At 41.0% G+C, this 144,179-nt stretch overlaps 3 protein-coding genes across 4 annotated transcripts; 2 read left to right on the top strand and 1 right to left on the bottom strand.

Moving 5' to 3' along the window:
* Window positions 1–349: 349 nt before the first annotated feature.
* On the bottom strand, window positions 350–10,313 carry LOC120048051 (AP-1 complex-associated regulatory protein-like). 2 transcript variants are annotated; one of them, XM_038993738.1, is made up of 10 exons: window positions 9,924–10,313; window positions 4,514–4,562; window positions 4,380–4,406; window positions 4,198–4,223; window positions 3,987–4,083; window positions 3,594–3,692; window positions 2,236–2,300; window positions 2,045–2,118; window positions 1,713–1,835; window positions 350–1,512 (listed from the first exon to the last, which is right to left on the bottom strand). In XM_038993738.1, the coding sequence occupies exons 1-10, from the start codon at window positions 9,992–9,994 to the stop codon at window positions 1,217–1,219; spliced, it is 927 nt and encodes a 308-aa protein (XP_038849666.1). In that variant the 5' UTR covers window positions 9,995–10,313; the 3' UTR covers window positions 350–1,216. The 2 variants fall into 2 exon arrangements, with proteins under 2 accessions (XP_038849666.1, XP_038849667.1); XM_038993739.1 differs by having other exon boundaries at window positions 2,236–2,294.
* Window positions 10,314–37,907: 27,594 nt separating this feature from the next.
* Window positions 37,908–50,073, top strand: LOC120046967 (gamma-aminobutyric acid receptor subunit alpha-6-like). The gene is made up of 9 exons (XM_038992519.1): window positions 37,908–37,993; window positions 38,227–38,345; window positions 39,367–39,434; window positions 39,582–39,802; window positions 40,022–40,104; window positions 41,823–41,966; window positions 42,274–42,426; window positions 46,132–46,388; window positions 49,519–50,073. Exons 1-9 carry the CDS (start codon window positions 37,908–37,910, stop codon window positions 50,071–50,073), a joined length of 1,686 nt encoding a protein of 561 aa, XP_038848447.1.
* A 19,004-nt stretch (window positions 50,074–69,077) lies between these two features.
* Window positions 69,078–121,087, top strand: LOC120046966 (gamma-aminobutyric acid receptor subunit alpha-2-like). Its single transcript, XM_038992518.1, has 9 exons — window positions 69,078–69,148; window positions 70,147–70,262; window positions 81,071–81,138; window positions 85,199–85,419; window positions 88,088–88,170; window positions 91,220–91,363; window positions 100,960–101,112; window positions 113,213–113,415; window positions 120,779–121,087. Exons 1-9 carry the CDS (start codon window positions 69,078–69,080, stop codon window positions 121,085–121,087), a joined length of 1,368 nt encoding a protein of 455 aa, XP_038848446.1.
* The last annotated feature ends 23,092 nt before the right edge of the window (window positions 121,088–144,179 follow it).

The raw sequence follows: 144,179 nt of genomic DNA, 5'->3' as shown, positions 1-144,179 counted from the left end.
AAGAAATGATATATACACGTATTGGTCCATCTCTAGAAACCTCTTAGAGCATACTGTAGTCCCCAAACAGTTCCTCGTTATTCCTAGCCATGTCTTCACATCAACCATTTCAATAAAATCAAACCATGTCCAATTCCAGTGATCAGGGTTACATTCTTAAAAGGTCTTGAAAAATGGCAGATTGTGCTAAAACAGAAAATAAAGGCGAGATTGAAGAGTTGGAGCCCAAGTTGTACGCTATTGGCAGTGCCATTGGAAGGAGCAGTACTGGAGACAACAGATGCTCGTTTATCCATGTTCTCTTGTAATCAGCTGGTCTTGAGCGTAAAATAAACAATTCACGAGCTACTCACCATGACAAATCAATCCTAAACTTTTATTTAAAAGAATAGAAAAGTCTGACGCTGTAAGATTTAAATGTGTACATAGGTGTAAGGAATTCTACAAATGTGATGTAGCCAACCTTTACTGTATATAATACAAATAAAAATGTTGGGCACACAAACCTGTCCATAACTTGAGCAGCATTTGACTAACAGACACATGTAATTTCAAACTAACAAATCAAATGTAGTACTGTGTGTCCATGATGAGTCACTTGTTAATTGGAACTGAGAGGATAAACAAAATAGCAAATCTTAGGACTTGCATTTTTCCAATTAAAAACACATTGAGTGTACAGACAAGTTGCTACATGATATACTCCACTCCATTAGGGGTTCTCTACATGTTTCATACCAGACAACTGGCAAGCTATGATCCTTGGAGAACCACTTTGATTAAATATTCACTTGTTAACGGACAAAATCCTCATCAGCTAACTATCCTATGAACTGGTCAACAATTTATGAAAGTTTTATTTCCTAGTGATTCAGGCACTGATAGAAGGTTGTTGTTGCTTTTATTGTACGTGTCCCGATGTTGTTTTCAGTTCATTCTAACTGTGAAAACACTATAGCCCTCTCACAAATAAAAACACAATCACTATCACACCAAACTAGATCTGGAAATTGCACTTGATTCAATGATGCACTGGATGACATGAAAATGTTGCCAACTAAGGCTTAATTAACACAAGAGAAGATTGTCAAATCAAAACTGGTCCACCAGCCAATGAGGACAAACAAACACATTTGAAGTTGATGAGGTGTATAATCAAACATTCAAAATGTGGTCTAACATTAGGATTTGACTCTGGTTCCCCAGGCGATGGGGACTATCTCTTCTCAGTCTCCGGTGCAGTTATCTCTACCGGTGGTGTTACCTCAGATGGGGTGTGCATATCCATGACAGGGTTGACAAAGCACTCGTATTCAGAGTCCTCTGCATTGTCCTCAGCATTATCCTCGCCGTGAGCGCTCACAAAGTCGTTCTCCCACTCCAGGGCGTTGGAGTCCTCAGAGGCGGAGGCCGTACCGCTGGTCGTCTGCTTCTCACCCGGCCGGAGTGCTGCCCGGAGTATGTCCTCCTCGGTTTTAGACCTCTCCCACGCTGGGACCACCTGGTTCATCCCTGAAGACAAGGACAATTTGATACGTCTAGTTAAACATCACATGGCCATTCAAGTGGTGGTTTTGAGAGGGTTGAATTCAACAATTACTGTTGTTGTTCAATGAAACTGCACAGTATGTTCAGGGAATGTCTTTTTTGACATGTGACAAAACATCCAAGGGGACAACAAAAAGACAATAAGTAATTACACAAGCCCCCACCTTCCTCGTCCTCCCACTCCAGGTCCAGTGAGGTTCCGTCATCGTTGGTGGAGCGGGTCTTGGTGTTGAAGTCCCAGCTGCTCTCCGTGTTGGGAGTGATCACATTAGTCTCAGAGGACAGCCCTGATTACACAAACACTGGCTTATCAAATCACAGATGGTTTCAAAGAGCAAGAACTCTCAATGAGGCATGACGATTAACTTTCAGGGATACAGAAAGTGTTTTATCTTAACATAGAATGTTGGTATGCACAATTTGAGAGAAACCATTTCAAACACGGAATATAATATATAGGCTACAGAAAATGGTTGTGCTGAAATAGCGGACTCACTGCTACTCCTGAAGGCTTCTGACATGACTTTCACATTCTGTAGGTAGACATCAAAGTCTTCACCTGAGCCATGCCTAGAACAGAGTCCAACCAGTGGAGGAGAAACAGTCAACAACTCAATTTCATGGTCATACCATCACTGACACACATGGACCATGAGGTAGCCATTTTTACTTGGTTGATATACTCACTTTCTTGGATGGGCTGCGCCACCTTGGACTTCTGTCTTGCTTTTTTTCCGTTGTGCAAGCTGTTGCTTTGAAAAATAATTATACCTCAGAAAAACACTTGGTCGAAAATGTAAATGTAAATAATGATCACTTGAAGATTTGTTAGTTACATGCTGCCATTACCGACTGTGTTAAAATTAAGGTGGCAGATAGGCAAACAGATGAAAAAAATGGAATTAACCAAGGGAAAAACTGTGGAATGAATACTAAAAAAGCACAACATTGAGAAACAACTCAAATATCAAAAGAATGGAAATGAATGGATGCATAGACTAATTTGAGGTTAAGAAATGAAGTGTAGACACATGCCTTTCCCTTTTTGTGTGAATTAACTGAGGCAAATCACTACTTCAAAAGGACACTTGCCTGGGGGTACGATTTACAAATTCATATTGAGAGACTTACCATAGACTACAGTTCTTTAGATTGACAAAGGATTGACCACCAATTTGTGATATTATGTACTTGAAGTGGTTATAAAGACTAGTGTTTTCACGATACCAGAATTATGGCTTCTATCCCGATACCAGGTTTAGTATCACGATACTCGATACCAAAACGATACCACACCAAAAAAAAAAAAAAATGGGGAGGACTGTGCTCACAAATTTTTGAAATAGAACATCCAATTTAGTTTTTCTAAGTCCATAAAAATGCTTAAACCACATTAGGGGACTAGTTTTGAAGTCTGGGAAAATTCTAAGACGTTTAGATTTGAATGTCGTTACCCTTTAATTTAAGTGCTCATGCAGTTGGCATGGTTGTTTGGTTAGGTTGTTTGGTTAGCGGTGTTTCTGTAGCTCACGTGATAGAGTTTGTAAAACAAGCGTCCACTGGATTGACGCAAATAATCATGATTCTGCCAGGTAGGCATAAACTTTTTAATTTAGAAAGGTTTTTGGGAAAGCCTTTCCATCTACACAAAGACGCTCATTATTAGTATCACTAATGGCTACACACGCACCGCACATATGGCTACCATACACAGACGGGCATTCTCATTGCCTCTTCAGAAAGCGGCAGGGAATACAAATCACTGATGCGTTCTGTTCAGGTCTTATGTTAAACTTTGGCTAATTAAATAATTTAATAAATGCAATACATTTAGTTGATTTCCAAACGTGAGACACATAGAACGACCAACCGAACAATTCTAGAACCGAACTGTTTGAAATGTTGTAATGTGGAAAAAGTACAGAAGTTTTGGTGTACTGTGCAACACTAATCAAAAGAAGCAGGGGTAGAGCCAAGGAAAAGGTGGGTGAGGCGGAACAAGGTAGTGAAGGGACGACAGGCGTACTCAATAATGGCCGCCTCACCTCCTTTAGCTTTCGCTCGCGTGCCAGCCTGGCGGCCTCACGCTGGGCAGCATTTCTAGCCTCCTCTTCTAGCCTTAACTTCTCCTCTTGTGCTAATAACTGAGCAGAAATGACAAAACAAAGAACAAAGTTGAGAACAGAAAACCAAAATTGCAAAACAATTCTGAAAAGCAAATAAATAAATAAAATCTACCAAAATTAAAATATAAGGCTGCTATGAGCATGTAGGCTAAGCATAAACTTATCTTAGATTCATGTAGCAAGATAAAGTAAGGCAGTACAAAGTTCATAAACGAGGAAGTGTAATGACCTTTGAATTGAACCTTCCATTATATGAAAGCAAAAAAAAATATTTCTCCAGCCCTTTGAGGCACGGTTCTTGTGTAAGCCTACCTCTGCTTGCAACTTCTCGTCTATCAAGGTCTGCTGATCGGAAATTGCAGCATACCGGTGCTCTTTGAGGTGGATGATCTCATCTTCACTGATAGGCCTGGTATCAAAATGAAACAAACATTACCTCAAGCTCATCTTGGTTCAAGCCCTGATTAACATTATTCTTCTGATATGCATTCGTCTGTCCCCCCAAAAAGTTTCAAAGACGTACCTGGGACAGCTTTGTGGGCTCTCTGCCTGAAATTAAAATAAGACAATTTAAATACCAAAAGTGGGCAAAGAATCATACAGAACAGGCCCACAGTCATCGTGTCTTCTGTGTATCGTCAGCCAATGGCACACTTTCGGATTGTTTCAATCTAACAAATATGGTCTACATGTTCACACACTTACCTCATCACTCTCAACAAGGTTTTCAAACTGTGGGGAGACAGAATTGCACTGTAAGTACATCATGTTTTTCCAACCAAGTGATGCATGATGAAACATGACATAGGCCTACTTCCAGAAAAATGTAAGTATCATACCTCTATTGTGTAATGTTCCCCAGTTGTACTGCTTCTAAAGTATTTTGACCTGTATGGACAGAAATGTGACAATATTGACATCCATTTAGGATGCTTTCGGTCACTGCCATGTCATAGCTAGTTCTTTCAACAGAAGAGACGGGCAATTGATGCTGAGACTCAGATTGTTATAAAATAGTTTCTGTAGTTATCTTATGTTTCTTAGCATTCCTCAAACATTAATTTGTTGAATTATAATTTGATCTGAGATATGAAGCCATTTGTTTGCATGCAAATTGGCCATTTGAATTAATAGGACTAATATAATCTTCAATAAATATAGTACCGTACATCCGATTTGGACCATAATTCTTCCTAACATTGACTAAGACATGAGGAATCCAATATAATTATCAGAGCCACCCACAATCCCACCCCGGACAACCAGTATACAGTATCCATTCTGTCTGACGAGTACAAGTAGTATGGAGCTGCTGCTTGGAGTATTGCGTCTTCATCCTATGTAATTTATTCCTTGTGAATCTGGTGTTTTTTTTCCATGTTCAGAGAAATTAGCCATTGAAGTCGCTTGCATTATTTACCATACATTGTTAAAGTACCACGTTCTGCCCACTAGATGCCGCTGTTACCGCTACTGTCACCACACCCTTTAATCAATTTTGCTGGTCTCTTGTGTTTATTAAATGGATCACATCTCTATCTTTGCAACTTTTGGTAGAAATCCCCCAAAAATTGCCCATGATGAAAAAAAAATTGTGGTCATCCTCACAATTCAAGCCAGTCCCCCAGGAAAGCAATTCAGTTTGTCCTTCTCTTAGGCTTAATTAGTGTCTAGGAAACGGACCCTCCGTGTGTGGTTTATTTCCATTAAGGTCTGGATTAGTTAGACCATTACTGGAAAACAAGCAAACCATTAGGATACAGCAGTTCTAATGGTTTCAATGTTATGGTCTCTAATGGTCTTCAATGTTAAAAGTCCCAAACACACATTGCATAGTGTTTTGTAATGGTATTGGGTTGGGCTGTGTTTAATGGTAAATGTCACTTATCCCATGTTATTGAAAAAAGACTGCCATGAATGCTTTATAATTGTATTATTTTATTAGGATTGTCACAACATTTCAGTCACTAACCAATTTCTCCATCAATGTTCTGGGCTTGTAGGATGTCTAAATATCAGAATTGCATGATGGGGATAGCCCTCTCAGAGAGCTGCCATTTGTTGGACTATTCAAGGAGAGTTGGGTTGAAGCATTAGGTGGTTGAGAGAAGAACAAACAAATGCTTTCATCGAGGACTGGCTTGGCCACACAATTTATTTTCATCATGAGCAAAAGCTATTAGTTTTCTATACAAAGTTGCAAAGAAATGAGACCAGCGAAATGGATAAATGGGTGTTGGCAGTTTGAACGTGCAGCCTGGCACTAAGAACAGCGGGAAGCGTTTCCCTAGTCAGCTCCATTATTTGTGCAATGCCCCTTAAAAGTGTTGCTCTGTGCTACCAAGTGTGGCCCCCCCCCCCTTCCCCATGGGCTAGGTCTGTCTTCTGTGCGCGGCTTTGCGGCCCATCCACGGGTGAAAACAGAGTTGGGTGCTGTGGAATCGGTGAGGGTAACCAGAAGTGGTCTTGTGATAATTGTTTGTGTTTCTGCTGGTCCGAGGGAGAAGGCGCTCCACGTTAAACGAATGGGGGCAAGAAATGTGAATTGTTTTGATCTCAAGAAAAGGGCACCATTGAAAGGAGTGATAACTGGGGTAGCAGTAAATGTAAAAGTTGACCAATGATTCTTTGCCCAAGTGAAAGATTCCCGGTGTTTGTGACGCTCGTCGTTTGGTGCAATGCAGACAAGGTGGTGTGAGTGGTGAAACAGAAGAGTGATTGTCTGTTCTTTTAAGGTTTGATGTTGAGCCATTGCCCGACAAAGTGATGTTAGGATATATAAGTTATCCTGTACGAGCTTTGTGACGAATACGTTACGTTGTTACAGGTGTCAAGCTTATGGGCATGTGGCAGCAGTGTGTAGGAGGGGGGTTCCTAGGTGTGAGAAGTGTACAGAAGGGCATGAGAGAAAGAAATGTGTAGTATTGGGGAAAGTAGTGGTATATGTTAATTGTAGGGGCTGGGGATTAAAAATGTCCCGTGCGAGAGGGGCAGGTTGAGGTTTACAGGGCTAGTGTAGTGCAGAAGTTGTCAAATGCTGAGGCAGTGAAGAAAGTAGAGGAAGGTGGGTCAAGGGGGAGGGATATTATGTTATGTGTTCTACAATGCTCTACTTTCCGGTTACCCGGATAAAGCAATAAATAAACTTCAGTTAGTGCTAAATACGGCTGCTAGAATCCTGACCAGAACCAAAACATTTGATCATATTACTCCAGTGCTAGCCTCCCTACACTGGCTTCCTGTTAAGGCAAGGGCTGATTTCAAGGTTTTACTGCTAACCTACAAAGCATTACATGGGCTTGCTCGTACCCATCTTTCCAATTTGTTCCTGCCGTACATACCTACACGTACGCTACGGTCACAAGACGCAGGCCTCCTAATTGTCCCTAGAATTTCTAAGCAAACAGCTGGAGGCAGGGCTTTCTCCTATAGAGCTCCATTTTTATGGAATGGTCTGCCTACCCATGTGAGAGACGCAGACTCGGTCTCAACCTTTAAGTCTTTACTGAAGACTCATCTCTTCAGTAGGTCATATGATTGAGTGTAGTCTGGCTCAGGAGTGTGAAGGTGAACAGAAAGGCTCTGGAGCAACGAACCGCCCTTGCTGTCTCTGCCTGGCCGGTTCCCCTCTCTCCACTGGGATTATCTGCCTCTAACCCTATTACAGGGGCTGAGTCACTGGCTTACTGGTGCTCTTCCATGCCGTCCCTAGGAGTGGTGCGTCACTTGAGTGGGTTGAGTCACTGACGTGATCTTCCTGTCTGGGTTGGCGCCCCCCCTTGGGTTGTGCCGTGGCGGAGATCTTTGTGGGCTATACTCGGCCTTGTCTCAGGATGGTAAGTTGGTGGTTGAAGATATCCCTCTAGTGGTGTGAGGGCTGTGCTTTGGCAAAGTGGGTGGGGTTATATCCTGCCTGTTTGGCCCTGTCCGGGGGTATCATCGGATGGGGCCACAGTGTCTCCTGACCCCTCCTGTCTCAGCCCCCAGTATTTATGCTGCAGTAGTTTGTGTCGAGGGGCTAGGGTCAGTCTGTTATATCTGGAGTACTTCTCCTGTCTTATCCGGCGTCCTGTGTGAATTTAAGTATGCTCTCTCTAATTCTCTCTCTCTCTCTCGGAAGACCTGAGCCCTAGGACCATGCCTCAGGACTACCTGGCATGATGACTCCTTGCTGTCCCCAGTCCACCTGGCCGTGCTGCTGCTCCAGCTTCAACTGTTCTGCCTGCGGCTATGGAACCCTGACCTGTTCACCGGACGTGCTACCTGTCCCAGACCTGCTGTTTTCAACTCTCAAGAGACAGCAGGAGCGGTAGAGATACTCTTAATGATCGGCTATGAAAAGCCAACTGACAATTACACCTGAGGTGCTGACTTGTTGCACCCTCGACAACTACTGTGATTATTATTATTTGACCATGCTGGTCATTTATGAACATTTGAACATCTTGGCCATGTGTTATAATCTCCACCCGGCACAGCCAGAAGAGGACTGGCCACCCCTCATAGCCTGGTTCCTCTCTAGGTTTCTTCCTAGGTTGTTTTTCCTAGCCACCGTGCTTTTACACCTGCATTGCTTGCTGTTTGGGGTTTTAGGCTGGGTTTCTGTACAGCACTTTGAGATATCAGCTGATGTAAGAAGGGCTATATAAATACATTTGATTTATGTGATATTATGTTTCAGTAAGATTGCATTTTTAGCATGCATAGCAATGGTTATCAACTGTACCGCAGGGATGGAACGTAAGTCACAGAAAATTGAGGTTGTGGTGGCAGCTGCAGAGGCACAGTATTTGGTTGTGCGAGACTTTACATCAGAAGAGTTACAGGGTGTGTTAAGTGGTGGTGTCCCATCCTTTCAGGTTGTTGGCCTGAGGTTGGACTAAATAGATTTAAATAGTGGAGTAGGGTGGTGTTATTTTTGTATACATTTTTATGTTAGTGTAGTGTTAGGGTATTTGTTTATTTATATTTTTTTCAAGCAAAGTATAAGTGAGTTGTACTCCAGTCTAGTAGGTGGCTGTAATGCAACATTTATTGGATGCCATCCGCCCTTAAACCTCATCGAATAAACATTTATACTGGTTTTTGGAGTGGGGGGTCCCGTGGGTGACTTGACCATCTTATTGGTTCCTCGTGTCTTACTCAATGGTAGGAAGAAGTTTGGTCCAAATTGGATGTTGGGTACTATGTGTTGAATATTTTGTGAACCCTATCAATAAATAAAAAGTCACATCTGCGTGCAATCAATTAGCTTAATTTCTCAAGGATCAAATTATATTTCAACAAAATAATGTTTCATGAATGCTAATATCAGTTTCTTACCAACAGAAACAATTTCTTTACAATCTTAGATGGTGGGTGTCATGGCTTGCTGAAATGACACGGAATGGTGGTTAGTGCAGTCATGCTGTTACCAAACTTTGCATCTGCATTGTTCAAATAAATGTGTTTTTGTCAAATGTTCAGTGGAAATTGCTAAGTTGTCCTTGTGCATAGAGTTGTATGGTTTGTTTAGCTTTGCAATCATTGGTTTTTGTTTGGCATACATTTTAATGTGAAAAATCTGAGTCTCAGCATAATTCTTACCATGGAATTGCTCAGATACAGCCTGGCATCACAACTGTATCGTTATAGGCCTAACTGATATCAATAACATCAAGCCTACAGTTTATAACCTACTCAGAAATGTCATTTTCCTTTAAGGAAGCTGGATGCAATGAGTCTGTCAACAAAATGTTTTTCCATATTAGTCAATTGTAATTGAATACAGCATAAAATGCACCATGCATTTACAAAGCCGTGTGTCAGTGTATGGCAAAACCCACATGAAGGGGTGGTGTGAGGAACGCTTCAGCTTGTTGCGGGAAAACCTAGCTAGTTCGCAGGGAAAGGTAACGTTATTTGACATGCGACTCTGGCTCGTAGCTATAATTCCACTTTCAGAACAACTGGGAACTCGGAAAAATACGAGGTCAAATTATAACGTCAGTGATCTTAATGTCGTGAAGTCAGTTCCCGAGTTGGAATTCCGAGATGCATGACCGTCCAGATCGATTTTTTTCCCAGTCGGATCGCGGTTGAGTTCCCAGTTATTTTTAACACAATTCGAAACTCGGAGATTTCCGAGTTCCCAGTTGTTTTGAACGCGGCATAAGCCTTGACACCGTGGATCTTTTTACGCCGATACTGTATACTTGTGCCTAGCTAACCTTTGCTAGCCAACGTTGGTTTAAAGGGCGTATCACTTACCCGCCTCCTCGTTGTATAATGTTTGCTTCTCTTCTGAAGATTCCAGAACAATAAGCCCAACAGTTTCCCATCGCATTCTGTCAAGATATACCTTCCTTGGGTTGGGTGATAACAAGCTACTGGCGTACTGGATATTTTCACAAATTAATGGATAGCTAGCACAGGTGTACGCTCTTCGACCCGTCGCCGTTAGACACAGGTATTAGCCAGTAGCTAGCTCATACAATTACAGGGTGACATGACAGCTAATGAGCGATCAAAGTATGGACTTTAAAGACGCATTGTATATTTATATGTACAGACGCTTGTTGCAACATCAATATTCATCAGAAAAAAATGTGGCTAGATGGCGACAGCTGTGGCTTTCAGAATTCTCATTCAACATTTCCTCTTCCTTGCACGTGACTCATGTTTACTAAGCTACGGAGACTCGTCTGGCTCAAACGACGTGGACATGCATCAGGTGCAAAAACACACTAGCCATCATCATCTTCGATGAGGTTTAACGGCGGTTGACATCGAAAACATGTTGCATTACCCCCACCTACTAGACTGGAGAACAACTCCCTTATACTTTGCTTGAAAACATAAATAAACAAATACCCTACCATCTAACACAACACTCACATAAAATAATAAAAAAGAACACCACCGTACTCCACTATTTCAATCTATTTAGTCCTTCCTCAGGCCAACAACCTGAAAGGATGGGACACCAAGACTTAACACACCCTGTAACTCTTCTGATGTCAAGTCTCGCACACCCAAATACCTCTGCAACTGCCACCACAACCTCAATGTACCACGACTTACGTTCCATCCCTGCAGTACAGTTGATAACCACTGCTAGAAATGCTAAAAATGTAATCTTACTGAAACATAATATCACTTGTTGGCCTATCCCTCTGTAGTGGTACATGTCTACTAGTCACACCACTCCTCTCAGGATCCCTCACCCTTGACCCATCTTCCTCTACTTCCTTCACTGCCTCAGCATATGACAACTTCTGCACTACTCTAACCCTGGAAACCTCAACCTGCCTCTCTCACACAGGACATTTCCGATCCCCAGCCCCATGGGCACACTTACAATTAACACATACCACTACTTTCCCAAATACTACACATTCCTTTGTCTCATGCCCTTCTGCACACTTCTCACACCTAGGAACCTCCCTCCTACACACTGCTGCCACAGACTCATCAAAACTCAAAATAACAGACAATGACTCTTCTGTTTCACCACTTACGCCCACCCTGTCTGCGTCGCACCAAACGACAAGCATCAGAAACACTGGGAATCTTCCGCTTCAGTTGGTCAACTTTTACATTTACTGCTACCCCAGTAATCACTCCTTTCAGTGGCGTCCTTTCTTGAGAGCAAAACAATTCACATTTCTTTCCCCCATTCCTTGAATGCGGAGTGCCTTCTCCCTCGGACCAGCAGAAACACAAACAATTATCACAAGACCACTTCTGGTTACCCTCACCGATTCCACAGCACCCAACTGTTTTCACCCACCCTGAAACCACAAATGGATCAGCCAAAAGGCAAGGGTCCACTTTTTCCAAAAACTTCACTCCTACAATCAGACTCATCTTCATCCTGACCCTTCTTGGGCTCCAAGAACGTCACTACACCTACCACCTCCGATACGTCGCCCTCATTCACTTAAATTTCTCCTCAAGGTGATATGTAGATCAGTCAGTCAGCAGTCGCCTGCACAAGCCTCTTGTTTCAAGAAATCAACAACTTTTGGGGGGCTTATTACTTATTTTTTGTTTTCACATTAGAGGCATATATTTTGTACAACATTAAAGTAGCCCACATGTATTTTATAAAAGTGTTTGCTCCATTGACAAATGGCTCCCTCTGCATAATTTTTGCAGGTTGCGTAGAATGGCATTCTTACCTAAAACTATGGATTTCAACACTCAATAACTACGTTTCCATGAATGTGTCCAATTATTTTTTGTCGACATTTAGAAATTTGCATAGAAAATAAGAGACAATTGCCTGCTACTGTGCGTTTCCATTGAACGGTCTTGTGTCAATAAAAACATTTAGCAAAAACCTAGTCGCAAATAAAAAATGAAGGGAGCAAACATACAATTTTTTGGATGAACATTTTGGGGAAACGTCATTCTGTAAGTACAAAACGTTCCGCAACCTAGCAAATGTTCCAGCGAATTGAACGCACTCAGGTAGCCCGTGTGTGATTTTTAAATGGCGGTTGAGAACCAAAAAGGTGCATTGCCACTACCAACTGGACTGGAGTGTAAATACCTTACCCCGATACAAAAAGGGTACAAGAAAGAAAATTACCCTGCCAACCACCACATACCACTACTTTGACCCATAAAACCTAGCGGTCAAACAGGGAAATTGTTCCAATCGTTTTTCCACCATTAATTTTTCACATAGGGGATTTTAGTAACACTCAATAAGGTCTGTTTCGTGTAGGTTTAACCTGGCATGACATTTTGATAACTGTGGAAATCTCTCTAGGACAAGGTAATTAACAATATATTCACCTGTATATACACCCCCCCCAAATGAAATGCCAATTAGCTGCTAATGTGGTTAAAAAAAATAACTACAAATGCCATGAGCTGGACGAGACTGCCGAATCAAGGCAAAGGTAAGAATCTCTGGATTAACTATCTAATGTTAGCTAAATGTAGTAATGACGAAATTGGCTACATTTCTTTAACATGGACAATTCTGTTAACTGTCTTGTGTAAGTTTTAAATTGACACAATCTGTTAGCAAAGGTCTCAGCTAGAGATGACATGCAGGAGCTTGCAGGGTTTTGTCGTTTTGCATGATGCCTACTTTGATGCTAATTAGTATTTTCAAATCTGAGAGTAAACAGAGCCGAATATATTGATAAGTCCCTTGTCCGAGAGAGACTTACTGTACATGGTTATCAAAACGTCACGCTAGGGTAAACCTACATGAAACACAGGCCTTATTTTAAGTGTTTCTAAAATCCCCTACGGGAAAAATGAATGGTGGGGAAACGATTGGGACCATTTCCCTGTTTGACCGCTAGGTTTTATGGGTATTATGACACCTCCACTGTGGGGCTCTAGCTGCCTTTTCCATTACATGTTGGTTGCTATATATATATATTAATCTTAATATATATATTAATCTGATTCTGCAACAAAACAGTTTACTCCAAACGCTGGGGCCTATTCATTACTGTTGCAAAACGTTTCTTAAACAGCAGGGGAGGGACCTACCGTACCTGAATGTATCCAATAGAAACTCTTGTTTTGCTCTGTTTGCTTCCGTTTGGTTCTTAAAAACGGTAAACTGTTTCCATAATGAATATACCAATGGAAACGTACCTAATGTAAATCTGCCTACTGACAATGCCTGGACTGCACGAGACAAACATATGTACACGGTAAGCATTAAAGAATGTAAATATTTTAAAGTATCGAGCAATAGTTGGCTTCTGAAGTAGCAGCTTGAAAAATCAAGTTGATTTTAATTAAGAGTAGGTAGACCTATCTGTTCCCTGCAGTGCAGCAGTATGCATCTCACGTGACCTTCCAAACCTTGTGTGTGAGAAGCCACGATTTCCTAGACTAGTGCTACGTTCATAACCAAGTGGTAAGGTGGTAATTAGCAGTTATGAAGTCGTAAATTAGTGTTGGGTGCATTCAACTAGGAAATACCATCCAACATGGAGGTCATTAGAAGGCTTGTGATAGTTTTTTGTCTTTTTTCATTAAAAAGTATATTCAGATCTGCTTCAATTTCTAAATCAAAAGGAATTTGAACAGAAAACATTTTGTAACAACAACTTCTATTTTGTTTTTATCATTAACAACAACCGCTGAAGATACCGCCATGCTTGCTGTCTTTTTTGTTGACAAATTACGTCAGAGAGGTGGAAGTGGGAACTTGGAACCTGAGTTTAAAGGTCATGTTCCCCTGCTCAGATGTTACATGGTTGCGTGTCGTGCACCAGATTGCTATTACATGTGGTTAGCTTATAAATAAAATACCTATCTGGGCATTGTACGATCTGGCATTAGTCAAAGTCTGAGCAAGGCCTCGTGCCCATTATGAACATAAGGATTTTGTGTAAAGCTTCCTATTGGTTGATTCTGATACTTCCGAAGTGGGAAACTCCCGTGTCATCTTTCTACAACAAGTTAGCAAGTCAAATGTTAAGAGTTTGTTAGTTCTGACTAGCACGTGAACGCGGAATGATAGCCGAGTTAACCAGTAGTAATTACGAGTTGGAGGGGCGTTCAAGTGGATTTTACAAATTTACGAGATGTTATGGATTTAGCATTAGTGCTGCAGTAATGAGGTGATATTCATCACACGTGTTAGTTTTTACATAGCCAAACAGTATTGAACAAATTCACAAGTGCATACACATTATCACCTCCAATACATATGGCTTGCAAACACTTGCAAGATATTACCTTATTGCAAAGACAATATTGCATGTTGTATTGTGGTTTCAGGTTTATTGAGGCAATTTTTCCTATTCCGTTATTGCACTAGGGACTAGGCATACAGCTGACAGATTCTGAAAAGGCCATAAAAGCATGCAGTTTATACTTCAGCCTACCAATCTAGAACTTTCTCTCGGACCATAAAACAGTGGAACATTATTAGGCCAAGTAGTCACAGAAAGAGGGCCAGGACTTTCTTTTTTTTTCATGCTGCCATTCATAAACATCATTCAACTTCAATCGCCACAAGAGGGCGATAAGCACCTCCCTCTTGAGCAGAAAGAGGACTTCTTTCATAATAACCAGTTCTCCTTATTAAAAACATAACTCACTAAGCCTTTCATCCCATCACCATGTGTGTTTACGGATATATTCAATCAATCCTCATCCCAGTCTGCTGTCCCTACATGCTTCAAGAGGGCCGCCATTGTTCCTGTTCCCAAGAAAGCTAAGGTAACTGAGCTAAATGACTACCGCCCCGTAGCACTCACTTCCGTCATCATGAAGTGCTTTGAGAGACTAGTCAAGGACCATATCACCTCCACCCTACTTGACACCCTAGACCCACTCCAATTTGCTTACCGCCCCAATAGGTCCACAGACGACGCAATCACACTGCACACTGCCCTAACCCATCTGGACAAGAGGAATACCTACGTGAGAATGCTGTTCATCGACTACAGTTCAGCATTTAACACCATAGTACCCTCCAAACTCGTCATCAAGCTCGAGACCCTGCCCTGTGCCACTGGGTACTGGACTTCCTGACGGGCCGCCCCCAGGTGGTGAGGGTAGGTAATAACATCTCCACCTAGCTGATCCTCAACACTGGGGCCCCACAAGGGTGCGTTCTCAGCCCTCTCCTGTACTCCTTGTTCACCCATGACTGCATGGCCATGCACGCCTCCAACTCAATCATCAAGTTTGCAGACGACACTACAGTGGTAGGCTTGATTACCAACAACGACGAGACGGCCTACAGGGAGGAGGTGAGGGCCCTCGGAGTGTGGTGTCAGGAAAATAACCTCACACTCAACGTCAACAAAACAAAGGAGATGATCGTGGACTTCAGGAAACAGCAGAGGGAGCACCCCCCTATCCACATCGATGGGACAGTAGTGGAGAGGGTAGAAAGTTTTAAGTTCCTCGGCGTACACATCACAGACAAACTGAAATGGTCCAACCACCCAGACAGCGTGGTGAAGAAGGTGCAGCAGGGCCTCTTCAACCTCAGGAGGCTGAAGAAATTCGGCTTGTCACCAAAAACACTCACAAACTTTTACAGATGCACAATTGAGAGCATCCTGTCGGGCTGTATCACCGCCTTGTACGGCAATTGCTCCGCCCATAACCGTAAGGCTCTCCAGAGGGTAGTGAGGTCTGCACAACGCATGACCGGGGGCAAACTACCTGCCCTCCAGGACACCTACACCACCTGATGTTACAGGAAGGCCAAAAAGATCATCAAGGACAACAACCACCCGAGCCACTGCCTGTTCACCCCGCTATCATCCAGAAGGCAGTACAGGTGCATCAAATCAGGGACCAAGAGACTGAAAAACAGCTTCTATCTCAAGGCCATCAGACTAGGCTAAGGGACTAGGCTAGGGGGCAGTATTTTCAAGTCCGGATGAAAAGCGTGCTCAAAGTAAACTGCCTGCTACTCAGGCCCAGAAGCTAGGATATGCATATTATTAGTATATTTGGATAGAAAACACTCTGAGGTTTCTAAAACTGTTTGAATGATGTCTGTGAGTATAACATAACTTATTTGGCAGGCAAAATATATATAACGACGGAATTAATAGAACAAAAGGACCATTTGTGATGTTTATGGGACATATTGGAGTGCCAACAGAAGAAGCTCTTCAAAGGTAAGGCATGAATTATATTGTTATTTCTGAGTTTTGTGTCGCGCCTGGCGGGATGAAATATGATTGTCTGTGTTTGTTTGATGGGGTGCTGTCCTCAGATAATAGCATGGTTTGCTTTCGCCGTAAAGCCTCTTTGAAATCTGACACCGTGGCTGGATTAACAAGAAGTCAAGCTTTAATTTGACATATTGCATGTGTATTTTAAAGAATATTAAATATTTACAATTCTGTAGTTTGAATTTGGCGCCCTGCACTTTCACTGGATGTTGGTCAGATGGGAAGGTAGTGTCCCATCTAGCCTAGAGAGGTTTTAAACAGCCATCACTAACATTGAGTGGCTGCTGCCAACATACTGACTCAGCTCCAGCCACTTTAATAATGGAAAAATGTATGTAATAAATGTATCACTAGCCACTTCATATAATGTTTACATACCCTACATTACTCATCTGATATGTATATACTGTGCTCTATACCATCCACTGCATCTTGCCTATGCCGTTCTATACCATCCCTCATTCATATATTTTTTTTATGTACATATTCTTATTCATTCCTTTACACTTGTGTGTGTATAAGGTAATTGTTGTGAAATTGTTAGGTTAGATTACTCGTTGGATATTACTGCATTGTCGGAACTAGAAGCACAAGCATTTCACTACACTCGCATTAACATCTGCTAACCATGTGTATGTGACAAATAAAATTTGATTTGATGTTTGACAGCAAATGAATGTCCTCGCTGGCACGGCTCCCTTGACACTATGCCGAGCCCTTAAGGTCAAGTGGATTCAAATCTGATAATCCGAGTTACTGCAACACTTTATTTCACGGGGAGCAAATCACATTTCACACTATGGAGCGTGCGACGCACCAGACTATGAGCCAGGTAGAGGTACTTCTTTATCCCCCCGTCCCCTCTTACCGTTCCACTACCGCTACTCAACCTCAACTACACGTAGCACTACTATACAAACATAAACACACACACCTGCTCCAGACAGCAGGGTGACTAGGTTCTTAATGAAAAGTTGATTTTACCTGGAGACTGTGGCTATTGTTCCTTTGACTCATAGGCACTCACAGGTGGGCCTCGCTGTAAGGTAGACAACCAGGTATCTGGCAGGAAGGATGGAAAGACATTCATGTGTCCATATTGGACAGGCACGTCATAAGCAATGGGGAAGATCTCAATTGCATACTCCTCACGTCCTCTCTCCTCGCCTCTCTCAAACCCATTGGATGAGAAAGCCGGAGGTCCCGCCCCTCTGACCTCCTCCAATGGGTTTTGAGAAGGAGACAAGGAAAGAGGACATAAGGAGTATGCCATTGGGAGAATCGCAATTGCATACTCGTGTCCTCTTTCCTCACCTCCTTGTCAACACCCATTGGTGGAGGTCAGAGGGAAGGGACCTCTGACTTTTTCATCCAATGGGTTTTGAGAAGGAGAGAGGATGTGAGGAGTATGCAGTTGATATTCTCCCATAGAGCTCTTCCCATCACTATTAATCTTATGGTACTTGTAACTGCCAAAATAATGGTAACACTTGAGTGAATGAGTGATACAAAGTATATTGAAAGCAGGTGCATCCAGACAAGTGTGGTTCCTGAGTTAATTAAGCAATTAACATCCCATCGTGCTTAGGGTTATGTATAAAAATGCTGGACAGGCCATTATTTTGGCTACCATGGCTATGCCTCCATAGGATCACAATGCCCCCATCCACAGGGCACGAGTGGTCACCAAATGACTTGATGAGCATGAAAACAATGTAAACCATATGCCATGTTCATCTGTCACCAATCTCAACCCAACTGAACGATTATGGGAGATTCTGGAGTGGTGCCGAGAGCGTTTTCCACCACAATTGTAGAATAATAGTGAAGACATCAAAACTATGAAATAACACATATGGAATCATGTAGTAACCAAAAAAGTGTTAAACAAATCAAAATACTGTATATTTTATATTTGAGATTCTTCAAAGTAGCCACCCTTTGCCTTGATGACAGCTTTGCACACTTGGCATTCTCTCAACCAGCTTCACCTGGAATGCTTTTCCAACAGTCTTGAAGGAGTTCCCACATATGCTGAGCACTTGTTGGCTGCTTTTCCTTCACTCTGCAGTCCAACTCATCCTAAACCATCTCAATTGGGTTGAGGTTGGGTGATTGTGGAGGCCAGGTCATCTGATGGTCAAATAGCCCTTACACAGCCTGGAGGTGTGTTGGGTCATTGTCCTGTTGAAAAACAAATTATAGTCCCACTAAGCACAAATCAGATGGGATGGCATATCACTGCAGAATGCTGTGGTAGACATGCTGGTTAAGTGTGCCTTGAACTGTAAATAAATAACTGACAGTGTCACCAGCAAAGCACCGTCACACCTCCTCCATGCTTCACGTTGGGAACCACATCCGTTCACCTTCTCTGCGTCTCACAAAGACACGGCGGTTGAAACCAAAAATCACACATTTGGACTCATCAGACCAAAGGACAGATTTCCACCAGTCTAATGTCCATTGCTCGTGTTTCTTGGCACAAGCAAGCCTCTTCTTTTTATTTGTGTCCTTTTAGTAGTGGTTTCTTTGCAGCAATTTGACCATGAAGGCCTGATTCATGCAGTCTCCTCTGAACAGTTGATGTTGAGATGTGTCTGTTACTTGAACTCTGTGAAGCATTTATTTGGGCTGCAATTTCTGAGGCTGGTAACTATAATGAACTTATCCTCTGAAGCAGAGGTAACTCTGGGTCTTCCTTTCCTGTGGCGGTCCTCATGAGAGACAGTTTCATAATAGCACATGATGGTTTTTGCAACTGCACTTGAAGAAACTTTCAAAGTTCTTGAAATGTTCCGGATTGACTGACCTTCATGTCTTAAAGTAATGATGGACTGTCGTTTCTCTTTGCTTATTTGAGCTGTTCTTGCCATAATCTGGACTTGGTCTTTTACCAAATAGAGCTATCTTCTGTATACCACCCCTACCTTGTCACAACACAACTGGCTCAAACGCATTAAGATGGAAATAAATTCCACAAATGTACTTTTAACAAGGCAAACCTGTTAATTGAAATGCATTCCAGGTGACTACCTCATGAACCTGGTTGATAGAATGCCAAGATTGTGCAAAGCTGTCATCAAGGCAAAGGGTGGCTACTTTTAAAGATTCTCAAATATAAAATATATTTTGATTTGTTTAACACTACATGATTCCATATGTGTTATTTCATAGTTTTGATGTCTTCACTATTATTCTATAATGTAGAAAATAGTAAAAACAAAGAAAAACCCTTGAATGAGTAGGTATGTCCAAACATTTGATTGGTACTATATATATAGTCAATAGCCCATTCTTCCTTTGGGTTCTCTTCATAATCTGGGTAGTCTAAACTGTAGGCTTTTAAGGCAGCCACCATGTCTGTCCTCAAGAGGGCATGGTTTATTATTTTTTACAGGGGTCGTAAGTATAAAGCTCAAAGTAGAAAATGGTTGGTAAGTGCTAAGAGTATACTGGTAGTACTACTTCTTATCCTGCCAGGTATTTAGAGATTTGTTGCTGTCCTAACTGGCTAGGAATGCCTGTGTTACAGAACGGATGGAAGGAGATATGACTAGGTGGAATAGACATCCAGATCTAGGATGTAACTTTCTACATTTACAAATCAAAAGTTACCTTTTTACCTTTACAAATCATAAGTTACCTTTCTCATAACTTCATATTTTCATCCTATGTATTTACTGATAATGGAATTAGTATAAAGCACTCTTGTTATAGCATTCCCTGACAGATTATGAAAGCTAGCTATCTCCCTCTATCTTAAAGCTATTTCTTGTATTTATCTCCCTCATGGTATTGAATGATGCTGCAAAGCAGTGTCCCTTCACTCACGCAGAGTCCAGTATGCATAGGCCTATTGGTTTTTTTGTGTGTGTTTTTAATTCTCAAAGCAATGCAGAAAATCCAAGAAAATCCCATGGAGTATCCCCCCCATCCACCGACTTACCTCCGCAGCTTCCCTCCTTCCTCTCACAATGGTGTCTGACATCATCATGGAAAACTGAAAGCAGAGCCAAGACAGATTTTCCATGATGCTAGTGCAACATCTAACGAAACAAAAATCACTGCTGTCCCAATTTTTTTACACAGTACCCTGTAGAGGAGATACTGCCAATGAGTGGTTCTCCATTCAAATAAGTCAAATAAAGTGAACATATTATGATAAATGGCTATGGTGATTATACAGCACATCTCAAATGACCTTCATTATCTTAGGGTTACTAAAATGTAAAATAGTGAAGTTGAGGTTAAAAGGAAATTTGCTGTTTGTAGGCCATCTTGTCAGTAATAGTTAATGAGATAAAACTCACTCACACACACACACACACTACAGGAAGTGACTTTACACCACAAATAGTAGCAGTAATTGACATCTAATAAATGCTCCCCTTCAACATGTCTCTAGAGTACTTTGCTAATTTCCCATTTCCTCACACTGACGTTGGAGTCACCTCGACCATATGCGTGCTGGAGCCTGCAGGGCTTCATAGTGTCATAAAGAAATGACTCTGTCTGCAGCCCAGAGGAGTGACATTGTAGAGTAACCTTTAAAATATACTGAACAAAAATATAAACGCAACATGCAACAATTTCAAAGATTTTACTGAGTTACAGTTCATATAAAGAAATAAGTCAATTGAAAAAAATTCATTAGGCCCTAATCTATGGATTTCACATGACTGGGCAGGGGTACAGCCATGGGTGGGCCTTGGAGAGCAAGGGGGAGCCAGGCCCAGCCAATCGGAATTAGTTTTTCCCAACAAAAGGGCTTTATTACAGACAGATATACTCCTCAGCGTGAAGCTCAAAGGCTATGTGTCCTAAACAAAGTCAACTTTCCACCAAGACAGGTGGAAAAAAGGGATACCTAAGTATGGTTCTCAATCAGAGACAACGATAGACAGCTGCCTCTGATTGAGAACCACACCCGGCCAAACACAAAGAAATACACAACATAGAACATAGAATACCCACCCCAACTCACGCCCTGACCAAACCAAAATAGAGACATAAAAAGTATCTCTAAGGTCAGGGTGTGACAACGTGAATTTCACATGTGAACTCTTCAAGCTGCCAGCCCAACTCTTCAATCTGGGGCTACATCTCCCTCTATTCAGTACATTTGAAACAGCGGTATGGTAGCCATGTCAGTAGAATCTGGTTGCCATGGTTAATGTCTGACCTACACTGGGCTGGTGCTGGTTGGTTTTCTAGTGGCAGGTCCAAATTAAGCGATTTGCCTTAGCTGGTGGGGGGACGGAGTGTGAGTGGCCCCCTGTGGAACCGTGTTCCGTTTTAGCACTGCCTATAAGCCCCAGTACACTAAGTTGACAAAGACAGACACCACTCCTTCTGTATATAGGTCATTTAGCAAAGTTTCCTATGCAGGGCAGACTCCTCTGTAGCTCCATGGGGAGTGATGGGTGTAAATTGCTTCATCTTCATTTTTAACACTCTCTGTAATAGATATGTACAGTATGGCTTCATTGATCCAACATCTGTTCTAGCCAATCCCTGATCAGAGATTATCACTACTGCTTTGTGCCCTTCAGTAATAGGTTCGTTGGTCTACACAGGAAAACCCCATTTCAATTCAGAGGACATGGAAGTGGAAAGACCCTGGTTTCCCAATGTTGTTATACACTACTTTCTGGGAGTGTGCTGGATGCAAACCAGTTTCCTGCTACTAGGACATGCTCGCTCTCTCTCTCTCTCTCTCTCTCTGTGTTTGTGGAGGGAAGGGTGGTGTCATTAATCCAAACCATGTGATCTAATTTCATGTTCCCTTCTACTGTGTATAACCCAAGTGTAAACTTTGGACTGCTGTTCATAAGAAGTAAGTAGATCCGGCCGGGTATCATCAAATGTTATTATTGCGTCAACGTTTTGGAAATGGATACCTTCTCAGCGTTACCTCCTGTCTTCATTACATCCAGATGCTGAAATCCGGTCCCCAGCAACTTGGAACTTCAACCCAGATCAGCAATGCCTCCCAGCCACAGATCCATAGTGATCCACCAGATGGCGTAGATACTAGAGGTTGACCGATTATGATTTTTCAACGCCGATGCCGATTATTGGAGGACCAAAAAATGCCGATACCGATTAATCAGACGATTTTTAATTTTATTTGTAATAATGACAATTACAGCAATACTGAATGAACACTTATTTTACCTTAATATAATACATCAATAAAATCAATTTAGCCTCAAATAAATAATGAAACATGTTCAATATGGTTTAAATAATGCAAAAACAAAGTGTTGGAGAAGAAAGTAAAAGTGCAATATGTGACATGTAAGAAAGCTAACGTTTAAGTTCCTTGATCAGAACATGAGAACATATGAAAGCTGGTGGTTCCTTTTAACATGAGTCTTCAATATTCCCAGGTAAGAAGTTTTCAGTTGTAGTTAGTCCTATAATTCATATAATATTTCTCTCTATACCATTTGTATTTCATATACCTTTGACTATTGGATGTTCTTCTTTGGTATTGCCAGTGTAACAGTATAGCTTCCATCCCTCTCCTCGCCACTTGAACCAGGAAAACATCAACAACAGCCACCCTCGAAGCAGCGTTACCCATGCAGAGCAAGGGGAACAACTACTCAAAGTCTCAGAGCGAGTGACGTTTGAAACGCTATTAGTGCGCACCCCGCTAGCTAGCCATTTCACATCGGTTACACCAGCCTAATCTCGGGAGTTGATAAGCTTGAATTCATAAACAGCAGAGCTGCTGGCAAAACGCACGAAAGTGCTGTTTGAATGAATGCTTACGAGCCTGCTGGTGCCTACCATCGATCAGTCAGACTGCTCTATCAAATCATAGACTTAATTATAACATAATAACACACAGAAATACGAGCCTTAGGTCATTAATATGGTCGAATCCGGAAACTATCATCTCGAAAACAAAACGTTTATTCTTTCAGTGAAATACGGAACCGTTCCGTATTTTATCTAACGGGTGGCATCCATAAGTCTAAATATTCCTGTTACATTGCACAACCTTCAATGTTATGTCATAATTACGTAAAATTCTGGCAAATTAGTTCGCAATGAGCCAGGCGGCCCAAACTGTTGCATATACCCTGACTCTGCGTGCAATGAACGCAAGAGAAGTGACACAATTTCACCTGGTTAATATTGCCTGCTAACCTGGATTTCTTTTAGCTAAATATGCAGGTTTAAAAATATATACTTCTGTGTATTGATTTTAAGAAAGGTATTGATGTTTATGGTTAGGTACACGTTGGAGCAACAACAGTCCTTTTTCGCGAATGCGCACTGCATCGATTATATGCAACGCAGGACGCGCTAGATAAACTAGTAATATCATCAACCATGTGTAGTTATAACTAGTGATTATGATTGATTGATTGATTGTTTTTTATAACAAGTTTAATGCTAGCTAGCAACTTACCTTGACTTCTTACTGCATTCGCGTAACAGGCGGGCTCCTCGTGAGGCAGGTGGTTATAGCGTTGGACTAGTTAACCGTAAGGTTGCAAGATTGAATCCCTGAGCTGACAATGTAAACATCTGTTGTTCTGCCCCTGAACAAGGCAGTTAACCCACCGTTCCTAGGCCGTCATTGAAAATAAGAATGTGTTCTTAACTGACTTGCCTAGTTAACCTGTTGAGGACAGAGGGCGCTGTTTTCACAAGTTTTTTTAAAAATCGGCGTCCAAAATTACCGATTTCCGATTGTTATGAAAACTTGAAATCGGCCCTAATTAATCTTCCATTCCGATTAATCGGTTTACCTCTAGTAGATACGGGTACGCTCTGCACATTTCTGTTAAGTCAGTATCTCTCTACAATAAAACAATAAGATACAGTAGTCCAATAATGTAGTGGTCTAACCGTAAAAGGTGGAAGAGGGTTTCTGGGAAGACACAAGAAGCATTTGTATTGATTGGTATTTTATAGGTCCAATTTGCATGTGTACAATGCCATGATAACAAAGTGTGATTTGGTCTAAGTTGATTTGAATCGCCCACTCTCTCTTGCATTTTGTGTAAGGCTGAAAATGCTCAGAACCATGCATCTCCTCCCACCCATCCACATATGACCCTGCACATCTTAAATCGTCAAGACAGCCCACACACACTCCTCTTGTGAGCAATCCCAATATCAATGGGTCAAAGAGCCTTCGTGTAACGCACATACAGTCAGGTCCGAAATTATTGACACCCTTGAAAAAGATGAGCAACAAATACATGAAAATAGAGCTCTTTGGCCACGCACACCAGTGGTGGGTTTGGCGTGGAAAGAAAGATTCATATTCAGAAAAGATCCCCATACCTACTGTAAAATAGGGAGGTGGATCTTTGATGTTATGGGTGTATTTTGCTTCCACTGGTCCTGGAGCCCTTGTTATAAGGTCTACGGCAACATGAACTTTACCAAGTACCAGGACATTTTTGTTAACCTGGTTGCCTCTGTCAGGAGGCTGAATCTTTGTAACGGCTGTCTAATTCCTCCTCCTCGGATGAGGAGAAGGAGTAAGGGTCGGACCAAAACGCAGCGTTGTATGCAGACATAATGGAAATGTATTAAAGACAAGACGAACACGACAAACACTTGAATTGATTACAAAATAACAAACGACGTAGACTGACCTGAACAAGAACTTACATAAACACAAAGAACGCATGAAACAGGAACAGACTACCCAAACGAACAAACGAAACAGTCCCGTGTGGTGCGACATACACAGACACAGGAACACTCACCCACAAACAAACAGTGAGAACAGCCTACCTTAATATGGTTCTCAATCAGAGGAAACGTCAAACACCTGCCTCTAATTGAGAACCATATCAGGCAACACATTCAACCCAACATAGAAACACATAACATAGACTACCCACCCAGCTCACGTCCTGACCAACTAAACAAAGTAAAACAAAGGCAAATAAAGGTCAGGAACGTGACAACCTTTCCCTCCTTATGCAGCTAGCCCTCCATTTTCCTGCGGTGAGAATTTACACTCCCCCATATATTATATACAGTACGTCCTGGAATAATTGGCATCCTTGATAAAGATGAGCAAAAAAGGCTATTGAGTAAATAATACAAACCTGATGTATATTGTATGCAAAAAAAAAAAAAATGGGGGAAATGATACTACTACAATTTCTTAGAGAATTTAAAAACATTTTTTAACAAGTAATATATTTGTTTTTCTTCTCAAAAGAAGTTAAAATTATTGGCACCCCTGTTTTCAATAACTTACCTTGTGAGGATAACTGCACTGATACTTTTTCTAAAATGTTTTATGAGAATGAAACACATCGGGAGGTATTTTAGACCATTCCTCCACACAGAATTTTTCCAGATCCTTGATATCCTTTGTCTGTGCTTATGGACTGCCCTCTTCAATTCAAACCACAGGTTTTTATTGGGGTTCAAGTCCTGAGACTGAGAAGTCCATTGAAAAATGTTAATTTTGTGGTCAACCATTTGTTTTTGGATTTTGATGTGTGCTTGGGGTTATTGTCTCACTGGAAGATCCACTTGCGGCTACAGTTTCTTGAAGCAAGTTGATACTTGTGTTCTGAAATAAGTTGCAATGTTTAGAAAAAAAGGGAAAGGACTGAAAATGGACCCATAAGCTGTTGATTCAGTACATTAAATAATGATTTTGGCCTGCACCTTGAAAACTTGCAGAACACTACTGTATGGTCGCTGCGTTGGTGTCAGAAGTGGGATGGCACCACTCCACTTCTGACATCATGTTAACTAAGATGCTTTGTCTACTGTTTTGATAGCATCTCACTCCAGGTCTATCGTCATTACATGAAAGTATTGACAGCAAGGTTCTCCCTTTAAATTTCAAGGTACTCCATGATAGACATGGTTGTTCCATACAACCGAGGCAAGATGCTACACTCCCAAGGTATGTTAATGATAACCAAGGTGTATAAAATTGAAGCTGGGGGCCGAAAATTCTCAATCAGAGTTCCACAGTTATTGAACAGCTTGTCAAATCAGGTAACAGGGGTAGTGGGGAACATACAAGATGCTTTAGGAAAATATTCTCAGTGGTGGTGTGCAGACCTCTCAATACTTTACTGGAATCGTCATTTCCACACACTGCTTCTATAATTGGCCCCATTGCTTCTAGTAGACTTGGTCCCACTGTCCCAGTGAGAGCATTAACACACATACTCACTCATATCAATCATTTCATAGTATCCCCATAACCTCCAAACAATTCCCAATGATTCTGCACTTAATATAACAATGGCAAATCTCTACGCTTTTAATGTGATATTCAATTAATTTTTTCAGCTCAGCACATGAGGTTCTGCTAGGATCCTTATCAGCATTCCATTGCTAATGGCGGATTGACTAGGAGGTACCGCTGTTGTCGATGGATTTTAAGATGATTTTTTTTTTCTCAGAGAAATCACACAGAGGGTGAACATGATTTTACATTCACAGGTCTTTCTGAATGGCAGGCTCACTGTCGCCTCCTGACTATTCATATAATACATCAATATATTAAGTAAATGCAGTCAGGTGAATTAACAGACTTCTATACCTCCCCCTCAATCTGTCACTTTAATGTCTATTCCTCACAAAGTCTGCTGTTTTTGAGTGAACAGAGGGAGCCAAAGTACAAATTTAAGTGAGCCATTGAGAATATCATTCAAACCAATGTGTTTTTAGTGGGGGGCTGTGCATTTGCTGCTATTAGCCCATAGAAATGCATTAAATAACAGATTCATGGATGGAAAAACAGAGAGTAAAAAAATCTATCAAAAGGAAGTTTGTTTTAAAGTGTCTGTCCTATATCTGAGAGTTATGAGAAAGATCAGAAAAGTATTTATATATATATATTTGTACCCATACTACAAGTCCAAAAGTATATGGACAGCCCTTCCAATTAGTCGATTCGGCTATTTCAGCCACACCCGTTGCTGACAGGTGTATACAATTGAGCACACAGCCATGCAATCTCCATAAACAAACATTGGCAGTAGAATGGCCTTACTGAAGAGCTCAGTGACTTTCAATGTGGCACCAACAGTTCGTCAAATATCTGCCCTGCTAGAGCTGCCCCGGTCAACTGTAAGTGCTGTTATTGTGAAGTGGAAACGTCTAGGAGCAACAATGGCTCAGCTGCGAAGTTGCTCACAGAGTGGGAATGCGGTCTGTCCTCGGTTGCAACACTCACTACCGAGTTCCAAACTGCCTCTGGAAGCAACATCAGCAGAAGAACTGTTCGCCGGGAGCTTCATGAAATGTGTTTCCATGGCCGAGCACCCGCACACAAGCCTAAGATCACCATGTGCAATGCCAAGCGTCGACTCGAGTGGTGTAAAGTTCGCCGCCATTGGACTCTGGAGCAGTGGAAGTGCATTCTCTGAAGGGATGATTTACGCTTCACCATCTGGTAGTCCGATAGACGAATTTGGGTTTGACGGCTGCCAGGAGAATGCTACCTGCCCAAATGCATAGTGCCAACTGTAAAGTTTGGTAGAGGAGGAATAATGGTCTGGGGCTGTTTTTCATGGTTCGGGCTGACCCCTTAGTTCCAGTGAAGATAAATCTTAACACTACAGCATACAATGACATTCTAGATGACTCTGTGCTTCAAACTTTGTGTCAGCAGTTTGGGGAAGGCCCTTACCTGTTTCAGAATTACAATCCCCCCCGTGCACAAAGCGAGGTCCATACAGAAATGGTTTGTCGAGAGTGGTGTGAAAGAACTTGACTGGCCTGCACAAAGCCCTAACCTTAACCCCATCGAACACCTTTAGGATGAATTAAAACGCCGACTGCGAGTCAGGCCTAATCACCCAACATCAGTGTCCGACCTCACTAATGCTCTTGTGGCTGAATGGAAGCAAGTCCCGCAGCAATGTTCCAACATCTAGTGGAAAGCCTTCCCAGAAGAGTGGAGGCTGTTATAGCAGCAAAGGGAGGACCAAGGATTTTGGAATGAGATGTTCGATGAGCAGGTGTCCACATACCTTTGGCCATGTAGTGTACTTATACATGTAGTGTACCATATAATATACACTGCATGACCAAAAATATGTGGAAACCTGCTCGAACAGTTCTTGTGCTGACGTTGCTTCCAGAGGCAGTTTGGAACTCGGTAGTGAATGTTGCAACCGAGGTCAGATGATTTGCATGTGCTATACGCTTCAGCACTCGGCGGTCCCGTTCTGGGAGCTTGAGTGGCCTACCACTTCGCAGCTGAGCCATTGTTGCTCATAGACGTTTCCACTTCACAATAACAGCACTTACAGTTGACATGAGCAGCTCTAGCAGGGCAGGAATTTGATGAACTGACTTGTTGGAAAGGTGGCATCCTATGACGGTGCCACGTTGAAAGTCACTGAGCTCTTCAGTAAGGCCATTCTACTGCCAATGTTTGTCTATTGAGATTGCATCATGTCCTGTGATGGAAAACCCCATCGTGTTCGTGAGATTTTCCTCTTTCCATAGAGTAGGCCTAACCATTGTAAGCCAAACCATTCGGCTGCTACAGACGTTTTTGTGAGAAGAGCGATTTTTGGGATGTCTCATGGTCTAACAAACACCACTGTAGCTCGGTCACCTTCCACCGCAGATGCAGAAGGCCGCCATTGGCCGATGCGGTGGATGGAGATGCAGCCCATACAAAAGAACAGGTATCTCTACTGTAAACTGATTTTGATGCTAATTACATTTCCGCCGGGGGCACAGATATCAACTCTAGGGGGTTTTAAGAGGCATGTGTGGCAAATTCACAACCCGTGGTTAACTGTGTCGGTCTGTGCACATGAACAATTCTGCGTCTTTCACATAGCAGTGGGGACTGTAGGCATATTGGTCCTCAGACAGAAGCAATACGTTTTCTAGACTATGCCAACTTGTACCATACATTTGGATCATATATGGTTAAACTAGTATTCAGGGTCAGTAATTGAAAGGCACGTCCCACTATATAAACGGTACATTGTATATGTCTATGCAATCTGCTTCGCAGAAAGAATTGGAGTAAATGTAGGTTTCTTTTAGAAAGGCTAAATATAGCCTATTCAGAACCATGGCTAATGTAAATTAACAGGCAATAATTATTACATTTGCTGGGAGTGAGAGAATCCCAGGCTTGCCATGAAGCACATAATTCCCTAAATTTGCCCCAATGTTTCAGCAGTATAGTATGTCAAACGTATATTGTCCTGTCTTATTGATTTAAGGTATATGAAAGCCAAGTTTTAAGTAGTGGAGTATGTGGCTACTATATACAGTATGTCATTGTTGGATTGTGCTATGTTCTTCTGTCTGGAAAATGGCTTATACATACTATGTACGATACCTAATAAAATCTCTAAAATAATGTAATGTGAAGCATAGAAAACAGGTTTCAAAAGAAAGAAAGAAACTATTTATATACTATGCCACTGCAAAATGAAATGCCAGTGAGACCTACTGTGAGTACTGTGCAATCCACCATTCGGAGAGAAATTACTAAGAATAATGTACCTTTTCACCTTGGCCTCAAAAAACTATATTCGAGGACACCAACTCAATTATCATTTTTCCCAATGATGAAAAGCTCAGTGCATGATTTTAGTGGTCTCTGCCTGTTATTGACAACTCCTTTACATGTATGGTGTCATAAAGCTTACTTTTGGAATATAATTAACCGTGTATCATTCTTTATGATAGAGTGGTGATAGCTGGGTAATCAAAAGATGCCTGATCAAGACCTAAGGGTGGAAACGTTGTTAATAAATATCACCTGGGAGCATAAGCAGCAGTGTACGGCGTTTTCCTTTCTGTTTTCCAATCAAAAGATCAGCCCATCAATGGGAAACCTACAGTATATGCTTGGTCCCAACACTCACTCTATCGTCACTTCATAGGAACCACTGCTTTGAAGCAGAGGGACAGGGTTCACGGTGTAGCTTTTGCCGCTGTACTGTACCGTCGGTCGCTCTGGATGTATTGGGGTGGAGCTGAAAAGTCCTCCAGCTCTATTTAAAAGAGGACTCTTCACAAAGATTGTTTCATCGCTGTGGTAAAAATAGATTGGGATTTCATCAGAGGAAATCAGTCTCCCTTAAAGGGTTGTGCTACCCAGGAGACGGAAATGAGGGAGATTTAGCTTGGATCTACTCCGCAGCCATTTTAGTCCTTTGGAATTCCTTGATTTTTCTTTCCCACACATAAAGCCATTGTGCTAATGTTAGCTATGAGTCACCATTAAGTAAGTACAGCATCAGGATGCCTTATTTATGTAATGGAGTTATTGTAGATAGTGGTAATGTATTCTACTCAAGATGACTGTTTGGGGGGGTAGAGGATTGAAATGGTTGGTACTGAGGAGTCTTATGTCAGCGTTACATGCTAATGTCATGAAGTGAACTTGACTACTCAGCTTTAACCCCCTTGTCCACTGTTGACACTTCTCCCACTGGGAATAAGTTGGTCATTTTCCATGAGACAATGTTGTATCCATGTGGAAAACGTATTGAATTTGTAAGTCATCAACGTACATGCATTGTCATATTTTTTCCTGACAAACTTTAAAGAACACGAAATGTCTCAAAGTTTTGCTGATTTTGCAAATTCACTTTGGTTGAGCACTTAAATCAAACAGTGGTCAAAAGTAGACATAGAACTGATGTCAGTGCCCAGTCAGTGGTCCCTTGCTTTCCAGAAAGATTGGTTCCGCTTTCATTCATCCGGCTGGCAATTATCAGAAGTCATTGCTCATCCAGTTCTGCTGTGATCTGCTGGACGGTCAGTCCACAGGAGGGATTTTACATTATGCTTGACTCCGGTTCCTGCAGCTTCAGCCCACTATCATAGGCAGAACGATGTGAATTACACCCCGATGGCTTTAGACTACTTAGCTACACTTTTTTCAATGAAGTAAAAAAATATTTAGGGGTCACACTTGCATGCCACTGACCTGTCACAGCGGATGAAGGACACCACGGACACACACTGTGCTTCTTATGCCTCGGCCCCAGTTCAGCAGCATCAAATGAGGTCAATATGCACCAAGTCATCGCCATCCCAGAGTGTCAACAGCCCCGGTCTCTGTCAGCGAACACATCCCCTACAGGGGCAGCAGTCATGTGGAAAACTTCACACGTCACATGCAAATAAATGACATCACGTCCAATCATTACTCATTAATTAATGTGTGCCCTGCTCAATTGAATGAGCTGAACCACTGTGTGTGAGCGAAGACAAGAATGACAGCGGACAAAAGATGCTTGATTTGAGTCTTCACAAGTTATCCCTGGGTGTTGGGTGGTCATTGCGAATTAGGAGGCGAAAGTAAGACTGCAAATTGTGTCCTGTGATAAAAGTGGGAAAATAAGAATTAATTAGCACCTACCGATTGTGCGGCGATGGAATGCTTGAGGGAGAATGTTAAACATGTCCGTTCACGTTTCCCTTCAATTAATGCTCAACATACTCACAGCAACAATATTCAAGAGAGGAAATTAGAGAGGAGTGCCTGTTAGCTGGAAGAGAGGCATAGAACCTCAAGTGGACAAGAGTAAATGTCACGTACACCCAAACGTACATGTAGATTACCTTTTGGTTTGCAGCTGGCAAAGACACTCATTCACAAATGGACAACAACAATCATTTGGCTATTTCTGTCACCAGATTCAAGACATCAAACTAGGCTAGAATAAATTACCCTTCATTCCAGATGCCCTATATAGGCTATGCATGATTCAAAACAGGGTGTCTCAATTCCTGAAAGATATCAACACCCACTTCAAATATGTAATTTAAAAAAACAGCTTTGTGAAGTAAAAGGGGTCTCACGTCTGAATGTCTTACTGTTACAGTAAGCTCTATAACTCTATGTTGAGGGTAGCAATTGGGAATCTGGCCATGGGTCCAGCCATCTCCTGAGAGCCTCTTCTGAGAACCGAGGGCTATTTCCAGTGAACTAGTCTATTTATACAGTACTGCTCGCCTCAATAGAGAAGCAAAATTAGCCGGATCTTTCAAGCAATCAGAACAGTAATCTGTCCGACTAAGTTGAATCAAAGCCGTGGCTTGGTTGAGTATTTTGATAGTTCAGGTCAGTTTCAATCCTCAGACTTGTGAGATCACGATCACCTCAACAAATGGAGTGTACCACCTGAACAGGAGGTGTGTATCATAAATTAACACCTTTTCAGGAGGAAGTGATTGAGTTCATTAGCCTTTTGCTGTGTGTCTGTTTGTGAGTGGGGTGTGTGTGTAGTCATTTTTGGTGTCAAGTCCCCAACTGCGCTGGATGTGTTTGAAGCCGCTTCAGGGTACAGATACTAATGAGATGGAGTCCTCCAAGGTTATGGAATGCAGCGCACACTAATTCACAAACAACATTAATATTGAGGAATTAAGGAAGACGCTAAAACAAACTTCCAGAATTAAAACTTAACAAAGTCACATGGTATGATATTCAAAGTTATATGGAAGACATGTACCAAACAATCAATGAAATGCATAAAAAATATTGCAGAATCAAGCTTGTTATTACAGTAGAATGTTTTCTGGCATTTAAGCAGCTGGTGACATTTCTCTTTCTCCCGTGTCCTCTCTCTCATTACTTGGTCTAATGGACATTGATGAGCCTCGTTGATGCATGCTTTGTTTGCTGTACATACAAGCTAACACAGTATACACTGGCACTTGTAGGCAGCAGGTCTTTATTTCTTAAACAAGGGCGGAAATTAGGCGTTCATTTATAAGCCATTTCTGGTGATGATTTTGCATGCGTCTCCGGGGTACGGGCTGGTGGGAGATGTAAGGAGAGGCGTAAAATAACGTTGGTGGGAAAACGTTTGCCCCAGAGCTTGTGTGTGCAAGTGTAGTGTTCTCTCATTCTCTCTCTCCGCTTTTCATTAATACATTACTCCTCTGGAGCATCAACTGTGCGCTTTATGAAGCACCCCCTCTCCAATCGATTGGTGTACTACTGGAAACAGTAAGACTGGAAACGGACTATTGTTGCAATGCAGTCTTGTCTTCCTCTCTCTTTCTCCATTCAGATGCAGTCAAATAAAGAAAACCCCTGATTCTCTCCTCCAGTGAATATAGTCTGATATAGAGGGGTTTGAATGTGAGGCACCAAATGATGTCATCTATGGATGCATGTATGCTGTACAATGCCCCACTGGTGACACTTGCTTGATGGTCTACTTGCTTGATGGTCTACTTGCTTGATGGTCTACTTGCTTGATGGTCTACTTGCTTGATGGTCTACTGGTCCAATGGTCTACTTGCTTGATAACTTGATCGTCGTCATCCTATTATGAAAATGTAATGGTTACATTTGAAAATGAAAGAGAATGTGAAAGGCAAAAGCAAAACGGTCTGATTAGATTTGAGCTTTCTCCTTTCCCCAGAAATTCAACAATACCCTGGCAGTTACTGTTCATTTCAAAAAATGCATGATAAAGAGACTACTACTGCTTTTCCACCATGTATTGGTCCCTTGGGCTTTCAAGGTGCATCCATAACACTTTTCTCCATGAAGTTGACAAGAAATGTACTCCTTGTACAACTCCTGTTTGGTCTGTATGAGTTCAGCAGACTACCTCATGGCCTCCGCAATGCTCCTGGCTCCACCATGAGAAGGTAACCTTTGCCCCTTCAGAGGAGAAACTGGAGAGACTGTAGACCAATGGCCTCGATCCTGCTGCGAAGAATTGAGTTCAAGTGCGTCTCACTCACGTTTTCCTACGATACATGTAAATACTTGTGTGACAATAACTCTAAACATGCATTTCTAGTGTACAATTTCTAGTAGTTTCCTAGCAGGATGAATTCATGTTTACCTACATTTCAATATCTGGTTTAGTCAATCCCCATCTTTATTCCCAAATCTCTTTTAATGCAGTGGTTCCTCTATTTGGAATAAGAAACCACCCCAGATTCATAAAAGCCTCTTACAGAGACTAAAGGATTTGGGTCGCATGGGTTTGCAAAATGTCTTATTTTATAACTTGGACATTGGCAGGATACTTGTCCTGTGTGGGTGTCTATGTGAATATTGCTATGCACTCCTTTACCCTTAGCAACTACTACGCACACCACTAAGTATTTCAGTTTGGGCTCAATTCAGGAAATATTTTAATCTTTAACGATCATCTTTTTCTCCCCTCTTTGGAAGATTGGGTATTTGATGCTCATGATGGACAGGATCTTTCCTTTATCAGTCGGCTTGAGAGCTGTGACCTTCCCAGGGCACAATTTATAATTTTGATATCTCGATCGGTGCTTTGTTCAAAGTCACTATGATTTGTAGGTTATGGTTAAGGTAAACAAATATTTTGGGTTCATATCCTCATCCTTTGATAATGTACTGTAGTTTTATCAGACTGCTTTGTGGCACAGAAAGCTGCTCTTTTCTCCCTCTCTGTGATCTCATCTCCTTGCCCCCTCTTGAGGATGTCATGGAAAGATAGTCACAGTTTGCATCCTGCATCACTTCCTCATCCGTCGCCACGGCAGCCCATGCCCCCCACCAGCAGCAGCAGATGTATGCACAACACTTGTGCTGGGCCTTTTTGCTGAGCCGCAGGCAAATGGGACGGAAACCAAGTGACATCACCATAACCTTGCATTAGATAAAGCATTGACACACCAAACTCTGCATGTTACAATAACTGTGTCATCGTTTTGGTTCCTGAAGCACCATGATGTGTTGCACCATCTGGAGCCATGTTTTGCCTGTCATCAGATCCGATCGGAAACTATCATTTAAAATAAGGTTAGCCAAATAATCATGCCAGGCTGTAATTTGCAGCAATTGTAAATCCCTTCAAACGTTTGAAAATGAATTCAAATGCACTAGTCAACAAGATGTGTTGCAATTCAGAGAGTATGGATACATTCCCAAATGTATTAACATGATATAATGTGGCTCTATTGAGATATCAGCCAGCTGTTTTCAAAGCTCATGGGCTTGTGTTAGGTTTGGGGATTTACCTTTGTCACTTTGTTAAATATGTCGTCACATTATGAAATGCATAAAAAGCCTAAAATAGCAAGAAACATAAATAGCAAGGCTTTAACTGATGATGACGACGGTGAGGAAGATGACTATCAATCATTGTTCACCCAGTCAAACACCTAGGCATTGATGCAGTGGAGGGTTTAATGCTGCAACATACCATCTATCATGTTATCTCTTTCCCTATGCTTGATGTGCCTCTGTTTAGCTAAGATGTCAGTCTTTGGCTGGGGTGTGATTACTAGACAGCTTGACTCACGGTTCTGACTCATTGGGTTCATGTGCCAACACCGCCGTGTAGCATCATCAATCCCAGCCCCAGTGCAAAGGGGCTGCTTTCTCTCTCTACCTGCCCATTACACTCTGTGTACTCAACGCAATGACCTAAAACAATTACACACAATGACATGCTTAATATACAGCTACAATGGCATTTGTATGGCTTCGTTTTCTGTTAAAATACCATAATTTACTGTAAATCTGTATTTGAGGGGATACTAACTGAGCATGTCAGGAAAATGTCTGGGTATGAGCAAAATGTTATCATTCAAATATTTGTTATTTTCTTCGGCATTTAGGTTTTAAACCAGCAAATTTCAGCATGGATGTACACACACACACAAAGCCAGTCTTATAGCCACACACACAACACACACAAACCTACACACACGCCTGCACGTACTGTACACATGCTCACACTCAAACATGTATTCGCACACATGGGCACGCGCTCACACACACACACACACAGGTGAGAAACTAGGTTATCATAGCAGTAATTTTGCTGCAGGGTATATAGCTTACAGAGCAAGAGAACCTGTTTCAAGGAGTCCTGGGACGTGGACTACCGAACACACACACAGACAGACTAAAATATGTTGATTTCTCTCATCACCGTCCTGTCCTCGTTGTAAAGCAGCACATTATTATATTAATTAAGACTAAAACAACATCCCTTATTTGAAGGCTACAATACATGATGTCCTCTCTAAGACAGAGGTCAGGTTAGACTATGAAAGGTCAAGATAGCATAATAAGCTTTACATGCCTTTTTACTAATACACTTTATGATATTCCATTGCATACATTTATGAATACTGTTACATATATGTCCAATTATTTTCTGTACATACCCAGAGTCCTCATGTGAAACATACACATTCTAATTGAATAACATACATAAGGTGTTATAGTTGGAACAAAGCCCTCCCCATAAAGAGCGTGTGCATTACTCATCCCCCACAAAGAAAGCAGCGATGCTTCAGTGTGTTGTGGGTGGACTTGGGTGGGTGGGAGGGTTATGGGTAGAACATAGGGAACTGTTGTTACCACATGATTCCAGGGCTGCATCCTAAATGGCACCCTATTCTTTATGTGGTGCACTATTTTCCCTATCAAGTGCACTACTTTTGACTAGACTAAAATAAGTACACTATGTAGAGAATAGGGTACCATTTGGGATACCAGGTTCACTCTGACTGTTCACTGTGTGCACATTTCCAGCTCCAAATCAACCTCCTGTGTTGCCAGCACATTGTTCAGACTCCCAACAAACAGAGTTCTAATTAGCTTCTCCTCTGTTAAAGCCAGTACTGTGTAAGAGCCTAGACAGTTATGTTCTGTCTGGTTGCGGAGCAGGGATTTTACCCGCAGCCCACCTTCAGGGGCATAGGCTCAGAGGGACACACACACGGACCTGGGCACACACAAACACAGACTTTTCCTCTACCTGTTAAGATTTAGGACACACACACCCACATACACTGTCTCTCTGAAGTTCCTATCTTAGGTCCAGAGAAATATGTGAAGCAGCATGTGGCTTGTCCCAGTTCCTCTACTCTACCTGTGTGCGTGCGTGCGTGCGTGCGTGTGTGCGTGTGATTGCATATTGCGACAAGACTGACCCATTTGAATCTAGAATGCAGTCGTATACAGAGTTCCACAAGCAACGTGACTCCTTAAGTCTCATCAATTGCTTTAGATAAGGTGAAGTGATGGACTGAAGCAGAAAATTTTGATTTTGCACGGAAAACTGAATATTTGACATGCACACACACACAGATGTTTTTTTCTCAGCTTATATGGCTTAGCATATGGTCCACTCTAAATGAAAAAGTTTAACAGCAGTTTTGTCACCATAGCTTTGGGGCAGGGGTGTAACTAAATACAAGCAGTCACATCCTGATTTGAAATCTGTTGGTCTCACCACTGGATTTATTGCGCGGCAGACGCACAACACAATTTTGCCATACAAAATGTAAACGCAGAACAGTGCACCGTGCACGTCTATTCTATTCATCTCTCAAGTCAAACGATGGTGTGAGACTGGGGGAGAGCATACATACTGGACTTGGGGTGGATGGATGCCAACAACTGAGAGAAGAAGGTGTTTGGTTAAGTCATCGAGCGACAGCCTGAAAGGTGCGCGCGTTCAGATGCTCCGCTGGCACGGGCTTTTTTCCCTGGCAAGAGAGAGATAACGGGAGATGATGCTGGAGTTGCTTTTGTGCCGTTCCGCTCTCTCTGCATTTGCCTAAGGGAGATGTGAAGAGGCTTAAAGTATGGCATGCAACGATGGTTTCTGCCAAGAAGGAGATGGTGACTGCGATGTACCCCAGTTATATTTCGACTCTCTTCTACCTTTTCTGCCTGACTGCTTGGTGAGTTCCTAAAATACATGATCTGGGGGGCTGATTTTCTCTTGTTAGATTGGCACGAGCTGCTCTGGTGCCGCTGTCCATGGTCCTGAAGACTCTAGGTGCTGAAATCCAAAAGTGCTCTAACTGTGTCATATGGTTGTGACTCCCAATGTTGTCATCCATAGCCTGGGTATCGGGGAGGCTGCTGTCTTTCACGATAACAAACTATTTTGATTATTTGTGTCGTTTTTCAGTGTAAAGAGAATCTCTGGAACGATAAAAAAGGATGAGAGAATATATCCTGAGAATTTCACACGCATTTTAGACCGACTACTGGACGGGTATGACAACAGACTGCGACCTGGATTTGGTGGTAGGTACCTATCTGAAGCAGTGATAGTTTTCGGCTGTCAAATGAGTTTCTATGTGGCTCAGAGATGGTTGAAAATTGTTATCACTATTGTGCCAATGCTATTGAATAGTTTAGATAGGGTATGAGGTTGCAATCAAAATTGCATTCTATTTTTCAACCAGAGCTTTTCAATACTGTTGTGAAACATGTTGCTCTACTGAGTTACGAGCACGACCTCCCACAGATGTGCAACGACATTCCATGTTTCAAAAACTGGTCGTCATGAATTGAATTAACACTTTCTTATATTCACTGCTTTGACTCTTATGTGCGACTGAATGTTTAAGTGAGTTTAGTTATGTCATCGCTGTGGAAAAAGCCGCTTAATGCACAATTTAAGTAGAACGAGTGCAGATGTACTTTTCTGTCAAATCCTCCACGAGCTCAAAGTATCAGACGCACGTTTAAAGACTATGCATTTAATGAGAAGCAACCTCTTTATCGTTCATTAGGCCTACAGCAGTGACATCTGACATGCATGCCGTTGTGCTTGAAAATACCTTAGGCTACGCTCCTCAACTCAACCCTAAAAAATATTACACCTCAGTAAACTTCACAACTCACCCTTCAAGTGTGCATAGCATAGGTTACATACTGATCGGCTTGTCCCAGAGGTTTATGTTTTAAACCTATTTAGCTATTTTGCATTCCATTATATGCATGCTTAGAAACTGGTGCAGGTTGTTAGGTAGGCATAAGCTATAGGCTATTGCATACAGGGCATTGCCGGCTATTTGGGTTAGTCGTTTTGGCACACATCCACACAGCACTACCAACCCAACTTTTGGCCCATGTTAGGTTGTTGCTGGGGTTTCATGTTTTACATATTATTCCAGGCCTACAGGTGAATACAGGTCAAATGAGGGTTGAAAGGGTGGCCTAGCAAACCAGAACTACTAGTCTAAGTTCTATTGGGGCTGTAATGGGATATGCCTAGGATATTATAGGGATTGTGAAACTGATTAAATTGTTCTCTCAATAGGTCCAGTGACAGAGGTGAAAACAGACATTTATGTGACAAGTTTCGGGCCTGTCTCTGATGTTGAAATGGTATGTACCAAATCAAGAATTTGAAACAGATGAGTACCCGAAAATAAGTTTGACTGACCATGCACTTAACGTTTCATATAAGAATGAAGTCCCAAACTTAACTGTTTATTTCGGACATTTGCCAATTTCTGTCTTTTGCTTCCTCAGGAGTACACCATGGACGTGTTCTTCAGACAGACATGGATGGACAGGAGGCTGAGGTATGAGGGGCCTATCGAGATCCTCCGCCTCAACAACATGATGGTCTCCAATGTGTGGACTCCAGACACCTTCTTCAGGAATGGCAAGAGGTCTGTGGCCCACAACATGACTGCCCCCAACAGGCTATTCCGCATCATGAAGAACGGCACCATTCTTTACACCATGAGGTACTACATTTGCCAAAATGCTTTACACCCTGATGCCTACATTACCCAGCATGCCAGTGTTACAATGCTAAGTGCTATTCAGCCTACCTACAGTATCCATCCTAAAAGTAGCGCTCCACTGTATAGATATGATACATGTTTGAGTTCTGTTTAGACGGGTCCCAACTCTCTCCAACTCCCATTGGTTTTAATATGTTTGGGTGTATGTGTCCCCAATAGGTTGACTATCAGCGCAGAGTGTCCCATGAAGCTGGTTGACTTCCCCATGGATGGACATGCATGCCCTCTCAAGTTTGGAAGCTGTAAGTATGATATGACACTGTACGTCTTTTCTAATACTGTATCAGGAGTGACTTGATAAAGTGGTTCTTCGTCCTTGTTATGATGACATACGTACTTCGGAACACTGTGTATTTATTGACATACACCCCAAAGCAAATCCACTTGTACTGTTTCTTAGTAGATCTTAAACCTGACACTGTTTACATGTTTACATGCTTTCATAGTAAACTCATTTGTTCTTTGTCTTAATTAATTTAGTATGCAATGTTTAAAAAAACATATTTATACTTCAATGCACTAAATCTGTCCCAGTTCATCACATAAATGAAGTTGACTAATTGGGTTAGAAAAATATACCATTCTATTGTAATACCATTACCATATGAATTGTCAAATTCTTCCAGCTTTGTCATATTTGAGGATTTCAGACATATTCCCAGAGTGAGAAGTAATTGCTTTTCTGACTAAAATGCTAATAATACATTACATTCTTTTTGTACCAAAAACAGAACAAAGAAACCCAAAATCAGCACTATTATTCATAATAAGAGGTCAGCAAAACAGTGACTTATCTCCGATGAAAGGATCTCTCCAATGAGCCTTCTTTCTTGTCAGAAAACAGTAGTGATTCAAGATAACATCTGCTGAGGGGAAAACTAAAGAAAGGAACGAGTAATGAAGGATGGTTTTCCCATGCACTTCCCAATCCTCCCCCAATCTGTTATCAGCAATTGTGACATTGTAGAGGTAGAGGACAAAATAGATTCCTCTGTTATCATTCTGTCACATTACTCTTGGTTTAAGATAGTACCTTCCCATCCCATCCTCCCATCCTGGCCCAGAGTCAGGGAAGTAGATGTTGGACCCGATGGTGTAAAGGTCAGAATCCCTCTCCTCGCCCCTGGTTAGCTCAGACCTATTCCGGTTCTCTCCAGAGCTGGTGTGTGTCGGAGCGCCGCGCAGCTTTCCGCTCCACAACATGCCCCAGCTGGCCCATTTTCCCGGCGCAGTTGGTGTCCTGCCGACTTCGAGTCCCCTGTGGGAAACGGCAAATGAGAACAACGTAAGGGGGCATGCGTAGCCGGAGACAGACCCTAACATAAACCCAAGCCTGTGTTCTCATTTTTCTTTCAGCCCTGTCTTATAGGAACTCTCATGTCACATTTCACCGTTTTTGCAACATCTTTGCAACGTTGGATATGCAAAAACATTGTACCAGAGAGCTCGTGAGACCGGGTAGTTTGTTTAAAAGCCAACTCATTTGAGCACACAGTAGACACCCATGCCATCTAATACCATGCTATTGTACTACTCATTTTCAATCAAATTATGAGGAAAAGATATCTGAAAATCCAGAGAGTGTACCATTTGAGGTAATCTTCAACATTTGCATGTATTAAGTCAGTGAGTGAAGTGCAGATCAAGTGGGGAAATCATGTGTGACTGGACTGCACACCATCACGTAAATATGTCTCTTTCAAATGCATTGTGATCACCTGACTAAATGGGGGAGATAGAAACATTTCTCATGTTCACAGAGCTTAGAGTTATGAAGAGGATGTCACTGGCTTACAGTAGTCATTCTCTCATAAACTTAAATGTGACATTCTCTCTATCCTATAATAAAGCTTCTCCTCTCTCTCTGTCTCACTCTACAATTTAGAATTGGCCTCAACCCCCCCCCCCCCCCCCCCCCACTTGAGGGTTTAATCCAAATCTTTTCCTTCTCCACCCTCAGATGCATACCCTAAAACAGAGATGATCTATACCTGGACCAAAGGACCACAGTATTCAGTGGAGGTTCCCCAAGAATCCTCCAGTCTAGTGCAGTATGATCTCATTGGCCACACTGTCAGCAGTGAAGAGGTCAAGTCAATCACAGGTATGATGGGCTGGTGAAAGCTACCTACCATTGGTTAGATATAGTAGATATCCCCAACTCTGATGATGGTGATGCCATTCTTTGTTAATAATCATTTAAATTTCTTCATCGGTTCTTACTTCAGTTTGGAATGTTTTCTCTACAGTGGCTTTGTCCAAATAACTGTTTGACACGATTTACCTCAGAGAACAGAGAAGACACAATAAAAGCTCCATACTACCAGAAGTCCATTAGTTCCTGTCCTCTTACTCATTGTCTCCTGCCAGTCATGAACTAATCAACTGTGATATCTATGGCTATCCGCCAGGTGAATACGTGGTGATGACAGTGCACTTCCACTTGAAGCGGAAAATGGGCTACTTCATGATTCAGACGTATATCCCCTGCATCATGACAGTAATCCTCTCCCAAGTATCCTTCTGGATAAATAAGGAATCAGTTCCGGCTCGAACAGTCTTCGGTAAGTATTACTCACAAATCCCGCCATTCTGTAGAATAAGTCTGTTGAGAGGCAGAGAAGATGCAAATGTGAAGAGGGAAGTGCCTCAGTCTCCATTTTTGTAACTGTGTAGCCAGAGCATTCGACATTCTGTCTTTAGCGTCTCACACAACCATTAAGGTCTACGATTAATTAAATGTGTGTTATACTTCTATTTTTGTTATCCATCAAAGTGGCAGTTGCATTTGCAAATACGCCCATTTGTTTAGAAACAGAAGTGTTAGGTCCCCACAGTGGGTGGAGTCAAAAATTGAAGAGTACACCTCTAAGCTGGGAACCTTGTGCACCTTTCATGGAATTAGTATACTTTACTTTACCAGATGTTCATCAAATATCCTCTGTCTGTTTGCTTGGTCTTCTATCAATTCCACAGCACTTTTCCCTTCGTTGCGTAATCAGGCTTTTACAAGTACTCTGTGTAAATCGGCATTTCTGTATTGCATAATTGAGTATCCATTTCTTGTATTATAGTCTTCAGTCTTATTCTTTTTCATGCCCATTTAGTTTGCTGAACTGAAATGAACTTTAGCATTTAATTAACCTCTCTTGGCATTTTTTTTTGCGAGTTGTAGACACGGATGGAATTTTAGCTAGCTCGTGGCTAGTACTTTTTAGACGGGACTAATAGAAAATTAGCCAAACTAGCCCGCCGGCTAGTAACATTTTTATCTTTTGAAATATCCCATAGCACAGATTTTGGACACGGGCTAGTAAAAATTGCTGTCTACTAGCCTGGCTGGCCAGTGCCCAAAATCCTTAAATTCCATGCCTGGTTGTAGAGGATTAGCTGTGTAGGATAGGGTCCTTTTAGGATAGAAGAAATCTAGTGCATGTGGCTGAGTAATGTAAGGTTAGTGGTTTCTGAGGCGTACTGTTGCCGTCCTGCTAGCTTCTTCTATTCCTTCACTATTGATTGCTGGGACGTTGGTTATATGGGTGATTGCTGGGGTGTTGGTTTTATGGATGGTTGCTGGGGTGTTGGTTATATGGGTGATTGCTGGGGTGTTTGTTAAATGGGTGATTGCAGGGGTGTTGGTTATGTGGGTGATTGCAGGGGTGTTGGTTATGTGGGTGATTGCTGGGGTGTTGGTTATATGGGTGATTACAGGGGTGTTGGTTATGTGGGTGATTGCTGGAGTGTTGGTTATGTGGGTGATTGCAGGCGTGTTGGTTATATGGATGATTACTGGGGTGTTTGTTGTATGGGTGTCTATGAGGATGTGTGACTTTCATGAGCACCACTGTAAAATAATTGGAGGATATTTTGTTTGGGAAAAGTACTGTTTTGGCTGATCCAGTGGGGTTGGTAGTTGAAAATACAGTAGGTTTAATATCATGAGTAGGTAATTGCTTTTTGCTCTTGCATGTGTTGATGGTAATATACATTTCTTTATGAGCACCCACTTTTGGCACGTTGTTACATGCTAATCCACACGATGTTGGTTACTGCATCTGTTGCATCTGTGGGCCTATTCGTTTAGCCCGCTGACTTTCTTTCAGGGACACACATATCGCTGAGTCAATGGGTTCTACTCATATCTCAGCAGCTGTAGAGGCCAGTGTGTGTTATTCCACAGCCACATTGATTCACACAACGCCCCAATGCGTCCCCTCAGTCCCCTCCCGTCTCAGTGGCAAGCTAATGAAACTGTCCAATATGTGACAGGAGGGTGTCGTGGGAACATAAATATTGTTGCATTGGCCAATCCCCCGGGCTGTGGGGCTGTTACAGTACTCTCGTCTCTCGAGTGTGCACTAACGCACAGGCTGACTGGCATTTTCTTCCCATCTCTCCTCTTTCCATGATATAATGTTCCATTTTCTGACTCTGTGACTCCAAGCTTGGCACATATAATGGTTGTAGGACTATGTTTGGGAGGGAAAAAATACATTGACTTGAGGTATGATTAGCAAAGCTCCCCCTGGAGGCTCAAGATGTTATTGTCTGGTGATGTTGGAAATTGACATTGACGTCATATAAAACTAGCCTGGTCTCAGATATGTTTGTCCAATCAATGTCTGGCATGACAAAGGCCATAGGGGTTGGCAAAACAGCACAATCAGATCTGGGACCAGGCTAATGAAACTGGCTCCGCCTCTTGAACATGAACATTAACCATTCTGTCCCAATCCAAGCAACCTTAATTAAAGCAATGAGACCCATTCTGTCCTAATCCAAGCAACCTTAATTAAAGCAATGAGACCCATTCTGTCCTAATCCAAGCAACCTTAATTAAAGCAATGAGACCCATTCTGTCCCAATCCAAGCAACCTTAATTAAAGCAATGAGGCCCATTCTGTCCTAATCCAAGCAACCTTAATTAAAGCAATGAGACCCATTCTGTCCTAATCCAAGCAAGCTTAATTAAAGCAATGAGACCCATTCTGTCCTAATCCAAGCAACCTTAATTAAAGCAATGAGACCCATTATGTCCTAATCCAAGCAACCTTAAAGCAATGAGACCCATTCTGTCCTAATCCAAGCAACCTTAAAGCAATGAGACCCATTCTGTCCTAATCCAAGCAACCTTAAAGCAATAAGACCCATTCTGTCCTAATCCAAGCAATTTTAAAGCAATAACCCCCATTCTGTCCTAATCCAAGCAACCTTAAAGCAATGAGACCCAATCTGTCCTAATCCAAGCAACTCTAAACCAATGAGACCCTTTCTGTCCTAATCCAAGCAACTCTACTCCAAACCAATGAGAACCATTATGTGCTAATCCAAGCAACTCCAAAGCAATGCGTTCTAATCTTAACAATGTGTCACAAAATGAGGATTGAAAGTGCCTGTATTCCAATAGAAACAGGCATTACTCAAAAATTGGATTGTAATAGCTCATCTGATTAAATCAGTCACACCTCGTTAATCTGTACCAAGAACGATTGTGCCTCTGCTCTCGCCAATTAACCCAATGAAAGACACGAATATGAACTAATATCCTAATATTAAAGCTAATATCTACCTCTGAATCATACATTACAGAATTGTCCGGTGGTCGGCTGAGTTTAGACACATAATTATGCTGCGAGTCACGTCAGAGCAGGTGGCCTGGCGGTACATATTGTGTCATATCTCGAACATAAAGGTGATTTTCTCTAAATCACAGTATAGCTATTTGCTAATAATCCCAAGGACAAGTGACCTACAAGTTTACTGTAACTCCCCAGTTATTGTAATGGTATGATCCTTGGCGCAGGTCGGATTGGTTATTGTTTAAAAAGGAATTAGAGAGGAGGGAAAGTAGGTATGCTACGTGGTCGCTAGGGCAACCTCATTAAGAGGGAACGCATTGGAAGCAAAGGTCAATAGGTCATTCTAGTGTCACAAACATTCCGTTTACTGTTTTTCATATTTAGCATTAAGGCTGTCATGCATTGCTTTGTGTGCTGAATTTTCTGAATAATTTTCATAGATTTTCTAAGAAGTTGTAGACCTGAACTAGCACACCTGATTCAATTAGTTAAGTGATTGATGATCAGTTGAATCAGGTGTGCTAGCCCTATAACAGATCAAATACATTGAACAGCTGGGGGTCGCTGTGGAAAGGTTTGAGTAATTCTGATATAGAGGATGGTTAGGCCTACTGTTTTAGTAGTTTAGTGTGTTGACATAACTTGTATTATTTTGACTACAGCCAAGGTTAAACTTTTTCTTGTTTTCAGGCATCACCACAGTCTTGACCATGACCACGTTAAGCATCAGTGCGCGCCACTCCCTCCCCAAGGTCTCCTACGCCACAGCCATGGACTGGTTTATTGCCGTGTGTTTCGCCTTTGTCTTCTCCGCCCTCATCGAGTTCGCTGCCGTCAACTACTTTACCAACGCAGAGATGGAGAGACTGAAAAGGAAGCCGGCAAAATGCCCACCGGCGCCCCAAACAACCCCAGTGAAAGTGAAGGATATGGAGGAAGTTCTGCAGGTGAGACTTAAGACTTATTCTCATTCCCTTTACCCTTCAGAGACTGAAGTGTGCACTTGTGCACTCCACTTGCTAATTTGTTTGCTAATCTCATCAGATGGAGATTCAATTCAAGTCTAAAATATCAGAGATATTGAAATGCCATGCTTTTCAAACTTTCCGACTTGCTTTATCAATCAATCAATCAAGTTTATTTTATATAGCCCTTCGTACATCAGCTAATATCTCGAAGTGCTGTACAGAAACCCAGCCTAAAACCCCAAACAGCAAGCAATGCAGGTGTAGAAGCACAGTGGCTAGGAAAAACTCCCTAGAAAGGCCAAAACCTAGGAAGAAACCTAGAGAGGAACCAGGCTATGAGGGGTGGCCAGTCCTCTTCTGGCTGTGCCGGGTGGAGATTATAACAGAACTATGCCAAGATGTTCAAAATGTTCATAAGTGACAAGCATGGTCAAATAATAATCATGAATAATTTTCAGTTGGCTTTTCATAGCCGATCATTAAGAGTTGAAAACAGCAGGTCTGGGACAGGTGGCGGTTCCATAACCGCAGGCAGAACAGTTGAAACTGGAATAGCAGCAAGGCCAGGTGGACTGGGGACAGCAAGGAGTCATCATGCCCGGTAGTCCTGACGTATGGTCCTAGGGCTCAGGTCCTCCGAGAGAGAGAAAGAAAGAGAGAAGGAGAAAATTAGAGAGAGCCAAGATTTTCAAAATGTTCATGAATGACAAGCATGGTCAAATAATAATCAGGAATAAATGTCAGTTGGCTTTTCATAGCCGATCATTAAGAGTTGAAAACAGCAGGTCTGGGACAGGTAGGGGTTCCGTAACCGCAGGCAGAACAGTTGAAACTGGAATAGCAGCAAGGCCAGGCGGACTGGGGACAGCAAGGAGTCATCATGCCCGGTAGTCCTGACGTATGGTCCTAGGGCTCAGGTCCTCCGAGAGAGAGAAAGAAAGAGAGAAGGAGAGAATTAGAGAGAGCCAAGATTTTCAAAATGTTCATAAATGACAAGCATGGTCAAATAATAATCAGGAATAAATGTCAGTTGGCTTTTCATAGCCGATCATTAAGAGTTGAAAGCAGCAGGTCTGTGACAGGTAGGGGTTCCATAACCGCAGGCAGAGCAGTTGAAACTGGAACAGCAGCAAGGCCAGGTGGACTGGGGACAGCAAGGAGTCATCATGCCCGGTTTGCCGTGACGTATGGTCCTAGGGCTCAGGTTCTCAGAGAGAGAGAAAGAAAGAGAGAACGAGAGAATTAGAGAGAGCATACTTAAATTCACACAGGACACTGGATAAGACAGGAGAAGTACTCCAGGTATAACCAACTGACCCTAGCCCCCCGACACATAAACTACTGCAGCATAAATACTGGAGGCTGAGACAGGAGCGGTCAGGAGACACTGTGGCCCCATCCAAAGACTCTATTTTGTGACAGGGATGAGAATTAAAGAAGCGTTTACAATGACTGGCATTTTATTAATCACATGGTGATCACCCATTCAAAGAAATGCATTTGCCTGCATTGGAAATGTCAGACAAAACCGTAACTGAAAGTTACTTTATCATTGATAGTTTGAAGTATCTCTCTCGCTTACTCTGTACCTCACTTTCTTTGTACCCCTCTCTCACTCTCTCCCCCTCTCCATGATCGCATGAGCTAGAAGCATGATGACGATTCGCTTCCTGAAGGCCAAATAAGAATAGTAAATGGTGGATACACATTAAGTCTGGCCTGTTTAGAGTACAGCTGTCTGCTTAGATCAATGCACGCCATTTGTAATCCAGCGCAGAGGCTTAGCAATATTATCCCTAAAAATTCTAAATATGCTCTGAATGTCCTACATGTGCATGCTTTCTTGTGATTTAAAAAAAACTCTCCAGCATTTTAAGATAAATGTGTTTTGAAGACATGCGTTATAGAATGGGTAACGTGTTAAATAGTTATAATAATTGACCTACAGTTGCAATGTGATGCAAACATGTTATTGTTGTTAAGCATTTTACAATCTGTTCTCTTGAAAGCATATGCGGGCCTAAGTGCGTGTAATGGGGTTTGACCAAACATATTTTTCTTGAATTCATTACTCCATACATGAGGGATCTACCAGAAACACAGGCCTACTGTAGTAAGAACACAATCCTTCATTTGAGGGCATTACATTGTGCGGTGCTACATTTCTTGCGTCACAGTCCAACTGTTGATTGATGACTGATACCCACCAGAAAACAGCCATACATTCCCCTGTATGGCCCGAAGACTACTTAAAGTTTCCCTGTGGATCTCAAATCCTTGTGTGGAATAATCTCGCCTGAATGCAGTTTAGTGACAACGGCACATCAATGTATTAGCAGGTTGCCACGGCAACGCAGCCGGGTCACGTGTATATAGGTTTCAGATGCCTCTTTTCCTAGAGAGCCGCGGCCCCAGCCCCAGTGTTGATTTCAGTGGGGAAATCTGCTCGGCATTAGGACCTGTGATGTATATTGATGTGGCGCAGATTTTTCGAAGCCTTTTACCTTCCAGCCATAGTGTTGTCAAACTTGGCCTAGAATCCACAGTTCTCTGCCTCACATCTCTCAGACAGGAGGCCATATGGTTAGCTGTTTAGCAACATTCCATTGGGGAGTCAGTGGGGGAATTATCACTGGTGAGGCTGTGGTTAGAGTGCAGAAGCTCCCTCTACTGGGGTTGAAATGCTATGATCGCTCTCAGGAGATGAGCTCTTTTGATGTTTTACTCTACTGCCTCACTGCCCCATGGAACCGTGCTTGTGACACAAGTTTGTGTGAAATTAGGGAAGGCCTACCCAAATAGCATCTTTGAACTGGGTTATTCTACCATACAGACTAAAGTAAGCCAGTCATATTCAGGCCCATAGGCCAGGTTTAGAATGGGAGGTTCCTGGCTGTTTTTAACCTGATAGACCTCCAGCACTGAAAGGGCTATATAGTTCATATTTATCAGCACAATACAATTGTCATATTTTTCCTTACCACAAAGAATTAAGTGAAAACCTAATTTCAGTCAAATGTCTCCTCTTCAAGGTGTGTGGGCTTGTTGTTGCACAGTTCCTTCACATCACTGCAATATGGGTTTCTTGCTTATTTTTCCTCCTCCACAGCATAACCCTGACACCAACGGTAACGCAGACACCAACGGTAACCTTCGAAAACGGATGAACTACATGTCCCAGCAAGACATCCAGAAAGCTGAGTCCAACAGCGAAGCAGCTACAGGGGTAACCAGGAGACAACCCCAGTCTGGCCAATCGTCTTCATCCACGGGGTCGACTGGGGACGCCATCATCCTACCACACTCCAGCCCCGGCCCTGCCAGCCAACCGAACACCTCCTTCACCATCCTGTCCGTCAAGAACACGCCCCCGGCTCCACCCACCACCCCGACAATACCAGCCAATCAGAGCCAGTCCACCGCTGACTCCTCCCTCCAGGACCTCCTAGGACCTAGACTGGAGCACATTCAACTGATGGGTAAAAATGAGCCCAAGCAGTCGCCATGCTCCCAGCCGACCACCACCGGTATGGGCGGGACCAGTAAAATCGACAAGTATGCTCGCATCCTGTTCCCAGTGTCCTTCGGAGCCTTCAACATGGTCTACTGGGTGGTTTACTTGTCCAAAGACACCATGGAGGCCAAATTTCGAGGCCAAATCTAGTTTCTAGTGGTGATCTTGGGAATCATTTTCTACACAATGTATAGTGACGGGATAACAACAATGGGTTCTCTTGAATCCTATCAGAGCTCTGGAGAAACGGAAGATGACATGACAAGGAAACCAAACATGCTGGACAAGAGCCTTAAATAATTACACCTAGGAATACTAATCTCAGAACATCTGTTTGTTTCATTTTCTAGAGGGCTTCTGAGAATGAGCATGGGAACACAACCATTCCAAATATGTGATATTTGTTTGATTCAGACAACTAGGCCATACACTGAGTGGCCATATCCAATATGCAATACAGTAACGGTTTGATGGATTGGTTAGTTGTTTTAATGTTAGTAAGTACCCTCGCTGAAGCAAAATACAGTAATACCTGATCTTAGCGAAACCTGCTAATAGATCCCTCTAGTCTTAGCAGGCGTTGCTACAATGACAAAGGATTAGGAGTCACAATATCGCTGAGGGTGAGCCGGACACACTACAAGTCACAAGGTGTCAAGAAGAACAGAGATGCATTGACAAGCAGATTTGGGGTGTATTTTCTCCCTTACCCAGATATCTACTGGTGTTTATCAGTATGTGGTCATTTGTTCTGGTATCAGAAGTAGATCCATTTTGTCCACTCAAATCTACTTTGCACTCCCAAGCCTGTACAACGAACCTCGACCAAGCTTTGTTAACAAGCGTAGAATGAGGTTACCATACATGCTGGCCTACTTTGCTCAGTACCCTACAAACAACATTTCCAGGAGAGGTTCCTCTAAGCCCAATTAGTTCAATATTTTGAGTACATTCCCTCCAACAACATTCTAGGAAGTCTTTGGTTGAATGTTCAACTATGAAATTATGTGTTTTTCTTTTACGTAGTCTGTTTCTGGAACAGTGTATTTAATGTATTCATTAAACATGAAATAAGAATATTGATAACTCACAAAGGAATATATTGCAGGAATCTGGTGAAACCCTTTGTACCCTTTCATGTACAGTACGGTACCTGTTAATGTCCATCATGAGGTCAGAGGAAGGGTCATTCCCCATATCAGAATTTGTTACATTGGACGCATAGTAATTGCATTCTACACCATCAGAGACCACAAGTTATGTTGGTTAGGGACTTGAGAGATGGGGAGGAAAGTGTATAGTGACTATGCAATTCTCTCTGGGCGTTAGGTATCATTTCATAGTGCATTAGCCTTGAGTACTGAGGGTCTTTAGGGTCCTATACCAACTTTGGACAGCTTTCCACTGATAAGGTACAAAGTTCCACATTTCTCAGTCCTAAACGTGCTATGTCCATTGCATCTATGCAACCTCTTATAGTAAAAGTATACTGCTGTCTATCCCTGAGGACAACTCATCTCTCGTTATCAGCTGAGGTGATGTCATCTACAGAGGCATGGTTAGTGACTATCCTGATGCCTGGTTTCCTGCTAATGGCTATTATCACCCAGACAGGTCTTACATAGTTGGCCCCTCAGTCACTGTTGACATAATAGTGCATTCATTTCCTGCAGGTGGGGCTCAAAATAGAGAGGCTGATAGACAGATCAAGATGTCTGCCTCAGCCTCATGTCTCCTCGACGCACTCATGTGTGAAATTGATTCTGCACTCCCAACTACACACACACAATCACACATACCAACAACACACACACACTCTTTAAGGAACTTGTTCGCAACAGGTGAGTTGGTGTTTTTTGATGCATTTCTGTGTGTTCTATTTCCCAGCTGTCCCCATTATTTTCTCCGTCTCAATAAAACACCTTGCCTAGTGATGGATTGTGGGTGTCACGGGCAGTTTGCCTTGCTTGTTGAAATAATTTCAGGCTCGACGGCGGCCGGCTAATGAAAGTTGGGTCTTACCTAAAGAGTTCCTGGTTGCTGTTTGGGAGCAACAGAACAGAGGGAAACAGAGGAGAAGTGTAGCGAGTCTAGTGTATATATGCAGAGAGCTCTTGCAGAGGATGTGGTTGACTGGTTACGTCTGATACAAAAGCATCCCCCTGGGTGTTCAGCCACACTACAGCAGAAGGGGAGGGAGGTCATTATGCTGACCCAGTAAAGGAACACATCGACATCACTGTTTTATTCGTACAGGCCCTCAATATGTTGTTTGGTCTATGTCTTGAATATCTAAATGAGACTGCTTAGAAGAAGACCTGCGGATATGATGTGTTAACTCACCGCAAACCTAGGCCTAATCTGTCCACCGCTTAAGCACAATGGTTGAAGTTGAATAAATGTGGCCCCTAAAGAAGTTCTCAGAGACATGGTCCTGAAGGTCAGTAGATCAATTTATGGGACATAAGTTAGTTATAAAAGCAATGTACTTTCAATTCAATAATATGTGAGATTACTTTTCAGTGTAATTGTGTCTTACACAAAATACTTGTGGGGTTTGTGTTCTTATGCGGCAAGCATCATTTCAGCTTGGAAATCACATTAGGCTTTCCTCCACCAATTTGAACATGTCTGTCATACTGGACTCAGCTACTGAGATTTGTCTTTGTTTTCTGTTTTAGGGATGATTTCACAGACCTAGATAAGCCTATTCCTATCTACTGCCACTGGAAGAGAGTCAGATTTGGTAATTGACTTAGCAATGTAAGTCTTTGTCTCTGAGAGTAACTGGAGATAGATTTGTTTTCATTGTGCAAGCAGTTATGTGAGCAAATATCCATAAACGCTCCTTGGACTGCCTCCAGAACCAAGCCCAGGCGAGGAATAAAACAGCAAGAAGGATTGGGATGGCATACACGTAGGTGGAATAAAAAAGGCATTGTTACTTCTTTCCAAGAGGTTAACCCTCACACAAAATGGTGAACTCCTCCTGACTGTACATACTCACAACACTAACCGAATGTCTTTGTACAAAATACTGACGTTGTGTGTTTTTGTAGTCAAGAGAATATTTACCATTGCGATTGGCTATGCAAGACTAACACGTTAAAATTGTGATATAGTGCAGGTGCCCATTCTGGGTCTTCTGAGAGGAAGTGACATCACTCTCAGCCAAATAAACCGAGTGCATAATGTGACATTGATGGGTCTGGTTTCTTGATCTTCTCTTTCTATATTGTTAAAGTAATTCATATGTTATATGAAATGTGGTGCATAAAAAAAATCTGAATCTCTTGGTGTAAATGGTTAATGGCATCCATGTTAGTACCACTTCAGTCATGGTCCTCAAACCTCACCCCTTGCTCAGGTAAAAAACATCAACCATCCAGTTCAGTTCTCTGTTTTTGGACTTCCTAACCCTTATGGCTAAAATGTTAGTAACGGCAGTGACAGCCCTGGCCTTAATTTAATATAATATTGCCTGTAAATAACATGAACAGTTTGTTGGTGCTCGACTCGAGAGGTAATTTCACAAAGCAATTAAAGCATAATTAAGAAAAATGACAAATGACTTCATAGATGGTTGGCTGAGGGCTTGTCATTGACAAGTGCCAGGCAATAAGCCGAGGGGCTATGACTCATGCTTGTTATGTCCTGCTGCTGCTCTCCCAATTTTACACAGACACATCTCACTGGTTAGCATGTCACAGCAGTCAATGATGTGTAAGCAACTCGGCAGCATCCCAAACTGGAGTGAAATGAGAACATTTCTCAATTAGCGGAGTATTGTGTCTGAGTACAGTCTTGGCATTTTTTTTCTTGACCCTGTAGTCATGTAGTCCTTTTGTTTTTTGGGGGTTATGGTAAGACCGTTATGCGTTTCATAATCAAGGGTTATATTTAATTTTCTTGAAATTATTGGAATTCTACCTTGTTTCCTACCTTTGCCAATATCAACACACATCCTCCTCACTCCTCCCCCTGGTACATAAAAAGGCATATCATTTAGGTCAATACACTAGTCTGTCCTGCTTTAAATATGTTTAGTATTATGCCCCCTGCTGACATTCAATTATGTTACACCAGAAACTTAAAATAATGTGGGAGTGGTCATTATGAAGTCTTACCAAGATTTTATAGTCAGAATTTTCTCAGTAATGTGTCTTGCTTTCTAACCTAAAAAAGGAGAATTGTGCATTGTTCTCTTAGAAAAATGTAAAGTTCCAGGTGAAATAGACAATAGAAACTCAGACATATTTTGATAGTTTGTGACCTCTGAAGTGACTAGGGCAGGGGTCTCCAGTGGTGGAAAAAGTACCCAATTTTCATACTTAAGTAAAAGATACCTTAAAAGAAAATGACTCAAGTAAAAGTGAAAGTCACCCAGTAAAATACTACTAGAGTAAGTCAAAGTATTTAAATGTACTTAAGTATCAAAAGTAAAACTATAAATCATTTAAAATGTATTGTATTAAGCAAACCAGACGACACGATTTTCTAGTTTTTTATTTATTTTTACGGATAGCCAGGGGCATAGTTCAACACTCAGACATAATTTACAAACAAAGCATTTGTGTTTAGTGAGTCTGCCAGATCAGAGGCAGTAGGGATGACCAGGGATGTTCTCTTGATAATTGCGTGAATTAGACAATTTTCCTGTCCTTCTAAGCAATCAAAATGTAACGAGTACTTTTGGGTGTCAGGGAAAATGTATGGAGTAAAAAGTACATTATTTTCTTTAGAAATGTAGTGGAGTAAAAGTAAAAAGTTGTCAAAAATATAAATAGTAAAGTAGATACCAAAAAATAACTTAGGTAGTACTTTAAAGTATGGGGGTCTCACACCGGTAGATCGCAAGCTATAACAGTAGCTCGCAGCCCACCTATGAGTAGCTATCCAAGCAATTCTAAAAGGACATTACAAAAAAATTTATGTGTTCCATCAAAAACTGTCAAACATAAAGCTCCTGGCTACTATCCAATAAAAGCCACATTGACATTATCCCATCCCTGGTTAGCCACTATTGCCAATATTGGTTTAAAAAGCCAAACGTAAAACAATATCTGCCAATTAATTTCCAGCAATATGGATGTCTGTCTGTTTGGTGCACACATTTGTCTATCACTCCGTATGTAGCCAGTTATGCTAATGATAACAGTCTTGTGGGTAGACCAGAAAGACTTTCCCCAAAAATTCTCAATTATGTTAACTGCAAATAGACTTACCTGACAAAGATATCAGGAATATTTGTATCAATTGTGTGGCCATTGCAAACTCTGCTATGACATGCTGCAGCAGCAGGCCTAACAGCAGAAACATCACTAGACAGACACGTTTCTCTCTTGCTTAATGAGTAATTAAAGGAAAATTACACTCAAATCTAAATGTTTTTTTCCCCCACACCTCAAAATTGGTCTTCTGATGTGATTTAAGCACTGACATGGGCTCAGAACATCCATTTTTGTTGTTTCTCTATGAATAATTGAAAATAGAGAGTAAAAATCTAAAACCAGGAAAAATAAAACTGAGAAAATAACTGAATATTGGAAAATACAAAAAGCTATTTTATGGGGCCCACTTAGAGCTGTTTATTAACCATTATTTTATCAGGTATATTGACAGAAAATACACATATTATACACTAAGGACCCAGGGAAGAGTTGCAGGGTAGAGGAGAAGAAAATAATGGTCCTATTTCAAAGCTATATGAGTAGCTCGCGAAATGTTTTAGTTGCTAGAAAAGGTTGGAGACCCCTGAATTAGGGAATATTCCTAGATTGATTCAAGAACAAGAGAGTGCTAGGGCACCTGCGGTTCTTTGACACCTAGCAAGTTCACACACATCCATACACTTTCTCTTGTTGTTCTGTTATTCATATATTTAGGTTATTCTCAAACCTCTAAAAGTCCAATTTTGATGGGGATTTTTTTATGTTCATTCGATTGACTCGTAGGTGCGTCAATAGACTCCTCTTAAGGATTGGACCTCAATTTTTGCCTAAAATGACATACCCAAATTTAACTGCCTGTAGCTCAGGACCTGAAGCAAGGATATGCATATTATTGATACCATTTGAAAGGTGGACACCGATCCCGTAGAGGTTAATTCACATACATGTGTATGATTCATCTGTGGAATTACATAAGACTGGAGGAGAGAAGAGAGAAAAATAATACAGAAAATGTTTCCGTATGGATTTTATCGTTTCATTCATGATTTCACCTGCATATCCAAGTGGAGTGAAATATGAAAGTTTGGGAGTGTCACTTTCAGGCATGTGCCAAGCCTGTTCCCTAGTTGCATCTGTAAGTAATCAATTTTCTTTATTTTGTACCTCATAATTCAGTTGTTTCTATTGCTTCATATCAGGGGAAGCATTTGTGGTTGCCATTACACTTGAGCAAACAACAAAAAAGCTACACCTCCATTATTTCTAATTATGTGCAAAACATGTTTCATCATTTAAACATCATTATTTCAGCGAGACCTATCCATGTAGGTGTGTAACCCGTTTTAATTAATGAATGTATTTACTCCTCCTAGAGTGCATACTTAATTGGAGTGCAATAAGCAACACCTGCAACTGAGGAAAAACTATGCATTTGTGAAGCACGACTGAGTTCATGTTACCATCTCGGTCAGGGCACAGTAATCATATGCATTTATTAAATATTGCAAAATGTTTAACAGATTCATGAACAACACAATAATAAGGTACGGTAACTGCCAAAATAAAGGAAACCCCCCAACATAATGCATCTTAATAGGGAGTTGGGCCACCACGAGCCAGAACAGCTTCAATACGCCTTGACATACAGTAGATTCTACAAGTATCTGGAACTGTATTGGAGGGATGCCACACCATTCTTCCACGAGAAATTACATAATTTTGGGTTTTGTTGATATTGGTGGAAAACGCTGTCTCAGGCGTCGCTCCAGGATTTGTTCTGAGATCTGGTGACCAATATAGGGCATGGCATATGGCTTACATCGTTTTATTGCTCAACAAACTATTCAGTGCCCTGTGAATGGGGGCATTGTCATCCTATGGGGGCATAGCCATGGTAGCCAAAATAATGGCCTGCCCAGCATTTTATACATGATCCTAAGCATCATGGTATTTTAATTGCTTAAGTAAGTCAGGAACCACACCTGTGTGGAAGCACCTGCTTTCAATATACTTTGTATCCCTTACCTGTATGTCAAATGTCATCATTGTATTTAACCTTTTTGTCACTTTTTTTTTTTACAGGGACAAGTCCTACATACTACCTTTCTCATCAGAGAAGGTTTCTCTATGGAAGTACAGGTTCTAAAAGGGTTTTCTGTTGGGTGAACAGGTTCTACCTGGAAAGGGTTCTACAGGGACAAGCCATAGAACCCTTTATGAAAGGTAGAATGTTTTTCCAAATGTACCTTTGTGACCTCCTAAAGCAAATCCTTCAGTGATAGACAGGGACAGGGATAATAAGTCTTCTTCATTTTACATATTTTAAGACTAATGTAGTCGGAAAAGGAGACAAGAAATGGTGAGAAATGAATGTATTACATCAGAGAACATCCTGTAACATTATGGTAATAATATAGCTAGCTACAAAGTACATTGAATTAATAAGCCAATTTTGTAACAAATTGAGCAATTATACATACTTCATTGAACCCATTAGCCTTGTAACCTCTCCATCTCTCTCATTGTTGTTCTCTCACCCTCGCTCTCCCTCTCACTCATACATAAACACACACACACACCACACAATCCTTGCTACCTGTAAAGATGTAACACGGTTTGTCTTTTCCTCCATGGAGCAGTGTGGTCTTTATCGGTGTCACAGACCCTCGACAGCCTCTTCATCTGTATTCTGCAAGGCTTGCTGCTGAGGCAACAGGCATGAGACAAGTCTGGCAGTTCCAGCAACATGTGTGGGATCAGCTGACCAAAACAATGATAATGTACGGCTGATTTAAGTGTATAATTTATATGTTCTCATAAATCAATGATTGATGTTAATTGCCCTTGTTATACATTTTCATCATATTTCCAGCATGTATAGTTTAGATACACAATTACTGTAGCATCTTATCTTGCCATTTTATAATAATGTAAATGCATGAATGCCCAAAATCATTATGTAAGGAGAATATGTACAAATTGAGGACAGAGGATTCTTATGAGACATACCATGATGACAATGAGACCCTCCAGACTCCAGGAGGGCATGATGAGTGGCTGGTCTATTTTGAATGCACCATATCTTGGCTGGTAACATTGCAATCTTCCCCTCACATATGATATACCTATATTATGTGAAACAATTTAGAAAATAAATATTAAGAGTAAAGATCATTTTATATAAAAATACAAAACAAACATGGGAAGTGATCTGTTGAGTTACAGTAATATGTGTCTCCAGCAGAGGACGCTGTCATCACCGTCATCATCGATAGTCCCAGTCTTTATTAGAGAATGTCATGGCACCCTCAGGTTACCCCATTGGATCACAGCAAAAATGTGACCTTTTTCAAATACTTTTTTTTGGTTGTCTGCTTGTTGTGGTTAATTACAAAACTAAATTTAAGAAAAGTACAACATGTCTAAAGATGACTTTTCAACATTGCCTGCTCCCAAGCGTTCTCACTACTTAGAAAAACGTAATATTTTATGGCTACCCGCATGCCCCTTTTCATGGCGGCGCTAGAAGCCACCTGAGAGAATGAGTGCTAGCAAGCTACCAACCGGAACATTAAGCTAGGCAAGACCAACAACACAAACAAACAAACTATACAGCTACAAGTACTTAGTTGAGTTACAAATAGACTATACTAAACAAGTTAAGTCTTTCCTGTGATGAAATGTTTTCCACACACACAGCTACATGTAGCCTTCTTGGACACCGAGTCCCAACAATTCCCACTCCCCACATCGTATAGCCAAAAGCCACAGGGCTCTTCTCGCAGGCTCTATTTCCCTACATGGGAGCATTGTGAACCTTAGGTTGGAATGTTTGACCTAGTTACATGTAGACTGAACAATACAGCAGCTTTTTGGCATGCTTTCTTATTTCTGTATAACTAAAAAATAGATTATGAAGTTGTCTCTTTTACAATGGGGGTCAATGGGAAAGAATGTTGTTTCTCTAATTTGTGGGCGTGGTCTTCTTCTTCTTCTATGACATAATGGCGGTCCGCAAACAAATGTTAAAGCTGCATGCCGCCACCTACTGTGCTGGAGTGTGTGGTCAATCACGGTTTACAACATTTCTAAATCCTCCTACCTAACTCAGTACTTCTGAGAAAATAAAAAATAGCGCTACTAACTTCTAATGGATCCTCCCCATCCCCAAAATCCCTTCCAAACCTCCCCAACTCCATCCGATCTCATTGCCCCCCCCCCCTAATCTTTCCCTCCCTTTTAAAATACTTACAACAATATAACAACACATCCTCCACCGTTTCATCGACCATACACTCCAGACACAAACCATTCACATGCTTGCCAACCAGATGTAATGACAAGTTTGAATCTTGATTCAACAACCTTTCTTTGGAGGGCTCAGAGTCCCATCTTTTCTTCCACACATCTATCAAAATGGCTTTGATCTTACATTTGGCCTCACCTCTACCCAGTGGAACATTAATATCAATCATATCTAATTTCAAAGCTCTTTTGGCTAACTGGTCTACAATTTCATTCCCTTCCACACCCGAATGTGCTGGGACCAGTGGTGGAAATAGTACTCAATTGTCATACTTTAGTAAAAGTGAAGATACCTTAATAGAAAATGACTCAGGTAAAAGTGAATGTCACCCAGTAAAATACTACTTGAGTAAAAGTCTAAAAGTGTTTGGTTTTAAATATACTTAAGTATCAAAGTAAATGGAATTGCTAAAATGTACAAACATTATAAATCATACAAACTAGATGGCACAATATTATTTTTATTGGCGGATAGCCAGGAGCACACTCCAACACTCAGCCATAATTTACAAACAAAGCATTTGTGTTTAATACGTTTTACAGATCAGAGGCAGTAGGGATGTCCAGGGATGTTTTCTAGATAAGTGTGTGAATTGGACCATTTTCCTGTCAAAATGTAACAAGTACTTTTGGGTGTCATGGAAAATGTATGGAGTAAAAAAGTACAGTATTTTCTTTAGGAATGTAGTGAAGTAAAAGTTGGCAAAAATATAAATAGTAAAGTACAGATACCCCAAAAAACTACTTAAGTAAAACTACATTAAAGTACTACTTAAGTACCACTGGCTGGGACCAAACAGTTTCTCAATTATACATAATAACATAATACATAATAACATAATACATAATAACCTCCAATAGTAGGTCACTCCTATTAGATTTACCAGATGATAAACTATTCAATACAGACAGAGAATCTGAGCATACTATAATTCTAACAGGTTGTACGTCCTCCACCCACTTGAGGGCAATTACTATCGCCAACAGTTCAACTGAGAATACTGACAGTTCATCTGTTAGTCATCTACATATATGCACATCCTTGGATCCATCTGTGAAAAGCGGTTAAAAAAAGCATAAAAACTTCTACTGATGTAATTGTCCACCATTTTTTCTATATCACTGACTTCTAACCAATCTTTCCTTTTCTCAACCAAGGTTTGATCAACAAAAGGATCTGGGAGCAACCATGGAGGAACGTCCCCTATCACCACAGAAGGGCCAACCTCCAACTCCCCCAAACCACTCTCATCAGCAAGCTTTACAACTGTCCAACAAAAACCCCCACCTTGTCTACTAGTATATTCCCAACAGTCATCTAGAACAGTAGCAGTGGGATGCTCAATCTCACAGCCTTTCAACCTAACCCAATAAGCGAATTAAATGTTTTTAAGCCGTATATTCAAAAGCATCTCACCTGCCTCCACTAGTAAGGCATATACAGATGTTGATTGAAATGCACCAATACATATCCTTAAAGCTATATACTGGATTCTGTCCAGCCTCTGAAGCCAACTCTTCGCTGCTGTTCCATAAACTATACACCCATAATCAATTGTAGTCCTGATCAGAGCTCTATAAATATCAATCAACGATTGTCTGTCAGCACCCCATTCATAACTAGAGACCGCGTGCATAAGATTAACTACCTTCTTTCACTTTGTTTCAACATTTATGACATGATATTTCCATGTATATCACTCATTGAACCATAGACCCAAAAATGTGTACTTAGAAATTGGCTGTCCATACAGAAACAACTGTATATTATCAGCAACTTTCCTCTTCTTCTACTGACAATTTAAAACCCCAGTCAATCGAACATCTTTCAACATCCATTATAGCTTCTTGAATAGATTTGATCACAAGAGACTTTCCTTTTCGTTTTTCCAAATAGCTCCATCATCAGCATATAGGGATGACCCAATACCCCTGCCTACATTCGAAAACACATCATTAATCATAATGTTGAACAAAATTGGACTGATAGCGCTACCTTGAGGAATACCATTGTCAACTCCATAGCCGTCAGATAAAATGGATCCTATTTTAACTCTAAAAGAGTGATTAAATAAGAAGGCCAAAACCCAGTTATATAATCTCCCACCAATACCAAGTCATTCCATCTTAATTAGTAGGCCTTCTCTCCACATAGTGTCATAAGTCTTTTCAATGTCAAAAAAGACAGTAGCTATTACTTCTTTCAAGACCAGAGTTTTTTTTACTTCATTGCTCACCTTTTATACTACCAATGCATACAAAGTATATCTACCTTTACGGAATCCACTTTGAAAATTACTCAATAAATGTCTTTGTTCCATGAAATATGACAATCATCTTTTCCATCAGTTTACACAAGTTAGAGGGCAGTGCTTTTGGTCTAAAACTATCAGCACATGAAGGCTCCTTACCAGGCTTTACAAAAGGTAAAATTACTGCATGTTTCCAACCAGAAAGTAGAACCCTCTCACTCCAAATCTTGTTAAATAATCCCAGGAGAACATGTATGACCTCTACAGGTAGATGCTTAACCATTACATGGCACAACCTGGGGCTGTATATCCACACCCTATTAACACATCTCATCTATGCTATAAACAGCATCCAAAGCAGAGTCAACTGTATTCCTTTTCTTATACACATTAAAATTATAATTTAAAATCTCACACCTGCGTTGCTTATATACTTCATCCAAAGTAACCCCACTATGTACCCTAGCAAGCGTCTTCCCCAACAAGTCAGCTTTTCCTTCATCAGTTAGATATTTTTTGACCCATAACCAAAACTGGAATTCGAGTTGACTTGCTTCTTCCAGTCATCTTTTTCAACATAGACCATACATCCCCCAGCTCAGTACCCCTGCCTATTATAGAGCAGAACAGTCTCCATGCATTTCTCTTGACAGACTTAATGACCCTACGTACTAAAGCCCTCTTCCATTGGAAATCAAGTAGATTCTCAGGAGTCATATTCCTACGCAACACTCTGTAAGCCCTATTTCTTTCTCCAATAGCCACAGTGCACTCTTCAGTCCACCAAGGAACCACCTTCCTTTTCTCACCCACTTCACTCAATGGTACATATAAATTCGCAGCACTCAAAATCAGAGAGGTCGCAGAGACCGCACATACATCAACCAGCCTCTCTAAAGACAACTGTCCAACAGACTTTACGCAATGATCACCAAACATTTCCCAGTCTGCTTCATGAAAGCCCCATCTTCATGAATGGTACTCTATCTGGAATAGTAACATCACAGTTCATGGTATACCAAATTGGGAAATGATCACTTCCAACAGTAGAATCATTCATTATATTCCATTCACACATACAGTTGAAGTTGGAAGTTTACATACACCTTAGCCAAATACATATCAACTCAGTTTTTCACAATTCCTGACATTTAATCCTAGTAAAGATTCCCTGTCTTAGGTCAGTTAGGATCTTCACTTTATTTTAAGAATGTGAGAATGATTTATTTCAGCTTTTATTTCTTTCATCACATTTCCAGTGGGTCAGACGTTTACATACATTCAATTAGTATTTGGTAGCATTGCCTTTAAATAGTTTAACTTGGGTCAGTCTTTCACAAGCTTCCCACAATAAGTTAAGTGAATTTTGGCCCATTCCTCCTGACAGAGCTAGTGTAACTGAGTCAGGTTTGTAGGCCTCCTTACTCGCACACACTTTTTCAGTTCTGCCCACAAATGTTCTATAGGATTGAGGTCAGGGCTTTGTGATGGCCACTCCAATACCTTGACTTTGTTGTCCTTAAGCCATTTTGCCACAACTTTGGAAGTATGCTTGTGGTCATTTGGAAGACTCATTTGTGACCAAGCTTAAACTTCCTGACTGATGTCTTGATATATCCACATAATTTTACTTCCTCATGATTCCATGTATTTTGTGAAGTGCACCAGTCCCTCCTGCAGCAAAGCACCCCCACAGCATGATGCAACTGTCACGGTTGGAATGGTGTTCTTCGGCTTGCAAGCATCCCCCTTTTTCCTCCAAACATAACGATGGTCATTATGGCCAAACAGTTCTATTTTTGTTTCATCAGACCAGAGGACATTTCTCCAAAAAGTACACTCTTTGTCCCCATCTGCAGTTACAAACCTGAGCAGTATGACGGCTGCGTGGTCCCATGGTGTTTATACTTGCGTACTATTGTTTGTACAGATGAATGTGGTACCTTCAGGCGTTTGGAAATTGCTACCAAGGTTTTCTGACGTCTTGGCTGATTTCTTTGGATTTTCCCATAATGTCAAGCAAAGAGGCACTGAGTTTGAAGGTAGGCCTTGAAATACATCCACAGGTACACCTCCAATTGACTCAAATGATGTCAATTAGCCTATCAGAAGCTTCTAAAGCCATGACATCATTTTCTGGAATTTTCCAAGCTGTTCAAAGGCACAGTCAACTTAGTGTATGTAAACTTCTGACCCACTGGAATTGTGATACAGTGAATTATAAGTTAAATAATCTGTCTGTAAACAATTGTTGGAAAAATGACTTGTGTCATGCACAAATTAGATGTCCTAACCGACTTGCCAAAACTATAGTTTGTTAACAAGAAATTTGTGGAGTGGTTGAAAAACAAGTTTTAATGACTCCAACCTAAGTGTATTTAAGTCTCCGCACCTTATCTCTAGAGTCCAATTCTTCTGAAATGTCATCAAACATCACAACAGAGACTTTACGACAAGGGTTGTAAAAATGTTGTAACTTAATATTACTACCTGCACTGTAGATTTCCAGCATCACATATTAATATTCAGATTGAATATTTGATCTATCACTTATTCCATGAGTAACCCCATTATTTTCATCTTTCTGCCTAATAGTTCCATCAATCTGCCTTGCAGCCTCTGCATAAGAGACATTATGAGTGATTTTATATCTTTGGGCCTCTCTAGCCTCTTTCTGCACCTGGCATCCACCAAATGTTGCTGTGTCCCCCCCATAATTACAGCAGTTAACTTTTTTCGGGGTACTTTTACCCCCTTTTCTCCCAAATTTTGCGATATCCAATTGGTAGTTACAATCTTGTCCCATCGCTGCAACTCCCCTACGGACTCGGGAGATGCGAAGGTCGAGTGCCATGCGTCCTCCGAAACACAACCCTGCCAAGCCGCACTGCTTCTTGACACACTGTTCACTTAATCCGGAAGCCAGCCGCACCAATGTGTCGTAGGAAACACCGTCCAGTTGGCGACCGAAGTCACCTTGCAGGCACCCGGCCCACCACAAGGAGTCGCTAGAGTGTGATGGGACAAGGAAATCCCGGCAGGCCAAACCCTCCCCTTACCCGGACGACGCTGGGACAACTGTGCGCCGCCTCATGGGTCTCCCAGTCACGGCCGGCTGTGACACAGCCTGGGATCGAACCTGTGTCTGTAGTGATGCCTCAAACACTGCGATGCAGTGCCTTACACTGCTGCGCCACTCAGGAGGCCCACAACAGTTAACCTTGACAGTTAACCACATTCACCATAATCATGTTCCCCTCCACACTTGACACATCTTTTCCTTCCTTTGCACAGAACCGCTACATGTCCCATTCTTTGGCATTTAATGGAGGTGGGACAAGCTCTCTAACATTGAAAGCAAGGAAGCCCATCTGTACTTTCCTAGGTAAAACCTTCTCAAACATTAATAGTACTGACAGGCTTTCACTTCTCTGCCACTCTTTTTTACTGGACAGCCTAATGGCTTCAACCACTATGCCCTCCCCTACATTTTATTTTATATAATCTATGGACATAGATAGTGGAATGCCAGAAATGAGCCTCAGCTTAGCCAACGCTCCAGGAACATGACATGTGATTTTCTTCCCATTGAGAGTTTTCATTTTCAAAATCTTCCCTTGCTGAACATGGTCAGCACAGAATATTAACAGTCAACAATTACCAATGGACCGGGCTAATGTGACTTCACCTATCTCTTTCTTAACGGCATTGGTTAATTGAATAAGGTGTAGATGAGACCCCGTGGTCACATCAAATACAATTGCAACTTTCCACTCTGACACATCGTTACTTTTGTTTTTCACTACCTTCACCCTCTTCATGTTCTCAACACTAGAAGTGCCACTGCTGTCAGCAGCGCTTATAGCAGGGACATTCCTTTTCCTTCTCACCAGACCATCCAGGTCCATGACTTTCATCATCCCACCCATACCATTAGAACTATCATCCATGTCGACCACAGTCCAGCACAGCTGTTGCTAAAACCTCTTCCCCCAATATAGAACGATGGATTCTATTTCGCTTCCTAGTTTGAATTCAAACCCTCGAATGCATCTTCCCCCACCTCGAACTCCTGTGTGCGTGGTCGAGGGGAATTCCTTCTTATGACGTGAATATTGACTCTGAGTATTGTTCAAATAAAATAAAATTGAATTTGTTACATGGGCCGTATACAAGAGGTGTAGACCTTACAGTGAAATGCCTACTTACAAGCACTTCCTCAATGATGCAGAGATAAATAAAAGGGAAAATTTGCTGTAAGTAGCAGAAGAAGTATTGTTGTCTGTTAGTTTAATCCAATTAGGGTAGGGATGGTAGGGTATGGGAAAAAGTATAGAAAATAAATAAATAAAATATAATATATATATATTCTTTTAATGAGAAATAAAACACAAAAGAATGAAGCTACTGTATATACAAGGAGTACCATTGCCATTCCTGCCCGATTAAAAATCATTGAGGACAGGGAGGGCACATTTTGGCAGGTATTCCCAAACCGTGTCAATCACACTTTCAATTCCTATCCAGATTCCTTTAACTTCATGAATCATCTTGTCGTGTCACTCAGTCATCTTTCCCAGAGATCAACCCATCAGTCCAGTGAGCTTAATGTGATGCATCACTTTTTTCTGGCAACATAAAGTGTTCTTTGCCAGGGGCACAGCAATTGAGATAAAATATCTTTGTGCAGCAAATTCCAGTGGATTTTAAGATTTGCTTGACCTCAGACTGTATTCTTTCTATTAGACTGGTCTCCCTTTCATCCATGGAGGTCGTGTACACAGTTCATTCCAGGCTTGACTGGACGGTGGGACTGGAACCCTCAAAGGACATGGCAATGAGACTGAAAATGCCATTGATTACCTGTCATAGACTCCCAAGTTTGTCCAGTAATGGGATCAATGAAAGCAGCCTCCTGGTCTGGAATGACAACAGGGTGATGAGCTGCAGTAATGTCTCCGGGGAAATGGTTTTGTGATGAAAGAGGGGTATGGATTTCTAAGGTTAAAGGTTATAATTCAGTTATTGTAATATCATAGTTTTACACAGTACTAGTACTACACAAATGAACATGTGCTGTAATATAACCTAATCTTGGAACCCGGAAGCAAATCTCTGGAGAACAAGGAGATGACAGAGAGAATGGTGAAAGTAGCAGCATCAAGGAGAAAGTGTGGCAAACTATTCAGCAGATGGGAGGGGAGAAAGGACAGAGGGTAAGGAAGGGAGAGAGTGTGTGTTGTGTGGTGCCATCTAGATAGCAGTATGGATGGACACATTTGAACATAGATTATCTCATTGCAATGTGCTTGTTGACATTAAATGTAGTGACAGGAATGTCACTATGTAATCATACGTAAGTTATTTTGCCCCCAAAGCCTATATTGAATTGTGAGATTTGGCTAAGTGCAATCTTAGGAAAAAAGGGTTCCAAAAGTGTTCTGGGAGAACCTTTTTTGGTTTCAGGCAGAACCCTTTTTGGTTCAAGGTAGAACCCTCTGTGGAAAGGGTTCTTCATGGGACTCAATATGTTTTTTTCAAAGGGTTCTCCTACTGGGACAGCCGAAGAACCCTTTTTAGTTCTAGATAGCATATTTTCTTCTATGAGTGTATTGATTCATTGATTGAGAGGTGGTGTGTTTATTCCTTACCCTTTACAGCAACCATGTCTTTCCCTGTTGAAACAATAAGTCTTTTTTGGGGATGTCTCTCAGCTAAGGAGTTATGACTAGTTGAATCTGTCTGTAAACTTGTCAAGGTAACCATGTTTGTTGTTCTTCATTCACATTCCTTCCTCGCCATTCAAATGATTTCATGCACCCACTCACTAGCCACCTACATATCACTGTGCCACCATGGCTATTGATCTCAATTTGAATGTAGTTTTAAATAAGAAACTGGAGACATAATCGATGCATCCAATAGTATTATAGATCATATAGACTGAATGAGGCAATTCATGCATTTCAAGAAATAAATAAATAATTTAAATGTGCAAATATGTGTAGTTCAGATGGAAGTGGTTCCCAAGCACATTGATTTCCCCCCTTCTTCTTCTTTGATGTATCAACATTCCTTCTTACTCTGAAATATGGATCTGGTATGTGGACAATTCAATTAGAGTAGGATCAAAATTCCACCTCCTTGAGATCGCCATGTTTTTTTTGTTTGTTGCAGAAACAAGGTCTTTCTCCTCCTAAGCCATTTCCTCTCAGGGGCGGTTACAGCTCATCTCATAGTGTTTAATTTAGCATCTTTTTTTTGTTAAAAACAATAAATATGTAATAAAATGCCACGCAGTATACACAACACCCTTGTGTAATTACATATGTATTATGCTATTACTGTTGTGTAGTTACTGGGTTAAACAAGAATATTACAGAAATGTTTATTTTAAATGTATAAGCAAATATTGGTCAACCTTAATGTGTACTAATTAAATGTTTTTAATTAATTGGAAAATTGTTACATCTGTTTAAAACCTTAGTTTGTAATCAATCTTTAGCATCCGCCTTTATAGTTGTGCGTGTGCGTGTGTGTGCGTGTGTGTGTGAGAGAGGAGCGAGAGAATCGCCTGAGCGTGTGTGCCTTTCCCCTGTCACGAGGTAAACTGAATTGGAAGCAGAATTGGAAAATATGACATGCTGAACAAGACCCAGTGACATCAAGGACTATGCATTTATCCGCTATTAAATTATTAAGACAGTGCATAATTTGCCATAACTGTGATCTATTGAATTTATGATAAGTATCACTCGTTATTTTCGCGCGGCTTGCTCATTCCATCTTGAGAGACGGCACATCGTAGTGGTTCCATTGGGTTCAACTTTAACATCTGGCTCAATTTCTGTACGAATAATTGCTTTCAATTAGGCTCCGTCCTGCATTCCAGGTGAGTCTCCTCGCTGATGAAAAGTCGTTTTGTGATGAGAAAGATATGAGAGTTCCTGTCTGTGTCTCCGCTGATCTCATACATCGTAAGTAGCCTAGCCTAGATATCATGTAGAGTTTATCTCAGTGGGGATACCCCTTAAACATTTCTGCACACGAGCAAGGGATTTTAGAACGGTGGTTGAGAAGGAGACGCTCTTTTGAACAACGCTAAATGTTTAGTGTTAGACAGTGGGAATGATTATTCAACAGAGGCATGTTAGGCCTATGTGTCAATTAATTCTAATTGCAGTCTCCCTAGTTAACATGGTGTAAATGTTAAATGTGATGTATGTTTTTTATACGCGCATTCAAATGAGTTATTTCCAGTAATACTGAATCTAGGTATTTATTCTCTGTGTTTATTGTGTGTTAATTTGAATATATTCCCATAGAAATAGGCCTACACCTAGAACAAGATACGCAAAATCAACAGCTGATCCATTATGGCACCATTATGTATTGTCTTCCCGGGTGTGTAGGTGTACATGCAGCTATGAGGAATAGAGACTACATTTTTCAATGTCTACTCATCTGCCTTACACTGACGCTCCTCTTGCAAACGAGGTAAGTCCTTGAATAATCTTTTTTTGATCAATTATGTTTTGCCAGGAAGACTGAAAGTATACAACTATATCTGGGTTTTGGAATTGAAATCTTTTAGTTTTGTACACTACAATAACCGAATGTAGGGATACTATGTTTTAGTAGCCTAACCTATGAATAGCCTATATATTTAGCATGGTGAACATCAATCAGGCTTTGTCGACGTGGGGGGCTTTGTGAGATTAATGAAGTGGGTGATTTTCTGATTATGTTCCTGTGGGTGGCGATAGAGTACAGTCACTACTCTCAGTCTGAAAAAGCAGCGCTCACTTCAGATGCCATTGAGCGTGAGTCACTAATATGTAAATAGCACTTGATTTCAATGCTCAAGGAATGACATTCCATGAGATCACCCAGTTATCTCAATTGTACCTATGTAACTACTATAGGAATGCATACGTTTGTTGTTGGGACACTTTGTAAAGTGGGACCATGTACTGTATGGCCAACGTACAGTATCTGTAGTGTATAGCCTATACAGTGTAACACATCTTATTTTAGTAAGGTAGTGTAATTCTCAAATTGACCAGGAAGTCTCATGGTTCCAGCATTTGTGGCACATTGCACTTATGTCACTGTAGCAAGAGCCCTCATGAATATAGCTTGTAGACTGATATTAGTATACAATCAATCAAGGAACCAATATGTCAGTCAATTGATTAACCAAGTAATTATCCACATCAATCACATGCAATGAGAGCACATTTAATGAATTTATGCCTCTTCCGATTATTGGATTCATGAATATACAGCTCTGATGACATTTGCATATTCAATTGTGTTTTTGCTCCCAGATCAGATGGCACACAAATGTTCAGCACAGAACTGGGTCATCTGGGAGGGTGCTTGGGAAAGGGGGAGTGTGTGTGTGTGTGTGTTCTCTTACCTTTAACTCCTCTTTCATTCCCTCTGGAATAACTATGCAAAGGCCTCATCAATCTGGCTTGTCTGTCTCCCAGGCCAGTGATTGCTGATCCTACAACAGATGCCTTCAAGAACAATATCACTCTCTTCACACGGATCCTTGACAGACTTCTAGATGGCTATGATAATCGTCTTCGACCCGGCCTTGGGGGTAAGGAATATCTCTTGGCTTCATTAACTATGACAAAACAAGCTCAGGGCCTGTATTCATAAAGGGTCTCAGAGTAGGTTAGGTTAGGTTAACTTATCTATGATAAGTTTATAATTTTAGATCATAATTCATAACATTACATGGACAGGGGAGACCTGATCCTAGATCAGCACTCCTACTCTGAAACACTATGAATACGGTTCCAGTTTGTGAACAAACATTTTAGAAAGACATGGCATAAATTCACATCACAGATTGTGATGACTTTAACTTTGTTGGCTTCATTTTATTCATTATCCAGTCAGGTTTAGTGGCAGTATTCCTCACAGTATTTCCGTCAGCATGCAGAAGAAATAGTGCCAGCTATGCGTCTACTTGTCTTGTAATGTGTGAAATAGTGTGATCATAAATCATGTAGTGTGGCTGTGTGCCTTGCATACATTTGTGTGGAGAAGCAAAACGCAGTTCAGACAATGTTTCCCCCATGACAACAAAGTGATTGTCATAAAAATAAGCTAATATTTTCTCATTACATTTAATGGTGCTGCACATGAACATATTGGTCATCAGTGGGCTTGTTATCCCAAATCCTCAGTACAAATCTGTGTCCTAAATGGTATCCTTTTCTCTACACAATGCCCTACTTTTGACCCGAGCCCTATAGGCCCTAGTCATAAGTAGTGCTCTATAAAGGGAAGATTACTATTTGATTACCCTCCTGCCTGTTTGTTGAAAGTAGTGTAGTCTAGGCAGCAGGAGGCTTTTCAACAACGTTTCCCCAGAGGAAACAGCATCGACACTCAGCTGCCCTTCACCATCATACATAGAAGAGTCCCCTTAACAATTTATTAGGAAACTGCCCTGTCCTGTTACAGCTGCTTTCAATCCACACGATCAAGATGTTGTTTGGCGTCTTTTCAGATGGGCTATTTGCTGCGCTAGCCCATTGGCCACCTGGGAAAACCCGCTCGGTGTGGTGGCATGATGGTCTAGTTAGGGATCTACACTAGACACAGACATGCTTTATAAAGGACAGATCAGTGCAGTCCACTCCATCAATCTGTGGTTACGATTATGCCTGGAAATAGAAGAATGAATGGCCGTTGATTTAACAGTATATCAGCTCCATATTGTTTTGTCAGTTCTGTTCTCCTATGTGAAGGGGGGCAATCACGTAATTTTTCCAACAATTGTTCACAGACAGATTATTTAACTTATAATTCACTGTATCACAATTCCAGTGGGTCAGAAGTTTACATACACTAAGTTGACTGTGCCTTTGAACAGCTTGGAAAATTCCAGAAAATTATGTCATGGCTGTAGAAGCTTCTGATAGACTAATTGACATAATTTGAGTCAATTGGAAGTGTGCCTGTGGATGTATTTCAAGGACTACCTTCAAACTCAGTGCCTCTTTGCTTGACATCAAAAGAAATCAGCCAAGACCTCAGAAAAAAAATTGTGGACCTCCACAAGTCAGGATCATTCTTGGGAGCAATTTACAAACGCCTGAAGGTACCAAGTTCATCTGTACAAACAATAGTACGCAAGTATAAACACCATGGGAACACGCAGCCATCATACCGCTCAAAAAGGAGACGCGTTCTGTCTCCTGAACATACTTTGGTGCGAAAAGTGCAAATCAATCCCAGAACAACAGCAAAGGTCCTTGTGAAGATGCTGGAGGAAACAGGTACAAAAGTATTTATATCCACAGTAAAACAAGTCCTATATCGACATAACCTGAAAGGTCTCTCAGCAAGGAAGAAGCCACTGCTCCAAAACCGCCATAAAAAAGCCAGGCTACGGTTTGCAACTGCACATGGGGACAAAGAGTGTACTTTTTGGAGAAATGTCCTCTGGTCTGATGAAACAAAAATATAACTGTTTGGCCATAATGACCATCGTTATGTTTGGAGGAAAAAGCGGGAGGCTTGCAAGCCGAAGAACACCATCCCAACTGTGAAGCACGGAGGTGGCAGCATCATGTTGTGGGGGTGCTTTGCTGCAGGAGGGACTGGTGCACTTCACAAAATAGATGACATCATGAGGGAGGAAAATTATGTGGATATATTGAAGCAACATCTCAAGACATCAGTCAGGAAGTTAAAGCTTGGTCACAAATGGGTCTTTCAAATGGACAATGACCCCCAAGCATACTTCCAAAGTTGTGGCAAAATGGCTTAAGGACAACAAAGTCAAGGTATTGGAGTGGCCATCACAAACCCCTGACCTCAATTTGTGTGCAGAACTGAAAAAGCGTGTGCGAGCAAGGAGGCCTACAAACCTGGCTCAGTTACACCAGCTCTGTCAGGAGGAATGAGTCAAAATTCACCCAATTTATTGTGGGAAGCGAAGGCTACCCGAAACGTTTGACCCAAGTTAAACAATTTAACGGCAATGCTGCCAAATACTAATTGAGTGTTTGTAAACTTCTGACCCACTGGGAATGTGATGAAAGAAATAAAAGCTGAAATAAATAATTCTCTCTACTATTATTCTGACATTTCACATTCTTAAAATAAAGTGGTGATCCTAACTGACCCAAAACAGGGAATTTTTACTAGGATTAAATGTCAGGAATTGTGAAAAACTGAGTTTAAATGTATTTGGCTAAGGTGTATGTAAACTTCCGACTTCAACTGTATCATATATGTTGTGCGAGAAATCATGGCCAAAGTAGCCTATACAATCGCAAAGCACGTGAAATATATTTACATGCACACAGCCTAGTTTCAACGGAATATAATCTGCAGGTAGCAAGAGCGTGCAGCTCTCCACTGGTTTTGGCATGGAGCAGCTCACAGAATGACGTCGGTAGCCGGTAGGGTTGGAAAGACGTTTCAATTTATGAGATCTACCAGTAACTGCTAACTAAGGCAACAATGGGTATGCAAACCAGGCATTGAAAAAGTTTAGTCCGAAGTGTTGGTTAGTAGGCTATTTATGATGCGCAATTGTCATGATTTGCTGTTTGCATCAGGGGCGTAGACATAAATGTGCCTGGGTGGATAAGAGGCCCACCCACTGGGGAGCCAGGCCCTGATAGGCCCAACCAATTAGATTGACGCGGTTTAAGCATTGTTGTGGATTTAGACCATCACATTTTTGTATTTTTTTTCTATTAAAAAAAGTTGATTTTGAGAGTGAAAATCAGACAAATATATAGCAAAACTCATAAAAAACATAGGAAAATATAGGATTTTTAACACTAGGCGGGCCTTTTGGGAACTTTTGGGCAAAATTAGAGTTTAACCACTTTTCCTGGCACCACTACATCACTGCATAGGACCAATGGAAAGACAGCAGTCACACACAGCATGATGTTAAAGATAAGCAGTCCTTAAACTTGGACATTATAAGCCAGTAGGTCCCAATCATAATAATACAAAAACACAACCATTAAGCATATCCCAACTGACATTTACAACTATTACTTAATTGCAAAAAACATTTCAAGTTTAGCACACAAAGTAACCGGTGACCAAGTTTAAAGTGGAACTGACAGAGTTTTAACTACTTTGCAGATATGAAACAAACAGACAATCATAATATCCTTTAAAAATATACAATTCCCAGTTTATGCTACAAAACCAAGTTTATAAGTGGTTTTAAAAATAGGTTCTAGATTCTCAATGATCCATAACGTACACTAAGGCATTGTTGGCTGAATAGATGGATGCAGTTCAATGAATGATTAATATAATTCACCAGTACATTTCTTGGTAGTCCAAAAAATATTGCTATCAGGTTGTAAATCACAGGTGGCCAGGTACATTGTTTGCTGCCTCCATTCAGGATGCACTTGTTCAGATTCAATGACTCAATATTTTGGGCAAAAACGGACGACTGTAACTAAGGCTGGGAATGGCAATACAATCAAACTAGCAAGTGCGATGGTCACAAGTCAGCCATAACGTGGCTAATAGGTTAGCGTATCTATTTATGTAGCAAGCTAAAAACACAGAGCCTAACTTGAGCTAGATAGCTAGCTAGCTGCTATGAGGATGTCATGCCATTGGAGTAGTGGGTGAGTGACTGACTTTTTCCCCTCATATCGTTTTTTGGTGGCTATACACAGCTAGAGATGCAGGTGTCATTTGGTTAGCTAACAAAAACTTGAATGACTGTTTTCATATCATATATCTCTTGTGTTTGCAAATTTACTTTGGCTATCTAACGTTACTCTGATTTCAGAGCACTCTCGTCTGAGTGTGCCAGAGCGCAGAACAACTGATGAATTTACGAACTCGCAACACCTGCAAAAAAAGTCATAGTTAGTCAAGAACACTCTAGATGACATGTATAAACAGCCTAACCAGCTCTGCTACGCAAAGTAGAATGGTCAGAGTGAGGTGTTTTCTCATTTGGGTCTGGAAGTAGCTAGCCAGCAAGCTAGCCAACTTTAGCCAGTTAGCTTGGGTGCTTGGTTTGGACAAGCATGCATTGGCAGGCAAGCTGCAGAAGGACAAGGGGGCTACAGTTCCCCATCGTCTATCAGTGCAATGTTGATGGCCAACTAGTTGAAAAAGTTTGAGGGTTTATCTAATGTTCCTTCGTTCGATTTTAGCTCATCTTGCTTTGTGTAGCATTAATGTTAGTTGTTGATCTTGTTGATGTGCCTGAGGGAGAGAGCATACCTCTTCAGCTTACCTCTTCATAATTGTTTGATCAATAAAACTCTAAATTTCCCAAATGTAAGAAGACTCCCGTGGTGTTTACACATTAGCAGAAATCCATTCAGGTGTATTTTGTGGCTTTTGGTGATAATGATCTAAATTCGCGCTGTTGCGACTGCAAGTCTAGTTCAAAGTGAATGATGGCAGGCCAGTGTGGCAAATGGCTTGTTTGTATAAAGGTCTACTGTAGATCTGATTTACTATTTTATTTATTTTTATTTCACCTTTATTTAACCAGGTAGGCTAGTTGAGAACAAGTTCTCATTTGCAACTGCAACCTGGCCAAGATAAAGCATAGCAATTCGACACATACAACAACACAGAGTTACACATGGAATAAACAAAACATACAGTAAATAATACAGTAGAAAAATAAGTCTATATACAATGTGAGCAAATGAGGTGAGATAAGGGAGGTAAAGGCAAAAAAAGGCCATGGTGGCGAGGTAAATACAATATAGCAAGTAAAACACTGGAATGGTAGATTTGCAGTGGAAGAATGTGCAAAGTAGAATAATGGGGTGCAAAGGAGCAAAATAAATAAATAAATACAGTAGGGGAAGAGGTAGTTGTTTGGGCTAAATTATAGATGGGCTATGTACAGGTGCAGTAATCTGTGAGCTGCTCTGACTATAGCGCACCAGTCTGGTGCCGACTATAGCCGACTATAGCGCACCAGTCTGGTGGACTCCTGTCTTAGACAAGACAGATGTTTTTATTCGGTTTTATTTACACCAGTGTCTATTAATTGTCCAAACGCACGCCAACTTTCCCATTCTATATTGCTATAGAATTTTCACAAATGCCTTAGTATACAGTAGGTATTTCCCAAACATTCTAAGAATTTATGAAAACGCAAAAATGACCATATCTAAGCGGTCGCTTGTCAGAATTTTTCTTTTTGGTTTCATATTCTTCCTGGGGGTGTATAAATGTATACAGATTTTAATAAGATTTCATGTTGCTAAAATATTGTCAGTTCCAATTTAAATGCAGCATTGTTTCACACACAAGTAATTTTAAAAGAGATGGCTAATAATAGCAAGCACGCTGCAAAAAAAACACAGTTCCACTCACCAGATAATGATAATTTAAAAATGTATTCTTGAAAAGTGAGAAGCTAATAAATTAGCAACAATATCCTCTTTGATAACACCTGCTGCAGCCGCTTCAAACTAGCCGATAACAAAAGCTAGCTATCTAGACTGTGGGAAAACTACTGCTCGCTATTGCGCAGTGACCTGTTAGCCTTGAAGAAGGCAAAAGTTTCCATACATTTCTGTAAAAACGGTCCCACTCATTAAGTCAAAATGTGACCGCTTGATTCCACTGTCCCTCCAAAATGTTGCCCTAATACAGTTGAATGGCAGATGCCTTTATCTTGCCTTTATCTTGATATACAGTACTAGTAACCTGATACCATGCTAGTGTCAACAGAGATACAGTACTAGTAACCTGATACCATGCTAGTGTCAACAGAGATACAGTACTAGTAACCTGACACCATGCTAGTGTCAACAGAGATACAGTACTAGTAACCTGATACCATGCTAGTGTCAACAGAGATACAGTACTAGTAACCTGATACCATGCTAGTGTCAACAGAGATACAGTACTAGTAACCTGATACCATGCTAGTGTCAACAGAGATACAGTACTAGTAACCCGATACCATGCTAGTGTCAACAGAGATACAGTACTAGTAACCTGATACCATGCTAGTGTCAACAGAGATACAGTACTAGTAACCTGATACCATGCTAGTGTCAACAGATATACAGTACTAGTAACCTGATACCATGCTAGTGTCAACAGATATACAGTACTAGCAACCTGATACCATGCTAGTGTCAACAGAGATACAGTACTAGTAACCTGACACCATGCTAGTGTCAACAGAGATACAGTACTAGTAACCTGACACCATGCTAGTGTCAACAGAGATACAGTACTAGTAACCTGACACCATGCTAGTGTCAACAGATATACAGTACTAGTAACCTGACACCATGCTAGTGTCAACAGAGATACAGTACTAGTAACCTGACACCATGCTAGTGTCAACAGATATACAGTACTAGTAACCTGATACCATGCTAGTGTCAGAGATATTAGTAACCTGATGCCATGCTACTGTCAACAGAGATACAGTACTAGTAACCTGAATAGTTGTGGTGATATTTTCTTTAAAGACTGATACTGCGACATCCATGTTTTTCTTTGTGTCATTTGTTTATAAATAAAATGTACCACAAAGGGTTCATATTTTCACAGTTTAGCTCCAAAATTTCACTGTGCCAATCTAAGATCTTTAAGGAGAACACGTTCTGATGGGGAGGTGTTGTGTGATGGAACACCGGCCCTCAGGCATCATCATGGACATTGGTTGATGTATCAGACGTCTCATTGTTGACCACCACCGGCTCGTTCCATGTAATTAACTATGTATGGGGCTAGCTAGACCCAAGAGTCATCTCTCACCCCCTGGACACCTGACGTGTGTGTTACATTCCCCAGTTTCTGTGTTGTGGGTTTGTTTGTATGTATGTGTTTCAGGATGGCTTCCTGAAGTCCAAAGCAGCTGATTGGTCGGCCCCATTGATAATTGGAGCTGTGACCCTGCCCTCTCATCAAAGGATACAGCTGTATTCAATTACAAACTCCTTCTGCAGTTTTACAAGCCAGTGTTCCTTTGTTAGGAGGGGGAGCTTCTTGATGTCCTGTGATGGTTGTTGCTCAGATAGGTTTTTGTAAACTATTTTGTAACCGGTCCTGCTGAGGTATGTTTTTGTCACAAGAACTGTGTTTTGATTATTTCAATTGATAACTTACGTTAGTAATTATTCTGTTTTTGTTCCCAGGGGGGAAGGGGAAGACACCTTAGGGGTGCTTAGGCAAGAGGACTGCGGGCATACATATACCCGTAGTATGTACTCTGTCTATGCACATTAGGTAAGACCTGGGCGGATCACCCCCTGTATTTTGGTTAGCACACCAGGTGGCGTTAAGAATAGATAAGTAGTGGGTAGGTAGGTAATGTAGTAGAGGGGGCTCTTTAACTTTAACTTTCTTTGCTTTGGTTCCGTCCAGCCCCTTTTTCCCAAAATTACCGTGTGAAGGAATAAATTCCCTGTTAATGGTAAAATTCTCTGGCTACGTCATCCTTACCCGCACCTACAGTCACATACCTCTTTCACTCCACGGGGAGTTGAGTGTAGCAGGGTGTTGTGTTCCCTCCTCCGAGAGGCGTGTGCGTAACTGTGTGTGTGTGTGTTCTAGCCTTTAACAAGCTCATAAAAAGCCAAACACTGTCTGCAGAAACCTTCACATAATGATCATGCTGGCTTCTAGGGGAAGGTTGAGCTGAAGGTGAATGAGTCTCTAGGTGTGATGTTAAACAACACAGCACATGATGAATCAATGATGGGGTGGATTAGTGGCAACTGACCTGGAGAAAGACAAGAAAAACGGTTATGATCAAATGTTATATTTAGAAGCATTGAGAAGTGGAATTGTAGAGCCAAATACTGTAGTTATTGCTTGAAGTGTAGTGTCTTTGTGAGTTGCTACTACTACTACTACCACTACTGCTAATACTACTATTACTATTACCGCTAATACTGCTATTACTACTACTACCGCAACTACAACAATTCATAAAATGATTTCTCTAAGTGTAATTATTGTATGGCTATGAAAGCATCTCCTTCCATCATGAAAAAATGCATCTGCCTCCCTCCTCCATCCCTCACCTCTCACTCCATCCCTCTGTATCTCATTTGATTTGATTTGATTTCCAGGTGGCCCAGAGCCTGGGCCTCCCACAGGATCTGGTGTCATTTTACATTTAAACAGATATTCATGGGGCCATCAGCCCAGAACAGCATCAGCCATATGGTGATAGTCTTTGGCGTCGGGGAAAGGCCTGGATGGCAGTATGTGTTACAGTAGCACTGACATACTTTCTCTATGGGAAAAATGTCTTCATGCCTAGAGGTACGGAATCATCCACAGACTTCTGTAACCCAACATTGAGTGGCTTATGAAGAAAATATGAATTGATGCCTAAGATGCATTTGTTTTGCCATCTGTTTGACAGACGTTGGATGCCAGAGAGTCATTTAACTTGTATTCGAAAGCGATAAATAACTGAATATTTTCATGATGCAGATTAATAGTGTCTGCCTTTCTTTAGAAAGTGCATTACATTTTCCCCACAGAATTTCTCCAAGAGTTCTCTTTGCGTCCAGGTTTTCTTTAAATGTATCGTAACCACTAGGTGTAACAACGTCACTACTAATCGCTAAAACAGAAGCTGTGTGGGTGAGCTGTTGTTGAAGACTACCCAATCCAGCAGCAGAAGCAGCAGAATAGCCTGCAAACATGCCCCTTTAATCCTCTGGGTTTCCAGTCTGATTATTTAACCAGGGCTAGCTGCTCACTGGTCCGTACGAGGGTCAGGAGCACACAAGCCCACCCCCTCACATGTGCACCTAGGGAATCGCCTGAATGCCTGACACTCCTAACTAATGAGTTGTATCCTCTGTCAACACAGTATTGTGGAACTATTCATGTTATTCAGAGCAGCTATATTGGAGGATATCTAAAGTTTACCTTCCAGGCAGGTCATATACATGCTTCCTAGTTAATTTATGTGTCCTTGATATAGAGTTAAAGAAGGCTGGGTATGATTGTCAACCCTTTTCTCTTAATTCAAACCTGTTCTATGTTAATTGAAAGAACAATATCTCACTTTATAGATAGATGCTATTTTTGTATTCAACTATAAATAGTGCACGCATCTTCAGTTTGGGTGTTTACTATTGTCATTTAGTTTAGTTAGACAATTGACAGCTCTAAATCACATACATGACAAGCTATAAGGAAACATGACTAAACCACTCGCTTTGGTCCGTCTGAGCTGAAGAAGTGAACCTGCACTACATGGTACGATAAATAAAGTGGCCTCACATCTTTGGGATTCAAATGCACTCTGGATTTTTTTCAATGTAATAAACAAGTGATTTGTCCCCAAGGGACGCTCCTTTGTACTTGGGCTATTATTAAATATGCATCATTTGTATGTAACGCTGTAATTGTTTTGTTTTTTCACAATTTATTTTAATGTTCGATCGAATATGAACACGCAGCACGTCTGCTGTTGTGTCCACTGTTATGGGTGATGATCTGGTTCTATGGAGTTATTGACTGTAGGTATGACCATAGAATCATAGAGCAGTGTATTATAGGATCTCCATCCACAGGATAAACATGGTATTACTGCATTGTAAAGGCTTCACATTAAAACAGTGCATTAAGATGGGGTACATCGGGGTCACTGTCACTGGTGTCATATTTCAGATTTCTACACCTCTGGTGTATTTATTAATCTATTGTGTGTCTGCACGTGTTTGGTTTACACACGCAAACACCTACTTTATAATGCAATCCAGTGTATGTATTGCTACATTTATTGCACACATTACCCACCGATCCGCCTGTTCCTCTCAATATGCACAACTTCATAAATAACTAAGCATATCCATTACATGTCTGGATGCATTTTGTCAGCAGACGCAGTGAACAGGGAGTGGTGAGTGCACTGGGCCTGTTTTGCCTCGCCTAGTCACCTTGTATGAGAGCACTCACATTATTTTAGGCCAATGAGAAGCTCTTTAGAATACACGTGAGTTACTGTGTGTGTGTGTGTGTGTGTGTGTGTGTGTGTGTGAGTTACTGTGTGTGTGCAGCAGAGAGGGGATAACATAGTCGTAAAGTCTGAAAGCTTTTTAAAGAAATTACCCAAGCATGTTAGAGATTAACTTAATGAAAGAGGAACTCAGGAGAGAAAGCAAAATGTGTGTACTGTTTTCACTCGCTCTGAATAAAGGTAGGCCTAATAGGATGGTGTTACAGGCAGGCCTGATAGGATGGTGTTGTTAGGAGTAAAAGTCTAAGTGATATTTTATTGCAAGGCAGGGAAATACCCCTCAAAAGATGAGCTACAGTCCTTCTTAGATCTGTAATAATAGTCTTTTTTCCAGGTTTATTCATGTTCAGCCAGGAAGAAATGGTCTCATGATCAGCCTTTGTTTGTTCTATATTAATTATCTTTGTTATGTTTTTCAGATCGTATAACAGAGGTGAATACCAATGTCTACGTCACCAGCTTTGGCCCAGTTTCAGATACAGACATGGTGAGACCACATTCTAATCTTAGTACCTTGTTCCCAAACTGAGCTGTGTTGGGCTGACCTGGTTACACATTCATCATAGAAAGTAAACTTGTAATGTGTTCAAGATTTAAAAAGGATTCTAAAGTTTGTAATTTCCACTTAACAAAAATGTCCATTAATTTATAATCCACATAATAATTTACATTTCCTGTTGCTGCCGGATTATTTTCCTGCTATGAGAAACTTTTCAATTTAAAATAGCGTATCTGTATGTAGGGGAAATTAGTTTTATCTGAATCATTGTACCACTATTCAGAAGTCTCTGCAACTGATAACCATGAAAACTCAATTGTGATAAACAAGATAGGAGGGTAAAGGACCAAATTGGTTCTTGTGATTAGTTTCTGTACTGTTTTACAATCAAAACGGGGAGTAAATAGCCTAAACCATTCTTACAACAGGATAATATGGTACTACACAGAACTTTGGTGGAACTGAGCCCTTAGTTTAAATACTACACAACAACACAGAATAAACAAATCATGATTTTGTCATTCCAGGTGTTTTGTTTACTGCTTCATTGCAAAACCTTGGCACCATTTTCCTTTTTGTCACTTATTTGGACCACTTAGTCTTGGTCGTATTCATTAGGGCACACCATATCAAAACGTTTTGCAACTGAAAATAAAAAGGAGCGTTTCTTATTAAACATGTTCCGTTTGCCCATTCCTGTTTCGGTCTGTTTTCTTCAGTTTGGTGCCAAATGAATGGGACCGGTGTTTGTGTTCGTTCCAAGCAGCTTAGCTTGGCTCTAGTGAAGCATCAAAGCCCCAGTAACCCTGACTCCTTAAGATTTGGTCTATATTCCCATTGTGTCTCTACCTTAGCTAACATGTTCTACTCTTTTTCATCCTGACTGCTATTTCACTGTCCGGCCTCCGTTTGGTACAGCAACATATATATATATCTCAGATTCTCCTATCATTCCCTTCTTTTAATGTTTTCTTAGTTTCTTTTCAAGGGCAGAATTGTCCGTAAATGTTTCTTTCCTGGAGCTCATCCCCATGCATTTTTGTTCCCTCATGACAAACACATTGACACATTTTAGGGTGAAAATACACTTTGGGGATGAAATTTCACTTCCTTGTGTTATAAAATACATTTTACCAAGACAAATATGATTATTCATGCTCTGAATCGTTCAGTTGGGTCTTTCTCTAACATGTCATTAACATTACATCTAGAAAGTCGGATTTTGTAACCTATTACACCCGATAATAAGCACTGAGCTCTGTTGAGTTGGCAGGTTTCCCGTAACAACTTTTGAGGATTTAATATTTTGTGGTTGTCATCTTCAAAGTTGTTTCTGCGGATTGCTTAAAGCAACATTTGCATGACACACAATTATTTAAATGTAAAAGGCTTTGAAAATAAAAAAACTTGGTAAAGGCAGAGAGATGCTTGTTTTTGTGAGAAATCTTTGAAAAAATAACAGGAATTTCAAGTTCATATGAAAAGCATATACAAAAATGTCATGTATCAAAATCGATATCCATCTTACCTCTATATTGTTTTATGTCCTGTGGATTTCAGAGGAAAGATTACAAATTTAATGGGAAAGTGAGCCTGTCAGGTAGCCTTAATTCAGCGATGCAATTTTCCTGAGTTTTTACCACTTTTTCTCTCTGGCCTCCATTGATTTAGTCACCCTAAATCTGGCCACCCTAAAGCTCCCATAACTTTTAAACATATTATGATATAGACATGGGGTTTGGACCATTGGTTTTCTTAGATGAGTATCTACACAAGTAACATATTATTTTACCAATTGGTCAAAATATGTGTTTTTGATTGGACTCTCCCTCTTCCTTCGACAGTTTTGTCTTATGAATTATTGAAAATCTACTCTTTATTCAACTCACTACTTCATTTATCTCGGGCTTGTTTTTGAAAAAACACACACCCTTTAAAACGACAATATTCAGCACAAGCCATTCTGTAAAGGAACATTATGGTTCCGCTGCTAATGATTAAACATTTATGATGTTTGAAATGCAATGCAGAATTCAAAAGCTCATTAATGGAATAGCAAAATATACATTACGGAAAACTATTAAGTATTCACTAGGTGAGTGTCCCATATCATGGCAAGGAGCATTATTGTAAGATGTGTACGATGATCTTGATGCAAAACCATGACTTAAAATCCTAGGGAGACTAACTGTATTCTTATTTATTAAAATTTGTGCTTTGCATTTATACAATAAGGATTTGTGCATGGTTGTTGGTAGCTGGGATATATGAACGATAACTCAACATAGTAGGGAATTCCCAAAGATTGTCCAGTGGACAACACGAGCTGCATATAAAATATATAAAGCGCATAATACATTATCTGTTGTTGCCATCAAATTGCTAGTGGCTAAAGTTAGAATGATGAATTGACTGTTTGCATTGCCCATATGGTATTATAAGATGTAATATGCTGGACCTCACACCTAAGGCCTATACTGTATTTTATTCCAGCTCATATGATTTTGAACACCAAAACGCATACCTCTTCTAATACCGTTTGCCCTGGAGCCTTTAACAAGCCCGGTATCCTTTTGAAGGCATGATTTGGAGAAGGACGGATTAGATTCATGGGATATGATGATCTAAGACAGGATAGTGTGGCATGTAAACATCTTATCCTGTTTACTGTTGCAGTCTGAACAGGCTGTTTTGCATTTCATGGGTGTTATGTGATGATGTTTTCATTTGATTATCAAATGAATCACTTCAAAAAGTAGGCTACCTGCGCAGTTCGATCCACCACAATAATTTAGCCTACTATAATTCTCATACTATTATTTACTACTGGCAACTTTCACCCCTAATTTAGACAAGTTTCTGCTTACAATTTCGGACATTTGGTTGACATTTGTTTGTCAACTATAGTTTGATACATGCAGCTTCTCTTCTGTCATAACTTGTTGCCCCAGAAGACTAATAGACTGAATGCATTAGTAATCTAGGTAACACTGGTAAAGTTGTCTGTTTTGTTTAGGGGCCGTGAGGGAAAACGCAACAGTGGAAAGATTGGTCCTGTGCAAAATGTCCAAAATGTCATCAGTTTTAAGGAAATGAAAAGCTGAAAAAACGATGAAACACATTTCTGAAAAGACTTCAAGTCATCTTGGGTGCATATTTTATGTGGTTGAAAAACTGCCTTTTTGCATAACAGTGTCATAACACATTACACAAACATTCACATTTTCTAAAGAGATGCTGAAAGAAAGAAATAATGTTTTCGAGACAAAATTAACATTTGTTGTATAATTTCACTGCAAGAAATGCATAATTCTGCAGGAGTTAATATTATATTACGCTACATGTGAGAGATTATAGGCCTACAGCAGGTGTCCATATTACTGTTCAATTTAACCCATACACTTAAATGAGGAATATTCTGTTTATTCATGGATACAGGGATACTCATGAGTGGGATATCAAAGGTGCATGTAAACAGCTTATCCCAGATAAGACCTTAAGCGGGATATGAGCTACTATCTGGAACGATGTGCACATGTAAACATGGTCAGTGGGGTCGGAGAGGCGTGGTAGGTAGACAGTACACTAAGACCAGGGACCTCACCTTGTAGAGGCTGCTCCACTCTGAAATAAATCACCAGAAAAAAAAACATCCAGTGTGGATAAATGGCAGGCCCAAGTGCATGGAGGAGGCGCAGTGAGTCAGTAATGGATGTTATATGGGATGCACAGCCTGGAGTGGAAGGGAGAGAGAGGGTGCCATCCACCTTGGTTTACCACAGGATATCTTCAAAGCCTCTCGCTAGGCGCTGCTTGTGTTTGTTGTTTATCTGCTTCATAGAATTTTTAATATAGTAGAGATAGTACGGTGTCATTAGAAATGCTACTTTATTTAAAAATTAAGGAGCAGGTATTCCATATTCACAGTGCAGAAATATTACGTTTGCTATGTTTATGTGGAGATTAATTTATGGTGGCATTGTCTGTACCTGTGATATTCATTTGTGACATTGTTGATTTGTAGCCACAATGTTATTTCTTCCCACAGGAATACACAATAGACGTGTTCTTCCGGCAAAGCTGGAAAGATGAGAGGTTAAAATTTGACGGGCCCATGAACATACTGCGGCTGAACAACTTGATGGCCAGTAAAATATGGACGCCAGACACGTTCTTCCACAACGGGAAGAAGTCAGTGGCTCACAACATGACCATGCCCAATAAACTACTGAGGATTCAAGACGATGGCACCCTGCTTTACACCATGAGGCAAATACACGGGGTCACTGGGTTGCCAGGGAAAATACAGTTTAATGAAATGTTATTAACGTAGCAGGTTTAGCTTGTGTTCTTTCAAGTAAAAGCCTTGTCTTGTGGGAGTCGGAACGGCTCATAGGAGCCCATCTCCTGTTTCTGTAGCGTGAGGCAGCTTGATGTTCAAGTATACCCCCTGGACAGGATGCTAGTCTATCTCAGGGCCTTACAATTAATGTGGAACAGGAAAATACAGGAATACCAGTCTCCCCAATGTCACCTCAACCCAAACACATCTCATTACATCTCAGTTTTATAGCTAATTGATTTTTTTTTTTACCTTTTATTTAACTAGGCAAGTCAGTTAAGAACAAATTCTTATTTCCAATGACGGCCTAGTGGGTTAACTGCCTTGTTCAGGGGCAGAACGACAGATTTTTATCTTGTCAGCTCAGGGATTTGATCTTGCAGCCTTTCGTTTACTACTCCAATGCTCTAACCACTAGGCTACCTGCCGCCCCACATTACACATTTTGCCATGAGGCTGAGAGAAAATGTTGCTGTTTTAAAGCTAATTTCCTGAAATTCTACACATATTGCCATGGTGCAGGGAGAAAAATGTGCAGTTTTATATCTCATCTATAGGTACACATTTTGTGATGAGGCTGAGAGAGGGTTGAATCTGCGCTAGTGGCTTTATTGCAAGAATTTACTCACTCGGTGCCAAAAGGGCCATTATTTTGACAAGCAAGTGCTTTCAGAATACCGAAGAAAAATATTGCCCAATCAGAGGCCATTTGAATTTAATCACTTAAATAAAGGTAAACATAATAATACATTTGGCAGGAATGGAAATAGACACGGAGCATCTTCACATAGTGCAATATATTTCAGAAATTGCCCACTATAATCTGGGGATGCTCAGTGTGTGCCCTATAAGCATTTTTATCCCTTTACTTTCCATCAACCCTGGTCCTGCTTAATTATTGATTTAACCTTAGTTACATTTAGGTTGAAAGAGGCACTCATGTTTGTTTGGTACAAATGCATTGCTTGTTCATTCTAACACTACCAAACACACTAAACATATACAGTTGAAGTCGGAAGTTTACATACACTTAGGTTGGAGTCATTAAAACTTGTTTTTCAACCACTACTCAAATTCCTTGTTAACAAACTATAGTTTTGGCAAGTCGGTTAGGACATCTACTTTGTGCATGACACAAGTCATTTTTCCAACAATTGGTTTATTAGATTATTTCACTTATAATTCACTGTATCACAATTCCAGTGGGTCAGAAGTTTACATAGACTAAGTTGACTGTGCCTTTAAACAGCTTGGAAAATTACAGAAAATTATGTCATGGCTTTAGAAGCTTCTGATAGGCTAATTGACATAATTTAGAGGTGTACCTGTGGATGTATTTCAAGGCCTATCTTCAAACTTAGCTTGACATCATGGGAAAATCAAAAGAAATCAGCCAAGACCTCAGACCCCCGTTGATCTGTACAAACAATAGTACACAAGTATAAACACCATGGGACCACGCAGCCGTCATACCGCTCAGGATGGAGACGCGTTCTGTCTCCTAGAGATGAACGTACTTTGGTGTGAAAAGTGCAAATCAATCCCAGAACAACAGCAAAGGACCTTGTGAAGATGCTGGAGGAAACAGGTACACAAGTATCTATATCCACAGTAAAACAAGTCCTATATTGACATAACCTGAAATGCCGCTCAGCAAGGAAGAAGCCACTGCTCCAAAACCACCATAAAAAAGTCTGTTTGCAACTGCACATGGGGACAAAGATCGTACTTTTTGGAGAAATGTCCTCTGGTCTGATGAAACAAAAATATAACTGTTTGGCCATCGTTATGTTTGGAGGAAAAAGAGGGAGGCTTGCAAGCTGAAAAGAACACCATCCCAACCGTGAAGCACGGGGGTGGCAGCATCATGTTGTGGGGGTGCTTTTCTGCAGGAGGGACTGGTACACTTCACAAAATAGATGGCATCATGAGGCAGGAAAATGATGTGGATATATTGAAGCAACATCTCAAGACAACAGTCAGGAAGTTAAAGCTTGGTCGCAAATGGGTCTTCCAAATGGACAATGACCCCAAGCATACTTCCAAAGTTGTGGCAAAATGGCTTAAGGACAACAAAGTCAAGGTATTGGACTGGCCATTACAAAGCCCTGACCTGAATCCTATAGAAAATTTGTGGTCAGAATTGGAAAAGGGTGTGTGAGCAAGGAGGCCTACAAACCTGACTCAGTTACACCAGTTCTGCCAGGAGGAATGGGTCAAAATTCACCCAATTTATTGTGGGAAGCTTGTGGAAGACTACCTGAAACGCTTGACCCACGTTAAACAATTTAAAGGCAATGCTACCAAATACTAATTGAGTGTGTGTAAACTTCTGACCCACTGGGAATGTGATGAAAGAAATAAAAGCTGAAATAAATAATTCTCTCTACTATTATTCTGACATTTTACATTCTTAAAATTAAGTGGCAATCCTCTGACCTAAGACAGGGAATTTTTACTTGGATTAAATGTCAGGAATTGTGAAAAACTGAGTTTAAATATATTTGGATAAGGTGTATGTAAACTTCCGACTTCAACTGTATGTGTGTTTTGGGATGCTACAGTGACGCATTGGGCTTTATGTGTTGTATCTAGGTTGACGGTTCACGCAGAGTGTCCGATGCATCTGGAGGACTTCCCCATGGACTTCCACTCATGTCCCCTGAAGTTTGGCAGCTGTGAGTAATGCATGCCAAATACATAGACGCACGGGGTCACTGGGTTGCCAGGGCATTACTCTCATGAAAAGAACATGCGATTTGAAACGCGTGCAGGAATCAAAATGTGTCTAGTTTAAGTCGTACAATAGGCCATGTGTCGTATGTGTGTAGGTCCCATTGGTTTAGTTGGGGGGCCACCAGTTTTGAATGAATCACCACTGTGACCTTTGTGTTCAGTGTCGTTCAGCGCGGCTCCTTGCTCTGCTCCATGTCAACAACACTGTCACATTGTCTTTTCCAAGAGGCAGAATTTGATCTTCTTGCTTCATTTGATTTGAGGAAGGAAGGCCTGGAGAGGAGAAAGATCAACTGGAGTGAGCTTTGGCAAATGGAGGCAAGCAACATCAGCTTCATCATAAGAGCTGTTTATGATGTGCTTCCATCACCAAAAAACTTCCATCAATGGTATGGCGAGGACCCGACCTGCCCCCTTTGCCCAGCTCCAGCGACTCTCAGGCATATAATGACAGGTTACAAGACCAGCCTCTCACAAGGCCGCTACACCTGGAGGCACAATCGGGTCCTCAAGAGCCTGGCTGCAGCACTTGAGACCAAGAGGAGTGCAACCAATTCATTACCTCCAAAAACAAGCAATCCCGTCAAAACAACAACATTCATCCGGGAGGGACAGAAAAGGCCCGAGCATCCTCCTACGAAGCCAGAAACTGGACACCTAGCCATGGCCGGGGACTGGAAGATGCTTGTCGATATTGGCCAGCAACTAATTTTTCCACCTGAGATTGCTTCTACCAACCTTAGGCCAGACATGGTACTCTGGTCCCCTTCACGAAAGGCTGTGTACATCATAGAGCTCACAGTCCTGTGGGAAAACTGTTGAAGAGGCCTACGAGCATAAGAAACTGCGTTACACAGAGTTGGCAGCAGACGCAACTCAGCGTGGCTGGAATGATAAAGTCTGGCCAGTTGAAGTGGGATGCAGAGGATTCGTGGCTTCTTCCACCATCAGGTTGCTGAAAGAACTTGGAATCCATGGACAGGCTCTGCGGCAGACCGTCAGAACAGTGTCTCAAGCAGCTGAAAGAGGCAGCCAGTGGATCTGGATCAAACAGAAGGACCCTTGCTGGGCTATAACTTCATGACCCCCCACCCCCACCTGAGAACCCAATTCAGATCCCTCCAACTTGAGGAGGGCATATGAGGTATGCGGTCAGCTGTAGGGCTGGCTCAGGGAAGAGGACGCCCCTGCCTTGCATAGTCCCGTGGGAAATCTTAATTGGTCATGGGACACAAGCTAAGGCTTGATCACCCTTTAGCTGGCCACCTTTGATGAAGGTGTTTAGTGATTAAAGGCCGAAACACCCACTGATTCGAAGGCACACTACTGAGGATGTGTCCCAAAATTGACATCTTAACCCAGTCTAAGAAATAAACCTCCCATGCCACTCTGTCAACATCACGGCAAATCTCATGTGAGTGCATACCATCTATTGGCACAATGGACAGTTTTAACATCTCGTCCCGTGTTTTATGATTCTGAGTCTAAACCCGCATAGTCCCACTCTCGAGTCCCACACCATAACTAAACAAACCAAACAGGGGATACAAGACTTAACAAGACACAGGATAAGAATAGACTCTGTTTCTGCTGCTACAAACACTGAGCTTTAAATGTCAACTCTGCCAGTTACAGCAATAACCATTCCATAACCACTAAGGGTGTAGAATTAACCCCCCCCCCCCCCCCCCCACACACACACACACACACACTTTTCACTTGAAACACACGCTGTCAGCAGCAGCACATATTTAGAAAGGTTTTGGTCGAGAGAAATGGCCCCAATGTGATCTGCCAGCTCTGAGCTTCTGGGAAAAAGATAAAAAGGTAGTGTTGATGGGTTTGGCTGCTGAGTTGAGCTCTCTGTTTTCATCCTAGTGTCGATGCAGCGCTCTCCTCTCCTTAGGCTGCTACTACCCATGGATGTTAGTTAGAGTGGCACATTGTGGGACAACAAGATATTTTGATTCAATTTCTGTTGGCACTTATATATTGCTCCATACCACAAAACCCAATTATAAAGACGTTCTTGAAGGAGCTCTAGAAGTTATGCTAATAGAAAAAGTGGAATCTGAAAATATTATTGTCATACACAATGTGGATATGTTCGTTCAGTTGCATGATGCATTATTGTTCAGATGATAAACAAAACAAACTAATGCTTCATCCCCTAAAATCAAATAAAACGCTACCTGAGTCAGTATGTCATTGCATGTTGTGAAGTACACTGCAAGCCTTCCCCTGGCTATAAAACCTTCAGCCTATTAAAAGAAACTCAACCATTGCCAATGCCAATTAATGATACAAGCCTTACTTTAAATGTTTGGAGGAGTTAATACTGTATGTTAAGTGTTTTCATGGCGCAGCAAGACAGGCAGCGGGAGAAAATCATTCTCTAATGGTGTTGATGACTCACTGTGTCAATGTTTACTCTTTGAAATGTCTTAGCCTCTTCATATTTGTCTCTCTGCATAAAACCCCCATGGTTTGGAAGATATGTCTCTCTGTATAAAACACCCATGGTACGAAGATGTGATGGCTTTGTTATATATATATATATATATACTAATATGGTGTGATATGGATCTTATATAATTTATACGGTGTTGATTTCTCAAGGCAGTAGTCATTTTCTTTCATTTGCCTAACAAAATGTAATGATCTAGCTTACAATGGGCAACATAGTCATGGAGTTGATTTTTTGGGGGGGAAATTATACAACCCTTAAACAGTTACATGACATTAGACACTATTCTCTTGAATCATCAGAAATTAGAATGAATCACTGCCCAAGAGAGAATGAATCACTGCCCAAGAGAGAATGAATCACTGCCCAAGAGAGAATGAATCACTGCCCAAGAGAGAATGAATCACTGCCCAAGAGAAAATGAATCACTGCCCAAGAGAGAATGAATCACTGCCCTATTTTCATATGCCCATTTTTCACATACCACACTGATGGTGTTAACCTCACTCCCTTTGTGATCTTAGATGCCTATACAATGTCAGAGGTGACTTATGTCTGGACCAGTAAGGCTGCCGACTCTGTGGTGGTGGAAGGAGAGAGCTCCCGTTTGAACCAGTACGACCTGCTTGGCCAAACAGTGGGCCAAGAAACCATCAAGTCCAGCACAGGTAAGCTCAGGATATTACTTCACTTGGTTATTCATCCAATTAGACAACTAGATCATGAGCACAAGCTCTCCCTGCAGGCCTGGATCCCACCGCTGCCACCAAATGAAGAAAGTGAGAAGCAAAAATACATAATTTATCCAAGATCACTTTGTAGATGGCCAAAGTTTAGTGGAGCAGATGTGGATGTTTTTACTACAGATCATTTTAAGATTCCTGATGCCCACTTCAGTGAGAGGCACTACTTGCTACTACTGGCTGCATCGGTTTGTTCAGTGGTTCTCAACCCGTTTTGGCGACTGAATCCACAAATCACATTTCACTCTTATCTTTCACTCTGCTTGTGCAACCAAGGACTAAGTCTGTGTTCTTATGAAATCTTCCCAAGGTCCCACTGTGGATAGGCCAAGTCTCCTCGAGAGTACTAACAACTCAGGTTCCAAAGCACTGTTAGTTTACTCAGCCAGTGGATAACAGAGGCTGAAAGAATGTTTAGTCCATGTCCTCTCAGCGGGAGATACTGCATGTCTGAGTTTATTCATAGGAACTGCGACTAGAATTTCTCCAAAATACATTTTAGTCTGACTAGGGAACCAACAGCACAAAACAACCGATGATTCTGCTTTGACTGTTGGAAAACAAGACTTTCCACTTTGGACCCATTGGACTACAAAAGCTTCGGAGACACAGGCGCGCCGCCTCCTACGGGAGGCAAGAACTCCTGTTCTCCTCAGTCGGTTGGAGAGGAGAGTGGAGGGGAGGGAGCGAGTGAGCACTTTGTGCCTAATTGCAACATTAATGGGAAACAAAAGCACAGCTGTAGGAGCTGCCATTCACTCAGACACACAGGGGAGCTCCGTTCTGAAAGGAGAGCCGCCTCCTTATTCCTGAGCTGTGCTGCTGCTGGTGGTCTTATTTTGGAGCCGTCGTAAGACACAAAAGGAGCCTTGTCTCACAAAAGTGCACCAGAGCGTTAAATTAGGAACTGTGGTGTTCTGGGCCTCGGAAACACAGGAAGGAAGAAGCCTGCGTATAGGAACAGATGGGGAAAGCATTCAACAAAGGAGATGGAGGGGAGTCATTAGCGAAAAGAAAGGAAACCGACAGTGACACATACACTCCATCGAGATGACAGACAGGCTTGTTTTAGCTGGAGTATGGCTAACCGGTTGTTTTTCATCATTCAACATTCTGAAATTTTTAAATGCAATTACTCATCTAATTTAACATATTTATAGTACTGAGGGAAAAGCAGAAGGTTCGTGGAATTACAGTATATTCCTTTTTTTTTTTTTACTACATGACATGATTGAGCTTCACCATCGGAACGAAAGCAAACTGTACTTGCTCCTGTGAAGATACAGAACAGTAGTTCATTATAGGTCAGAAAAGCCACAGGACACAGCTACGTTGCATGGATCAACCAGGCGGATCAATACGGTGGCTAATGTCGTGGTCTTCAATGATTAGTATCTGCCCCCTCTGCATGTCTCCACATGCGTCTCTGGGGAGCACTCATCAGACAAGTCACTACATGTTTGAAACGCTCTTGATGATCTCTTCTCCTCCTCCTTTCCCCACTTCCTTCCTTCCCCTTCTTCTTCTCCTTCACTTAGACAAACACAGACTCCCACTCTCCATTATTACCCAGAAGTCTACATTTCAACGGTTTAGAGAATACTACTGTTGGCTGTTTTAACATCCAATTGCAATCCCGACTCTGTTTTAATTTAGGAAAAGCCCTCCAATCTCAACTAAATGCTCCAGTCATAATCCCAGCTAGCACATAACATTCTGAGAACCATATGTTTCTTAGGACAACATGCTCTCACCAAGCTCTATGGTTATTCTGTATACAATCTTTCCACAATTTCCACAGTGTGCGGCTCTCTTGATCTTTTTAAAGTAATGTTTCTTAAATGTGCTGAGAATGTTCCAAAGCAACTATCCTGCATCATTCCCAGAAAGTTGTGGAAAGATTATATGCAGAATAACCATAGAGCTTGGTGAGAGCGTGTTGTCCTCTCCTTTAGTTTTTCAAGTGTTCTACTCCGCTAGCCAGCACCTCACCTAAATATGTGTTCCTTTCTTTCAACTTCAGTTTCATTACTTTAAACAGAATGTTTCCTAAAACTTCAAACATGATTACATTTAATTTCAATTTTGGGAATGTTCTCAAATTGTTCAGAGAATGTTAAGAAACAATGTTCTGTGGTTATTTCAGTACATCAGTTTCTTCATGGTTCTATTTAAGAACTTTAGCAACGTTCGTCTACGGGAATTTTAGTACTTCAGCATAATGTTTCCTAAAGGTTTCCTTGTGGTTCTATTTAAAGTCATGTTCTCAAATTGTTCCCGAGAACATTAAGAAAACTTGCCATAAAAATGACAAGAAAACTTTAATATTCAGATAATACTGTAAGACTTCAGAATGTTAAGAACATTTCCTATACAAACCACAACACTTTAACATTCAGAGGATGTTTTAAAAGTGTTATTTAAAACATATACATTCCATTCTCAGCATCAACAAAACTCTATCCTCTATCTTGTTAAATGTGTTCAGGTGTGTTTGCCACACCCACTAATTGGCCACACCTGATCTTAATGAGTGCTTGTTTCCTTTGAAATTACTAAAATTAACAGCTTTGTTATCATCAAAAAAACATTGCATGCTAGCGCCACCTTTGTAGGGCAGTGGACTAATTCCATGGATAAAGAACATAAGATTATTGTTTTGAATCTCATTGATGCCGTGTCACAATAAAAAAAAGAATTAATGCCTATGGAAATTCATTCATTCAGATAGGACTATCTGTGCTTTGAGTTTTTTTTTAAGTTAACCCCAAATAAACTACTCTAGCAGTGTTATGACGTCTTATTGAAACATTCAGTGAAAGTTAATTAAGGAAGTTATTCAAAATCCTCAGAGCGTTTTCAGAGTGGCAGGTAGCCTAGTGGTTAGAGCGTTGGGCCAGTAACCGAAAGGTTGCTAGATTGAATCCCCGAGCTGACAATGTAAAAATCTGTCGTTCTGCCCCTGAACAAGGCAGTTAACCCACTGTTCCTAGGCCGTCATTGTAAATAAGAATTTGTTCTTAACTGACTTGCCTGGTTAAATAAATAAAAAAGAGTGTTAGTAAAATCTCCCAGCAAAACTTTCAAGGAACCAGAGTAAAATGTTCTCAGAAACTCTCTATAACCTAAAAATAAACATTCCTAGAACAGGCAAAATGTTCTCAGAACATTTAAAACAAATGTTGTTTAACTGGTTAGAAAACGTATGGCTTCATTCCCAGAACCAATGGCAAACCAAAAACATACCTTCCGACAACTTCCAAGCAACCAAATTTTCTAGCTGAGATGCTACTAGTCTGAAAGTGAGTAAAATATGTAATTCCTGGTCCCATGTCCCACTAGGAACATTTCCCAAGTGAAATACGGAGGAGCCCCCTTCGCTGAAAATCCATTTGTTGTACTTTCCCGCTACAGATTTGCTGATTGTCTGACTTTAAAGGAATCATTCATCAGCACTGTGTCAGTGTGTCGTCAACCCTGGGGGTAAACTAGGTCATTTGGCATGGGTGACTGTACTTGAGTGCGAGGGACATCTTGGGTGACTGAGGCTTGAGTGCGAGGGACATCTTGCAATAGGGCCACGAGCATAACAGCAAAATACTTTTAGCAAATCACTTCATTTTGTTATATTTTTACATTGACTCACATAGAGAGAACAGAGGGGTGTTCTCCAAAGCAAATGTGTGGACAGAAAATGACAAAAACATTAGAAGTAAATATTTGTACATTTCCATGAATTTATTCTGTGTTTATTATATACACTGCTCAAAAAAATAAAGGGAACACTAAAATAACACATCCTAGATCTGAATGAATGAAATATTCTTATTAAATACTTTTTTCTTTACATAGTTGAATGTGCTGACAACAAAATCACACAAAAATTATCAATGGAAATCAAAATTATCAACCCATGGAGGTCTGGATTTGGAGTCACATTCAAAATTAAAGTGGAAAACCACACTACAGGCTGATCCAACTGATGTAATGTCCGTAAAACAAGTCAAAATGAGGCTCAGTAGTGTGTGTGGCCTCCACGTGCCTGTATGACCTCCCTACAACGCCTGGGCATGCGCCTGATGAGGTGGCGGATGGTCTCCTGAGGCATCTCCTCCCAGACCTGGACTAAAGCATCCGCCAACTCCTGGACAGTCTGTGGTGCAACGTGGCGTTGGTGGATGGAGCGAGACATGATGTCCCAGATGTGCTCAATTGGATTCAGGTCTGGGGAACGGGCGGGCCAGTCCATAGCATCAATGCCTTCCTCTTGCAGGAACTGCTGACACACTCCAGCCACATGAGGTCTAGCATTGTCTTGCATTAGGAGGAACCCAGGGCCAACCGCACCAGCATATGGTCTCACAAGGGGTCTGAGGATCTCATCTCGGTACCTAATGGCAGTCAGGCTACCTCTGGCAAGCACATGGAGGGCTGTGCGGCCCCCCAAAGAAATGCCACCCCACACCATGACTGACCCACCACCAAACCGGTCATGCTGGAGGATGTTGCAGGCAGCAGAACGTTCTCCACGGCGTCTCCAGACTCTGTCACGTCTGTCACGTGCTCAGTGTGAACCTGCTTTCATCTGTGAAGAGCACAGGGCGCCAGTGGCGAATTTGCCAATCTTGGTGTTCTCTGCACGGGGTGGGCTGTAAGCACAACCCCCACCTGTGGACGTCGGGCCCTCATACCACCCTCATGGAGTCTGTTTCTGACCGTTTGAGCAGACACATGCACATTTGTGGCCTGCTGGAGGTCATTTTGCAGGGCTCTGGCAGTGCTCCTCCTGCTCAAAGGCGGAGGTAGCGGTCCTGCTGCTGGGTTGTTGCCCTCCTACGGCCTCCTCCACGTCTCCTGATGTACTGGCCTGTCTCCTGGTAGCGCCTCCATGCTCTGGACACTACGCTGACAGACACAGCAAACCTTCTTGCCACAGCTCGCATTGATGTGCCATCCTGGATGAGCTGCACTACCTGAGCCACTTGTGTGGGTTGTAGACTCCGTCTCATGCTACCACTAGAGTGAAAGCACCGCCAGCATTCAAAAGTGACCAAAACATCAGCCAGGAAGCATAGGAATAATAGAGTTCCAAACCTCTCTGCCAATTACAGCAAGTTTCCAGTTTTTCCCTCCCCACTCATAACACTCTCAGACGGTCCTAGCAAAATGCTTTGCTAAGAAGCTGTTTTTGTTTATTTTGGACCATATTATTTGAAGAAAATCACTGTAAGGTACTTAATTGTTACCCAGAAATGATTTTATATAAAAAATCTAATAAAAAAGGCTGCATTGGTCCTTTAATGAAAATATTGTGGGTTTGTTTTCTAACCAATCAAGTGTATTCAAGCCTTTTTGACATTTCATCTTTATCTATTTGTCTTTATCCCCCTCACCTGGGTCAATGGCAGCAGTCCTACATAGGCACTGTAGCCCATGCTTCCCTCTGTCCTTTATCAGAGGACACAGGTTGGCATTTATTGGGGTGACTCATGTACTGGAGGCAGCTTGGCATATTAGTCACTAGCTGGCACAGCCACAAAGTCATAAAATTTGATTTTAAACTTAACCACACTTCTAACATTAATCCTATCCAAAACCTTAAATTAAAGACCAAAAAGCATATTTTTGTTTTCATAATTTTTTGATGATATAGAGCCAATTTTGACTTTGCAGCTGGCCCATTTAGTGGAAATTGCACAGCTCTGCCTCCAGGACAAGATTCATCCCAATAAACGTCAACTTGCTCAGAGGACTAAAGTTAATGTGAAATCAAATGATTGGCCTAGATTCCATCAGATGCATTGGACATTGGCATCTCAAGTGAGGGTGTGCTGGCGTCATCAGTGCCGACAGGAGGCTGAAGCTATCTAGAACCAGGCTCTCCATCTTCATTTACACCCACAGAGGGGTATGTCAAGCTGCCCTGTCTCCTGCCTCCTTCTGGAATGAGAGTGCATTGGTCATCTGCTGGAAAGGCATCCTTCCCCTGGTCTACTCCATTCCCAATCAAATGTGGCGGATTTAACAAGCTAAAGGGGAGGGCACCTCCCATCTTCCACTTTAGAACAGTGAAGAGTCCCTCACCACCACCGTCACTATTTACAGATGGGCTGTGTACAGCTCTGACAGCTGACGCTTAAAGTTAGTGAGGGAGATATAAGTCTCCAACTTTAAGTCTCCATCACTCCAACCAGTGATTTTTGCAATTCGTTCCAGTAATTGGCAGCAGAGAACTGGAAGGAAAGGCGGCCAAAGGAGCTGTTGGCTTTAGTAGTATATGGGGCTTTGGTGATGAAATGGATGGCACTGTGATAGACTGCATCCAATTTGCTGAGTAGAGTGTTGGAGGCTAATTTGTAAATGACATCGCCGAAGTCAAGGATCGGTAGGATAGTCAGTTTTACGACGGTAAGTTTGGCAGCATGTGTGAAGGAGGCTTTATTGTGAAATAGGAAGCCGATTCTAGATGTAACTTTGGATTGGAGATGCTTAATGTGAGTCTGGAAGGAGAGTTTACAGTCTAACCAGATACCTAGGTATTTGTAGTTGTCCACATATTCTGTCCACATATTCACATAAGTCAGAACCGTCCAGAGTAGTGATGCTAGTTGGGCAGGTGGGTGCAGGCAGCGATTGGTTGAAGAGTATGTATTTCGTTTTACTAGCATTTAAGAGCAGTTGGAGGCCTCGGAAGTAGTGTTGTATGGCGTTGAAGCTCGTTTGGAGGTTTATTAACACAGTGTCCAAAGAAGGGCCAGATGTATACAGAATGGTGTCGTCTGCGTAGAGGTGGATCAGAGAATCACACGCAGCAAGAGCGACATCAGTGATATATACAGAGAAAAGAGTCAGCCTGAGAATTGAACCCTGTGGCACCCCCATAGAGACTGCCAGAGGTCCAGACAACAGGCCATCCTATTTGACACACTGAACTCTATCTGAGAAGTAGTTAGTGAAACAGGCGAGGCAGTCATTAGAGAAACCAAGGGTGTTGAGTCTGCCGATAAGAATACGGTGATTGACAGAGTCGAAAGCCTTGGCCAGGTCGATGAAGACGGCTGCACAGTACTGTCTTTTATCGATGGCGCTTATGATATCGTTTAGGACCTTGAGCGTGGCTGAGGTGCACTGTTGGTTTTCTTCCGTCAGGGGTGAAGGGTAAGATCCATGTTTCTGGCCCTCCCAACCCTGGCTGAGGCAGTAGGGTTCATATCAAATTGTATTTGTCACATTCGCCGAATACAACCTTACTGTGAAATGCTTACAAGCCCTTAACCAACAATGCAGTTAAGAAAAATATTTACTAAATAAACTAAAGTAAAAAATAAGAGCAACAATAAAATAACAGTAGCGAGGCTATATACAGGGGGTACCGGTACCAAGTCAATGTGCGGGAGTACAGGTTAGTCGAGGTACTTTGGTCCCGTGGTCCCGTGTGGCTCAGTTGGTAGAGCATGGCGCTTGCAACGCCAGGGTTGTGGGTTCATTTCCCACGGGGGGACCAGGATGAATATGTATGAACTTTCCAATTTGTAAGTCGCTCTGGATAAGAGCGTCTGCTAAATGATGTAAATGTAATGTACTTTAGGTAATATGTACACTACCGTTCAAAAGTTTGGGGTCACTTAGAAATGTCCTTCTTTTTGAAAAAATAATCAAATAAAATGTCCATTAAAATAATATCAAATTGATCACAAATACAGTGTAGACATTGTTAATGTTGTAAATGACTATTGTAGCTGGAAATGGCAGATTTTTTATGGAATATCTGCATAAGTGTACAGAGGCCCATTATCAGCAACCATCACTCCTGTGTTCCAATGGCATGTTGTGTTAGCTAATCCAAGTTTATCATTTTAAAATGCTAATTGATCATTAGAAAACCCTTTTGCAATTATGTTAGCGCAACTGAAAACTCTTTTTCTGAATAAATAAGCAATAAAACTGGCCTTCTTTAGACTAGTTGAGTATCTGGAGCATCAGCATTTGTGGGTTCGATTACAGGCTCAAAATGGCCAGAAACAAAGCCCTTTCTTCTGAAACTCCTCAGTCTATTCTTGTTCTAAGAAATGAAGGCTATTCCATGTGAGAAATTGCCAAGAAACTGAAGATCTCGTACAACGCTGTGTACACCTCCATTCACAGGACAGCGCAAACTGCCTCTATCCAGAATATAAAGAGTGGGAGGCCCCGGTGCACAACTGAGCAAGAGGACAAGTACATTAGAGTGTCTAGTTTGAGAAACAGACGCCTCACAAGTCCTCAACTGGCATCTTCATTAAATAGTACCTGCAAAACACCAGTCTCAACGTCAACAGTGAAGATGCAAATCCGGGATGCTGGCTTTCTAGGCAGAGTTACGAAGAAAAAGCCATATCTCTGTCCAGTGTCTGTTCTTTTGGCCATCTTAATCTTTTCTTTTTATTGGCCAGTCTGAGATATAGCTTTTTCTTTGGGGTGGGTGTGGAGCCAGACACAGCAGGGATTCAAACTGTAGAAAACTGTTCCTACATTTGAATATAAAAATAGATTTTATCAAACAAAACTATGCTACAGTTTATCTCTGAGACCCTCAGGATGACAAATCAGAGCAAGATTATTGAATGTAAGTACATGATTTACCTTCAGAGGTGAATGTATCAAACCAGTTGTCGTGATAAAAGTTGTTGTTGTTTGTGGACTCTCCACAAACAATAGCATGGTATTGTTTCACTATAATAGCTACTGTAAATTGGACAGTGCAGTTAGATTAACAATAATTTAAGCTTTCTGCACATACAGTATAAGAAATGTCTATGTCCTAGGAATTTTTTCATATTACTTACAATGTCATGTAAACACATTAGTGCACGTTAGCTCAACTGTCCCAGTGGAGGGACACCGATCCCGTAGAGGTTTTTAATTTGGCATTGTTAAGCCACAGATAAAGAGCCAATAACAAGTATTTACCCCATTGCACAATTTCCACAAATTGTTGACATGGAGCCTGGATATTGAGACCCAGTTAATTGGGATTTGTTTTACCGATCTACAAATAACAGGGAATAATAAATATTTGGGGATTAGGTGGGGAAAATTCCCTCCTTCCAGTCTGCTGAAAATGAGTTTCCTTCTGCCAAGTTGCAGTATCAAGGTCCTCATTGCAGAATCAAAGCAAATGTGATATATTTCTCTGTTCTGTTGACATGGGTAAACATCTTTCGCTTCTCATCTCGGGTTCTCTTTGAGATATTCTCCCATTACAAGTCATGCATGCTGCTGCGGCATTGTTTTGCATTGCGGTTATACAATTACAATGTACAAAGCTTTATTCAATAGGCTTATTGTTTGAACTCTGAAAAGTCCATAGTTTTTTGAACATTGCATATCCAACCCTAAGCATCCACAACCATATTATTCTGAATTTGCATATGAACTGGTGAAAAACGAATAGAATCAGACGTAAATAAATAACGCTATCCTTCAAAGAGTGGCACTGTAGTCGAGGCCGTATAAATTAATAAAGCACTCTCTCTCTACAGGCGAATACACTGTCATGACGGCACATTTCCATTTGAAGCGGAAGATTGGATACTTTGTGATCCAGACCTATCTACCATGCATTATGACCGTCATCCTCTCACAAGTATCCTTCTGGCTGAACAGAGAGTCCGTGCCAGCTAGGACTGTGTTTGGTGAGTATGGGGCTCCTTATCCGACAGTGATGTTATCATAGACCAGGTATTCAAAACTGGGGTACGTGCAATGCCGTCGGGGTACGGCAAATAAAAAAGTGATGAATATTTTATTATACATACATACATACAGTTGATGTCGGAAGTTTACATACACTTAGGTTGGAGTCATTAAAACTCGTTTTTCAACCACTCCACAAATTTCTTGTTAACAAACTATAGTTTTGGAAAGTTGGTTAGGACATCTACTTTGTGCAGTACACAAGTCATTTGTCCAACAATTGTTTACAGACAGATTATTTAACTTATAATTCACTGTATCACAATTCCAGTGGGTCAGAAGTTTACATACACTAAGTTGACTGTGCCTTTGAACAGCTTGGAAATTCCAGAAAATGATGTCATGGCTTTAGAAGTTTCTGATAGGCTAATTGACATCATTTGAGTCAATTGGAAGTGTACCTGTGGATGTACCTGTGTACCTGTTTCAAGGCCTACCTTCAAACTCAGTACCTCTTGGCTTGACATCATGGGAAAATCCAAAGAAATCAGCCAAGACCTCAGAAAAAAAATTGTAGACCTCCACAAGTCTGGTTCATCCTTGGGAGCAATTTCCAAACGCCTGAAGGTACCACGTTGATCTGTACAAACAATAGTACACAAGTATGAACACCATGGGACCACGCAGCCGTCATACCGCTCAGGAAGGAGACGGGTTTTGTCTCCTAGAGATGAACGTACTTTGGTGCGAAAAGTGCAAATCAGTCCCAGAACAACAGCAAAAGACCTTGTGAAGATGCTGGAGGAAACAGGTAGAAAAGTATCTATATCCACAGTAAAACGAGTCCTATATCGACACAACCTGAAAGGCCGCTCAGCAAGGAAGAAGCCACTGCTCCAAAACCGCCATAAAAAAGCCAGACTACGGTTTGCAACTGCACATGGGGACAAAGATCATACTTTTTGGTGAAATGTCCTCTGGTCTGATGAAACAAAAATAGAACTGTTTGGCCATAATGACCATCGTTATGTTTGGAGGAAAAAGGGGGATGCTTGCAAGCCGAAGAACACCATCCCAACCGTGAAGCACGAGGGTGGCAGCATCATGTTGTCGGAGTGCTTTGCTGCAGGAGGGTCTGGTGCACTTCACAAAATAGATGGCATCATGAGGGAGGAAAATTATGTGGATCTATTGAAGCAACATCTCAAGACAACAGTCAGGAAGTTAAAGCTTGGTCGCAAATGGGTCTTCCAAATTGACAATGACCCCAAGCATACTTCCAAAGTTGTGGCAAAATGGCTTAAGGATAGCAAAGTCAAGGTATTGGAGTGGCCATCACAAAGCCCTGACCTCAATCCCATAGAAAATTTGTGGGCATAACTGAAAAAGCGTGTGCGAGCAAGGAGGCCTACAAACCTGACTCAGTTACACCAGCTCTGCCAGGAGGAATGGGCCAAAATTCACCCAACTTATTGTGGGAAGCTTGATCAAGGCTACCCGAAACGTTTGACCCAAGTTAAACAATTTAAAGGCAATGCTACCAAATACTAATTGAGTGTATGTAAACTTCTGACCCACTTGGAATTTGATGAAATAAATAAAAGCTGAAATAAATCATTCTCTCTACTATTATTCTGACATTTCACATTCTTAAAATAAAGTGGTGATTCTGACTGACCTAAGACAGGGAATTTTTACTAGGATTAAATGTCAGGAATTGTGAAAAACTGAGTTGAAATGTATTTGGCTAAGGTGTATGTGAACTTCCGACTTCAACTTTATATATCTTTTTAAAACAGTCCATTTATGTTTTCCAATGGGGCTATACATTTGGGTGAGGTTTTTTTCTCATCTGAGTAGCCTCATTTCACTGCCAAAAATCAAATGAAACCGTCTAGTGTTCAGCGAAATAACAACACAATGTCAAATACATGTAGCCTAGTCAAATAATTAACATCCAATCACGTTGACATAGTGGAGTGGTAACGTGCATGCAAGCAGTTGCTTCCGACACCACTTGGGTACACTGCAGCATCCACCAAGAGGCTCTTGCTGCCAAGGGAATGCCTGACAGCTTGAAAGATGTTTTGGACACTACAGTGAAAATGGACACTACAGTGAAAATGTAAACTTTGTTAAAGCAAGGTCCCTGAACTCTCGTGTATTTTCTGCACTATGCAATGATATGGGCAGCGACCAGGTAACGCTTTTACAACATACAGAAGTGCGCTGGTTGTCAAGGGGCAAAGTATTGACACGTTTTTTTAAATTGAGAGACAAGCTTAAAGATTTCTTTACTAACCATAATTTTCACTCGCTTGCATGATGATGAGTTTCTCACACGACTGGCCTATCTGGGTGATGTTTTTTCTCCCCTGAATGATCTGAATCTAGGATTACAGGGACTCTCCGCAACTATATTCAATGTGCGGGACAAAATTGAGGACATGATTAAGAAGTTGGAGCTCTTCTCTGTCTGCATTAATAAGGACAACACACAGGTCTTTCCGTTAGTGTATGATTTTTTGTGTGCAAATGAACTCAAGCTTACGGACAATGTCAAATGTGATATAGCAAAGCACCTGAGTGAGTTGGGTGTGCAATTACACAGGTACTTTCCCGAAACGGATGACACATTGGATTCCTTATCCCTTTCATGCCCTGCCTCCAGTCCACTTACCGATATCTGAACAAGAGAGCCTCATCAAAATTGCAACAAGTAGTTCTGTGAAAATTGAATTTAATCAGAAGCCACTGCCAGATTTCTGGATTTGGCTGCGCTCAGAGTATCTTGCCTTGGCAAATTGCGCTGTTAAGACACTGATGCCCTTTGCAACCACGTACCTATGTGAGAGTGGATTCTGGGCCCTCACTAGCATGAAAACTAAATACAGGCACATACTTTGTGTGGGAAATGATTTAAGACTGAGACTCTCTCCAATACAACCCAACATTGCAGATTTATGTGCATCCTTTCAAGCACACCCTTCTCATTAACCTGTGGTGAGTTATTCATAATTTTCGATGAACAAATAAGGTTTTATAAGTAAAATGGTTAAATAAAGAGCAAAATGATAGATTATTATTTGTGCCCTGGTCCTATAAGAGCTCTTTGTCACCTCACACGAGCCGGGTTGTGATAAACTCACACTCATTCTTATGTTTAATAAATGTATCATATAGTGTGTGTGGCAGGCTTACACTGATGGAAAAAAACAACATTTGAGAGTGTGCTGACACTGGTGCTAGAGGATATACGCAGCTGGAGGGTGAATGTTTGAAGGGGTACGGGACTATAAAAAGTTTGGGAACCACTGTCCTAGACTAACCCCTCTGCGTGTCTAACTGCAGTTCAGTGTTTCTCTGTGGTGCCAGAAGCCTTGGGGATGTGCCCTGTGTGTCCGTTAGCCTGTCTTCCAACCCACTCTGCAGCCCCAATAGCTGTTTGTATTGCTGTGCAATGAATGAGCAACACTTTAAATGTGATCCTGTGCGACATCCTGAAAAGCCAAGTGAATTTTCATTCTGCCATAGCAAGGTAATTTAATCAAGTGCTAGTGGCCAAGAGGAAGGCTAACTTAATGGTGTGACAAGTGTCAACAGGACTTGGCTTGTTTACAAAAGGGGGTTGATTGTACTCCATGGGGGAATATAGACTACAAAAATATGCTTTATACACATGGGGAGACATTGATTAATTGATTTTATTTGATTTACTAAATAAACTAAAGTAAAAAAAGTAACAATAACGAGGCTATATACAGGGAGTACTGGTACTGAGTAAATGTGTGCGGGTACAGGTTAGTCCAGGTAATATGTACATGTAGTTAGGGGTAACGTGACTATGCGTAGATGATAAACAGAATGTAACAGCAGTGTAAAAACAAAGGGGTCAATGCAAATAGTGTGGGTGGCCATTTGATTAATTGTTCAGCAGTCTTATGGATTGGGGGTAGAAGCTGTTTCAGGAGCCTTGTGGACCTAGACGTGGCGCTCCGTTACCCCGTTACCGCTTACCGTGCGGTAACAGAGAGACCAGTCTACGACTTGGGTGACTGGAGTCTTTGACAATTTTTGGGGCCTTCCTCAGACACAGCCTAGTATAGAGGTCCTGGATGGCAGGAAGCTTGGCCCCAGTGATGTACTGGGCCGTACGCACTAACCTTTGTAGCGCCTTACCCTTACGGTCAGTTGCCGATTAGTTGCCATACCAGGCGATGATACAACCAGTCAAGATGCTCTCGATGGTGCAGCTGTTGAGGATCTGGGGACCCATGCCAACTCTTTTCAGTCTCCTGAGGGGGAATAGGCGTTGTCGTGCCCTCTTCATGACTGTCTTGGTGTTTGGACCATGATAGTTTGTTGAGGATGTGGACACCGAGGAACTTTAAGCTTTCGACCCGCTCCACTAAAGCCCAGTCGATGTGAATGGAGGCGTGTTCGGTCCTCCTCTTCCTGTAATCCACGATCAGCTCCTTTGTCTTGCTCACGTTGATGGAGAGGTTGTTGTCCTGGCACCAAACTGCCAGGTCTCTGACCTCCTCCCTATAGGCTGTCTCATCGTTGTCAGTGATCAGGCCTACCACTGTTGTGTCATCAACAAACTTAATGATGGTGTTGGAGTAGTGCTTGGCCACGCAGTCGTGGGTGAACAGGGAGTAAAGGAGGGGACTAAGTATGTCACCCCTGAGTGGCCAGTGTGGCAGATGTGTTGTTGCCTACCCTTAACACCTGGGGGCGGCCCGTCAGGACGTCCAGAATCCAGTTGCAGAGGGAGGTGTTAGACCCAAGGTCCTTAGCTTAGTGAGGACCTTTGTGGGCACTATCTGTTGGGGCGGTATGCGAATTGGATTGGGTCTTTGGTTTCCGGGACAATGGTGTTAATGTCATATCACTGCAGAGGTGAGTACCATTCACATGATAAACACAGTATATCACATAAAGGAGAAGTACATCACTAAATAGTATGCACCGAAAAACAGCATTCTGATGTGTTCACGGTAGAAATGGCCCATAGCTGTGTAACCAGCTTTAAGGGATCAGGCCATTTCTAGATATGATTGGGTATGCTCTGAAAAGGAGGAGTTAGTCAGTTTATTATTCTCTGTGTCCCTTTAAGTCTCCTCATTATTTCAGTGCCACAGAGAAGTGGGCAGCGAATGAACGTTTAAGAAAAAACTTGGTTAAAGAAATTCAAAGAACTTATTCTGGACCTTAGTTCTAAAAAATACTCTGAGTAAATACAGTCTCATCTCTAATCTGCAGATACTTTTCCCCCCTCCCACTCATTAAAATAAAAGGAAATCTGAGCTAAGCTGAACTTTAGTGGGGACTGTTTTCATACAGCCCTCAAATCAAAACATCAGGCGCAAATGTGGCATGAGAAAATTTGAGATAAGTCTGCTTATTTATTTTGTTATATTTTGTGTATATCAATGGTGACATTAATCGATGACAAGGTGCACTGTTCAGGTAGAAGACATCAAATCAAACTTTATTTGCCACATGCGCCAAATACAACAAGTGTAGACTTTACCGTGAAATGCTTACTTACCAGCCCTTAACCAACAGTGCAGTTCAATAAGAGGAAAATATTTACCAAGTAGGCTAAAATAATAAAAAGTAACACAATGAGAATAACAATAACGAGGCTATATACAGGGGGCACCGGTACCGAGTAGTTTACATGGTATTTTACTTACGCCTACAAGAAAACAAATGCACCATATGTTGCAATTAGGAGTGTTAACGTTTAAATATTAAAACTTATAAACAAAATTGGGATCCTTAACGTTAAGAAAAAATCTAACTGAAAAACAGAAGGAGGAGCCTAAAGAGCCTGGCCGCTCTTTGGGCTCCCGTACACACAGACAGAACCGGCATGTGACACACAGCATACAATAATGCACCGTTTACACAACCTATTGTAGCCAACACCACTATCACCAATAGCGACAACAACAGTGTCACTTCAAAGGTGACAGGTTCATGGTGCTGAAAGGACAGCGACCCCAATACAAATCAAATCAAATCAAATTTTATTTGTCACATACACATGGTTAGCAGATGTTAATGCGAGTGTAGCGAAATGCTTGTGCTTCTAGTTCCGACAATGCAGTAATAACCAACAAGTAATCTAACCTAACAATTCCACAACTACTACCTTATACACACAAGTGTAAAGGGATAAAGAATATGTACATAAAGATATATGAATGAGTGATGGTACAGAACGGCATAGGCAAGATGCAGTAGATGGTATAGAGTACAGTATATACATATGAGATGAGTAATGTAGGGTATGTAAACATAAAGTGGCATAGTTTAAAGTGGCTAGTGATACATGTATTACATAGAGATGGCAAGATGCAGTAGATGATATAGAGTACAGTATATACATATACATATGAGATGAGTAATGTAGGGTATGTAAACATTATATTAAGTGGCATTGTTTAAAGTGGCTAGTGGTACATTTTTACATAATTTCCATCAATTCCCATTATTAAAGTGGCTGGAGTTGAGTCAGTATGTTGGCAGCGGCCGCTAAATGTTAGTGGTGGCTGTTTAACAGTCTGATGGCCTTGAGATAGAAGCTGTTTTTCAGTCTCTCGGTCCCTGCTTTGATGCACCTGTACTGACCTCGCCTTCTGGAGGATAGCGGGGTGAACAGGCAGTGGCTTGGGTGGTTGTTGTCCTTGATGATCTTTATGGCCTTCCTGTGACATCGGGTGGTGTAGGTGTCCTGGAGGGCAGGTAGTTTGCCCCCGGTGATGCGTTGTGCAGACCTCACTACCCTCTGGAGAGCCTTACGGTTGTGGGCGGAGCAGTTGCCGTACCAGGCGGTGATACAGCCCGACAGGATGCTCTCGATTGTGCATCTGTAGAAGTTTGTGAGTGCTTTTGGTGACAAGCCGAATTTCTTCAGCCTCCTGAGGTTGAAGAGGCGCTGCTGCGCCTTCTTCACAACACTGTCTGTGTGGGTGGACCAATTCAGTTTGTCCGTAATGTGTACACCGAGGAACTTAAAACTTTCCACCTTCTCCACTACTGACCCGTCGATGTGGATAGGGGGGTGCTCCCTCTGCTGTTTCCTGAAGTCCACAATCATCTCCTTTGTTTTGTTGACGTTGAGTGTGAGGTTATTTTCCTGACACCACACTCCGAGGGCCCTCACCTCCTCCCTGTAGGCCGTCTCGTCGTTGTTGGTAATCAAGCCTACCACTGTAGTGTCATCCGCAAACTTGATGATTGAGTTGGAGGCGTGCATGGCCACGCAGTCGTGGGTGAACAGGGAGTACAGGAGAGGGCTCAGAACGCACCCTTGTGGGGCCCCAGTGTTGAGGATCAGCGGGGTGGAGATGTTGTTACCTACCCTCACCACCTGGGGGCGGCCCGTCAGGAAGTCCAGGACCCAGTTGCACAGGGCGGGGTCGAGACCCAGGGTCTCGAGCTTGATGACGAGTTTGGAGGGTACTATGGTGTTAAATGCTGAGCTGTAGTCGATGAACAGCATTCTCACATAGGTATTCCTCTTGTCCAGATGGGTTAGGGCAGTGTGCAGTGTGGTTGCGATTGCGTCGTCTGTGGACCTATTGGGTCGGTAAGCAAATTGGAGTGGGTCTAGGGTGTCCGGTAGGGTGGAGGTGATATGGTCCTTGACTAGTCTCTCAAAGCACTTCATGATGACGGAAGTGAGTGCTACGGGGCGGTAGTCGTTTAGCTCAGTTACCTTAGCTTTCTTGGGAACAGGAACAATGGTTGCCCTCTTGAAGCATGTGGGAACAGCAGACTGGGATAAGGATTGATTGAATATGTTCGTAAACACACCAGCCAGCTGGTCTGCGCATGCTCTGAGGACGCGGCTGGGAATGCCGTCTGGGCCTGCAGCCTTGCGAGGGTTAACACGTTTAAATGTTTTACTCACCTCGGCTGCAGTGAAGGAGAGCCCGCAGGTTTTGGTAGCGGGCCGTGTCAGTGGCACTGTATTGTCCTCAAAGCGAGCAAAAAAGTTATTAAGCCTGTCTGGGAGCAAGACATCCTGGTCCGCGACGGGGCTGGTTTTCTTTTTGTAATCCGTGATTGACTGTAGACCCTGCCACATACCTCTTGTGTCTGAGCTGTTGAATTGCGACTCTATTTTGTCTCTGTACTGGGACTTAGCTAGTTTGATTGCCTTGCGGAGAGAATAGCTACACTGTTTGTATTCGGTCATGTTTCCGGTGAAAAAAAAAAGGCAGTGGTTCGCGCTTTCAGTTTCACGCGAATGCTGCCGTCAATCCACAATTTCTGGTTTGGGAATGTTTTAATCGTTGCTGTGGGTACGACATCGTCAATGCACTTTCTAATGAACTCGCTCACCGAATCAGCATATTCGTCAATGTTGTTGTTGTGTACCAATGTACCTGTGCATTCCATGGCGCTGAAAGAGAGCCCGTTTTGATGAAACGCAGAGACAGCAGTCACACACAGCATCAAATAATGTTAAAGAATAAGCAGCCCATTCAATGGAGTAGGCCCCATAAAAGCACAACCATTTCATTTCCAAAATGAAATTAACAAACCAGCTATTAATTCCCATTGCAAATATATTTTATCACGTTCATCACACTAACCGGTGATCTAAAGTTTAAATGCAATAATGTTTCAGTCATTATTTTCAAAGCGATATCTAACAGCAAGCGAGCTGCAACAAAAAACAGTGCCACTTACCAGATGATTGACATTTGTAAATGAAGTTTGAAAGTTGATCTATAACAAATTAGCAACATCCACCTTGAAGTCCATTTTGAACAGCTGCTACAGATGTTGTCACCTTTGTAACACTACTACATCACAAGCTAGCTAACGCTACTAGCGACACTGATTATTTTATCATGCGCCCCTTCAATGTTTTATGGCAGACTATTAGTGTGTTGCCGCCACCCACTGTTATTCTGTATTATGAATTCATTACCTCTTGCACTCTCAGTAGTGAGGCCTAGACCCGTCACTTTAAAAAATAAATGGTCCCACCCATTGCAAGTCAAAATGTGATTGGTTCATTTAGGGCTGTTGCGGTGACTGTATTACCGCCATACCGGCAGTCACAAGTCATGAAGGCAGTCAAATTCCACGTGACTGTTTAGTCACGGTAATTAGACTTCTCCAAGCTCTGATGCTGCTGATGGTCATTAGGAGCCTACCAAACTTGCTAACTGCCTGGTACTCAGCACTCTATTTTCCCTCTAATCACTCTGACATCAATGCAAATGTGTTTGAAAATCTAATAAAACACTTCATGAGAGCCCATGTTGCTCAACATTTCTATATGCTATGTAATTGCTCAAGAAAACAGAGTGATGGCCTCTCCTAAAAAGAGGAGGATCCATCAGCTTTCGATAGGCTAGGCCTACTATATTTATTTCTGAACTTTACTAATATTAAGCGCATTGTTTATCTTTACAACAGGAGTAATAGCCTACCTGGCTGGCATGAAAATGAACCACGGGCAAAAGCGTCCTCAATTAGCTATTTAAGTGCATAGATTAGATGTATTTTTTCCCGCTGCCCCTGTTTTGAAACTGGACCATTATCATGCTCCTATCTAAATCAAAACAAATTTTACACATATTATTTAGTATATGTAAAGACGAGATTAAATCAAGAATAGTCTGATGGGTGACAATATTAGCCTATCACTTTGCGACTTTTTCGAATCATAGTCACACACCTCATGTAGCCTAGCCCATAGGCCTTTAGGTTTTGATAAGGTTTGTATCACAACTTAAGTGGCAAAATAACATCTTAAAATGAATCACATGAATCTGATTTACAAGGGGTGTGGAGCCTAACTGACATACACTACCGGACAAAAGTTTTAGAACACCTACTCATTCAAGGGTTTTTCTTTATTTTTACTATACATTGTAGAATAATAGTGAAGACATCAAAACTATGAACTAACACATGTGTAATCATGTACATAACCAAAAAGTGTTAAACAAATCAAAATACATTTGAGATCCTTCAAATAGCCACCCTTTGCCTTGATGACAGCTTTGCACACTCTTGGCATTCTCTCAACCAGCTTCATGAGGTAGTCCCCTGGAATGCATTTCAATCAACAGGTGTGCCTTCTTAAAAGTTAAGTTGTGGAATTTCTTTCCTTCTTAATGCGTTTGAGCCAATCATTTGTGTTGTGACAAGGTAGGTGGGGTATACAGAAGATAGCCCTATTTGGTAAAAGACCATGTCCATATTATGGCAAGAACAGCTCAAATAAGCAAAGACAAATGACAGTGCATCATTACTTTAAAACATGAAGGCCAGTCAAAACGGATCATTTCAAGAACTTTGAATGTTTCTTCAAGTGCAGTTGCAAAAACCATCAAGCGCTATGATGAAACTGGCTCTCATGAGGACCGCCACAGGAATGGAAGACGGATGATCTCTGCATGTGTATTTCCCACCGTAAAGCAAGGAGGAGGAGGTGTTATGGTGTGGGGGTGCTTTGCTGGTGACACTGTCTGTGATTTATTTAGAAATCAAGGCACACTTAACCAGCATGTATACCACAGCATTCTGCAGCGATACGCCATCCCATCTGGATTATGCTTAGTGGGACTATCACTTGTTTTTCAACAGAACAATGACCCAACACACCTCTGTGCTGTGTAAGGGCTATTTTACAAAGAAGGAGAGTGATGGAGTGCTGCATGAGATGACCTGGCCTCCACAATCCCCCGACCTCAACCAAATTGAGATGGTTTGAGATGAGTTGGACTGCCGAATGAAGGAAAAGCAATCAATAAGTGCTCAGCATGTGTGGGAACTCCTTCAAGACTATTGGAAAAGCATTCCAGGTGAAGCTGGTTGAGAGAATGTCAAGAGTGTGCAAAGCTGTCGTCAAGGCAAAGGGTGGCTATTTGAAGAATCTCAAATATAAAATATATTTTGATTTGTTTAACACTTTTTTGGTTACTACATGATTCCACATGTGTTATTTCATAGTTTTGATGTCTTCAATATTATTCTACAATGAAGAAAATAGTAAAAATAAAGGAAAACCCTTGAATGAGTAGGTAGTGTTTGTGACCAATAAAATTTGATTTGATTTGAAATTACATGGATTTATTAGACTTTTTAACATGTGTAGAAGCCAGGAGATGCTAAATGTGTTTGTTAATTAACGAACGCTCAATTACGTGAGACCGACAGTTATTTGCTTGACAATCACCGGTTGATTACATTTTGTGACCGCCACAGCCCTATGTTCATTCCACTATCACTCCAAAATTCTGCTGTAATACAATGGTAAAGCTGTCCAGCTTCTGAAGGCCTAGCCAATGGCTGGCTGAGCAGGTTCAATGTTTCTACACAGATACCACTAAATAATATCCTGATTGGATATTTTTTTCTATTCAGTATTAACCCTTCTCTTTCTAACACAAACTGAAGAGATTAAATCAGAAAATTATTACAATTATTGTAAAATAGAAATGTAAATGTTTTTTTAATAATTTTATTTATCTATTTTTATAAATCCTTAGGCCTTCAAGGCCCCTGATGGTTCCCCACTGATCAAACCAAGATAAGCTATTTAACGTTAGCTACGCTAACTTAGTCTACATAACTTTAACTGTCCACTTTCTCCCCTTCCAAATCCTACAGTAAATAACAACACCACCATTCAGATTATTCAATCACAGCCTACCTGTTGGCTCTTGGTGTTGTAGCCTGTCCTTTTAATCCCATCTTCCATTGATTAGATGGGAAATAAATAAAATAAAAAATGTGTCTAGATATCTCCTTATGAATTCAAGTTGTGCCCCAGGCTTTTCCTGTAACACTGGAGCATCCTAAATGTCATCTTGCTTTGATGTTACAGTAAAGCATATGTTGGTACATGTTAAATTATGCATTCTCCTAAATTACATAAAACAATAACATTTCACTTTAAGTCTGTGCTATACCGTGTCATTACTATACACCTAAACTACTTTGCTAACCCGAATGTAATTATTTGGCTGTACATGGTATCTGTTGATAAGGTACTTAAATAATTGAATGATAATCAAAAGGAACTGACCAAACTGAAACTGTTTGCTGTTCCCCTAGGTGTAACCACTGTCCTGACAATGACCACACTGAGTATAAGTGCTCGTAACTCCCTCCCCAAGGTGGCCTACGCCACGGCCATGGACTGGTTCATCGCTGTCTGCTACGCCTTTGTCTTCTCTGCCCTCATCGAGTTTGCCACCGTCAACTACTTCACAAAGCGCAGCTGGGCCTGGGATGGGAAGAGCATTGTGAATGACAAGGTAATGGAAGCATAACCCCCTCCGATGGCCTAAAAGGCAGCATTTTCAGAGATCGTATATGGTGATCTGTTTGTTTTGAAGGTGGCCAATCCATTTCCATATGATTTTCAACCCGAGGTCCTTTGCATGTGTTGTGTTTGCATCAGCATTCAGGTCATTTCCTGTTCGACAGCCACAGGCAGTGCTGTACCTGGAAGACAATCTGCATACGTATGAATGTATACATACAGTGCCTTCAGAATGTATTCACATCCTGTGACTTTTTCCAAGTTGTTGTGTTACACTGGCCTACACACAATATTCCATAATGTCAAAGTGGAATTATATTTGTAGATTTTATTTTTTAAGTCAATAAGTATTCAACCCCTTTGTTATGGCAAGCCTAAATAAGTTCAAGAGTGAAAGTAAAAATTTGCATAACAAGTCACATAATAAGTTGCATGGACTCTGTGTGCAATAATAGTCATAATAGCCTCATCTCTGTACCCTACACCATCATCTGTCAGGTCCCTCAGTCAAATAGTGAACCTATTGGTGGATTGGTAAAAAATAAGAATATCCCTTTGAACATGGTGAGTGGATGGAAACCTCTCAGGGATTTCACCATGAGGTCAGTGGTGACTTTAAGACAGTTACAGAGTTTAATGGCTGTGATAGGAGAAAACTGAGTATGGATCAATAACACTGTAGTTACTCCACACAACTTACCTAATTGACAGAGTGAAAAGAAGGAAGCCTGTACAGAATAAAAAAATATTCCAAAACATGCATCCTGTTTTCAACAAGGCACTGAGGTAATACTGCCCAAAAAAATTGGCATAGCAATTAACTTTTTGTCCTTAATACAAAGTGTTATATTAGGGGAAAATCCAATACAACACACGACTAAGTACCACTCTCCATATTTTCAAGCACAGTGGTGGCTGCATCATTAGTTATGAGTATGCTTCTAATCGTTAAGCACTGGGGAGTTTTTTCAGGATAAAAAAATAAACTGAATTGAGCTAAGCACAGGCAACATCCGAGGGGAAAACCTTGTTCAGTCTGCTTTCCACCAGACACTGGGTGATTAATTCACCTTACTGCAGACCAATAACCTAAAACACAAGGCCAAATCTACACTGGAGTTGCTTACCAAGAAGACAGTGAATGTTCCTGTGTAAGCAACAGTGAATGTTCCTGTGTGGTCGAGTTACAGTTTTGACTTAAATCTAATTGAAAATCTATGGCAAAACCTGTAAATGGTTGTCTAGCGATGATCAACAACCAATTTGACAGAGCTTGAAACATTTTGAAAATAATAAATGGGCAGATGTTGCCAAATCCAGGTGTGGAGAGCTCTTACAGACTTACCCAGAAAGACTGACAGCTGTAATTGCTGCCAAAGGTTCTTCTACAAAGTATTGAATCAGTGGTGTGAATACTTGCAGTAACAGTCAAAAGTTTGGACACACCTCATTCAAGGGTTTTTCTTTATTTGTACTATTTTCTACATTGTAAAATAATAGTGAAGACATCAAAACTATGAAATAACACATATGGAATCATGTAGATGACACTGTCTGTGATTTATTTAGAATTCAAGGCACACTTAACCAGCATGGCTACCACAGCATTCTGCAGCAATACGCCATCCTATCTGGATTGCACTTAGTGGAACTATCATTTGTTTTTCAACAGGACAATGACCCAACAAACCTCCAGGCTGTTTAAGGGCGATTTGACCAAGAAGTAGAGTAATGGAGTGCTGCATCAGATGACCTGGCCTCCACAATCACGCGACCTCAACCCAAACCATCTCAATTGGGTTGAGGTTGGGTGATTGTAGAGGCCAGGTCATCTGATGCAGCACTCTATCACTCTCCTTGGTTGCGTTAAGGACCACAAGCAGCCAACAAGTGCTCAGCATGTGTGGGAACTCCTTCAAGACTGTTGAAAAAGCATTCCATCTGAAGCTGGTTGAGAGAATGCCAAGAGTGTGCAAAGCTGTCATCAAGGCAAAGGGTGGCTACTTTGAGTAATCTAAAATATATTTAGATTTGTTTAACACTTTTTTGGTTACTACATGATTCCATATGTGTTATTTCATAGTTTTGATGTCTTCAATATTATTCTACAATGTAGAAAATAGTAAAAAATAAAGAAACCCCTTGAATGAGTAGGTGTGTCCAAATGTTTGACTGGTACTGAATATATCTTTTCACTTTGTCATGAAGGGGCATTGTGTGATCATTTTTTTTGGTTTATATTCATTTTTTTAAATTCAGGTGGTAACACAACAAAATGTGTAATAAGTCAAGGTCTATGAATACTTTCTGAAACCTACAACCAAGCAGGTGCCAGATCAGACAAATTAATGTGGCGATACAAACACAAAAGGTCACAGCATATTTTACTTAAATGTTCAGAGAGGGAGAGTAAATTGGTACCCCATGAAGCATATAGCCAGGATAAATGTGTTAATGTTCAGGAAGGGAGACCCCATGAAGCATAGCCAGGATAAATGTGTTAATGTTCAGGAAGGGAGACCCCATGAAGCATAGCCAGGATAAATGTGTTAATGTTCAGGAAGGGAGACCCCATGAAGCATAGCCAGGATAAATTGGTTAATGTTCAGGGAGGGAGACCACATGAAGCATAGCCAGGATAAATGTGTTAATGTTCAGGGAGGGAGACCACATGAAGCGTAGCCAGGATAAATGTGTTAATGTTCAGGAAGGGAGACCCCATGAAGCATAGCCAGGATAAATGTGTTAATGTTCAGGGAGGGAGACCACATGAAGCGTAGCCAGGATAAATGTGTTAATGTTCAGGGAGGGAGACCACATGAAGCGTAGCCAGGATAAATGGGTAAATGTTCAGGGAGGAAGACCCCATGAAGCATAGCCAGGATAAATGTGTTAATGTTCAGGAAGGGAGACCCCATGAAGCATAGCCAGGATAAATGTGTTAATGTTCAGGAAGGGAGACCCCATGAAGCATAGCCAGGATAAATTGGTTAATGTTCAGGGAGGGAGACCACATGAAGCATAGCCAGGATAAATGTGTTAATGTTCAGGGAGGGAGACCACATGAAGCGTAGCCAGGATAAATGTGTTAATGTTCAGGAAGGGAGACCCCATGAAGCATAGCCAGGATAAATGTGTTAATGTTCAGGGAGGGAGACCACATGAAGCGTAGCCAGGATAAATGTGTTAATGTTCAGGGAGGGAGACCACATGAAGCGTAGCCAGGATAAATGGGTAAATGTTCAGGGAGGAAGACCCCATGAAGCATAGCCAGGATAAATGGGTTGAGATTAAAGAAAATAACAAAAAGGAGAGGGAAACTGTGAAGAGCCATAGAGTGATAGGGGCTCTTTCTGTGTGGGAAGATACGTTTGAAGTGAATCAGACTTTGATGGGGAAAAGACACTTTGCACCTTGTTAATCAGTTAGTGACAACAACAAAAAACATAAAAGCTGAGGTGGAAAGGTTGGGGCTTAGTTTCAACCCATCCTTCAGAATGTATTTGTTCATTTTCAAAAAAGCATATACATGTAACTGCCAGAGATACAAACAATATTGAAAGCAGGTGCTTCCACACAGGTGTGGTTTTTGAAATAAAACAAAAACAAGTTAGGGGCGTGGTTCAGAAAACCAGTCAATATCTGGTGTGACCACCATTTGCCTCATACAGCACAACACATCTCCTTTGCATAGAGTTTATCAGACTGTTGATTGTGGCCTGTGGAATGTTGTCCCACTCCTCTTCAATGGCTGTGCGAAGTAGCTGGATATTGGCGGGAACTGGAACACGCTGTCGTGAAGTAGCTGGATATTGGCGGGAACTGGAACACGCTGTCGTGAAGTAGCTGGATATTGGCGGGAACTGGAACACGCTGTCGTACACTTCGATACAGAGCATCCAAAACATGCTCAATGGGTGACATGTCTGGTGAGTATGCAGGCCATGGAAGAACTGGGACATTTTCAGCTTCCAGGAATTGTGTACAGATTATTTTGACACGGGGCCGTGCATTATCATGCTGAAACATGAGGTGATGGCGGCAGACGAATGGTACGACAATTGGCCTCAGGATCTCGTCACGGTATCTCTGTGCATTCAAATTGCTATTGATAAAGTGCAATTTTGTTTGTTGTCCATAGCTTATGCCTGTCCATACCATACCACCACCGCATGGGCACTGTTCACAACGTTGACATCAGCAAACCACTCGCCCACACAACGCCATACACACTATCTGCCATCTGCACGGTACAGTTGAAACCGGGATTCATCCATGAAGAGCACACTTCTCCAGCGTGCCAGTGGACATCAAAGGTGAGCATTTGCCTACTGAAGTCGGTTACGATGTCGAACTGCAGTCAGGTCAAGACCCTGGTGAGGTCGACGAGCACACAGATGAGTTTCCCTGAGAAGGTTACTGACAGTTTGTGCAGAAATTCTTTGGTTGTGCAAACCCCCAGTTTCATCAGCTGTCCGGGAGGCTGGTCTAAGACGTTCCCAGGGGGGAGGAAGCTGGATGTGGAGGTCCTAGGCTGGCGTGGTTACATATGGTCTGCGGTTGTGATTAGGGCACTAGCGGTCACAAAATTTAGTCAGCCTGTGATTGACAAGCAAATAACTGTCGGCTTCACGGTAATTGACCGTTGATTAACATAAACACATTTAGCATTTCCTGGCTTCCACAGTGCCAACAAGCCACTGATGCATTTGGAACATTTGGAACATCTACATTTTTAAAAGTCTAATAAATCCATGTAATATAGCCTAAGCCTTCACAATAAATCCATTATTTATTTTAGACATGTCTAAAGAAGCATGATATGAAGAAAATGCCATTTCAGAAGAACAGAATAGCATACTCTGAGTTGGCCTTATGTTAGGTCCTGATCTGGCTATGCCAAATGGCTGTGGTCTACACTAGTTCATTAAGCAGACAAGATTTGCTTAGAATTCCATGGCATTATTTTATAGGATGAAGAACACAATTGAACAAAGCTGAATAAAATAGAAAGGATATTTTCTCCAAACGATTTGAGGTAGTGTGCACATATTCTGTGTTGAGCGGTTAACAAAGAAATAGGTATTCTTATATACTTAATTTGGAGTTGTAACTTTAGTTGTTCTCCAAACGCTGGGCTATATGTTTTGATTTTTTATAAATTGTAAGGCTGCATGATGTGACTCTAATGATGATTTGAAAAAGTTTGAAAGGCGTGAGCTCTGCTTAGTTTTTTTGCACAGGCTGTACACACCACATCAGTAACTCATTCACAATTTGACAAGCACTTGATAATACCTAGAATTTCACAGAGGCATCCCCTTTGTGTGGCCGTAATGCACCCTAAAGAAATACATGCCTTTTGCAGCCAGTGGCCGATGTTCCCTTCTCCCTGAGTGCTGCGTGCTCCATCACGTGATAGGGACTTTCTCACAGACTACAAATGAAGACGGACACATCCGGGACGCAACTATGATCGTCCTCATCCAATTCCGAGGTGCATATTGAAGATATTGGAAGAACTGTCCACATTTACTTTTCGTCAGCCAACAAGATGAGTAGTAGGCCTAACGAACAGCAAAAGCACTAGCCTATGTCAATCTACTATCCCCCATAGTACAAAGTCGACCTATTCTATTCTGTGCGAGAAATAAATATTCCAAGCAGAGTCTGGGACAGCTATGGGATGCGATAGATCCCAAATGAATTCAACCACTTGCATAAAAAAAACTTTTTTACGCAATGTGGCTGACGCAACAGATCAGAACGTTTAGCTTAAAATGTTGATAAACTATTAGGCTATTTCTTCACATTATAAGCGCATAAATGCGGAAAACACCATTATCAAAAGTGACTGCAAATGCAGTTATGCCAGTAATGCTTTTATTATTGTCACGTTCTGACCTTAGTTCTTTTGTATTTTCTTTGTTTTAGTATGGTCAGGGTGTGAGTTGGGTGGGTTATCTATGTTTTGTGTTTCTATGTTGGGTTTTTCGTTTGGCCTGATATGGTTCTCAATCAGAGGCAGGTGTTAGTCATTGTCTCTGATTGGGAACCATATTTAGGTAGCCTGTTTTCTGTTGTGTTTTGTGGGTGGTTGTCTTCCGTGTCTGTTTGTTCACGTTACGGGACTGTTTCGGTTTTCTATTCACTTTGTTATTTTTGTATTGTTGTCGTGTTCAGGATTATTAAATATAATGGGCACTTACCACGCTGCGCATTGGTCCGACCTTTCTTACTCCTCGTCAGATGAGGAGGACGAATTCCGTTACAATTATAAAGATTCATTTTTATGGGGAAAATGTTCTCCCCAAACTTGAAACTCACGGGCTGGTTGTGTATGCCAGTTAGGCTCTACATTCCTTGTAAAGCGGATTAATGTGCTTAATTTTAAGAAGTTATTTGGTCACTCTAGTTGTGATACAAACCTTATTAAAACATATAAGCCTATGGGCTAGGCTACATGAGGTGTACGACTATGATTAGAAAAAGTCGTTAAAAAAACAATTTTCTTATGCTGGGCATCATTCACAAGTGATAATATATAATTCACAAGTGATAGGCTAATATCACCCATCAGACTATTCTTGAGTGCTGAGTGCCAGGCAGTTAGCAAGTTTGGTAGGCTTCTAATGACCATCAGCAGCATCAGAGCTTGGAGAAACCTAATTACGTGAAGATATAGGCGGTCACGAGTCATGAAGGCATTCAAATTCATGTGGAATTTGACTGCTTTCATGACTCATGACCGTCGGTGTGGCGGTAATACGGTCACCTCAACAGCCCTAGTTGTGAGGCCGGTTGGACATATTGCCAAATTCTCTAAAACTATGTTCTCTAAAACTATGTTGAGGCGGCTTATGGTAGAGAAATGAACATTAAATTATCTGGCGACATTCCTGCAGTCAGCATGCCAATTGCACGCTCACTCAACTTGAGACATCTGTGGCATTGTGTTATGTGAAACTGGACATTTTAGAGTGGCTAGGACGGTAGAATGGAAAGCAGCATTACCTCTGTAACTAAGGAAATAGGGAATATATAAAATACTCATTCTGACCTCGCAAACATGTTTAAATTGTAAATAGCCAAGTGAATGAATGACATCAGAGTGAGCTGTGACAGTAATTTGTGTTGACAGTGTGGTGCCTGACAGCATATCGGAGGCCCGGCTAACCATTTTACCACTTCTCTGCATTTAGATTGATGCACTATCCTATCCCAGATCCCATTCATTATTATTAAGACCCTCCCCTGGGTGCATTCATCATCCAGGACTGTCTGGAACACATGCTGGCCGGAAGTGACAGGTTCGTCTGACGACTGCTAGCTACTAACTTTGGCTTCTTCCACAGAAAAAAGAGAAGGCCTCCGCCATGAAGAAGAACAACGCGTATGCCGTGGCGGTGGCCAACTATGCGCCCAGCATCACCAAGGACTCTGGGTTGTCCACCATCGCCAAGGGCGGCGCCGCTGACCCCAACATGGCGGTTGGCAAGGTGGGTGGCAAAACGGACCCAAAGAAGACTTTCAACAGTGTGAGCAAAATCGATAGGATTTCAAGGATTATGTTCCCAGTCCTGTTTAGCAGCTTCAATTTAGTCTACTGGGCCACGTACCTAAACAGAGAACCGTATATAAAGGATATGGTGCCCTCAACCTAGAGGTCTCTCCCTCCTGCATTGTAATACACCCGAATTACGGAACTAAAATACTTACCAAATACGACCAGTATCTGCTAACTCTTGGTTTGTTGGTACAAGACAGACAAGCCCTGGATTGCTTTCTCTCCCTCGCTGTCCTGTTTTTCTACACCACTTTCTGCAGTGCTTTTGGAAAGAGCTGCTTTTGTAAATATAGATGTATTTTTAGTCATGACTTGTGTGTTTGGTTATGTAAATCAGTGAACAATACATTTATTTTATCTTATGGTTTTATTGACCAGTGATGTTTACATGTTTGAAAAGTCTACGAAAGGAACCTTGAGATGTTTATTTGCAGAGTCGAGAGATTTAAGTCAAACGTTTTTTTTGTTTTATTTTTTATTTTTGTATGTTAACTTTTTTGGTGGGCTAACAATTTAATATTTGTCATTAACCAGTGATTTCTCAATTATGGTATGAAGTTATCTTTTTCTATACAAGCCAATGCAAAAAAAATAGTAATATTTTTTTTTTTATGCTTTTGTTGTATTGCAATGTAACTTATTATTGTTATACAAAATATCAACATAAGCAAAACAAACCATACTGTGTAATAATGTTTCAAGTTGATTATTATTTTTTTTTAAAATATTTGTACATACTACGTTGAAGGCAGGTGCCATTTTCCTCACACAAACAGCACTGAACTGTGCAAAAGAAAGACCACAGGAAATACTGCAGCATGATAATCTGCTGCGTGGTTTCTTTTGTAACCTTTCCTCTATGATATACATGTATTGGATAAGACGATATTATGTACCAGAGCATGACAATGCGTTACACACACACATTTACACGCTACTCAATCACTAGCAAGAGTTATCAAAACTCAGAACGACAGATTTTTACCTTGTCAGCTCAGGGATTCGATCTAGCAACCTTTTGGTTACTGGCCCAATGCTCTAACTACGCCGCCCCGTATTGAGCACCTAGAACTGAATGCTAACTTGATAAGGTTCTGTAACTTCTTTTGTCGTGAAAAACATAGGTGAACTGCTTTTGAATCAGGGGTTGGAACCAAAATTCCATTCTGCTAGCAACAAGTCATTATGCTGAAAACAAAACTCTTTAAAAACGAATTATATAAAAAGTCGCCCTGCAAAGACATGCTAAACTTTGGGAATATTGATTTTTGAAGCACTCTAGTGCAGCGTTTTACAGCATTGCAACCATAGGAAAAAATACATTGATCATTTGATGTATTTTCTGTAAATGTTTTTAGAACAGGATTTATTATGAAAGTTTGCACAAATACTGATATGTTGAAAACAATGTACAGTAACAGTCAAAAGTTTGGACAAACCTACTCATTCCAGCGTTTTTCATTATTTTGACTATTTTCTGCATTGTAGAATAATAGTGAAGACATCAACACTATGAAATAACATATGGAATCATGTATTAACTAAAAAAAAAGTGTTAAACAAATCAAAATATATTTTATATTCTTCAAAGTAGCCACCCTTTGCATTGATGACAGCTTTGCACACTCTTGGCATTCTCTCAACCATCTTCCTGAGGTTGTCACCTGGAATGAATTTCAGTTAACAGGTGTGCCTTGTTAAAAGTGAATTTGTGGAATTTCTTTCCTTCTTAATGCGTTTGAGCCAATCAGTTGTGTTGTGACAAGGTGGGGGGGGGGGGGGGGGGGGGGTATACAGAAGATAGCCCTATTTGGTAAAAGACCAAGTCCATATTATGGCAAGAACAACTCAAATAAGCAAAGAGAAATGACAGTCCATCATTACTTTAAGACATGAAGGTCAGTCAATCCAGAACATTTCAAGAACTTTGAAAGTTTCTTCAAGTGCAGTTGCAAAAACCATAAAGCGCAATGATGAAACTGGTTATCATGAGGTCCGCCACAGGAATGGAACACCCAGAGTTACCTCTGCTGCAGAGGATACATTCATTAGAGTTACCAGCCTCAGAAATTGCAGCCCAAATAAATGCTTCACACAGTTCAAGTAACAGACACATCTCAACATCAACTGTTCAGAGGAGACTGCGTGAATCAGGTCTTCATGGTCGATTTGCTGCAAAGAAACCACTATAAAGGACACCAATAATAAGAAGAGACTTGCTTGGGCCAAGAAACATGAGCAATGGACATTAGACCGGTGGAAATCTGTCCAAATGTGTGATTTTTGGTTCCTGCCGCCGAGTCTTTGTGAGACGCAGAGTATGTGAACGGATGATCTCTGCATCTGTGCTTCCCACCGTGAAGCATGGAGGAGGAGCTGTGATGGTGTGGGGTTGCTTTGCTGGTGACACTGTCGGTGAATTATTTAGAATTCAAGGCACTCTTAACCAGCATGGCTACCACAGCATTCTGCAGCGATACAACATCCCATCTGGTTTGCGCTTAGTGGGACTATCATTTGTTTGTCAACAGGACAATGACCCAACACACCTCCAGGCTGTGTAAGGGCTATTTGTCCAAGGAGAGTGATGGAGTGCTGCATCAGCTGACCTGGCCTCCATAATCACCCGACCTCAACACAATTGAGATGGTTTGGGATGAGTTGGACACCAGAGTAAAGGAAAAGCAGCCAACCAGTGCTCAGCATATGTGGAAACTCCTTCAAGACTATTGGAAAAGGATTGCAGGTGAAGCTTGTTGAGAGAATGCCAAAAGTGTGCAAAGTTGTCATCAAGGCAACGGGTGGCTACTTCGTGGAATCTAAAATCTGAAATATATTTGGATTTGTTTAACACTTTTTTGGGTTACTACTATTCCATGTGTGTTATTTCATAGTTTTGATGTCTAAAATAAATACAACCTTGAATGAGTAGGTGTCCAAACTTTTGACTGGTACTGTACATTTAAAATAAATGCAATTTTAATAACATGTATAAAAATATGTTAATGTCATTACCCAATAGTCTGTAAAAAATAAATGTGGTCTTGTGTGGGCAAATGGTTTAATACATTGCATTCGGAAAGCATTAAGACCCCTTCACTTTTTCCACATTTTGTTACGTTACAGCCCTATTCTAAAATGGATGAAATACATTTATTCCTCATCAATCTACACACAATACCCATAATGACAAAGGGAAAACAGGTTTTTTGAATTTCTTTGCAAATTTATTGCAAATAGAAAACAGAAACCGTATTTACATAATTATTCAGACCCTTTGCAATTAGCCTCGAAATTGAGATCCGTTGCATCCTGTTTCCATTGATCATCCTTGAGATGTTTCTACAACTTGATTGGAGTCCAGCTGTTGTCAAATAAATTGATTGGACATGATTTGGAAAGGCACACACCTGTCTATGTAAGGTCCCACAGTTTACAGTTCATGTCAGAGCAAATGTATCAAAGGAATTGTCTGTAGAGCTCCGAGACAGTATTGTGTTGAGGTACAGATCTGGAGAAGGGTACCAAAAATTTCTGCAGCATTGAAGGTCCAAAACACAGTGGCGTCCATTATTCTTAAATGGAAGAAGTTTGGAACCACCAAGACTCTTCCTAAAGCTGGCTTCCCGGCCAAACTGAGCATTCGGGGGAGAAGATCCTTGGTCAGGGAGGTGACCAAGTACCTGATGGTCATTCTGACAGAGCTCCAGAGTTCCTCTGTGGAGATGGGAGAACCTTCCAGAAGGACAACTATCTCTGCAGCACTCCACCAATCAGGCCTTTGTGGTAGAGTGGCCAGACGGAAGGCACTCCTCAGTATAAGGCACATGACAGCCCGCTTTGAGTTTGCCATAAGGCACCTAAAGACTCTCAGACCATGAGAAACAAGATTCTCTGGTCTGATGAAACCAAGATTGAACACTTTGGCCTGAATGCTAAGCATCACGTCTGGAGGAAACCTGGCACCATCCCTACGGTGAAGCATGGCTGGGAGACTAGTCAGGATTGAGGGAAAGATGAACAGAGCAAAGTACAGAGATCCTTGATGAAAACCTGCTCCAGAGCGCTGAGGACCTCAGACTGGGCCAAATATTTACCTTCCAAAAGGACAACGACCCTAAGCACACAGCCAAGACAACGCAGGAGTGGCTTTGGGACAAGTCTCTGAATGACCTTGAGTGGCCCAGCCAGAGCCCGGAATTGAACCCGATCTAACATCTCTGGAGAGACCTGAAAATATCTGTGCAGCGACGCTCCCCATCCAACCTGACAGAGCTTGAGAGCATCTGCAAAGAATGGAAGAAACTCCCCAAATACAGGTGTGCCAAGCTTGTAGCGTCATACCCAAGAGGACTTGAGGCTGTAATCGCTGCCAAAGGTGCTTCAACAAAGTACTGAGTAAAGGGTATGAATTCTTATGTAAATGTGATCAGTCTTTTATTTTTATATATTTGCAAAAGAAAATCTAAACATGTTTTTGCTTTGTCATTATGGTGTATTGAGTGTAAATTGATGAGGGGAAAAAACGATTGAATCAATTTTAGAATAAGGCTGTAACATTACAAATTGTGGAAAAAGTGAAGGGGTCTGAAAACCTTCTAAATGCACTGTACTTAGTGCTGCTGGACCCTTCCACCCATTCCATTAACAGCAGTGCCATACACATATTGGACTGTAGAGGAAAACTTGACTATCTGTCTAAAGTGGGGTGGAAAATTCTCAGTAGGGTCTCTACTAAACAAATATGGTTAGTTTTGGAGGGGGACTGTGTTGTACAGACTGTAGCTGGCTTTTTACTCTCCCCCTACATAGCCCCCAATACAATACACTGTATATGAAATACATATTGGACTGTAGAGAGAACTTTATTACCTGTCTCAAATAAACTGGGGTGACAAACACTCAGTAGTGTCTCTACTAGTTTTTGAGGGGGACTGTGTCCCTCGCTGTTGCTGGCGTTTTTTTACAGCCTGTTGCTGGCGTTTTTTACGGCCTGTTGCTGGCGTTTTTTACAGTCTGTTGCTAACGTTTTTTGTAGGACAGAAAAAGTGCTTTGAACGTAAAATTACATTATTAACCGTTCCAATGCTTTAAAATAATGGTTATTTTCCGGAACATTATAGATTACTTTTGTTCCCGGTTCTGTTTCTGTTCCTCTAAATGTTTTGTTATTTTCTGGCTTTGTTCCCTGAACCAGTTCCAACCCCTGCTTAGTATGAAGTGGAATCAATGCAATGCATTGTTTGATGACTACAATGGTGCTACCTTCTTCTAAATCCTCAGATCAATTTAGCCATATTTCACAGGTTGATCATGGACCAAACACCCACAAGTGCTTCAAAGTAAAATTGGACCAGTATGTACACTCTATTAAAACATTTGTTTACCTTTATATAAAGTTATCATGTATCTATATATGTTTGTGTTAAATATGTTCATTTTCTACCAATCTGCTCATCATTAACTTAGTGTTTTAATGGTTATGTACTGTAGGGCCCTGAGGTTTTCCTGTCAGTGCATACTCAGGGTATGAATGTGTTTATCAAATCTTTACTGATTTATTTATTTATTTATTTCACCCCTTTTTTCTCCCCAATTGGTAGTAGTTACAGTCTTGTCTCATCGCTGCAACTCCCGTACGGACTTGGGAGAGGCGAAGGTCGAGAGCCATGCGTCCTCCGAAACACAACCCAACCAAGCCACACTGCTTATTGACACAATGCCCATCCAACCCGGAAGCCAGCCGCACCAATGTGTCGGAGGAAACACCGTACACCTGGCGACCGTGTCAGTGTGCACTGCTCCCGGCCCGCCACAGGAGTCGCTAGTGTGCGATGAGACAAGGATATCTCTGCCGGCTAAACCCTCCCTAACCCGGACGATGCTGGGCCAAAAGTGCGCCGGTCACGGCTGGCTGCGACAGAGCCTGGACTCGAACCCAGAATCTCTAGTGGCACAGCTAGCACTGAGATGCAGTGCCTCAGACCACTGCGCCACTCAGGAGGCCATATCTTTACTGATGATTAACATGTGCCAGCTTGTTTATGTCATGTTTGTTATTCACTTTAGTCATTCTTCAAAAGTTAGATTTTGTCTCAAGAGTTTTTCATATATTATGTACTGTTGAAGTGTACATTTTCATGTGTACTGTATGAAGACATTACCAAATTTGGTGACATATAGAACAATTTCAATTGTTTTGTTATTAAGTTTGTCGAACAAATCACCATTAAATTGTGTTTATATGAGCAAAAAGCATAAAAGATATCTTCTTATAACGACGCATCCCCATATAATGGTAGGGAACACAATCAGCCAGAGTGTGTTATGTAAAGTGTGATATAATGTGGCTCTCCTCTCTGTCATCACCTCTAGCTAGTATAATCCAATATAAATCTAAAAAGGTTTATATCATATCATTTGAGAACTTGGTCCGATGAGTCATATCGATTTAATTAGATGTTCCACTGTGATATCTCATGGGATTCCAAGTTTACTGTAATTATTTTTATTTGTTTTCCATGTTGTGATCTGTCAAACTAAATGTAATTCATGCAGACAGGTGAAAAGAAGACTTCAGTCGAGCCTCTGTACCAGTTGAAGTTCCTATAGAAATCTAGGGATGAGTGTGTGGATGCGATGCTCAGTGTTTGCTACAGTTATGTGACTTCAGGGCCAAAAGCAGGGATCTTGCCACGATTGCTCTGTTTACCAAACGGTTTTACTCATCAGATTGGATATGGGGGTAGAATGACTAATGTGCTGTGCAGATTATTTTAGGTGTTTTAATGACTCCGCATCATGGTTCATCTGGAAATGTCAACGCATTAAAGACAATGGAGGAAATTCTCTCAACATTGTGTACTTATGGAACGTAATTTCTACTTTAATATGTCAGACTTGATTTATCCTGTTGATGCAGGATTATTTTCCTGCTCATCGAATTAAGATAAACAATACATACTGTACAGTATGTATTGTTTAGGGACATACAGTTTGCAGGTGTAAATAGAAATCCACCCGACATTCCTACACAAACAGCTTCTAATTTCTACAAAGCTCTAATTGTCATTTTTTCCATAGCTGCAAGCTAAAGACATAGAATATCTGAGTAAAGTTTTCAATTCATTCATTACACATTTGGTCTTTTGGTTTCACTCCACAGCTTCTCTATGAAAGGGGGGCTGAACTTCCTGATGTAGCCTCGGTTTCAATTCTCCTCATTAGGAAATGCGCCTGAGAACGAGATTTGGGTCTTGGAGGTGTGCTTTGATGTGAATGTCTCGTGTGTGTTTGAACGTGGAAAGCGTTTGTACTTTCACTCTGCCAAAACAGTACACAGTTGCAGTCACTCACCCTTCTAGATAACTTGAAACAGTCTAACCAGGTCTTGTGTCTTGAAGTCGCCTAGGGTAGCTAGTGCTTGCCAACTTATTTTGCCAATTAGCTTCAGCCAGCTGGTGTGTGACTGTGGTAAAGTTGGTTTGACATTGGATAGCCTATCTCTGGGGCTAGTTAGGGACTGTCAATAAATGTAACAATGTAAATGGGACAATATTTTAATGTTGCAAAAAATGATATATATATATTTTTTTTATTGAATATCCGAAACATACTTGCCATGAAGCCGAACAACAACTACACCATACCAGTTTTTCAACAGACTACCATTCAGAGCAACACACAGAAGCATCCAGGGTCAATGCCCTGCTCAAGGGCACGTTGACAGATCTCCCACCAGGCCAAAAAACGTGAACCCGAACCCTCCAAGATCCCCCCGGCAGTTCCCCAATAGCTGTCCCTCAACCATCCGAGTCCCCTCCCACTGTCCCCCCAGAATAAAAATAAAAATAAAAAATACAATAAATTACATTCCCCACCCCCAAGATCCCCCCAATGCACCAACAACCAAGAAAGAGAAGGAACTAAAGAGAAAAAGAAAAAGACAGAAGAAAACAGCAAACAACAATGCAAAAAAAGCACAAAAAATATATAATAAAAACAAAGGACATCAAGGACAACTGTATATGTTTGTGTGCATGTCTGGCACTATTACATGTATGTGTGTGTTCTTGTATGCGTTTATTTGAATGAGAGTGTGTATATGCATGTGTACAAACACCTGCACGGCATCAGCCTCAGGCAAACCGGCATTAGCTGTAAAAACACTGCCCCTCAGTGTCACTCAAATGTACTTTTTATTATGTTTTATTTTGACTTTAGTTTTTACTTTTATCTTTGACCATCATTCTATCTCCCGCACAGCAACTCCACTCCCACTTGTCTCCAATTCCACATCCCAACCCTCAGCTTCCCTCAGCCCATCCCACCTATCTCTGCTGGCCACCCTCTTCGGATTTCTACGCAACATATCTTTCTACTATCCTGTGATGTTTAACGTACAATTTCAATCTATCTAATCGAATAGAATCCACAGATTGCGAGTTGAAGATAAATACTTTTACTAAGAGTATTAGTAATTCACTGACCCGGTCTCTCCAAGTCTCCTAACAGTACTAATTCTAGGGTCAATTTTAGATAAATTCTATGCATTTTCAGCCATTCCTGAACCTGAGACCAGAAACAGGCTACCTGAGGGCAATACCAAAATAAATGGTTTATTGATTATGTATCCTCACAACAAAATCTGCAGAGCTTCGATGATTTTATGCCCCAAATATTTAGCATTTTGTTGGTGGCAAGAATTCTATATAATAATTTTAGCTGAAAAGCACAAAGTCTTGAATCTTGCGTTGTTTTATATATCAACTCATACACCCTGCACCATGGAATCGATATATCAACAATCTCCTCCCAACTATTTTGCAATCTGTATGGCACAGTTGTCAACATCCTGGTCCTCAAATGAAACTGGTATACTTTCCGATTTATACTATTTTTATTCCTCCGCCAGTTTTGATCCTTTATATTGGGCAGACAGACAAGTTCCCTACCTCCTCTGCCACCTGCCTCCTGCATTTTTGGGGTGATGCTGTAATCAACTGTAATCTTGGGTTGAGCAGACCTTCCCGTACAATTCTGATAACTCCATGAAGGACATAACTCTACCATTCCAATTTACAATATAATTTAAGAACAAAATACCCTTTTCAAACATCTTTCCCAAAAATACAGGTATTTTATCAACCAGCACATTTGAGCTCAGCCATCATATTTGTTCTATATTTTCAGGGGGATGAAATTGAAATTGTAGCTAGCTCTGCAATGAGAGATACTCTGAAAAAAGTATGATTTTCAATTAATCGAAAATGATTCATGGCAATCTGCACAAAGGCAAAAAGGCTATTTTTAAACAATGGATGAGCTTTTCTTAGTAATCTACTTGAGAACCATTTAGTGTGAAGATTTTAGAGAGAGGTTTAGTGCTTTTATATTTAATAATCTCAACCCACCCAATTCATATTCATTATATAGATAGGCACGCTTTATTTTGTCTGGTTTAGCTATCAGAAAAAAGCGAGATCTTTTTTGCTCACATGATTTGAAAAATGAATAATCAGGAGTAGGCAGCGCACCATAAGTAAGTGAGTAAACTGAGATATGACTAAGGAGTTAATCAGGGCATTTTTTCCATAAATAGACAGGTATTTACCTCTCCATGGTTGCAGGATCTTGTCAATTTTTACAAGTTTTCTATTGAAATTTGTTGTGGAGAGCTTATTTATATATTTTGTGATATGAATACCAAGTATGTCTACTTCACCATCAGCCCATTTTATAGGTAAACTGCAAGGTAATGTAAAAGTTGTATTTTTTAAAGGTCCAATATGTAATATTGTACACTTATCATAATTAGGTTTTAGTCCAGAGAGTACAGAAAAGTTATCTAGATCTTCAATGAGACATTGCAGGGATCTAGCTTGCGAACTTAATATAAAACTTGAGTCATCGGCATACATGGACACCTTTGTTTGAAAGCCTTGGATTTCTAATCCTCTAATGTTGTTATTGGATCTGATTTTAATAGCTAACATTTCGATGGCCATAACGAATGGATATGGTGACAGCGGACACCCTTGTTTAACTCCTCTTGACAGTTCAAAACTCTCTGAGAAGTAGCCATTATTTACTATTTTACACCTGGGGTTGCTATACATTATTTGTACCCATTTTATAAGAGAATCACCGAAAGTGAAAAAATCCAGGCATTTATAAATAAAATCCAGTCTTACTTTATCAAATGCCTTTTCAAAATTCCCTATAAATACCAGGCCTGGCTTCTTAGATGTTTCATGATGTTCTATTATTTCTAGTAGTTGTCGTATATTATAAATGTTGCACATGTTTTAGTTGTCTTATTAAATGGTTTCAATAATTGTATATACATTTTTAAAAATGCACAGTTCATTTGAGTTTTTTAAGTCATTGAAATGTGGAGCTATTGACCTTTTAAAATATTGTCCCATCTACATTGTGTAATTTACTGATGGTCCCTAACTAACCCCATAGGGATATCGAATGTCAAACCAAATTGACCATGGGCATTACGATTAGGTCATGTGCACCGAATTTATGATTACTCGGGTGCTCCCGGCTGTGGGCAGGATTAAAATAAACCCAACCCAAGGAAGACTGTTACGGTACCATTCATTCCGTGTCATACATTTTTTTTGTAATTAACTCACAAATCTCAGTTTTGGACGAGACTGACTTTATGACCAAAATTATCCTACAATATCTACACTTTGTAGTCAATTTGACTACTACTAATTTGACACTAGAATAAATGTTTCTGACTAATATTGATGCCACATAGTCCGCTTTCTATCAGAGAAGTTGTTTATTACCTTCAGTTGCTCTTTAATCAGGATATCATGAATGACTATCGAGAGATTTCTTTCTTATTTATGACTATATTGTAGTTATGTACTGGGCTGATCGGCTGACAGTAAATGTGTCCCAAAGTCTCTGTAGGCAGTGCCATGTGCTTTTAAACTTCGGAAGACTGAGAAATTAATATTAAACAGTTTAATTAATAGGGAACCAATGTAAGAGCCAACAGCTCAATCTCATAGTTCAACATATTTAATGTCATGTGATATGTTTAAATTGCTACATATATTTGATTAAACTATATAGTATATGTTTCGCTGTAATGTGAGCTTCAGCCAAGATAACAAATAATAAATTCAGCTATGACTTTTAATATTTTATCAGGAAGTGAGAGCGAATCTACAGGAAACCAATTGACAGTCTTTGGCGCTGGTTCTTGCTCCATCAGGTTTGATCATTTAAAAAAAACAAGCAACCAAATGAATTCATCACATTATACTTGCTTTTCAATGCCAAGGTTCTCAAATGAAAATGTGATTAACAATTTCACAAGCCCAATACAATGTGCTTCCACTGATATTCCTAAACTGATAAGCTGAATTTGCTGATGATAATTGCACTATTTCTCATATGATAAGTTTGGGAAGATATGTCAATGAAAATATGCATACGTCAAGCAACTTATGAGTAGTCTTTTCATAAAGCATGACAAGTAATGTGAGGCCAGGCCTATTCATAGAAGTGGGTGGTGCTATGTTCGTCTAAGAAGTGACTAAGTCAGTTTTTTGAGAATTGGCTGCTGTTTTAAGTCACTTCCTTGATCTTGGGCTACAAATCAATACCTATAAACTTGGGCTGTCAAACATTTTTCTTTTTTAAATCAAGTTAAATTGCAGGATTTGCATTGATTAATCACGATTAATCGCAAATTCAGATTTTGCTCAAATTGAGCTGTAATTTAATGTTAATGTTAAGTGGAAGGCCGTATAAAGCATATCTTCATGAGAGGGTCATGAACGGTACCTAGTAATGCCTTATACTGCTAGAAAGATCCGATGTCTAGCATTTTTTTGTACTTATTATTATCTATCATAATGCACTAGTATGCACTGCTATAGTAAATAATATGAAAAATAGTACATTGTGGAATTCTTTTAACAATTTCACATGCTATGAACAACCTATTCATGAAAAATTGGGGAATAGGGCTTAACCAGAACTGTTGTGAAACGATTTGGCCTGACAGAAGTTGATTTATAAGCGAATTACCTTGATATGCCTTGATAAACCAATTAAATTGTAATGAAAGGCCCCTAAATAGGAAATTGATATTTAAGAGGAATTATTTAAAAAATGTATATAAAATGCATTACAAGAATATTGACATCTTGATTTTGTCCAATGTAACGGTTAGCAAAATCTGATAGATTGATAGAGCACACTTTCTTTAACCTCAATGTCAACTTGTTTTGACATCGTATTTTTGTTTTTAGCTGTATAGATGATGTATTTTGAGTGCTTGCAGACAATTTGATTAATCACAATAAAATAAAAAAGTGCACAAAAATGTTAAAAGGTGAACTTGAGTTAACTGATTAACTCTTACAGTCCTACTCTAAACACAAGCATATGGAAGCATTCCTTGTTTTTGGTCATTCTGTAAAGGCTTTGAAACAATTAACATGTTTTGGAAAAGTCTGCATACGTTTGTATACTAAACAAAAAATATTAATATAAACAAGTGTCCCATGTTTCATGAACTGAAATAAAAGATCCCAGAAATGTTCCATATGCACAAAAAGCTTATTTCTCTCAAATTGTGTGCACAAATTTGTTTACATCCCTGTTAGTGAGCATTTCTCCTTTGCGAGGTGTGGCATATCAAGAAGCTGATTAAACAGCATGATCATTACACATTTGCACCTTGTGCTGGGGACAATAAAAGGCCACTCTAAAATGTGCAGTTTTGTCACACAACACAATGCCAGAGATGTCTCAAGTTGAGAGAGCGTGAAATTGGCATGCTTACTACAGGAATGTCCACCAGAGCTGTTGCCAGAGAATTGAATGTTCATTTCTCTACCATAAGCCACCTCCAACGTCATTTTAGAGAGAATTTGGCAGTACATCCAACCAGCCTCACAACCGCAGACCACGTGTAACCACACCAGCCCAGGACCTCCACATCCAGCTTCTTCAGCTGCAGGATCGTCTGAGACCAGCTGATGAGTATTTATTTCTGTAATAAAGCCCTTTTGTGGAGAAAAACTTCATTCTGATTGGCTGGGCCTGGCTCCCAGGGGGTGGGCCTATGCCCTTCCATGGCTGCGCCCCTGCCCAGTCATGTAAAATCCATAGATTAGAGCCTAATGAATTTATTTAAATTGACTGATTTCTTTATATGAACTGTAACTCAGTAAAATCGTTGACATTTTTGCATTTATATTTTTGTTCAGTATGTATGAGAAACTTAAAATGTATTGATGTACACAGAAACATATATATTTTTTAAATTTCAATATATGTGATACTATGAAAATATTTTTTTAAATGACTTCGCTTTAAGAAAAGGCTTGTGTTTACATGGATATGATTACCGATGCACACTGTCACTCAGTGGCTGCCTCCCCATCTGGCTCTCCCCTTTGGTAAGAGACGGTGATGAGAGGAAGTTGAGCCCTAGCATATGTGACCGTCCCCAAGCTTCATCGTGACAGGTTCTCATCGTCATTCTCCCATGCTGCCACCCTCAGTGACTCCTGATGGCTAGATGGGATTCTTTAGAAATACCTGTCTCTCCCATCATGCAAATCACCACTCTTTTCCTTGGTTGTTTGTTCATTTGATGTCCTCCATATGGGTGTAAATGGAACAAAAATATCCATAAATTATTTACCAAAGTTTGGATAATGATAAAATGGCCTAAGACAATGTAACTTTAGGGGGACCTTTTCACGTATTTCTTGATGTAGCAGCAAACGGAGGGGGAAGTGATTTTTTTATCACGCATTAATAACTCATTCTGTAGTATCTTTGACTATGAAATCACAAAGAACATCCTGACTTTATAACAATATCCTCAAAGCCATGTAATTTCTGGTTCAGTGGCTGTCTTACTGAGGCGGAAGACTCTCCACACTCATGGTTGGCTTCACCGGTGCCGCATTTCGCAGAATGCACACATTGTCTATCCATCTATCACATTCCTGGAAGCAATGCTTTTTCCCCCCAAATGTGTGAAGCCTTATTGAGCGGTGTGATTTCATTTGTGAAGTAGAGCAGTACATGTCACACTGTGGTAACTGATGACACCTATAGTCTCACAGGGGAATCCCATCTCCCAGAACTATTGGAGTGAAAGAGGTTTTCCATAAGTGCCTGAAATTTCACTGGACAACTAGGCTTGATTAAATGAGCGGATTAAACAATTGCTTGTTTTGTTCATACATCAGTGGCTCCACAGGAATCGGCGTACACACCACAATTGAGAAGGATTCTGTTGTAGACTGAAGATGTCTTAAGTGCTGCAGGCTTTTCACCACTCTGCAAGCTTGGCCAGACTAATATTTTCTGGCTTACTTAGTTCAGCATGCTTGGGCCAGAGCAGGGGCTGAACAGATGTCATAACTGGTGACATCAAAGGTCTCAACTGAAAGAGACCTCAAAATAGCACGAAGGGATTCTTATCAAAGATGATGTAAACACTTCCCCTCGGTCATGCTGTGGCATTTTCTCATTTAAATATGACCTTTTACTTTCAGGGTGACCTTCCTTGGCAGGTGTCCTTCCATAGGAATTGATGATATTTTAACTTTACATATGTAACTCACAATAATATCACATAGTTACACCTACACTTTTCAGTGACAAGCTAGCTAGAACCAAACAACTCTGTAAAAATATATAATGTCTTGTCTTCGAAGGTAAAAATGGATGGGTATTTCCTGCTTTCACAGATTTAACTGTTATAAACACCATACAAGGCATAAAATATAAAGCTCATGGCTTATAATTAAACTGTAGGGTTTAAACTGTAGGGGAAATAATATCATACAACATTTCAATTTACTGTTATTATGACATAATGGCACAAGATTAAATGGATTTGTAAGAATATGAATCATTCACTGTGTTTTTGTTTGCTGAAGGTCAACTGCCCTCAGAATCAGTCTTTTTCTCTGTAAAAAAATGTGAGGAGAAAATAGCCTCTAAACAGTTTCCTTGACAACCATAGAAAGAAGGGATTTTCTTTTAACAGCCAAGCTTCCCTTGACAGTACATGGGCTAATAATATGACCAATGAAGAAGAGCTTGTCTGTACAAAGAGCATCCCTGCCACTAAATCACCATGTCGACACCAAAAACCAAAACTCATTCGTCCACTGCCCTCGGAAAAGGTTTGACACCAATCAGCAGTGGTGTAAAGTACTTAAGTAGTACTTTAAAGTATTTGTACTTAAGTCGTTTTTGGGGTATCTGTACTTTACTTTTTATATTTTTGCCAACTTTTACTTTTACTTCACTACATTCAGGAGAAAATAATGTACTTTTTACTCCATACATTTTCCCTGACACCCAAAAGTACTCGTTACATTTTGACAGGACAATTGTGCAATTAACACAGTTATCAAGAGAACATCCCTGGTCATACCTACTGCCTCTGATCTGGCGGAATCACTAAACACAAATGCTTGGTTTGTAAATGATGTCTGAGTGTTGGAGTGTGCCCCTGGCTATCCGTCAACCCCAAAAAACATGTGCCGTCTGGTTTGCTTAATATAAGGAATTTGAAATTGTTTATACTTTTGATACTTAAACCAAATACTTTGACTTTTACTCAAGTAATATTTAACTGGGTGACTTTCACTTTTACTTGAGTCATTTTCTATTATGGTATCTTAACTTTTACTCAAGTATGACAAATGAGTACTTTTTCCACCACTGCCAATCAGGCCCCCGAGGACTTGCCCATTCCTGTCCTGACTCATACTTGGATGTTACACTGCGGATGCTAGATGATGCAGAATTACAAAACAAAGCGTGCCAAGTGTAGTTCTGTGTCACTGACAAAGCAGTTGGCTGTCATCATGCCATAACAAATCCTAAAAGATAGATATAGTTGTCACTGTAAAGGTTAATAAACTTCCTGAGCTCTGTATGGAATGCTGTATACTCTATATGCCCCTCCATGTCTGAAGTAGTTGTAAGACAAGACTTAAATGGGACAGTCACATTTCATGTGTAAAACGATATAATTATAAGGTCATAAGAGCCTATGATCGCTGACATGCCTTTGGACTTGGCATCTTGCATGGATGGCATGATCTGTTCAGATGGGCCTATCTCTGGAGCCTAGACAGTCCAGATGGCCCATGCTCAGCTGTCTGAGAAGAGCCAAACAGGATCTTAGCAGAGTGGCCGTTTCCCTGACAATGCTAGGCATCCAAAATGCACCATATAAAATGAATATGATCCTCTGGATTTATCTCAAGTTCTTTGATCTAAACCATAATCAGTAGGCCTACATAGATAGATGCATATGTATTAGTCGATTGTTCATTGATTCATTGAAGTTCCTCAGACAAAATATCCCTTATATCCAAAGATATCCTATTCTTTTGGGGTTTTAATAATCCTTAGAACAGGAAACCAAAGCTCATGTAAATTCTAGTCATCACTGACAATCCTGGCAGTTGCTATGCCAACAGTACAGTCTGCAACTTCACTTTGGAAGAGCTCCAGGTACTCAGAGGAACCTACAGTCACTCTCTGGAAGGAAGGAATTAAGGAGGCTGAGGTCAAACCCACCAATCAGAGCTACATGGTCACCAATCATACACTCTTATAAAAAAAGGTGCCGTCTAGAACAAAAAGGGTACTTCGGCTGTCCCCATAGGAGAACCCTTTGAAGAACCCATTTTGGTTCCAGGTAGAACTGTTTTGGGTTCCATGTAGAGTCCTTTCCACAGGGGGTTACTACAGAGTTCTACCTGGAACCAAAAATGGTTCACCCTGGAACCAAAAAAGGTTCCCCTATGGAGACAGCTAGAGAACCGTTTGGAACCCTTTTTTCTAAGAGTGTAGCTACATGGTCACCAATCAGTGATACATGGTCACCATTCATATTGCCAGTGGATGATAAGTGAGAACGTGTAGGCGTAGATATAGAATAACTCTTGAATTGAGATTAGAATTAGAATTAACCGTCCATTATTAAGAGCTGAAATTCCCTATGGGTCAGTCTTGTGTAAAACATAAAGAGCAATTTACAAAAGCCTCTTCAATGCATTTTTCAATGGTACAATGGCAGCAAATGTTTAGAACCATGGGTCATGAAGCACCAGACAAACTACCTCAACTTGTCAGTTACATCACAGTCTGTGGCTCCTCTTATTGAGAGACAAACAGCAGACAATGTGAACACTCAGTGCCAGACCTAATCCACAGCTTTGTTGACGTCTGTGAGAAGAATCTGTAAGCATTATTATTCTTTCAATGAATGTGACTATACAAAGACATATTGTATGAACACAGTGTACAGATCACATAGAGTTGGTCATGAGGGTCATGGATACCACTGTACTTTCTGAATGGTTGGGGAGCAGCAAGCTAGAGAAAGAGAGAAGTAGAGAAAGACACATTTCTCTAACCAGCGCACGGTCGAGATTGGTGCTTTCCTTATTTCACCTTGCTGTCAATACATTCCAGAAATTGGAGGAGAGATTACTTCATGGTCTGCTTGGCAGAAATCAAATAGAAGCTGTGTGCGTGAGGCTCTTTCAGTAAGCTGAATAGGAAATTAATGTCTAGATTTCCTTCTTCTAGCCTGAGTTTGAAGTTTCTACCAACCACAGGCTAAATCCCATGTGTGCACAGAATACCACAGTCGACCCGTAGATAAAACATACTTTCATCTGATGTAATACATCACGTTCCCGTTGTCTTATACACTCTTTAAAAAAATAATAAGATTTCCAAAAGGGTTCTGCAGCTGTCCCCATAGAAGAACCCTGGAACCAAAAGTGTTCTACGTGAAACCAAAAAGGGTTGCTCAAAAGGGTCAGCCGAAGAACCCTTTAGGTTCTAGATAGCACCTTCTTTTATGAGAGTATCATTCTTCTACTCTCCCCCCTTCTATCACCTTCTTTTCTCTACAGTTTATAAGACAGCTTCTGGATTGGACATGGCTGACAGATAGCTCAAAATTAGAACAGAAGGGGGTGCTGTAATCTTGACAAAGATCTGTCTCTGGATAGTAGTATCCGTTATCCACTGTCAGACCTGACCATCAGTATTCATTACAGGTTTAATTAAATTGTAATTACAGAGCACTGTCACAGCTCCCAACAGACATGCCAATGGATAATTACTGTATAATTACTGTGGACAGTTTTCCATTTGCCTCCACGCTACACATATATCAAATTATGTTAGATGTAAAAAGCTCCAATTTTGGAGCAAGCAAACTATGACATAATTGTGTACCATTTCAGGCCCTTTCATTGCTTTCCCATCTTTTTAACATGCCAATCAATTCGGCACAAATTAAACGTAACGCCTCGGTTCTCCCATTCAGAGGCAAAGACTTTATATCCAAGATAATGTCATGTTTTCTATCCAAGATCATTATGGCTTTGATTATCCTTCCAAATGGGGCAACCATTTTGCGTGCTAAAAATAGAACCATCATTGTAAAACTGAAGTATGCATCATGAATTCTTCATGCAATGCTGAAGATGCAGTGCAAATTAGAATATTATCTCCCTCCTTTCTTACTGTATTCTTACTGGCTATAATTAGAAAAACCTACAACTGAATATCAACATCTGCTTGTGGTACAACTGATATGATATGAGATGATGACTGAATCAGCACCTGGTGTGAAACTTGGTGCTACAGTGGGATCTAATGCTTAGGCTCCATAAAAAAACATCTAATCAAATTTTATTGGTCACATAAACATGGTTAGCAGATGTTAATGTGAGTGTAGCGAAATGCTTGTGCTTCTAGTTCCGACTATGCAGTAAAATCGAACAAGTAATCAAACAAATTCACAACAACTACCTTATACATACAAATACAGATAAATGTAAAGGGATGAATAAGAATATGTACATATAAATATATGGATGAGTGATGGCGTGCAGCATAGGCAGGCAAGATGCAGTGGATGGTGTTGAATACAGTATATACACATGAGATGAGTAATGTAGGATATGTTAACATTATTAAAGTGGCGTTATTTAAAGTGACTAGTGATGCCTTTATTTAGTCTGTTTATTTAAGTGGCCAGAGAATTGAGTCTGTATGTTGGCAGCAGCCTCTCTATGTTAGTGATGGCTGTTTAACAGTCTGATGGTCTTGAGATATAAGCTGTTTTTCAGTCTCTCGGTCCCAGCTTTGATGCACCTGTACTGATGCACCTGTACTGTAATAGCAGTATGTCTTGATATAAGTGATATGAGACCATTGATGGCTGGAAATGCTGTTTAACAAAGCAATCATCAAAGGCTCAAAGAAGGGTGGAATCGGAACTTAAAGATTTTGTGCACTGGCCAGCCGGGCAGTTCTCACAAACGTGTGAACTGAAATCTCTTCAAGGGATGAGGAAGAAAAAAAACACTTGTTAGCTGGGAAACCTATGGTAGTTAGTCACAACAGCAGTTTCAGGACCCTTCAATAACTTCTCTGAAACATATTTCCATCACATTCTCTCTCTCTACTTCACTATCTCATCCCCCCTCTCTCTTTACTTCACCATCTCATCCCCCCTCTCTCTCTTTGTCCCTTCCCCCTCTTTCTAGTCCCCTTCAAAGGGGAACTGTTCTGGTTGGAATCTTTTCATTTTTTTATTTTTTTTTTAAAAAACATTTTGAAACAGCCATTTGTGGCTTCTCTGCACCAGCTTTCACCTCAAATACACCTAGATAGAGAGAGTGCTAGGAAAACACAAGGGAACTCTGGGAATAACACGCTTTAATGATAAATAGTTTGGGTATTAAAATTTGTGTTTGACTTTAGCCCTACAGGAGACCCTACACAATTACAGGAGGCTGCTTAGGGGTGGACGGCTCATAATAATGGTTGGAACGGCGTAAATGTAATGACATCAAACACATGAAAACCATGTGTTTGATGTAATTGATACCATTCCACCTATTCTGCTCCAGCCATTACCACAAGCCCATCCTCCCCAATTGAAGTGCCACCAACCTCCTGTGATACCAGGGTTCCCCATCTGGTTTTATTCTCCCCCGAGGCAAAAAAAAACTGTTCCCAAGTATTCCCACGCATAATAGAGAGACAAGTGATTGTATATAAGTGTAAACAAGGTTTGAAATGATTATGTTTTAGTCAAATATATGTTTGGGGTTCTTGCTGTCAATTTGGAGTCTACAAATTATTTTTACATTATCTTCTGGCCCCCTGACCGGCCACTCAAGAAAAAAAAGAAAAAAAATGTTTTGCCCTTTTATTGAACCTAGTGGATGATCCCTGCACGATACTGTGTCACGATTCCCCCTGGTCTGCTCTGATCTCAATGTGTGTACCCACTCGAATGAGTGCCCAGCAGAAGAGAAAAGGGGAAAAGCACATGGACTATGGGGTAAGAAGCGTGAGATCAGTCCTTGGGCCTTAGGAGGTTATAAACCAGTAGTTTTGCAGGATACGAGTGGAGGGTACTGAAAAAGCAGGCTTCACAACGTGCTAGTGCATTCAGCATTCAGCACAAAATAACAAAGGTGAACATTGTTCATTCATGAGACTAAACTACAGTTTGAAGTTAAATTTAGTGCTTGCTTGTTTCATTTGTTACTTGTTACTGTGATTCAAAGTTCCACCCTTCACACATCTCCCATCTCTATTTTTAATTTGCTATCCATTTTTGTTACTGAATTGCATATCAACTGAAAGGCTGTTGCTATGTTGAATTAAATGTATAAATGAAAAGGTATGCATGTAGTCTTGAGCGTTTGTCACGACTTCTCCCGAAGTCATCGACGTCACCGGGCTTTCTAGCCATCGCCGCTCCATTTTTCATATATCCATTTGTCTTGTCTTGTTTTCATTCACACCTGCTTTTCATTTCCCCAATCAATTTACTTGTATTTAACCCTCTGTTTCCCATCATGTTTTGTGTGTAATTGTCTTCAGGTCAAGTGATGTTTGTTTAGCGCTTCACTTTATTGTTCCATTTTTTGAGTGCGTTTGTTTTGTTGTGCTCCCGGTTTGGAACTATAATAAAGTGCGCTTTATTTAATCATACTCTGCTCTCCTGCACCTGACTTCGCCTTCATACACATCTTGACAGCGATTGTATAACTGACCGACAAACACTTTGGCTATATAGCACAGTCTGTACAATACTGGAGCCTTTGCTAAGACGAACAGATTGTTCCAAAGTGAATATAAGAACGCAACTTCATTGTTGTGTTGATTTGTAGAGCACCCCCCACTCAAATACTTCTGAAGTGCAAGATATGCAACGTAAATCCGCGACACTCCATTTAGTATGATATATTACGAATTAGCAAAATATATAATATGTTAAGAATTACAATTCTGATTATATTACAAATTTGCAAAACATACAATATCTTACGAATTAGCAAAACGTACAATATGTTACAAATTTGCTAAATGTATAATATATGTTACGAATTCTAGCTAGGTGGCTAACGTTAGTTATGCTAGCTAACGTTAGCTATGCTAGGGGTTAAGATTAGAGGTTAGGGGAAGGGTTAGCCTAAAGGTTAAGGTTTATCTTACATGCTAAGTAGTTACAAAGTAGCAAGTAGTTGAAAAGTTGCTAATTAGCTAAAATACTAAAGTTGCAGCCTGAACTCACAACCTTTGTGTTGCTAGATCTTAGCGTTATACGCCCACCCATCCACCCCAACCAACCACCGTTTTGCCTTAAGTAAGCATCTGTCTTATGTATCCATATCAAATGTAACATATACTAATTTGAATTTCCCGGATTTACATTCACTATATTACGTCTAGTCTCTGAGACCAGGCTTTGAAAACACAAAACTTATCAGCGCAGTAACATGGCAGATGCTCTGGTATCTGGATGCACGGTGTCCTGAGTGAATCAATCATATCAAGTAATTGGAAATAGAAGAACATAATATTAATATACAGTCAAATTGCCTCCAGGTAGGGTACAACCTTTACATTGACTGATTTGATTGATTACAAACTCAATATGAAAAACCCTTCCTGGATCATAATGGCCTCTTGGAGGTGATATGGAATTAGAGTTTAAGAGCCAATTTCTCATTCATAACTTGTTCAAATATGCAATTTTATTTTAGTTATTATTATAAATTTTGTTTACCCTTTTTCACCCCAATTTCTAGATATCCAATTGGTAGTTACAGTTGCTGCAACTTCTGTACAGACTCCTCTGAAACACGACCCTGCCAAGCTGCACTGCTTCTTGACACACTGCTCGCTTAACACGGAAGCCAGCCGCAACAATGTTTCGGAGGAAACAACGTCCAACTGGCGACCGTGTCAGCGTGCATGCTCCCGGCCTGCCACAGGAGTCACTAGAGCACGATAGGACAAGGACATCCTGGCCGGCCAAACCTTCCCCTAACCCAGACGATGCTGGGCCAATTGTGCGCCGCCTCATGGATCTCCCGGTCGCGGCCGGCTGCGACACAGCCCGGGATCAAACCCGGTTCTGTAGCAATGCAGTGCCCTAGACCGCTAATACAATGTTGTTACTAAAGAATATTACTACACAGGTAGTCTTAGTGGACATTGTAGCGTATTTGGATGTAAACATGGTGGCAAGACAATATGCGTAATTTTATTTGTCCCCTTTCAAGTGCCCTAGCTAACCTAGTACCCTAGCACTAGCCTACATTAATGCAATCTATCACTCATCAGTCAGTACAATGTACAGTCAATATATAGACAGCTGTTCACTGCTTGTATGCAGGACGTACACTGTCTGGATGAAATCTGAGTGACACACACACACTCTTATATTTCCACACAATGATCAATCAATCAAATGTATTTATAAAGCCCTTTTTACATCAGCAGTTGTCACAAAGTGCATTAACAAAAACCCAGCCTAAACCCCCAAAGCGCAAGCAATACAGATGTAGAAGCACTAGAATAACAGTGTAAAATTTAGAAAATTAAAATAATACCCCTTTAGTGTACGAGTTGTTAGAAAAGACTGCCTGAAATTTCAGCCTGTTTTGGTGGGATGGAGTTTTGGCTCGCCTGGTGACATAAATCAAATCAAATGTTATTGGTCATATACACATGTTTAGCAGATGTTATTGCAGATGTAGCAAATTGCTTGTGTTTCTAGCTCCAACAGCGCAGTAATATCTAAAAAGTAATATCTAACAATTTCACAACAATAC

Source organism: Salvelinus namaycush, chromosome 5 (assembly GCF_016432855.1).
Source record: "Salvelinus namaycush isolate Seneca chromosome 5, SaNama_1.0, whole genome shotgun sequence".
Lineage (NCBI taxonomy): Eukaryota > Metazoa > Chordata > Actinopteri > Salmoniformes > Salmonidae > Salvelinus > Salvelinus namaycush.
The sequence above is the reverse complement of the archived record's forward strand: the minus strand, read 5'-3'. Positions and strand labels throughout refer to the sequence as shown.

Excerpts from the sequence above, each read along its gene's own strand:
- LOC120048051 (XM_038993738.1), bottom strand. The coding sequence starts at position 9,994 with ATGGGAAACTGTTGGGCTTATTGTTCTGGAATCTTCAGAAGAGAAGCA. Across the intron at positions 4,407-4,513 it reads GGGAACATTACACAATAGAG|TTTGAAAACCTTGTTGAGAG; the intron begins GTATGATACTTA and ends GTCTCCCCACAG. Across the intron at positions 2,301-3,593 it reads GCGAGCGAAAGCTAAAGGAG|CAACAGCTTGCACAACGGAA; the intron begins GTGAGGCGGCCA and ends TATTTTTCAAAG.
- LOC120046966 (XM_038992518.1), top strand. The coding sequence starts at position 69,078 with ATGAGGAATAGAGACTACATTTTTCAATGTCTACTCATCTGCCTTACA. Across the intron at positions 91,364-100,959 it reads AACCATCAAGTCCAGCACAG|GCGAATACACTGTCATGACG; the intron begins GTAAGCTCAGGA and ends CTCTCTCTACAG. Across the intron at positions 101,113-113,212 it reads GCCAGCTAGGACTGTGTTTG|GTGTAACCACTGTCCTGACA; the intron begins GTGAGTATGGGG and ends CTGTTCCCCTAG.
- LOC120046967 (XM_038992519.1), top strand. The coding sequence starts at position 37,908 with ATGGTTTCTGCCAAGAAGGAGATGGTGACTGCGATGTACCCCAGTTAT. Across the intron at positions 37,994-38,226 it reads CTTTTCTGCCTGACTGCTTG|TGTAAAGAGAATCTCTGGAA; the intron begins GTGAGTTCCTAA and ends GTCGTTTTTCAG. Across the intron at positions 41,967-42,273 it reads AGAGGTCAAGTCAATCACAG|GTGAATACGTGGTGATGACA; the intron begins GTATGATGGGCT and ends GCTATCCGCCAG.